The 123,419-nt window shown below is 39.8% G+C and overlaps 1 protein-coding gene across 1 annotated transcript; it reads right to left on the bottom strand.

The window, feature by feature from the left end:
* Positions 1–26,074: 26,074 nt before the first annotated feature.
* Positions 26,075–107,794, bottom strand: LOC114654860 (cystine/glutamate transporter-like). Its single transcript, XM_028805695.2, has 12 exons — positions 107,419–107,794; positions 94,299–94,425; positions 74,702–74,817; positions 70,044–70,169; positions 59,497–59,596; positions 58,707–58,751; positions 55,239–55,362; positions 42,796–42,899; positions 36,955–37,051; positions 36,477–36,626; positions 29,983–30,160; positions 26,075–26,893 (listed from the first exon to the last, which is right to left on the bottom strand). Exons 1-12 carry the CDS (start codon positions 107,600–107,602, stop codon positions 26,829–26,831), a joined length of 1,416 nt encoding a protein of 471 aa, XP_028661528.2. The 5' UTR covers positions 107,603–107,794; the 3' UTR covers positions 26,075–26,828.
* Between the last annotated feature and the right edge of the window lie 15,625 nt (positions 107,795–123,419).

The following is a 123,419-nucleotide window of genomic DNA, read 5'->3' as shown; positions in this document are numbered from 1 at the left end:
TTCTCTGTGTTACATATTGCACGGCCATATCAGGCTCACTCTTGATATCTGGAGGAACTTGTCTTATGTATTGAATGACTGGGACAGGTTCAAGGTGTGGACTGATGACGGTACAGGAAATAATTATACTACACAGGAGCACTATAAGAGTAAAATGCTTAAGCCCTTCACCTATGGTTCTGCATGTGAGTTGATGGCTGCCGCTGAATTGTTCGGTTGTCGCTTTCAAGTGTACCGAAATGGCCAAATATTTTACACCTTTGGACATCCGCCAATGCCTCTTAAACATCTTAGATTCACAGGTGACGATTTGAGTAGTGGACACTTTTATGTTTATGAATGTTTAAACTCTCAAAAGCTGGATGCGAAGTTATCGATGAAACCCATTTCAATTCAAACGCCTCTAATTTCCAGTAAGGCTCTGCTTCGCAATGACAATTAATTAAGTCTCAGGGGCAGACGCTACAAAAGGTTGGCATTGATTTGAGGCAAGATTGCTTTTCACATGGCCAACTATACGTTGCATGCTCAAGAGTAAGCTCAGCACACAGCTTGGTCATGTTACAACCAGAGGGCCGAACTGACAACGTGGTATACAAAGAGATCCTTAACAAATAATTATTGGTATATTGTCCCTCAGTTTAAAAAGGTTACTTTTCTTCTTAATAAATATTTTAAAGCAGTACTTCGCCGCTGCGAAGCGCAGGTATTTTGCTAGTAAAAAATAAAGTGATAAATAGAAGAAACAAAGTGACATGGCCCCTCCTGGAAACAGTGTTTTACCTGAGAAGTTAAGGATATTTGCCTTCTCTGGGGTATCATAGACCGCAGATCAAATTATTTTCTGGTTAATTCAGCATCTTTCACATTTATTCCTGGTTTTGCTTTCTGTTTGCATTGTGTCCTTTGCTGTATCAGGAAATAATGAAGGCAGAACCAAAGAGTATTCTAGCAACCAAAGCTACACAGAATACAGTCCAGTCTAAACAGTAACATATGTAAACAAATAATATATATACAGTACATATGTACATAACCCATTAAATTAAAACTTTAAAATATGTTATAAAACCCAATGATAAAAAGACCCCTGATAGCAATCTGTTCCACGATTTTATTCTTCTGTCCTATAGAGGGTGTGACCCATTGTTGATAACAGGCAGCATTTTAACCAACAACCTCTCTGCTAGAACAAAGACACACTTGCTGATTACATTATTAGGTCTGTTGGCATCTCCTCTTCTTATATAACTTACTTTGGCGAGTATCTCTGATCTCGTCAAGTGATCAGTGCTTTGCCACCAGATGTTATCAGGTGACACCACCTCAGCATAACAAAGATGTCCAGTTCTTTGTTTTCTCTTTTCTGTGAATCACTTACTTTGGTTCCTCGTTCAGGCTTTCTTTCTGCCTTTTGTTCAATACTGCTAGGGTGTTCTCTAGCCTCCATGACCTTTGATGAGATTAAGCAGGTTCAATAATTTCTTGAAGGATGTTGTTCATGTACAGTATCCTCTGTAGGCTTTTACAAGGAGAAGTTGTCCAAAAGAAATAATCGTTCAGTTTGCCTCAGTTGTTCATCCTCAGATCAGGTCAGGTTGGGGAGCATGCACTGGTACATGGCATTGGCGCACCCACCACATGATGAAATAGCTTGGGATCCTGGTTGGCAACCCCCCCAGGCAGACATGCAGTCCAGTCCCATCCTCCAGAAATGACCCTCTATCTGCCGCAGCCTGGTGTTATGTGGGCATCCCCTTGACCTGGTCCAGCTGCTCCAGTCCTCAACAATGAGGACCCTGCAAGCTGGATCACCCTCGGGGAATTGCTCCACATGGCCATAGTGGTGTTCATCCTGACTGTTGTTAATTTACGGTCAAAATCCAGGCTTGATCATAATGTGTGGCCTGCAAAGGGCAAGGAAGATTACTTTCAAGAAACTGACTTAAGGATGGCCTTTAATTATTGCATTAGGACTTGTTTAAACATTGCTTAAAACATGTACAATGCTAGTTTTATGTGTGATTAATCCCCAAATTTTTTAATACAATGTTTTTATTAATGGTCCACAAATCCAATTTTTACAGAACATCTATTCTTGCCTGTGCCCTGTCCAGGACTATGCAAAATTCCTTGCTGCACATTCAAGCTAGGCAAAGTACACCCTATGGCACTATTAATAATGCACAGCATTTTGTTCCATGGGTGGCAGGGTGGCGCAGTAGGTAGCTCTGCTGCTTCACAGTTAGGAGACCCGGGTTCGCTTCCCGGGTCCTCCCTGCGTGGAGTTTGCATGTTCACCCCGTGTCTGCGTGGGTTTCTTCCTGGTACTTTGGTTTCCTCCCACAATCCAAAGACATACAGGTTAGGTGCATTTGCGTTCCTAAATTGTCCCTGGTGTGTGTGTGTGTGTGCCCTGCAGTAGGCTGGCGCCCTGCCCGGGGTTTGTTTTCTGCCTTGCACCCTGTGTTGGCTGGGACTGGCTCCAGCAGACCCCCGTGACCCTGTAGTTAGGATATAGTGGGTTGGATGATGGATGGATGGATTTGTTCCATGTGTACAGCATCCTCACAGGTTCTCCATGCCTGTTTTAGGGCCCAACTGACAATTTTGGGCCTAAATATATTTGGTCTCTACATTTGCATTGGTATCAATTGAACCTGTACTGATATTATGATACTGAAACTCTTCCAAGCAACACATATCTATTAGGTTATGTTTCTCTTGTAAAACACTTTAGTTTGAAAAAGCACTCTCCTTGATGATATTCACAATGACAGTAATGAATTGAAGGGTTAACAATCACCTCCTAAACAATTCCATGTGCTTGTAAACTCTAAACATTTGTCATCTGTGGGAGTGACAATAAGGCAAATTTTTCTGGAGGATGCATGAAGTCATTCATTTACAGTGCATCTGGAAAGTATTCACAGCGCATCACTTTTTCCACATTTTGTTATGTTACAGCCTTATTCCTAAATGGATTAAATTCATTTTTTTCCTCAGAATTCTACACACAACACCCCATAATGACAACGTGAAAAAAGTTTACTTGAGGTTTTTGCAAATTTATTAAAAATTAAAAAACTGAGAAATCACATGTACATAAGTATTCACAGCCTTTGCTCAATACTTTGTTGATGCACCTTTGGCAGCAATTACAGCCTCAAGTCTTTTTGAATATGATGCCACACGCTTGGCACACCTATCCTTGGCCAGTTTCGCCCATTCCTCTTTGCAGCACCTCTCAAGCTCCATTAGGCTGGATGGGAAACGTCGGTGCACAGCCATTTTAAGATCTCTCCAGAGATGTTCAATCGGATTCAAGTCTGGGCTCTGGCTGGGCCACTCAAGGACATTCACAGAGTTGTCCTGAAGCCACTCCTTTGATATCTTGGCTGTGTGCCTAGGGTCGTTGTCCTGCTGAAAGATGAACCGTCGCCCCAGTCTGAGGTCAAGAGCGCTCTGGAGCAGGTTTTCATCCAGGATGTCTCTGTACATTGCTGCAGTCATCTTTCCCTTTATCCTGACTAGTCTCCCAGTCCCTGCCACTGAAAAACATCCCCACAGCGTGATGCTGCCACCACCATGCTTCACTGTAGGGATGGTATTGGCCTGGTGATGAGCGGTGCCTGGTTTCCTCCAAACGTGACGCCTGGCATTCACACCAAAGAGTTCAATCTTTGTCTCATCAGACCTGAGAATTTTATTTATCATGGTCTGAGAGTCCTTCAGGTGCCTTTTGGCAAACTCCAGGCGGGCTGCCATGTGCTTTTTACTAAGGAGTGGCTTCCGTCTGGCCACTCTACCATACAGGCCTGATTGGTGGATTGCTACAGAGATGGTTGTCCTTCTGGAAGGTTCTCCTCTCTCCACAGAGGACCTCTGGAGCTCTGACAGAGTGACCATCGGGTTCTTGGTCTCCTCCCTGACTAAGGCCCTTCTACCCTGATCGCTCAGTTTAGATGACCGGCCAGCTCTAGGAAGAGTCCTGGTGGTTTCGCACTTCTTCCACTTACGGATGATGAAGGCCACTGTGCTCATTGGGACCTTCAAAGCAGCAGAAATTTTTCTGTAACCTTCCCCAGATTTGTGCCTCGAGACAATCCTGTCTCGGAGGTCTACAGACAATTCCTTTGACTTCATGCTTGGTTTGTGCTCTGACATGAACTGTCAACTGTGGGACCTTATATAGACAGGTGTGTGCCTTTCCAAATCATGTCCAATCAACTGAATTTACCACAGGTGGACTCCAATTAAGCTGCAGAAACATCTCAAGGATGATCAGGGGAAACAGGATGCACCTGAGCTCAATTTTGAGCTTCATAGCAAAGGATGTGAATACTTATGTACATGTGCTTTCTCAGTTTTTTTATTTTTAATAAATTTGTAAAAATCTCAAGTAAACTTTTTTCACGTTGTCATTATGGGGTGTTGTGTGTAGAATTCTGAGGGAAAAAATGAATTTAATCCATTTTGGAATAAGGCTGTAACATAACAAAATGTGGAAAAAGTGATGTGCTGTGAATACTTTCCGGATGCACTGTACTTGCTGTTATAGATGAAGGTCACAGTTTTCCTGTTAAAATATTGTATTCCGTGCATTCTGACATTTTCTCAATGGCTTCACCCCTGCCAAAATGGTCACTGCCAGGTCAGATGTTAATTTAGTTAAAAATTACATAAGTTTCAAATGGTACACTGCAGGAAGCAGTTGTTTAATGGTCCTTGAAATGACTGATTATTGTCTCTTTTAGGAAGTACTCTAAACAACTCACGGTCCTCACAAGCCTTCACGCCTACACCGGCTGTCTTCTTTCCTTTGCTGGGTCCGACTTACTGGTCTGTTCATTGCACTTCCTCTTACGTTCCTTCAATGTGCACCTTCACCCCTGCAAAGACTCACTTGCCCTTTGGAGTTTCACCTGCCTGTTCTCTCACAGGTTGAAGTGCTACCTTGCCCTCTGTTTTTAAGACCTTGTCCCCTGACAGAAAAACAATATCTTCATGTTTGATGCCTTGGCCTTTATGGAGCCTGTTGCCACTGTGGGGGGGATTGTTTATTGCAGGAGGACTTGGATTTGCTGGTTAAGATCTGTAGCGCCACTGTGGGGGGAGTTATTCATGGTGCCTGGTGTTATCTCATCGCCTGGTACAGCTGCACGGTCAATTTTCCCCATGTACAGTGCAAGTTGATCCTGGTGCAAAATGACCTTTTGTCTCAAGGGAGGCAGCTGGACACCTTTCCCAGTTTGTTCAACATCTGGCAGGGATCAAACCCAAGGACTGTCCAATTTAGGAGACTGGACTTTCTTCCTTTTGGGGTTGTATACCCAGACATGACTGCCTGCTGGGAAGGAGTGTCTCTGCACACATACAAGTCATAATTCCTTTTCTGAGCACACTTGGTTTCCCATAACTATGCTCTGGTAAACTTGTGGATGACTTCAATTCTGTCCTGCAGCCACAGAACACATTCTGGGCCTGGGTGCCCATGCTGTTTGTTCATGAGGAAGCCCAAATACCAGAGCTGAAGGATTCTGTAGTTCTCAACACAGCATCAGAAGTGCAGGCATGCAAGGATTAAGAATGCAGCAGCTGGGCTCCTCCTACGTACCCCTCTCTTGCCCTGACTCTTCCTGACTGGTGCAGTTTTGACACTTATCTTATGCAGAAGATTTTCATGACAGGCATTCACATTGTTCCATTTGTCTGTGTTGGATGGTGAACTGGGAAGCCAGTGACCATTCTAATCAGCGGGCCACATCCCTCAGGCTCATGTAAGGAAAAGAGTCTAGTACAGATTGTGCAGTGCACTCTGCAGAAGTAGTGCCAGAACTGTCTTGACCACAGCCAGTAGCTCTCTCTCTGTGTCACATAGAATTTGTATTGACATCTTCTGAGTGTATCAGCTGAAATAGGCCACCACTATTTCTCTTTGAAGATGTTCCTGAGAAAGCATTGCCCTAATGCCCACAGTGATGGCATTTGTGTCTAATGTGAAGGGTAAACCCAAGTCAGATGATGTTAATAGAGGAGCTTGGCACAGGGCAAATTTTATATTCAGAAAGGCCCTAGTGTAAGAAAGGCCCAAAACATTTTCAAACCTTCCTTTGTGTACATGAGGTCAGCCAATCTGTGAACACCACCACCTTGTCCTTGACAGTGCAAATAACTCATCAACTAATTACTTCTTGTTTTAAAAGGGGGCACTTTTCAGGATGCAATATCAGACTGGTCATTTTTAGTCACTCCAGCACAGCTTTTAAGGATCTTATCACAACTTCAAACAACTGCTAATAAGTCATTTAAGTACACTAGAAATTAGTGAGTAAGGCAGTCTAGCAAGTATTTTGTTCATGAGCCGTTCAAAGGTAGAGTGAGCGTTGCTGAATCCAAATGTAAGGACCCAGAAATGCCAGAGTCCACCACCAACCGTGAAGGCTGTCATGTCCTTTGCATCTGGGGCCATTTGCACCTGGCAAAAACTGCACCAAAGGTCAAGTGAGGAAAACTAGTTCGACCCTGCAACAAGGTCCAAAGATTCACTGATGCACTGCAAGGGGTACGAGTCCTGCAAAATGACTGCATTCACTCACCTGTGGTCCACACCAGACATCTTGTTTCCTTTGCTGGGTCTGACCTCCCGTGTTGTTCATCACATCTCATTTTAAGCCCCTTCAGCCTGCAAAGTCCCACAGAATCTCCCCTGCGCCTGTTTCTCAAAGGTCGAGTTGCCATAACACATTTGTCGAGGTATGCCTAAGCAAATGTTTAATTGAACAATTACATTGTCAGAATTTGCAGATAAGCTTTCACCACTGTTCTTTCATCTGATTTCTTATCCAAGTGACATGCAGGTCTTTTTGCATTCTGCTTTTTGAAATACCTACTCTGTCAGCTGCCAAAACTGCAAAGGTTTGGCTTTCTAAGACATATTGACTTGCCCCTGTAAATTTCAGCGCTTGATTTATAAGACAATTTATTTGTCCATAAATGTGTGCCAGCAAGATTGTTTTGAAGCTGGCATTTCTTTCTCCCAAAAAGGAACTCTGAATAGCCCCCACATGTTACTCTGGCTCTTGAGTGAATCACACTTGTTATGAAAATAAGAAGCTCTCCCAAAATGCCCTGTGAACTGTGAATTTAATTTGACTTGTCAAATAAAGAGACATTTCTTCATGGGCATCAAAGAAAACCCTTACAAAGCAGATATGTGTACTTTTACATAGAGCTGTAATGAAAAAAATGTCTTTTATGTTTTATGTTTAGTCACACCATTTGTGTATTGCTTGGTCCTGAATGGTTCTGTAACTTACCTGGCTGAACATGTTGTGATTCAAAGTTTATACAAGCAGACAATTCCAGAAGAAAAAAAAAAGAAAGCATAGACTGTCAAAGGGCATGCAAACATTTTTCAGTGAATCAAGTCACTTGGCTCAGCTTATGAGCAAAATCCGGGTCTGTTAGCTCCCAAGCTGCTTCTTTTCAGGAAAATACTATTTTCATATGTAAAAAAAAAAAAAAAGTTCCGATATTATGACTGATTAGACAAAAAGCCTGTTTCGACAACGTAAGATGAAACGGGTACGAGTGGAATAGTTATAAGTATAAGCACCACAAACCTGATATAGGTGTATTGAATGAATACATAATTGAATCAGAATGCGTAATTAGGTCTCGAGCTATAGTAGAAATTGCCTTTCAGGCCTCTAGAGTTTTAATCGAAGTCACCTTTCTCTTTGAATTTTTGCGGCCGTAAACGCCGCCTGCCGCGATGTCAGTCTCGTAAGGTTTTTCGGGCAGCTGCACAGAAAGCGACTGCGCATTCAGCCTCAGACGTGCGCAGAAGGCGACTGCGCATTCGGCTTCAGACGGACGTGAGGGAGTGAGTGAGTGAGTGAGTGAGTGAGTGAGTGAGTGAGTGAGTGAGTGAGTGAGTGAGTGAGGAGGCTGGCGAATTATATATAAGATGAGTGATACCAAGAAGATATTCAAACGAACTAGCTGAAAGTTCAGTTCAAACAGATTAAAATGAATAAATTCACGTTCTAGTTCACCATTTCAATTTTGAACTAGTTCATATTCAGTTCATTTTGTATTTTTTAAGGAGTGAGAATAAATGACCCATTAGTTTACTTTTTCAATTTTGCATGCCTTATATTAGGCTATAACAGTGTTCTTGAATAAAATTCAATAATTCTGAAAACTTTTTTTTTTAAATACAGTGATCCCTCCTCGATCACAGGGGTTGAATTCCAGAACACCACGCGAAAGGTGAAAATCTGTGAAGTAAAAACCATATGTTTATATGTTTATTTTTATATTGTCACGCTTGGGTCACAGATTTGCACAGAAACACAGGAGGTTGTAGAGACAGGAACTTTATTCAAAACACTGCAAACAAACATTTGTCTCTTTTTCAAAAGTTTAAACTGTGCTCCATGACAAGACAGAGATGACAGTTATGTCTCACAATTAAAAGAATGCAAACATGCTTCCTCTTCAAAGGAGTGCACGTCAGGAGCAGAGAATGTCAGAGAGAGAAAGAGAAAAGCAAACAATCAAAAATCAATAGGTGCTGTTTGGGCTTTTAAGCATGCGAAGCACCGTGTGAGAAGCATATCGTGTGACAAAGCAGCTGCCAGTAAGCCCAGCAAGGAAGGGAGCAATGTGAAAGTAGTCTTTCAGCATTTTTTGAGGAGCGTCTGTATCCTCTAGGGGTGCGAACAGCCCCCCTGCTCACAATATGTTTGAGGAGTTTTATTTAATACGTAATATGAGTAGCTTCTCAGCCATCCGCCAATAGTGTCCCTTGTATGAAATCAACTGGGCAAACAAACTGACCCATTGTCCACAGAAATCCGCGAACCAGTGAAAAATCCGTGATATATTTAAATATGCTTACATATAAAATCTGTGATAGAGTGAAGCCGCAAAAGTCGAAGTGCGATATAGCGAGGGATTACCGTACACTTTATTGAATTATACCCAGCAACAAACACGTATAACCATATATGCTAGTATCCTACTGGTCAAAAAAGAAATTAAATAGAAGCAAGTATACATATAAATCACCGCTCTATTTCCAACCGTGTGACACAAATGATGACTGTGGAACCAGCATGTAGGTGAACTAACCTGTTATGCTGTCGGTCAAAATTTCGGGTTACATATTGTATGTCCAATGGGGAAAAATATAAAGTGCCCTCGTGAAGTTCAACGTTTTCCTTAAAGAAAAAGTAGAGCTTCACCGCGTGCTCATATCAGCGGGGGTGCAGCTTCAGCACAAGCAGGCAGACACAGTCAGTGCCTGTTTGATTTAACGTTATTTTTTTCCAAATACAAATAAATGGCAAGAAATTCGTACAAAATGAATATTCGTAAAAATTCACTATTTGTGCTCATCTGAATACCGTATTTGGAGTTGGCTCCTCTCCTATATTACAGGGTAAGGCAAAACATTTAATCTGAACCTAAACCAGATCCAGAATGTCACATAAAACTGAACTAGCTCACGTTCAAGTTCTTCACTTGCAAATACGTTACGTTAAGTTCACCGTTCTTAAAAAAATTAGCTTGTTCAATTAACACGCTCTTTTGAACTAGTTCATGCACAACACTGTTGATACCCTTATGCTGTTTTTAAATGTAAATAAAATGTTCCAATATTATGATTTATGATTGGTGCCCTTATGTTGTTTATGTTATTAAAATCCATTGAAAAGCTACTTCTTGCTATGGTCACTCATCTTGGTGTCAAGTCTGCTGTCTTAGTTATCCTTCTCACTGCTCTTTTGGATTTAACTTCAGAATCTGTTAAGGTGAGAGGTTAATGTCAGTCTCATGACAAGTGGGAGTCTGAGGGATATGCAAATTTATTTATTTTTATTTTTTTGAAACCACACAACATCCCATACAAATAAATCAATTTTTACAAAAATAGGATCGAAAACAAATCAACTCCCACCCCTGAGAAAGAGAGCTAGGCCAACAGAGTAAAACTTAAACCTAGTAAAGATAAGTAAATAGATATATTAATAAGTGAATAAAGATAAAAGGGGAGAGAATCAGCTTCCTCACTGCTTTAAGAGCTTATTCTAAAATTTTATTTATTAGATCCTGCCAGGTTTTGAAAAAGTTCTGCACAGATCCTCTAAGTGCAAATTTGATTTTCTCCAGTTTCAAACAGTATATAACATCAGTTACCCACTGACTTAAAATAGGAGAGTAAAGGCAATCACAGTTTGTTTGTCCTTCTCTGCTTTAAGACCATCTGGGTGTACACCAAACATAGCTGTTAATGGATTAGGAGGGATTGGGACACCAAGGCTGTCTGATAGGCATTGAAAGATTTTGGTCCAGAATGATGTTAATTTGGTGCAGGCCCAAAACATGTGACCCAGTGAGGCTGGAACTTGATTGCAGCGTTCGCAGGTTGGATCTTGCCCTGGAAACATTTTGGACAATTTTAAGCGAGACAGATGTGCTTGACATATAATTTTGAGTTGAATAATTGTATGCTTTGAACATATGGAACTCGAATGGATTCTCTACATTGCTACCTTCCACTCCTTTTCTGAGATATTGAGTGAGAGATCCTGTTCCCACTATACTCTTGGATCTTTGAAAGGGAGGGACTGTAAAATGGTTTTATATATTGCAGAAATGCTGTCTGAGTCCTCGACACTGAGCAATATTTTTTCCGGCATAGAGGTAGGTGGGAGGTGAGGAAAATCTGGCAGGTTCTGTTTAACAAAGTTTCTAATTTGAAGGTAGTGAAAGAAATGTGTTGCTGGAAAGTTAAATTTGGAATGTAATTGTTCATAGGATGCAAAGACGTTGTCTATGTACAGATCTCTAAGTGATTTAATCCCAAATGTTTTCCAGACATTAAAAATTGCATATGTTTGCGAGGGTGGAAAAATGTGGTTCTCGTGCAGAGGTGCCACAGATAAAAGCTTCTTTATCTTAAAATGCTTCCCTCATTGGTCCCATATTCTGAGTGAGTGAAGCACAATTGGGTTATTAGTATATTTGCGATAACTTGTTTTTATTGGGGTACAAAGCAAGGAATGTAAAGAAGTACTGCAGAATTTTATTTCTATTGCAGATCAAGCCTGTGTATGTTCATCTATTGTGTCCAGGTTTTTATAGCTTGTATATTTGCTGCCCAGTAATAAAACTGAAAGTTAGGTAGAGCCATGCCACTTTTTGCCTTAGGTGTTGGTAGGGTCGCTCTTTGGATATGTGAATGTTTTGAAATCCAAATAAATGAGGTTATGGTTGAATCTAATTTCTTAAAAAATGATTTATTGATGTATATTGGAATGTTTTGAAATAAAAAGAGAAGGTTAGGAAGGATATTCATCTTAACAACGTTCATTCTTCCACCTAAAGTGAGATGAAGGGTTGACCATCTATGCAAGTCTTGCTTAATTTTTTCCATACAGATGGCGAAATTTTGTTGATAGAGAGCTTTATGTCTACTTGTGATGTTTACCCCTAGGTATTTAAACTAATCTGCGATGATAAAAGGGAAGGTATCCAATCTAATATTGTGTGCTTGAGAATTCACTGGAAAGAGCACACTTTTAGTCAAATTAATTCTGAGATCAGAAATCTTTTGAAATTCTGCAAGTGCTTTTAGGACTGCAGGCACAGTATTTTATGGATCTGATATATACAGTATCATATCATCTGCATATAGAGACATTTTCTGTTCAAGTCCTTCTCTGATAATCCCCTTTATCTCAAAAGCATTTCTACAGTGAACTGCCAGTGGCTCAATGGCGATTGCAAAAAGCAGTGGTGACAAGGGGTATCCTTGTCTGGTACCATGTTCTAGTTTAAAGTAGTCTGAATTAATGTTGTTAATACAAACTGAAGCTTCTGGAATGGTATATGGTAGTTTGATCCAAGCACAAATGTTAGGGCCAAACCCAAATTTCTCCAATGTAGTGAAAAGGTAGTTCCATTCAATCATATCAAATGCTTTTTCTGCATCCAACGATAATAATATCTCCGGGGTGTTTGAATTTGCAGGTGAATATATTACATTAAACAGGCATCGATGTGCAATGATTCATTTATTCATTATTAATCCACAAAAAACTCTTTACTTTATATAGTCATCAGGGGCCTCATGTATAAACAGTGCGTACGCACAAAAATGTTGCATTCGCCCATTTCCTTGCACACTTCGCATGTATAAAAACTAAACTTGGCAGAAAGCCATGCACATTTTCACAGTAGCCCCCTACCTTGCCTATGCATGTTTCTGCTCAGTTTTGCAAACTGGCTGCCTCCAGCGTCAAAGCAGTTCTACTGTTTCTTTGTCATTTACTTTACTTTATCATATTCCAATTAATGACGTGGAATTTATCAAATCCACCGAAATTAATTGCATATTATTTACAAATTTATTTCACCTGATTGTAATCATTCTGTAATAATATAATGATGTATGGAATGGCCAGACTATTCTAACTACCATGGCTGCTTTGGTGTTGTTAGAGGACATTGGAAATGGAAGAATTAGCAGAGAGGGCATATTTATAGATGATGATGATGATGATGATTGGCCAAATCGAACAGCGTTACAACTTCTTTTGAATATCATTAGCAGAATGCAAAAACAGGTAATCAGAGACAGCATTTATTTTAACCAATTCATTTAATTTGGGGTCAATATCACATAGTACTGCCCTTATATTCCTTAGTTCATTGGCCACATCTCTAACAGCATCCACTATTGCATTTTGTGACTCCAGAACAGCATCTGTCAGCACACAGCCAAACGGTTGCCCAGCGATTTCCAAGGTAAAGGTGTGTTTGTATCCAGCGTCTGAACAAGTGCTGGGCAAAACAGCATCATCACCGCATGGAGCTGCATTATCGTCATGGGTGTCAGCATTTGTAATATTGTCTGAAACAGAATAAATATACAGCGGACTGCGACTCGCCTTTTCACGTTGACTTTGAAATCGGACTGCTTCTTTTTCATTTAGGGAACTGTGCAACTTTCTGAACTTGAACTTTCGAGTGTCTCTGCCATGCTCAATCAATCCATAATTTCCTTGTCTTGCTTATACTACTGCTTAAGCCAACAAATAGTATATTTTTCCTTGTCTCCACTTCGCATTCGCTGAAATTCTTCTGTTTCCCACATGATTTTGCCATTGTCTTTCAACAAAACACTGAAAGGAAGGTGATATTTATATTGATTAGCATATTAAAATATGCAAAATTCTGAGACGAGTTGGGGATAGGCTGTTGGCTCATGCAAATGTGTTAAAATTCACGTTCGTTGGGTTTTATAAAGGGGAAGTATGTGGAACTTGGGATGCTCACAGTTTTATGCATGTGGATTTTTTTGCACGTATGCACTTTTCTGTTTTCGTCCGTACGCCATGTTTTAGTGTGAATTCTACACATGACATTATATATGAAGCCTCAGATGATTTAAATGATCACTTTACCTGATCCTGTTAGTCCATATTATTTCAAAACTACATTTATTTAAGTTTAGATACATTTACTTATTTGGGTGACACCTTTACCCAAGGCGACTTACAATATTTATGATACAGCTGGTTACATTTCTTTTGGTTTCTCAGTTGGAGCTCAGGGAGGTCAAGTGACTTGCTCATTGTATTATTTACTTCTACATTGTATTAGATACTTCTATGAGTATGTCCACTCCATATTAGAATCTGATTGACACCCTCAGAGACAATGATATTCAGCAACTGACCGACTCACCAAATAAGTTGTGTGCTGTGACTGCTGGTTTCATGACACCTCAGTGAAGTTATTTCTTGCTATTCAGACATAATTTGTTGATGAAAATGTTTGCGATAGTGAATTTTTGGACACCTATATTGCAATATTTTCATTCTATGAAAAATAATAATGTGTCTGAGCACATTAAAAGTTTTTCCAAATATCACTCTTAAAAACCTGTTTCGCAGTCCACCAAGGTTTGCATAATATAAAACATCTACAGCACCATTCCTTACTTGTTTAACACTTAATAGACCCGATAATATGAGGAGTCAAACAGGCCAAAAACCATATATTGTATTTGATAGTAAATATTCATAAACCAATAGTGTTCACACGTAAACCAATAGATTACACACAAAAATATATGATTTATGGCCTGTTTGGCCCCTCATAGAATAATGTGTTCGTTAAGTTGCAGTACAAAACTAAACACAATGATTGATTCCAGTTTTGGAAACCAATTATATTTTCTTCTGCATTACATTATTAAACACATAATGCATGGATGTAATGCTTAACAAATAAAAATAACACCATGTTAAAACAATGGTTACTTAATGACTTAAAAATGTAACTGTGCTTGTATGACGTGAACGTGATAGTAAAGGAGTAGTTACACACGTCTCGGCCACCTTCTTTGTAAATATTTTAATTTAACAATGGATCAGAAATTATTGTGAAGAAATGGAAGGCAAAACACTTTTAAACACCATGAGTACAAAACGCAGCTGTATTAATAGGTGAGACTTGTTTGCCTATGGCACCACACTTTTTATCCTTTCCAGACTGGTGGGCACTTTTACATTTATCTGGATGTAGATTCAGATTGTGGGGTTTCAATGTAAATAGTGAACTTTAGATGCTGTAGGAGACGATCTTAGAGAGTTAAGGTTAATGGTAAATTCACAGAAGTGTGCCTGCTTAATTTCAACAGAATATCAGTTTCTCGTAGTTACTTCAAATATGGTATAGTCTCTTACCCACTATAAGTTGCAGTAAGGAGACTGTGGAAGATTGTGGGTTCGCTTCCCGGTTCCTCCCTGTGTGGATAGCGCTTTGAGTACTGAGAAAAGCGCTATATAAATGTAATGAATTATTATTATTATTATTATAAGTTAACATGAAATAGAACTTTCTTTACTATGTCTGTCAGTGTTAATTAAGCCAGATAGAAAACAGTCTCACTGCTAGCATAGGCTGTTAGATAAATTTGCAGTTTGCACATAGGATATTCACATACATTTTTCTGGCTGTTTTCATATGAACATTTTTCATGTTATATAAGAGATATGCTCTAGAGAGGAGATGAATGAAGGTCAATAGGAACATGACAGAATACATGTGTGTAAATGAGAGGGAGGTCAGTGGAATGGTGACGATGCAAGGAGTAGAGTTTGCGAAGGTGGATGAGTTTAAATACTTGGGATCAACAGTACAGAGTAATGGAGATTGTGGAAGAGAGGTGAAGATGAGAGTGCAGGCAGGGTGGAATGGGTGGAGAAGAGTGTCAGGAGTAATTTGTGACAGATGGTTATCAGTAAGAGTGAAAGGGAAGGTCTACAGGACGGTAGTGAGACCAGCTATGTTATATGGGTTGGAGACGGTGGCTCTGACCAGAAATCAGGAGACAGAGTTGGAGGTAGCAGAATTAAAGATGCTAAGATTTGCATTGGAGGTGACGAGGATGAACAGGATTAGAAATGAGTACATTAGAGGGTCAGCTCAAGTTGGACGGTTGGGAGACAAAGTCAGAGAGGCGAGATTGCGTTGGTTTGGACATGTGCAGAGGAGAGATACTGAGTATATTGGGAGAAGGATTCTAAGGATAGAGCTGCCAGGCAAGAGGAAAAGAGGAACAAGATTACATCTTGCCTGAAGAAGGGGCCTGAGTTGCCTCGAAAGCTTGCATATTGTAATCTTTTAGTTAGCCAATAAAAGGTGTCATTTTGCTTGGCTTTTCTCTACTAAAACTTAAAAAATGAAGATATTTGGACCATGGAATTATTTCAACACACGTCACACTATTGTCAGAACTGTCCTATGAAGCAAACTAAAAGCTGCAGAACTTTGGTAATTTGGGACAAACACAGCTACAGCTGCAAATATTTAAGGTTTGCAACAGCAAGTTTTCGGTTAAAAAGATTACAAAGAGAAAAGGTTTAGTATTTAAAGGCAGAGCTTGTAATGTTTGCAAAGCAAAGGGAAAGCTGAAAACGCAACATAATTAATAGTTTTGCCTTGGTTAATTTTAGACCACAACTGATAACTCAAAGACAGCAAGTCTGAAAAAAATAAGTTTGATTTGCAGTGGGGGTACCTGCCCCCCAAAGCTTGCCCCCAGGGATTACCCATGATCATGCTTGCAGCATTTTAGTGTAGTAAAACTTCCTAATAAACTATACATTCCCCCCAGATAAATTAACAATGAGGGCCTTCATTCACCTTAAACTATGGTGAAATTCTTCTCGCATAACATTCTTGCACCACTGAATGCAGCAGCCTTTCAAACAGGACCTAACCAGCTGTTTCTATTGCCTGCCTGCCATTGGTCCATTTCACTGCAAGCCTCACTCTCAGTCTGAATATGAACCCTCAACAGCAGGGCAATCTTGAAAGTGGTTTTTTTTTCCCCCACTGTTGTTCAAGTTGCAACTTATTTTGATAAAGAAGATGACACAACTTTTGGGAACAGCCTCACTCAGGCAGTAAGATGGTATTTGTTTTTTTACATGGAGTTGGGGTCTTTAAAGCAAAACAAAAAATAATGGCAAGATCGGGCACACAAAGTTTATCATCAACCCAAAAAAAAAAAAAAAAAAAATTGGGGGTTGATTTGTTTCAAACTTAGTTTTGTAAAACTTGATTTGTTTGTATGGAATGTTATTTAATTTTAATAAAATCAATAAAATGCAAAAAAAAAACCAAGCAAAAGGTAGAAAAAACATAGTAGGCTCAGCTATCTGTACATCTTTCTCTTTTCCTCTATTTTCTTTATTTTGTAAGTACCCTTCACATTTGTAGGTTTGTCTTCTTAGTTCCCATGCTCCTCTTTTGCTGTATCAAAAGCCGGCAGATATGCAGTAATAATGAAAGCAATTATAGTTAAGTAATCAGACACATATGGCAGTCAGAAAGTGACAGAAGACTCTAACTGAAGTTTGCGCCTGCATCTCTAAGGGTTTAAAGGGAATGAAAATGAACATTGCAGGGTGTATATTTTAATCATGTTAGGAGTCAACTTAATTCATGTATTCATTAAGACTGCTTTATTAAACGCAATGTAAGCCTTGATTTGGCTGAACTGATTCAGCTATTATTTGCTAGTGTGGAGGGAGGAAATCAAAGATTTCTGGAGGGCTTTAAAATGACCAGATTTGATGTCCTCCTATAAGTGATTCCTATGGTTTAAAGCTCTCTTCCACCATGTATGTATTAAAGATGGTGGGGGGGTCATTTGAATGGCTCTTCACAAAGCTCAACATTCAACATTTGTTTTTCCTTTTGGGATGTTGATCCCATACTTCACTGCAATTCACAATGACGGTCAGAATGGTAGAGGTTTTAAGTCAGTTACGTAAAAGCCATATGTGCTTTTCCAGCTCAGTAATTGCCAGATTTTAGTTTCACAATACTCATGTTTTAATCCAAAAGAAATACACCTTGTTGCATTTTCATCTTCTGCAATATCTGTTGTGCCTCTGTTATCGGACTTTTTCCTGAAAAACTAGGATCCCCGTCTTGTTCAGATTAAATTGTGTTATCAAAACTGTGACTATCTTTAATGAGCCATGTTTTGCAGTAATTCTGCAGGTCCTGGGTTAAATGTGGAGCTCTCTCAAGTTCACCAATTATCATTTATCAGAGTGATTGTTAAAGAACTAGGTCACTCATTTTGAGGCCAATGCTGGTATGTAGCCAACTTGTGGAGTGCTGAATTCATTCAGCTATGTCCAGATGTCAAAGCCAAGATTGTTTTTTCGGATTGTAAAAGCAAATCAGAGGGGGAAGCATGCTGTGTAGAACAGACGGAGGCCCTCTTGGCGAGAATTCTTCAGACCTGTGAACTGGACATCTGTGAAAGTAAAAGCAGAAAGTACTTCTAATGAGGACATTTTCATGAGAAATAGCTGCTTCTACAAAATGTTTCCTACCTTCCTGTACAACCATATTTTTTTTGCTCAGACAACAGAACAGGCTTTTTAACACACCAGCAACATACGCTGAACACCATACTAACCAATGTATATGGGGGATGTGCAAAAACAGATGTCCTCCTTTTGTTTTTATAGTCATTTTTGGTTGCATACATTTTTGTTTTTATTCTACTAAACACAGTGATGCAGAAGTTTCCACTGCTGCGTTACAAATCCAATGGACCCAGGTCTGTTTGTCACTCTAGACACTGTCCTCCAACACCTAAAGACATGTAGGAGTGAATGAGTGGGGGTGTGAGCAGGAGCTCTTCTCTTATGATTGGTCCATTTACATAATTATCACCACAACTTGCTTGAAGCAGTTGGACCATTCTGAATACATAACTCAGACATTTTAATACTTTACCTACAAAATAAGCAAGACCACAAACTTCCAATGAGTTATACTAAAACTTTACTAGTCTGGTATAATAGCTACATATTGTTTATCTGTTTCTTCCAAATAATTTTTCACGTGTTAAATCATTTAATTACAAGGCAATGTTTATTACTGACCATGGCTGACTTACCATAGAATGCATAATCATAAGTCCATGATACCTACAGGACAATGGACAGCTGCTACTATTTGTAAGCAATGACTTTGTTAAAGAAATTTCATTGGCAATAACATCACTTTCCTCTTCCAATTCTTGATGACCTTACTACAGAACTGAACACTCATCATTTGATGAGAAATTCTAGTAAGAAAAAATAAATAAAACATACTGTATTACTGTACTATGCCATACAACTAACTGGTGTCTGGCTTCATATCGCTTCTCAGCTACAAGAGTATTTTTAGAAGGAGAAGCCCTGCTTTTGCCATCTTCTTTTGACACACTGTAATCTTAAATCTGATCTTTATAGTGAATATTTCCCTAGTAGACCTACACAATTTTTATTTGTTAAACTTGACATAGTATATTTCAAATATACTTTGGCTCTGCTGTTCAGGGTTTATGAGATCACCAGTAATGGCGCACTTGACTTGAGCATTCATAGTTTTCATACTCTTTCTCCGAGCAGCTCTTCTTTTCTCCACCCTAGCAGCCCGCTTCTCTTCTTTCATCGGCATCTTTTTGTGTAAAAACTTGATTAAGTCAGTGCTTGTGTTGCAATTACTTAGTACGTTTTCTTTAATTTTTCACTTAACCTGGCAATTATGTCTTCAGTCTGCCTCAAGAATGATTTAGGACAGGGGTAGGCAACGTCGGTCCTGGAGTGCCACAGTATGTGCAGGTTTTTGTTCCAACCCAGTTCCTTAATGAGAACTCAATTATTGCTGATGAAGCACATATTGCTTAAGTGACATTTTAATGCTTCATTTTAGTGGTCTCGCTTGTTAAGGTTCTCCAACCGTAATTGCTTATTTCAATCTTAAACTGCTGCATTCAGTGTTTTAATTGCTCCTTATTAGCAATAAGATGTAAAACAGGGGTAGGGCAATGTCGGTCCTGGTGAGCCGCAGTGGCTACAGGTTTTCATTCAAACCAATTGCTTAATTAGAAACCAATCATTGCCAATCTCAGACCTTATTTAATTTTATGGCTTGTTAGTCTGTGCAATGTAAGGCTTTTATATCGTAGATTTTTTTCCTTTCCAAGGATATCATCCAAATGATTTGAAGCCTAAAACAGATCATTTTCAGTCTGTCACATTTTTCTATTAAGTGTTTTATTAAATCAAACCGTGCATGATGAACACACAAAGATGTAATTGGAAAAAAGCTAGCTGGAGAACTGCTGGCTGCTTTGTCTTTTACATCTTATTGCTAATAAGGAGCAATTAAAACACGGAATGCAGCAGTTTAAGATTGAAATAAGCAATTAAGGTTGGAGAACCTTAACAAGCGAGACCACTAAAATGAAGCATTAAAATGTCACTTAAGCAATATGTGCTTCATCAGCAATAATTGAGTTCTCGTTAAGGAACTGGGTTGGAACAAAAACCTGCACATACTGTGGCACTCCAGGACCGACGTTGCCTACCCCTGATTTAGGATATGAAGAGGTAGGGGAAGTGACGGCGAAGGTGGTAGGGGATGAGAACAGTGCCTGTACGCATGTGCCACACAGCCACCCTGCTGGCTGCTGCCGAAAGTTGATTCTACAATACAATAAAATAAAAATAAAAAGAGGAATAACCTTGGAGGTCAATCATCACCCCGAAAGCAGATAGTAGACGTCATGTAGTATATGTGTACCAAATTTCAGGCCAATAGGTCAAATGGTTTGCAAGCTACAGGTGATTTCAAATTCTGGACAGACAAACGAACAGCCAGAGTAGCGTATTATATATAAAGATATTAGTTTGCTAAGGTAGGCAAAAACGTACAGAGATAAATACGGTAATGCACAAAGAATGCATTTTGAAATCTGCAGTTTTTATTAAGTACGTGTCTCTCCAACAGCAAAAATAAAGCTGCCTTGATCTACTGCCTTTATATGAAATTATAGCCCATTTAACATTTGTACAGTATAAAAAAATGTAACTTTAGAAAACCAACTTTAATAACATTGGAAACAAATGGCAGACTTAAGTTAAAAGCCAAATCAATTTGTAGTAAAATCAGTTGACATTATCAAGGTGTTTTCATAAAGCATACGATATGTTAGAAATCTGTTAAAGACTTGGTAAATAGTAAAGCTACAAAAATGTGCTTTTAATGCGTCTCTGGAAAGCTGTACCAGCAAGAGCTGATATTTGTCACTCAAGTATGCCACTTAGTGGTAAACCAAAGTTTAGTCTCTTTTCCAGATGAAGCCTTGACTTCGTTTTAAGATTTTAATATTTTCAATACTCATTTAGTTACTGATTAACACATTTCATTCAGCACATCAGGAATTTGTTGAACCTGAAAATGGTGATCTACAGGTATTGTTTTAGAAAGTTCAATGAGATATAGCAAAGCTCTCAAGAAGAACGGCCAAAAGCCATACACATTGAACTCCTGCAATGTGCAAATGGGGAAGGAGCAATTATTAGTATAGATAAAAAAAGAAAACAAAATAAGAATCTTAATTTTGGAGAAAGTCAAAATTGTGAAGTACATAATTCATGCTGTGGTAGTTTAACCCTGACACAGATAGGAACAGTGATTCAAGTCCAAGCACACACACTTTTATTTTCTTCTCTTTCTTTTACAGCACACAGTGCACAGATCACCCACAAATATTGCTCACTCCCTTCTTCTTTTCCTTTTCTCTCTTTCTCTTCTTCCATCTTTCCTTTCTTCACTCCTCTCCTCTCCTGCAAGCTCTGTCCTCCACCTCCCGACTGTGGCTCCCAAAATGGAGTGAGGTGGCCTCTTTTATATTGCACCCAGAAATGTTCCAAGTGCTCTCCAGTTAATTTCTGGCTGCTCTCCCGGTTGTGGCAGAAGTAATGCATGGACACCCGGAAGTACTCCAGGTGCCTTTGGACCTTCTTCTGGCAGCATTTTCAAGTGTGGCCGTCCAGGACCTCAAGTGACCATGCGCCCCCTGGTGGTGACCACGGGCCCCAGCTGGGCTGAGCTTCTAAGCTCCAAACCCTTGGTACCAACATATTCCAGGGGGTTTGTCCTCTCGTGTTCCAGGGGAGGTGTTGTCCCCAATATATCGTCTCCCCCAGTCCTTCTGTCTTCGGGATGTCCTGATCATGGAGCTTTCTTAGTTGTCTGTCACAATGCATAAAGAGGTTATTCTACAGTCAGAAAACTGCTAGCTACCAAACATCACCTTTTGCATTCAATACATACAAACAAGAGTGGTTGTTATTATGAGGCAAGTCAGTGTTGAGGTCAGTCTGCAATGCTTTGTCCATAACCCCTATTGAAGTAAAGTATTTTGTACAAAAGTTTAGTGGAACCCAAGAGAATCAAGATGAGAATAATAGGGATAAGTAGGCAAGATATCCTCATGAGAACGAGGACCAGACGGATTAAAATGAAGGTAGTTAGCTCTTATGTCTTTCCTCAGGTTTTCACTTCACTTTCATACTTCACCACTTGTTTTATGCTTGACTCTGGGAATTATAAGCAAATCAGTGTCTGATGATGCAAGATTATGGTTAGGAATGTAGCAGTAAAGTTCACTTTGTATTTTGAAATACCCTGGACTAACAGAATCTTGTAGATTGAAAATACCAGCATGTCCAGAATTGATCCATGCTGCACACCCTATATAGTATCATGAAGCTCTAGCATACAATTTCCACAACTTACAAAAGTTTTTCTTCCTGTAATGTAAGACTGAGATCAACTTAAGGCACTACCATAAAGACCCACTCACTAACTAAGGCAGCTGTTTCTTTTTTTGAATTTGATTAATTTTTAAATTATTTTTGGTAACATCATCATGCCACCATTTTGGGGCTCTGTTTAGAATTTGGGCAATGCCATTTGAATGGATGTTTTCAAAACATAGGCATATGTTGCCAAAATGTAGCATAATTGCTATATGTGTAATGTGCATGACATGTTACATATAACATCATAATAAAATATAACTCCAAAAGCAGTTATTGAAACAGGGGGTATGAAATTTTGGTACAAAATACCACATGGCCGCCAAATCATTTGGCACATTTCTACATTTGTGGAATTTGCATGTTCTTCTGATATCTTCCTGTTTTTTTCCCCCACAAACAACTGTTAAATTTAACTGGCAAATCTTATCAGGGTCTTCATTTTCACATGCATCTGAATATACAAGAAGGCATGAGCTTTATGCAAATGTAATGGAAAAGGTAACAGAGTATTGGGACTGCCTGAGGTCTTTTCAAAAGCATTCTGCTGCTTTTAAGATGGGCAACAGCTCCAAGTTTCAGAATGAACAAAGATTAAGTGGGTGTAGGAAATAGATGATAGGTGGAGGATAGTAAATTATTGAAAAGCCAATCAAAAGCAATAAGCATGTACCCAAAATATGCAATAAAGTTCTAAGTTATAATGTACCTATTATAAATTATTGGATTTCCTTAGAATAGTTACTTCATTTGTCGGTATACATTGCATTAGCAGCTAAAGATTAGTTTATATATTTCATGTCTAACATCAGCATTTTGTAGTTGTCTTCTGTAGGGGAGTGTAAAATGAGTGATAGCATATATGTTGATAAATATTTTGAATGTGTTTACAGTATTTGTTATTTTGAAGTCAGGAAGCTGGACAAACCAGTTTCTACACCCAGTGTTTTATTGATGAGGAAAGCACCATCTGGGCCAGCTTTATGGTTTAGTAGTTTCCTTTCTTGCTTGTTTATTACACCTACACTGTAAAGTGGTTGAACTGGATAGGGATTCAACTGTACGGACATGTCAGCAGCACTGTTGTAGTTAGAATGAACTCCAAATATCAGAGAGGTGACCAAACTGGCCTTTATATTACATAACCCATCCCTTCAGGAAGAAAATTTATGGAGTACATGTAAAGATGTATTAATCTGGAGAAGAAGTGGGTTTAGCACCCTACTCCCTTCCAGAAAGCATGAGGGATGAGACACAATAAAAAGGAACATAAAGAAACGCACCTTCCCCCATAGAGAACTAAGTTTTGGCTAAGCATGATTAGGCATAAAACTTGACTCTACACAAGCAGACGTATTTCATTTGGTCCAGTCATGCTAAAAAAAAGATTAACTAATGCAGTTGCCTGTTCCCATTGGTTAAAGATTTGTGATTGAAATGGTATAAGTTGGTCTTTCTCTCTCACCATCTGGCCATGGAGAGAAGACAACCTCTTTATCTTACCATTTCTCCATGACAAAGACAGCCATATTGAGAAAAGCAAGTGGCCTGTTTCATTACTCCATTCAAAGGCCATGTGGTAGCAAAGACCAAGTTAGACAGAACATAAAACTGAAAGATGCCCGTGGATGCTAATACTTGGATGCTACTTAGGCTGTAATGGTATTTTTTCACACTCCTTTTATTTTGCTTATAATTTGGGCATATTACCTATAATAACATAAATGATTAAATGTGTCGCTCTTTCTCCTGCCTGTTTTTTCACTCTATTTGCCCGAGGTTAGAGGTAAAGATGGGAAGGGAGGAGGAAGTGCTATAGTACAGTAGCTAACCACAGAGTGGTAAGTGTATGGGATTTGAAGCATTTTCATAAAATCTACATAATAGAGTATAAAGGGTAAAATACTGTAGGGTCAACCATAGGACTCTACTCAACACATCCTCCAACTATGTAGCTGTTTCAGTCATACATGTTTCTGCATCTAGTAAGGTTGAACAATTAACTCATAAATCCCTGTGGTGTATAAGAGACCCATGATATGCCAACATGTTCATGGTCAATTTAACTTTAAACCAGGCACGTAATGATCTTCTTATAAAAATTACTATTTTATTATTTATGGGCTTGAAAATAAATGTTTCTCAGCCGAGCCAAGGGGTGGTGCTGTCCAGTAATACTTTCTCCTCTTTTCCCTCAACAAACCCTCAACAGAACCCAACTCCTAATGACATCACTTCCGATTCCTCTTCCTGTTTCCAGCATATACTGTATTGCCGCCATCATACCTACATGTGTCAGTTTCGTTTTAAACTCCCTGTCTGTAAAGACATTTTTTTATTTTGTATATTTTGAAGTATACAGGGTACAAAATTCCAAAACTTTATGTTTGTTCTCGACTCTTATTACAATATACGTTAATTTTTATTTAATCACCTTATCTCCTCTTATTTTACTTATGAATTGCTTTGAGGCTGGTAATCAAAGTATATTTTTTCTGTTCTCTTTATAGTATCTTTTACCCTCTTTAAATGATTTTTATACCATGTTTTAAAGAATGAAAGAAGGCCATGCATGTTGTAAGATAAACAATAATTCTTACAGGTGATCTTTTCTAAATATTAGCAACTTGTCAGAAACAATATCACTGTTTTTATCAACTTTTACCAATTAATATAAGAAAACAAGCTTCATGTCAGAATGTATAAGACCCATGGCATTGGGAAACAGATTGAGCCACTCTTATTCTGCAGTGGAGTTCCCAGCTGTTTTGCTTATGTTGAATATTCTATGTGCATTTGTAATTGTCAAAGTTAAAGGGTTTATTGTCCATCCTTACATTTTCTTAATCTTTTTCCAAATCATGGTAACGGATTTTTGTAGACAGCACCAGGCAAAAGGAAGAAGTCAGATCTACCAGTCAAGGACAGGGCTGCACTTATGCCCAACTTGCTTTTAAATATCTATTATATTAAATATACCTGCAAGGTTTATTTGATAAGAAATGATTACCTTAGTGTGTTCATAAGAATGACTTATAAATGCTTTAGCAACATTTTAGTGTTCTTTTGTTCGGCGCCATCTGGCTCACAGGATGACAAAACCCCAAATATGATATATAGTTTGACGTGTCTTGATATCTAGTTATGCAAGATGCAGTGTGTCTGTCTGTGGAGAGAGTGTCGACCTTGTCGAGAGGTTTATTGACCTTGACAGTGACATTCATGTCTGTGAATTTTTGCCTTCAGGTATTGCTTTAGACTTTCAAATTCAGTGATTATGTATATTGTGTTATTTTTTATTTCTGATCTTTTACTGATCTAGTCCTCTATGGACCTCTATTAGAGGGTGAAAAATGTCTATTTGAATTGAGAATATTTAGATTTTATACATATACATTGAAGCACAGATTTTTATATTTCAAATATTTGACACAACTATTCTTGTTTATTATGTACTTCTAAAATTATAAAGTAAATTATTATAACATCTTATGAAAACCACGGATTAGTGCAGTTTATGCTAATTCATACTTCTTTTGTTTCATTTCAAACAGGGAAGAATGAGTATATAAAAAACCCAACAGATTAGGGTATTAAGAGAACAAATGTGAAAGATGAAAATTGAGCAGGATAAATGTAATATCTGGTTTGTTCTTTATAGTGCTGGCTAAATCCACACTTTGTGCTCAGTATAAGATATACATGGGTCTGATTATCCACTCTTGTTTTTTTTTAAAGATAGATAGATAGATAGATAGATAGATAGATAGATAGATAGATAGATAGATAGATAGATAGATAGATAGATAGATAGATAGATAGATAGATACCTTATTAATCCCAAGGGGAAATTCACAAAATCATAAAATCCATTTCTTTAATTATTTTATTAAATGTCTCAGGATGGTGACATCAGGCATCAATGTAGAGTTTTAATAAAGCATTGCGAGAGAGACTCCAAGGCCTTTAAACTGACTGGAGAGTCTACGGCTGGGAAGCACTGTGTTGATTTACTTGTCTCTTGTGGCACTACACTTTCATATCTTCAGGGCTGAGATCACTCCTATGGAATGTGAATTGGAAATCAACCTCTCTTCTGTCATGCTGTTCAGTACTACACTGTAGTTAATAAAGATTTTCAAGCCTTTGAACACCTGAATAGTCATATGGTAGTAATTAATTTATTGCTTCCCATCAACTTTGACACCATGTCAAAAAGATATAGATTAACATTCTTTATCTTTTAAAAACAATTTATAATATGTAGTAATTAAGAAAGGACAACATTCTAAAGTGCTGAAAATACTGGTACTGAATTTAGACATAATTTTAAGACCTAAATAAATTAAATTAAATTTGACTTTTTAAATGTAGAGTTGGAGTTTTTAGTGAGTGTTTTACTTGAAACTTTATGTCACTCTTTAAAGAGTGTCTCACATGAGTAAAGAAACAGCATAGTTACAAAAATGTTCTTTGGATTACTTCTTCACAGTGATGGTCTTTAACACATAAAGCTTTGTTTTGAAATGAAAACTTTGTTTCATGTTTGGTACATGTATACCATTCTTTAAAGTGCTTTTGAACTTTGTGGTAAAAGCTTTGATCAGGTCAAGATATTTAGTAGGTCTGCACCTCCTGTGGCATCACTTCCAAGAGAACTTGTAGCTTCTTAGTGAGCATGTCTGTAAGATAATAAAACCAACATGTCAATCTTATCATCAGCAGAATTGAAATTTCATTCACCCACAAAGCACTGTTTCTCTGTTTCCTGTCTTGAATTGAAATGATCCTTATATATGACTGAAAACAGTTTAGAGATGAAGGCCTCAAACTATAAATATTAACATGTAAGCCTAGGAAGACTGCTTTCAACAGGTTTTATTTAAATAGCACAAAGTAAGCAATACATTGTGTCTCCTGTTACAGTGTATTTGCAATATACAGTGCATCCTGAAAGTATTCACAGCACATCACTTTTTCCACATTTTGTAATGTTACAGCCTTATTCCAAAATGGATTAAATTCATTTTTTCCCTCAGAATTCTACACACAACACCCATAATGACAACGTGAAAAAAGTTTACTTGAGGTTTTTGCAAATTTATTAAAAAATAAAAAAATTGAGAAAGCACATATCAGGTTACCACTGTCTGTATCACTCTGCTTGGCTGTGCTCACACTCTAACCACACAATGGTTAGAGCATGCATCCCCTTACGAGGATCTAACCTTGTGTGTCAGCATCCCATAAGGTGATGCAAAAGTGCGTACACCTGACAAGCCCCAATAAGGTTGAAACACATGTTTGTACTCTTTGTATTGTTTGGCAGATACTGTATCACATATCTATGAGCTGCTTCTAGCAACTGAGAGGATATGGCGGGTGTGTGCCGACTGGCTGACCAACTATTAGTGTTACCTGGTAGGTAACCACGTAATAATCAGATTGCAATTCTGACTTAAAAAAGAATGTAATACTCCAATCTTCACCCTGCCAAATAAGCGAACCATCTGCTGTGGCGAAGCATCTGAGGCATTGCCTCAGGTGCTGACATCTGAGGTTCGATCACCGTATGGAGATGCAAAAGTATGTACACCTGACGAGCTCCAATAAGGGCAAAACACGTGTCGTGTACTTCTTTGTATTGTTTGTCAGATACTGTATCACATATGTATGCATGTATATATTTAGCATGAAAAATGTACATAAAGTTAAAAAAAGTGATAATGGATGTAAAAACTGTAAATCTGGGTCAATAGCAACACATCCAGGTATAAGGTGGCTCTTTCAAACTTACTTTGTGGTTTTGTGCCTCTGGATGCTCATGGAAACAATTGCCCATGTAAACTAGCTATGTTCTTCCTTCCTAAACCCCTTGAACCAATGGGGTGTCATAGCTTAGGGGCCAACACCCTTCCCATGCTCTGTCCATGTGCCTCTGGACCAATCCTGGCTAGGCACAAACTATGTTCTTGAACTTTCTATCAATCAGCATTTTTATCCACGTTGCAGCCCACAAACCATGATTAATGTGTAATTTCAGACAATCTCAAGTTTCTTTTTTAACTTGTTTTGACCAGAAGGCAAGCTATATTTTATATTAACTAAACAAGTTACAGTGTAAGTTCTTCTTTTTATATTTTACAGTTTTTTTTCCGTAGTTCATGAGTTATCACTTATCTCATAAGAATACCAGTACAATAACCTATTATTAATTCTAAAAGTAGATACAGTAATCCCTCCTCTATCGCGGGGGTTGCGTTCCAGAACCCCCTGCGAAAGGTGAAAATCCGCAAAGTAGAAACCATATGTTTATATGGTTATTTTTATATTGTCATGCTTGGGTCACAGATTTGCACAGAAACACAGGAGGTTGTAGAGAGACAGGAACTTTATTCAAAAACTGCAAATAAACATTTGTCTCTTTTTCAAAAGTTTAAACTGTGCTCCATGACAAGACAGAGATGACAGTTCCGTCTCACAATTAAAAGAATGCAAACATATCTTCCTCTTCAAAGGAGTGCGCGTCAAGAGCAGAGAATGTCAGAGAGAGAGAGAGAAAAAAGCAAACAAAAATCAATAGGGCTGTTTGGCTTTTAAGTATGCGAAGCACCGCCGGACAAAGCAGCTGCAAGGATGTACAATGTAAAGGTAGTCTTTCAGCATTTTTTAGAGGAGCGTCCGTATCCTCTAGGCCAGTGTGCAAACAGCCCCTCTGCTCACACCCCCTCCGTCAGGAGCAGAGAATGTCAGAGAGAGAGAGAGAGAGAGAGAGAAAAACAAACAATCAAAAATCAATATGTGCCCTTCGAGCTTTTAAGTATGCGAAGCACCATGCGGCAAGCATGTCACTTGATAAAGCAGCTGCACAGATGGGAGCAACGTGAAGGTAATCTTTCAGCATTTTTAGACGAGCGTCCGTATCGTCTAGGGGTGCAAACAGCCCCCCTGCTCACACCCCCTCCGTCAGTAGCAGAGAATGTCAGAGCAAGAGAGAGAGAGAGAGAGAAAAGCAAACAATCAAAAATCAATACGTGCTGTTTGATCTTTTAAGTATGCGAAGCACAGTGCGGGAAGCATATCGCTTGATAAAGCAGCCATATGTAAGCCCAGCAAGGAAGAGAGCAATGTAAAGGTAATCTTTCAGCATTTCTTGAGGAGCGGCCGTATCCTCTAGGGGTGCGAACTGCCCCCGTGCTCACAATATAGTTGAGGAGTTTTATTTAATACGTAATACGCGCTCTGGTTGGGTAGCTTCTCAGCCATCTGCCAATAGCGTCCCTTGTATGAAATCAACTGGGCAAACCAACAGAGGAAGCATGTACCAGAAATTAAAAGACCCATTGTCTGCAGAAATCTGCGAACCAGCAAAAAATCCGTGATATATATTTAAATATGTTTACATATAAAATCCGCGATAGAGTGAAGCCGTGAAAGTCGAAGCGCGATATAGCGAGGGATTACTGTATATCAATCAAAGGTCCATGTCATAAGGAGAACATGCAAAAGCCACACAGAGTGTGGCCAGGCAGCAAATTCAACCAATGCCCTCAAAAAAAGTGTGGCAACCGTGCTAATTTTGTACCACTGTACTAAATATTACACAATAGTCATTATTTTTGATATTCAAAATGCTGTTTCTACCTCACTGGAGACGTGACTGATGCATAGTTTTGATAAAAATGGATGTACCAGGAGATAACTTTAATTATGAAAAACTAATTCCATAGCACACTTTACAATAAAAGAATAAACACTTTTGGTCACTTACGAAAACGTGTGATGAAGCATAAAGGCAGTCTCTGCTTCTGAACCACAAGGAAATAAACTGGGACACCAGTCAGGGTGAGGGCAAAGCTGATGCCTGTGTTGACTGGATCAGAGTAGAGGGACATCCCCACAATGAAAAAACATACAACGGTGAAAACCGCAGGGATGAATAGATGTACCTATTCAAAAAGAGAGAAATAAAATATTAGCAGTGTCCTGAAATTTATTTTAATTTCACCTGAACTATTCATAAATAATCCATCCATCCATTACCCAACCCGCTATATCCTAACTACAGGGTCTCGGGGGGTCTGCTGGAGCCAATCCCAGCCAACACAGGGCGCAAGGCAGGAAACAAACCCTGGGCAGGGCGCCAGCCCACCGCAGGGTGCTCACACAACCACCAAGCACACACTAGGGCCAATTTAGAATCGCCAATGCACCTAACCTGCATGTCTTTGGACTGTGGGAGGAAACCGGAGCACCTCATAAATAATCCTTCTCATTTAATATTAGTTTACAAAACAAGAGCACAACCAGTTTAAGAAAACCTGAAAAACCTACCTATGAAAATAAATGTGAGTGCTGCTGTGATTGTCAGTTTTAATGCTCTAATTTTGTTAGGTGATGTGGTAATCCTATCTGGCCAAGTCTGAGCAGACAATATAATGGCCTGTAATGGACACCTTATCCAGAGTTACTTTGTACATATTGCATCATTTGCCGCAAGAATAGCAAATGACTCTCCATGTCTCTTAAAATGACTAGAAAAAGGAAGAATAGAAAATAAATGTGACAAGCAAAAGTAATTTACAATTAAATATACATAAATAAAATGCACCTGTTTTTTAACCTGTAATGTAAGGTGGTGGAGAGCCACAGCTTATTGAAGTAGCACTGCGTGCAAAGCAACAATAAATACTGAAAATGAGGTCATTTCGTCAGAGGACGTGTTTATGTAAACACCAGTTAAAAGCAGGATTGCATTCACATTTTTCGGGTATTGGAGCAAACCAGAGAACTAATGGAAAATTCAAATGGACCCAGGGAGTACATGCAAAGTTAACATAGATCGTGATGGTGAAAGAATGTGAACTGTTGTCTTGACTGTGAGGCAGCAGCACTAACAACTGTGAATATCAACTTTATTTACACATGAAAACAAGTCTTTCAAAAAGTAAACTACTATTTAACATGATTCTAACTGTCCTTAGAAGACACTGATAACTCATATTTTTTATAATTTAAGCAATAGCTGCATCCACTCTAAGTGATAACATCCTCAGATCCATTTAATTCATTTTAGGGTCATGGTGAAGGATCTGGGGGTGTTGTAGGGAGGCAGAGGTATGCCTAGCAGCACTGGGTGCAAGACAGGAAACTGCCTTGTACAGAGACACAGGTCTCACTCACTCACTCACTCACCCACCAACACAGAGCCAATTTATAGGGTCATTGTTCTCCGGAGCCATGATTGGTTAATATAAATATCTTATCTTATGAGTTACCAATTAACCTTACACATGTCTTTGGAAATGTGTAATGTAACATTGGAGTATGCAGAGAAAAACCTATTTCCAAACATACAAGCACAGAGAGTGCTTTAACAGTTTCTGTAGCAGTATTACGGAGAAGGATTTGAGAATGTTTCCCTAGAATGGAGAAAGAGAAACCATTGGATAATCACTGAGGTCACTTCCAGGAGTCATGAAACTCCACCCTTTTTAGTCCCACTGGTATTTACCCCATCCTAGTCCTAACCCATCCTCAGAGCAGCAAGGAGCTCTGCATCTCTGAAACTGTTTATCTTAATGTTTTCTCAAACATTGTCAAGACAACAATCCCTCTTACTTCAATTACTGGTCATAAAAATTAAACAAGGAATCATCCGAAACATTTCTTACACTGTCCTTTGTTTGTTTTCACACCATGTAGACATGGAAAGAACATGCAAAATCCACAGAGACAATGACTGGACACATGACTCAAACTCAGAACAGTGGGGATCTGTGCAGTGGCAGTGCTAACCACTTAATTTAGTTTACCACATCTTGGGAAACCACTGCTCTTTATTCTGAAAGACGTTTATGCAGGAGAATTTTCATGTTTTCCTCAGTGGCATTTAAACTTACAATATACTGATAAAGTCTGATAGCAACCATATTAAGTAAAATTAAAAATCAGAGGTTTCTCACTTAATTAATTACTACTATGATATTTCTCAATAATCACTGTCAATCATACATTTTGTGGCAATAAATATATGAGTGGACCTGATGTCATCATGTTTCTGCTGTTCATGAAAACACATCAAGGATGTAGTTGCTTGATAGTCATCTACATTTATCCAATCAGAGTTAAATTTAACCACTTACATAATTAAGGAGGGAGTCTACGAAAAAGGAACACAAAACCTGTTATGTGAAGTAAAAAACAGACCTTTCAACTTTGACTTTAGTAGTTTAGTAGTAGTTCTTTAATTTACTAAGATAAGCAGATTTTTTTAAACCATTGCTAAAGCCTGTAGAATTCTGTGCTTTTGAGCATACAGTTCTGTAACTGAGCCCTGTAAAAGACTAATGGACTCATCCACTTTTTATTCCTGCATTGTGCCCGATGTAGCCAAGCTAGACTCTGGCATCCATCTCTCATGAATCTAGAATTATTGAATGCATGGATGGATGTTATTGTTTATCTTTTTAGTAGTAAATAAAAAGGAAAAAATAAATAACAGCTAGATATAGTCGGGCTCACCTCAACGCACAGCTTGGACTCTGGAACCAATCTCCTTGAGAGGGGCTGGACTCTCTACCACTCTGGAGTTGCCCCTGGTGAGAGGCGCTGAGCGGGTGTGGGCATACTTATTGCCCCCCGACTTGGAGCCTGTACATTGGGGTTTACCCCCGGTGGACGAGAGGGTAGCCTCCCTCCGCCTTCGGGTGGGGGGACGGGTCCTAACTGTTGTTTGTGCGTATGCACCGAGCAGCAGTTTGGAGTACCCACCCTTTTTGGAGTCCCTGGAGGGGGTGCTGGAGGGCACACCTTCTGGGGACTCCCTCGTACTGCTGGGAGACTTCAGTGCTCACGTGGGCAATGACAGTGAGACCTGGAAGGGCATGATTGGGAGGAATGGCCCCCCTGATCTGAACCCGAGTGGTGTTTTGTAATTGGACTTCTGTGCTCGTCACGGATTGTCCATAACAAACACCATGTTCAAGCATAAGGGTGTTCATATGTGCATTTGGCACCAGGACACCCTAGGCCTCAGTTCGATGATCGACTTTGTGGTCGTGTCGTCGGACTTGCGGCCACATGTCTTGGACACTCGGGTGAAGAGAGGGGCAGAGCTGTCAACTGATCACCACCTGGTGGTGAGTTGGCTCCGATGGTGGGGAAGGATGCCAGTCAGGTAGGCCCAAACGTGTTGTGAGGGTCTGCTGGGAACGTCTGGCAGAGCCCCCTGTCAGAAGTAGCTTCAACTCCCACCTCCGGCAGAACTTCGACCATGTCCTGAGGGAGGTGGGGGACATTGAGTCCGAATGGGCCATGTTCCGTGCCTCTATTGTTGAGGCGGCTGACCGGAGCTGTGGCCGTAAGGTAGTCGGTGCCTGTCGTGGCGGCAATCCCCGAACTCGTTGGTGGACACCAGCGGTGAAGGATGCCGTTAAGCTGAAGAAGGAGTCCTACCGGTCCCTTTTGTCCTGTGGGACTCTGGAGGCAGCTGATAGGTACCGGCAGGCCAAGCAGAATGCGGCTTCGGTGGTTGCTGAGGCAAAAACTCGGGCATGGGAGGAGTTTGGGGAGGCCATGGAGAACGACTTTCGGACGGCTTCAAGGAGATTCTGGTCCACCATCCGGCGTCTCAGGAGGGGGAAGCAGTGCAGTGTCAACACTGTGTATGGTGGGAATGGTGCGCTGCTGACCTCGACTCGGGACGTTGTGGGTCGGTGAGGGGAGTACTTCGAAGACCTCCTCAATCCCACTAACATGCCTTCCAATGACGAAGCAGAGCCTGGGGACTTGGAGGTGGGCTCCCCCATCTCTGGGACTGAGGTCACCGAGGTGGTCAAAAAACTCCTTGGTGGCAGGGCCCCGGGGTTGGATGAGATACGCCTGGAGTTCCTCAAGGCTCTGGATGTTGTAGGGCTGTCTTGGTTGACACGTCTCTGCAACATCGCATGGACATCAGGGACAGTGCCTCTGGATTGGCAGACTGGGGTGGTGGTCCCCCTCTTTAAGAAGGGGGACCGGAGGGTGTGTTCCAACTACAGAGGGATCACACTCCTCAGCCTCCCTGGAAAAGTCTATTCGGGGGTTCTGGAGAGGAGGGTCTGTCGGATAGTCGAACCTCGGATTCAGGAGGAACAGTGTGGTTTTCGTCCTGGTCGCGGAACAGTGGACCAGCTCTACACCCTTAGCAGAGTCCTGGAGGGTGCATGGGAGTTCGCCCAACCAGTCTACATGTGTTTTGTGGACTTGGAAAAGGCGTTCGACCGTGTCCCTCGGGGAATCCATGGGGGGTGCTCCGAGAGTATGGGGTACCGGACCCCCTGATAAGAGCTGTTCGGTCCCTGTACGATCGGTGTCAGAGCTTGGTCCGCATTGCCAGCAGTAAGTCGAACCCGTTTCTTGTGAGAGTTGGACTCCGCCAGGGCTGCCCTTTGTCACCAATTCTGTTCATAACTTTTATGGACAGAATTTCTAGGTGCAGCCAGGGTGTTGAGGGGGTCCGACTTGGTGGACTCAGGATTGGGTCACTGCTTTTTGCAGATGATGTTGTTCTGTTTGCTTCATCAGGCCGTGATCTTCAGCTCTCTCTGGATCGGTTTGCAGCTGAGTGTGAAGCGGCTGGGATGGGAATCAGCACCTCCAAATCCGAGACCATGGTCCTCAGCCGGAAAAGGGTGGAGTGCCCTCTCAGGGTTGGGAGCGAGATCCTGCCCCAAGTGGAGGAGTTCAAGTATCTCGGGGTCTTGGTCACGAGTGAGGGAAGAATGGAGCGTGAGATTGACAGGCGGATCGGTGCGGCGTCCGCAGTGATGCGGGCTCTGCATCGGTCTGTCGTGGTGAAAAAGGAGCTGAGCCGTAAGGCAAATTTCTCAATTTACCAGTCAATCTATGTTCCTACCCTTACCTATGGTCATGAGCTATGGGTAGTGACCGAAAGAATGAGATCGCGAATACAAGCGGTTGAAATGAGTTTTCTCCACAGGGTGTCTGGGATCTCCCTTAAAGATAGAGTGAGAAGCTCAATCATCCGGGAGGGGCTCAGAGTAGACCCGCTGCTCCTCCGCATCAAGAGGAGTCAGATGAGGTGGTTCGGGCATCTGATCAGGATGCCTCCTGGACGCCTCCCTGGTGAGGTGTTCCGGGCACGTCTAAGCGGGAGGAGGCCCCGGGGAAGACCTAGGACACGCTGGAGGGACTATGTCTCCCGGCTGGCCTGGGAACACCTTGGGATTCCCCCGGAAGAGCTAGAAGAAGTGGCCGGGGAGAGGGAAGTCTGGGCATCTCTGCTCAAGCTGCTGCCCCCGCGACCCGACCTCAGATAAGCGGAAGAGGATGGATGGATGGATAAATAACATCTAAACATCTTAAATTTTGCTTAACAATACCTGGTTGATTTTGTATTTAGTATACTTACATTTATTAAAAATTATCAAAGTATTAATTATAATAATCCAAGTAAATGTGGTATATCTTTCTTTTTGTTGATTAATCTGTGGAAGAAACCTTGAGTTGCTTGTAAATGTATGATAAGGTGCTATATAAATAAAGTTGTTATTATTATTATTATTATTATTAATAATAAACAGTACCAAATACATGCATGCAAAGTTAGCTAGGAATTGAAAACTGGTCCAAGGCGAGTGTATTGGAGGTGCCCTAAAATTGGCTGGAACTCTGTCTTCAGTTGGTTCCCGCCTTCTACCACTGATGCCATGTTAGACACCAGACCCCCATGACTTTGAATTGCATTTACTGGATTAGAGAATGTTATATTATGAAATGTAAAATATTCCATGGTGTCAAAAAGATTGTTGGTAAACACAGAACTTGAAATCATAACTGATTACCAGACTGAGTACAGTTTAAATACCGCACTGTAATATCTACATCCTGGATATGCCTTAACTCTGTCTGTCTCCTTGTCCTTACAATTATGTCAACTAGCAAAATCCAGTCAACTAAAGATGGCTACAGTCTCTTTTCCTGAGATGGTGAGACATTTCCTACAGAAGGCAGTCATTTCTGGTTGCAGATTCTTATGCTTGAAATTGTTAAAGAAAGTTGATAAACTGCCAGTCTGTAAAGATTTAGTTCCTGCCTAGCTGCAGAATGCAAATGGTAAAAATAACTTAATTTTAAGTGAAAGAAATGTACTTAACCTGAGGGAAAAAAGAATTCAACATTAAAAGCATGCATGCTCTGTTTATGAAGCATTTTGCAGGCAGAACAAAACACTATAGTAGAGTGAATAATAATATCAAATACCTTAAAAGGTCGTGGAAGATCTGGGTTTCGATATCGATGAATTATAAGGCCCATTGTAGCCAGGCCAGTAAACAGCCATTGAGAAAAACTGTAAAAATTTAACAGTCCAAAAAGTTCACCGACCAAGATCATGAAGACCACCATGATGTACTGTGAGAAAGTCAGTGAAACTGTTAATGCTATATACAAAATATCGTCTTCTAATATAAAACAATGCATAAATAGATAATCCAAATTGAATACCAATTTTTGATGTGATTATTAGGATAAATAAAAAAACACACAATTAAATTTTTGATTTGTGATGTAACAGGCTATCCCAGGCCTGTTGATATCCTAACACAGATTCAGAGATACTGCAATAGTTACATAGAATTATCTGTTGTAGCAACAAACAACATTTGTTGTAATTAGTGAGCAGATAAAGCGTTTGCTCAGTGGAAATTGCCACCAACATTATAAGTAAGTCATTGGTTACCATCAGAAGCACTGCAGGCAGAGGAGTGTGCCTTCGAATGTGAATCATAGAAAAGAGAATAGGCCACTGTCCTTCTCTGGAGCCAGAAAACAGCATCCTGCACAGTCAAATAAGTGAAAGACAGAAATAAGAATATGATGTAGTTTAGGACCAACTAGCTTCCAGTTGTAATCACTTTAACTTGTGTCAAGTATTTCAATAAAAACATTTCAACAGATAGCTAAATTAATAATCATCCTCTGAATGTAATAGACATGGCAACACTTGTCTGCTCAACTATCCATGCATTTTTTTATTTGGATTACTAGGGGGCTCTGCCCCCTGCTTGCTTCGCTCGCCAAACCCTGTGTTTGGTTAATTGGATACAGTGATCCCTCGCTATATCGCGCTTCGCCTTTCGCGGCTTCACTCCATCGCGGATTTTATATGTAAGCATATTTAAATATATATCGCGGATTTTTCGCTGCTTCGCGGGTTTCTGCGGACAATAGGTCTTTTAATTTCTGGTACATGCTTCCTCAGTTGGTTTGCCCAGTTGATTTCATACAAGGGACGCTATTGGCAGATGGCTGAAAAGCTATCCAGCTAACTTTCTCTCTCTCTCTCTCTCTCTCTCTCTTGCGTGTGAGCAAGGGGGTGAGCAGGGGGGCTGTGTGCAGCTGCTTCCTGAAGGACAGGCTGCACGGAGCTTCGCATACTTAAAAGCTCAAAGGGCACGTATTGATTTTTTTTATCTGTCTCTCGCTATCTCTCTCTCTCTCTCTCTCTCTTCCTGCTCCTGACAGAGGGGGTGTGAGCTGCCGCCTTCAACAGCTTTGTACCGGCGGTGCTTCGCATACTTAAAAGCCGTATTGATTTTTTTTTTGACTGCTTGCTTTGCACTCCTTTGAAAAGGAAGATATGTTTGCATTCTTTTAATTGTGAGACAGAACTGTCATCTCTGTCTTGTCATGGAGCACAGTTTAAACTTTTGAAAAAGAGACAAATGTTTGTTTGCAGTGTTTGAATAACGTTCCTGTCTCTCTACAACCTCCTGTGTTTCTGCGCAAATCTGTGACCCAAGCATGACATTCTAAAAATAACCATATAAACGTATGGTTTCTACTTCGCGGATTTTCCTACTTCGCGGGTGGCTCTGGAACGCAACCCCCGCGATGGAGGAGGGATTACTGTATACAATTTTAAAAGCTTTATTTTTTCTTTGGAATTGTTTCAATTGCATTATTTGCACTTTTATTTTAAAGCTTCATTAAAAACAATATTTGGAATTACCTTTTCTTCAAATCGCATAGAATTTTGATTCAGTTTTTGGAGACACATTGTGACAACGCAACGTATAACTGCCCGTGTGTGAATATTGTTTCTGTTTCTCTAATAAATAATCCGACTTTTTCTAATGTTTGTCCCTGTGATTTGTTAATTGTCATAGCAAAAGCTATTCTCACGGTAAACTGTAAACATTTTAATACGAATGGCATATCACGATCTCCTTTGGTGTCTAATGTTATTAGCGGAATATATACAGTACACCACCTTTCTTGTCGCCTGTTAAAATTTACATCGCTTCTCCGTGATCATAAATATACACCTGACTGAATTGTGTATTCTTTGAAATTAAACTTGTTGTTGCTTTAACTGGTGCAGGACCACAGATTCTCATAGCATATGGTCCATTATTGTGTAAATCCACGTTTTGTGCATTGAATGATGCGAAGGCGAAAAGACTTTGTTTCTTTTTTTTGATACTGTAGCGACTGATGTAATAAAGTGTCACAAAAGTTTTACTTGAACAATACCCGATTTCACACCAAACACAACTTTCTAGCACCCTCTCCAACCTCTCCTCCCCCGGGTCTCGCCCCCCCTTACTGCATCAATCAATACCCCGCTATCAGTCTTCCGTGCTGTACTCCGCCCTCCCTCAATCGGACCTAACAGTCACTTAAAACAAAAAAGGCTTCAACTTGGCTGGGACGCTACAATTCTTTTGAATTTTACTGCTTTCATATTCTGTACCTTTCTCTGCATGTGTATCGCGCAATGGCGATACCTTTCGAATTCCACTGCTTTCATAATCTCTTATCTGCCTTTTTTTCTCTCCAACACTTTTGGGTCTCTTTTCTCTGCGCTGCTCTTTCTTCTTTGCTTAGTCGTTGACGTTTCATCATCATTGTCCTTATACGCTTTACATGTGCTGAGAGCACAGGATCTGTGTGTGCTCGTGCCTTTACATGGCTGAGTGTTTTGCTGGCCATTCTCGTTATTTGTAAGTAGGGCGTGTCTTGCAAGAATCTCATGTTCCACGTCCCCGCAAGACGGCCCTGGGACAATCTCTTGGCACCAAGTCTCATGTTTATGTTCCCTGCGAGACGCTCTGTGGCCAGTCTCTTTTATCTCGCGGGTCTTTTAAGTGTCTTCCAAGAACTTCCGAGAAGATCACGTCTCGTCGCCGTGCTTTTCCTTTCCAGGATTTTTTTTTTATAATAGAGAGATCTGCATGTTTGGCTGTTCTACCAAAATAACAAAATGAGCTGCTCTATATGTTTATTCCAAAATAATATTTATTTATGAAGAGTTTCAAAACATCCACATTAGAGAGACATTTATGTAGCTTTTTAATTCATAATGTTTTGAAGAATGAGGCAGACCACTCTGTCATGATTAGGGCTAAAATTTGAAGTCTCATAGCCTTTTTCTGTTATGGAAGCCATATGGAAGCCAACCCTGTCAGGGTTGCATTTCACGTTTCTTGGGGCGTGGTCTCTGGGGTCATAACCTTGAATTAATCGGCTGATGGGATAAACGGTCAGCCTTTTGCACAGAGCCTTATCTGCTTGTGGTCTTGCCTGGTTTTCCACTTATTGCTTGATTATTGACTGTGATTTTTGCTTCTCATCTGGATTTTCGTCGCTTTGTTTTATGTTTTTTTTTTATTTGTTTTGCCTTTTGCACACATCTCCTGGTTTAACTCAAGAAACTGATTATCTGTTTCCTTGCCAAGTTAGGACACTGTGATGAGCCGATCTCGAATGAATTAACAGAAATATGTAATCGCGGAGTCATGTAGTTAGTGGGGCTGTTAAAACATGACATTTGACCTTTAGAATAACTACTAAAATGTGACAGTGAAAACACATGACACATATTTGATTAGTAAAGGAAAGAGTGGAATGCCGTCTCAAGTATGGTTAACAAGGTTCAATGGTTAATAATGGATTCGTACACAGGATTTGTAAGAGTCAATTCAATTTGGCAGAAGCACCTCTGGCTGGTATGTAGAAGATCATGAAGTGGGTTGAAGATCATTGTGGTGCAGTAATGTAAATTAGCATTACATGTAATATAAATAACAAAAGTCAGTGTTCAAGTTTTGCAATACTTTATGTGTAAAATTACTGATGTCAGAGCTAACATTGTGCCGGTTACTCAGGATCCCTCAGTGGGTGTTATTCACTCTGCTGTACTTCATCAGTTTCAGCCAGTTTCTTTTTAATAAAATTGTGAGTTGTATGAATCCGTCTTTTTATCCTCTTGATTATATGACTGCTCACTTTTTTAAAGGGGTGTTTGATGTAATTAGTTCTAATGTACTGTCAATTGTTAAACAAAAAGTACTATCACTCAATCAATATACAGCTAATACTGTATATGATGCTCAAATGTGTCTGTCTAATGTTGCAAGGTGGCCTGCCTTAAACCACGATTATTTTAATTTATCAAATAGTAGTGTGCGAAGCAGACTTCAGGGTCATGCTGTTGTGTGATGGTGGGCTTCTTTCGTAGTAAGCCAAATTAAGAGGATTGCAATTAAGTAACTTGTATAATCTTTCTTTCAGGAAACAGTGGGCAACACCACAAAATATAATGAAAGGCACTCCCACACACAAAGGTAGATGGCTTATTAAAAGGTAGACGTTGGTGTTTGGACTTGTCAGACAGCACACTGCTGTACAGCCCCACAAAGGTTTGCCACATTGTGACAGAGAAGAAATATGGACTAGCTCTGCCACCTGAGATGAGTGCATGGATGAGGCAGACCCTGTCCCTGAGGACATCATCACAATGTCAATTCAAAGATATTTGGATGTTTTATATTGAATTAAAAAGTCTTGTACATATGGCAACATTGGTATTTACTTAGCAAAATTAATTATTTGTTTATAAGTTCAATTAGAATATTCTTCGCACCTCTGTACATAGTCTGCATCAATTTACACTGTGTTCCAGTGGCACGCCAGGCACTGCATGACGGCACATTGCTCTCTCCACTCAGCTGTTGCCTTTTGCTCCCACTCTTGTATTTTTTTTTTCTTTTATCTGTGACTAACACACACAGATAGTCAAAAAGAATGCTTTTGATATTCTCCCCTTCAGTCAGTAATACCTTAAGTTTAAATTCACGGAAGTTTATTCCTCTGTGTTCTCCCATGGCTTGTAGTAAAGATGTCACTCAGGAACATGGCCCAATATATATGGTGATTAGATTATGAATATTCAAATAAGGTGCTTATAAATCATATTTGTTTACTGACGAGAGGTGACAGGGAGTGTCTAAAAGCTCATGCACAATTGCATAGTTTTAAGTTGATCTGAGTTTCATAAAAAAACTTGCTGTGGCACATGGTGTACATATCATTTTAATAAATCAGACTTTTTTATGTGTAAACTGTTTTTGCCTTTCGAGCATAAGAAAAATTTTAGTATGGTAGTTTATACATGAGACCCTGGTCTTGACTCTTGTTACTGTGCAAAGAAAGTTTTCTTAAAACATCTTTGTGTTCTCACTAACACCCTTTTGCTAACGACATTCCAAGTCAAGCATGTTTCCTTCTCCATAGGCTAAGCAATAGTAAAGTATTACCACTTATTTGTAACACTCAGGAACCTAAATATTGGACAGAACAAATGTTCCATGTGTATGTTGCCTGTCAATTCATCAATAGCTATAGATATATGATCAGTCTGACTAAAACAATCTATCATTCAACTTTGGATATTTTCTACCAAAATATGAACATGACGTACAGCAGTTCTAGTTGACAGTGGTACTTGTTTCATGGTGTAACTATAGGCTGTGTGTGTAAGTCTGGGATGCCACAAGTGACTGCAAGGCTGTTGTTTCACATGGCTTAATTATAAACGTGCATGCCCACTTGGTATTAAAACGAATGGATTAATGGTATTTTCATACACAGCACTACATAAAGCTTCATTATGATTATTGCACTTTTATATTGCTTATGTCTTTGATGTATCAAACTTGATGATGGTCAGTTTCCAATTGAGTTGAATTAAATTTCACATGAGGGAGGGCCTACTTTATTTTTTGCACCAGGGCCCTTCAAGTTCAAGTCATGCAACTTTACCTATAAAATACCTATTACAAAGTTTACAATACATATGTATCAGTGAACTCTTTGTTTTTAGCTTAGTGCCCAATGTAGTTTAGAGGAAACCACTATCTGCTCACTCTTGTTGAGTGAGTAAACGGGTATATTCCTTCTGTGATAACGACTTGTTTTTAACATCTTACTTTGTAGATTTGCACTGTAGTAACTGCCGGTGGCCAGCTGCAAAATCTGCCCACACCAACCTGCCCAGCGCCACCACACCACTGTGTTATCCTTAGCATGGTGAATAAGATTCACTGAAAGTACCATGCTCCTGAAGCCAGTGGCCAATCACCCCTCACATTGTACTGTTTTATGATATTTATGAGAGAGAGAGTTGACTTAGCCATTCCATAAAACATTTCTTTGATTTAAACATCTAACTCACTTCTTGACATTTCACTCTTCCCCGTCTAGTATAAAATGATGGTTTGAAAACTTATATTTTTACCTGGGACCAGCAAAGCAGCTTGCCATCTGAGTTCCCAAACAGGATGCAGCAACAAGGATGGGAATGACAGATGAGAAACCTTGGAGTGCTCTGTCAGCGAAGCTCTGAAAAAGATTACATGGGGGAAAAACTTCAGCTATGGAAAATTTTCAAATAGTATGTTGCAGCTGTTCCATATTTACATAGTTCTGGATTCAAAACTGATCTGGCAGATGACAGACAGATTTGTTTTAAAATTACAATTATACAAATTTTAGTACAGCACCAAATGCCAATGTCAATGATGACAAGTTTTGTACTCAGTTGTTTATTATGGTTTGGCCTGAACTGTACCTGTGACTCCTCACCTACTGGTGATCTCTCTCATTTGGTCTTTTTTAAGTGTGTTCACATATAATGCACAAAGCACCTACTGTGATAGCCATGACTGTCTGTATGTCTGCATGTCTATCTGTCTGCCTACATGACAAAATTCCTCCAGTTGAGTCAGAGCTGGGAGGAAGGAAGGTAACACTCATTGAAGGGTGGTGGACAGAGAGAAACTGTATTTGTATTACTTGTGTACATGGTTTGGGACTCGGTGGTGTCCCCTTTCCGTCACACTATGAATAGTTCACTGTTTCTGTTTTACTGTGAGAGTGGTTCAACCAACTTGCATATTTTCCTTTTTTTCACATCAGATAGAATGCTACTGATGACATACATATCCTCAACATAAGTTAATGAAAAACCAGTAGGAAGCCACTTTCACTGCTGGCTGCTTGAGAGTGTGTGGGACTGCAGTTCTCTTAGCATGTCCAGTGAGGAGCACATAGAAACTGCTGCATGCATTTTCCTCCTGCTAATACTTTAATTAGATACCAGTAAGTTAAATGATATAACTAACTATAAAAGTATAAAATGCAAGCAAGGAAAAGAAGGTTATCAAACTATGCATGAAGTACCCTGTGGCGTGTAAACAACTGTGCACAGAGTAAATAAACAGTTAGTCACTGCTATTTACCTTGCCCTATACCAAGCTCACAGCTCCAGTATTTGCACATTATTATGATTCAGTATTTCACTGTTACTATAATTTACACACGTCCAGGTGACAGGGACAGTACCGATTTTCAGGCAATGCGTCACACTAAGTATCTGAAGAATATCTAAATGCTTCGGCCTTAACAGGCTGCCCATTTGGTAAAACATTGCTCTGCCAAAACAAAGATTCTCATAATATATTTAGAACAGTGCATACAAAACTCTCTTTCACCAAATACCAGTTTAATATAACAAAGTATATATAATAGCCACGTCAAAACACTGAAGCGGAAAGCTTGATTGATAACTTGGGTTAAATTTAAACAGCAATGCCAAAACAGCCAAAGAGCAGACAAAAATAGCCAGAACAGTTATGTATTTGTTTCCACTTGAAGCATTGTTTGGAATCATATATGTTAATTTGTGAAAGTGTGTTTCTTTATTCCTGCCCTGAACCCTTGGTGTTGATGATGAGATAAAGCAGGCATTAAACAAATTAGAATAGGCATCATGTATCAATATTCATGCTATACAAGTATCCCAGTTTAGGACTTTGAAAAATTGGTCCATCAATGTACCACATTCAGCTGATATCCATAACGGTCTGACGCTATAATAAAGCTTACCTTTCACTGATGTTTTTCCCCGACATTTGTCAAAACTGAAAAGCTTTGAAAGTCCCTTTTCATGAAAATTACTATAGTCAGCAAAGAACGGATTAATTGCAGAGGCTTTCTGTTTTTTTATTTAAGCTGTGTTAGTTGCCAACTGCAAATTGTCACTATGTATGAATATGGTGTGTGTGTTTATGTGTCTGTGAGAGTGATCCCTGTGGTTGACTAGAGTCTGGTCCAAGTCTGCTCTCACCCTTTTTCCCAATCCTGGCGAGGTAACTTTTGGACCATGAAATAGACTGAGACATATGTAAAACCCACCTACTGAACTCAGTCCTTTGAAAGCTATTGTGTCTGCACTGCCCTTGAACACATCTAGACGTTACAGCATGCGCATGTTTCCTAAGTTATTTATTAATAACACCACTCATTTTGATCTGAATTCTTATTTTAACTCACTTATGTTGACATCTTTAATGTTGCTACAGTAAGTAATCCTGCTCTGATTCCTTGCCAGATGAAAGTAATGTTAATAATTTAACAAGGTCGATCCAATAATATCAGAAGCTAAAATAATAGAAAGGGGAGAAATGTCCAGGGGCACAGCTCAAGAATTAAGTTTGGTAAGTTCATCTTTCTGAGCCCATCCTATGGTCTTGAACTGCATAAGTGGTTGGATATTCTGCTGTTTCTTCTGTTTTCAGGAATGTAATTCTAGTACAGTTATGTGAAAAAGTAACTTCATCATAAGTGGTAATGAGTGTAGGCATGTACATTATTTTTTCTTGTGACAAATCTGCATTTTTGTTAATTTAGATTATCAGAATGAAGACACCATGTAAATTGTATGTTTCATTTGTTTATCACCTTTATCTGTAGACACTGTTTGCATAAAGAAGTAATGTTTGCCTGTTCGAATATGTTGAAAAAAATTAACCATTTCCATGGGGTGTACTTACTTTTTCACATGCACTGTATTTAAGGACAATAACCCAGCCACAGGGGATGCACAAACCAGTGTGTTTCTTCGTGCTGGTCCCAAGCCCAGATAAATGGGGAGGGTTACGTCAGGGAGGGCATCCGTGTGTAAAATTTTGCCAAATTAATATGCGGACAACAATACAAATTTCCATACCGGATCGGTCGAGCCCCGGGTTAACAACGACCGCCACTGGTACTGTTAGCCAACAGGGTGCTGGCGAAAATTGGGCTACTGTTGGCAGGAGAAGAAGAAGGAGAAGAAGAGGGGGGAGACATGTCTGGAGGCAGGAGGAGAGGTGGAAAGTAAATAGAGTGGAACTGAGGGTAGGAACTTTGAATGTTGGCAGTATGACTGGTAAGGGGAGAACATTAGCAGATATGATGTAGAGAAGGAAGGTTGATATATTGTGCGTGCAAGAGACTAAATGGAAGGGGCGTAAGGCCAGGTGGATTTGAGGTGGATTCAAATTGTTTTATCATGGTGTGGATGGGAGGAGAAATGGGGTAGGAGTTATTCTAAAGGAATAGTATGTCAAGAGTGTTTTGGAGGTGAAAAGAGTGTCAGGCAGAGTAATGATTATGAAGCTGGAAATTGGAGGTGTGATGATGAATGTTGTTAGTGCATATGCACCGAATGTTGGGTGTGCAATGGGTGAGAAAGAAGATTTTTGGAGTGAGTTGGATGAAGTGATGGACAGTGTACCCAAGGGATAGAAAATGGTGATTGAAGCGGATTTCAATGGGCATGTTGGTGAAGGGAACAGTGGAGATGAGGAGGTGATGGGTAGGTATGGTGTCAAGGAGAGGAATGAAGAAGGTCAGAGGATAGTGGATTTTGCCAAAAGGATGGACATGGCTGTGGTGAATATGTATTTTAAGAAGAGGGAGGAACATAGGGTGACGTACAAGAGTGGAGGAAGATGCACACAGGTCCTGAGGTGGTAGTCATGTGGTGGGTGTGGTAACACGCGGCATCAGTGCATGCTCCTAACCTCATACTGTGATGCTCAGATATCATCCTAAAAGCAGCTTAGGCCGTATATTTCTGGAGAGAGTTATGGACATGCTGTTTGGATCAAAACAGCACAATATGAAAGTCTGGCAAAAGGTAATAAAGCTTATTAAAACTTTACTGTTGTTATTAACATAGAACTTACAAAAATTGCCAACCGATAACACAAGGCATAGCTGCATGGCCAAACAACATTCATCTGATTGTGCAGGAGATACACTGCCTGGCCAAAAAAAAAGTCGCCACCAAAAAAAAAGCTCACACACTCTAATATTTTGTTGGACCGCCTTTAGCTTTGATTACGGCACGCATTCGCTGTGGCATTGTTTCGATAAGCTTCTGCAATGTCACAACATTTAGTTCCATCCAGTGTTGCATTAATTTTTCACCAAGATCTTACATTGATGATGGTAGAGTCTGACCGCTGCGCAAGGCCTTCTCCAGCACATCCCAAAGATTCTCAATGGGGTTAAGGTCTGGACTCTGTGGTGGCCAATCCATGTGTGAAAATGATGTCTCATGCTCCCTGAACCACTCTTTCACAATTTGAGCCCGATGAATCCTGGCATTGTCATCTTGGAATATGCCCGTGCCATCAGGGAAGAAAAAATCCATTGATGGAATAACCTGGTCATGTGGAAATGCTCTTACTTTCACTATTAAACATAGACCTGAGTTCTACTGTTGTTTTTCTTCGATTTGATTTCACCAAACGTTTAAGTGATCACCGATCACGATCATTCAGGATTTTTTTCCGGCCACATTTCTTCCTCGAAGACGATGGGTCCCCACTATCCTTCCAGTTTTTAATAATGCGTTGGACAATTCTTAACCCAATTTTAGTAGTTTCTGCAATCTCCTTAGATGTTTTCTCTGCTTGATGCATGCCAATGATTTGACCCTTCTCAAACAGACTAACATCTTTTCCACGACCACGAGATGTGTCTTTCGACATGGTTGTTTAAGAAATGAGAAGCAACTCATTGCACCAGTTGGGGTTAAATAACTTGTTGCCAGCTGAAAGATAATCGCCCATGCAGTAATTATCCAATAGGAGGCTCGTACCTATTTGCTTAGTTAAATCCAGGTGGCGACTTTTTTTTTGGCCAGGCAGTGTATTTGTGGATGTTTTCTGTAAGACATGGCTGAAACTTCTGCATGTCCAATCAGTGCAAACAGCCGTAAAGAAAATTATGAATGGTCAGGAAAATGACCCATACTTTATTAAAGCCATTTAAGAAATATTGCATGGGCAATGATTCAATAATGGCAAAATTGTAACCTCAACTCATATAATACTACAGCTCCTCTCGAGGCACCCTGTCATATGCTTTCTCCAGGATCTACAAAGATGCAATGCAGCTCCTTCTGGACTTCACCATGCTTCACCATCAATATCCAAGGAGCAAATATAGCATCTGTGGTGCTCTTTCCTGGCATGAAACCATACTGCTTCTCACTAATCATCACCTCCCTTCTTAACCTAGGTTCCACTACTCCTTCCCATAACTTCATGCTGTGGCTCATCAATTTTATTCCCCTGTAGTTACTACAGCTCTGCACATCCCCCTTATTCTTAAAAATCGGCACTAGTACATTTATTCTCCACTCCTCAGGCATCCTCTCATTTTCTAAGATTCCATTAAACAATCTGGTTAAAAACTCCACTGCCATCTCTCCTAAACACCTCCATGCTTACATTGGTATGTCATCTGGACCAATGGCCTTTCCATTCTTCATCCTCTTCATAGCTGTCCTTACTTCCTCCTTGCTAATCCGTTGTACTTCCTAGTTCTCTATTGCCACATCAGCCTCTCAAAGTACTCGTTAAATCTGCTTAACACACTCTCCTCACTACACTACAATAACACTACAATATTAAAATTGACAGCACATATTCATAGTTAAAAACAGAAGAAAACAAAACCAAAGTTTAAACAAATATCTAAAGAAAAACATCTTAGTAGAAGAGCCAACAAATTGTGTTGCATATACTGTATTTTGTAACAAAGTAATTTTGGCTGACAGAAAAAGCTTCACATCAACATTTGTACTGATGGAGCACGTGGGTTAATAACAAAGTGTAAAATGGCATTAAAATATTCTACCTATGCTGCTTCTGTACATCATAAAGAAACAAAAAATAAATAAATAAATAAACTTTTTTTAACATTTATTTCTTTAATTGATTTTATATATTACAGAACAGTGTATAAAATACAAATCAGTGTTACAACAAACATGTTAAGTTTCATAGTCTCAACACACAAGTTTCGATGGCGCCGATTACACTCATTCGCAAAGATTTCCACTCTCCGAGGAGCCGACAGGGCACTTGAAGTGTCACAAACAGTGCGAGAAGAGGGGACGCTGCCCGAAACTGCGAAACTCTCGACCCCGCAGAGCAGCCGACATTCCACACCTCCCAGCGTCCACTTTGTTCTCACGCACATTGTTTACAGCTCACCGCAGTTAAAAAGTAGAAAGACGCAAAGCTGTTTTCCTCATCTCTTCTACTATCAAGTACTGCCAACTAAAAAAAAGTTACAATGTGGCAGTTTCCGCGAAAGTGACGTGGACGAATAAATAAAACTTCTCTGTCAGAATGCGCCTGGCGGCGGACGGATCAGCGCTGTAGTCCAGATAGGAGGGCTGGGAGAGGACGACGTGGGGCGCACTTCCAAGGGATAGATCGGCGTGTTTGTGTTTACTTCTTTTGAATATCAGTAAAATAACTCTCACACAAATAATAACAATTCGTAAAGATGATATAAAAATGGTGTCCACAAACAAAGTGATTAGTTCCTGCATTATAATATGTTCTGTGGTCATACGTAATTTCCATATCGCGTGGTCATACGTAATTTCTGTTTCAAACGTGAAAAGAATTTTATATATATAAATATTGCACACCCCCGTGACCCTGTGTTCGGATTCAGCGGGTTGGAAAATAGATGAATGGATGGATGGAAATATTGCACAAATGCAACTTTGTTATCTGAAACACAAAAAGCCTTTGACCGCCTAATTGCTTTGCTCTGAGGGGACCCATTACTATCAAGATATGGCTATGCCTTTCAACGCCAAATGTCAAAGTAGAAACTATCCACGAAATTCTTTATATTTTCTTCAATATTCTCTAGATAGCACCATTTTGTCCAAAAGAAGTATAATGAATTACAGTACATCCACTTGTAGATTAGAGGGATCTAAATAACATCACTGTTTAAAATAATTACAATTTTAGAAGATGTTGGGACATACACTATTTTTTTAATTAGATACTACAAGTGAATACAATTTAATACAAATCTTTGAAGGAACTAAGTAAAAATACTAAAGTTGTGGAACTTCCAGAATGCGAAGAATAGACTTTCAAATGTTTGTAAGAAAATACGACATCAGCTTTGTTACTATTTTAAATAATATTCCTGTCTTTTTAAAGCATCTTTCCAATGTCAAAAGTCCTTGAAACGTAATAGTAACCATACCAACAGAAATACGAAGTCAGTCTTTTACAATATGGAAACTTATACAGCACATACTGCAAAGTAAATCCATCCATCCATTTTCCAACCTGCTGAATCCGAACACAGGGTCACGGGGGTCTTCTGGAGCCAATCCCAGACAACACAGGGTACAAGGCAGGAACCAATCCAGGGCAGGGTGCCAACCCACCGCAGGACACACACAAACACACCCTCACACCAAGCACACACTAGGGCCAATTTAGAATCGCCAATCCACCTAACCTGCATGTCTTTGGACTGTGGGAGGAAACCGGAGCGCCCGGAGGAAACCCACGCAGACACGGGAGAACATGCAAACTCCACGCAGGGAGGACCCGGGAAGCGAACCCTGGTCTCCTAACAAAAGTAATTGATTAGCACAAAAAAAACAATAATCAAGAATAAAAATAAAAAACTATAAACCAGTCAAGAAATCAATGCATAGTTCTAGATAAAGAATAACAAAACAAGAATCTGATCAGAGGAAGGAATATGGAAAGAGAAAGCAAGGATGTTAGCAGGAATTCAAAGCCTTATAAACAGATGAGATTTAAGTTGACTGTAAAATGTATGAACTGAGTTATAAGATGACACTGGAGGTGACTTTCTAAAATATTGAAATAATTTAACTATATACTCATGCAAATTGTATACAAGGATTCGTTTGCATAAGTTTTCTTTTCAGAAAACTGGCCTGTAAACACAGTTGTGAATGCTGCTGCAACATCACAGATCTGATGTACCTTGTGCTATGTGGGATTTCTCTGGGCATTTTAGTTTCCTCTCACTTTCCAGAAATACACAGTTTATGTTTGCTTGTTTAAGTGACAAATACCCCTGTAAGAGACAATGAGCATAAGGGCATACATTGGATTAAGTGTTGTTCTGGACTCCTTTGACCATGTGTTGAAATTAAAGGGTTAATAATATGAAGGAGAGAATTTTATTTCAATCAAATGTAAAGATGCATAGTCTTTGTCAATTATTATAGAATATAAGCTGTGTAAGCCCGTGCTGTAAAAAGCCCGGGGTCCTAGAAACTATTGAAATCGTCAGAAAAAAAATTGAAATGTAGAGATGTCAGGTAATTAAAAGGAACTACTCTGGGCATCTCTCTCCTAGGAGATTTCGTTTTGCTGATGTGCTCGCATCACTTGTGCATTAGCGGCTGGAGGAAAAGTGAAAGGGATACCGTTTTGCCGATGTTAGCGGCTAAGTGACTTTTGTCTGATATTTCGTTTCGCTGACATGCTGGCCTCGCTTGTGTTATTAGGGGCTAGGGGAGTTTTCTGTTTCCTCGGAGGTGGAGCCCTTAGCCCGACTCCACCTCTCACTTCAGGGCCAGACAGAGACACACACTTCCATGCGTAGACGTTAATATATAAGATTTATGAGAAATTTCTACACGATTTCTTTTTTTTACATTTTTTGTATCCTATGTCTACATTTTGCTTATCTTTTATGTATCATCATTGTAAAAAATTTTGTGATGTTTGAACTGTCTTAATATATTTATGTCTTCAAGAACTGTAAAAACATTTTTATAAGTCTGCTTATACAGTAAATCTTTTGGAAATGTGTTATTTGTGAAGCATTGGTTCTAGCTACAAGCTTGATTTAAAGATCTGAACTTAGTTCAGATTTACTAGTATTTAAAATATTTTTGGAGTTGTGTACACCTTCTGCACATTCTGAACTATTTTCCTTGTCTTATATTTTGAGTACTATTAAATTTTATCACTACAGGGGGTTTGCTACCCATAAAAAAACTTCCTACACTTTGTCTTTAAATTACTAGATGAGTAACTTGTTACACATATAGGTCTGAAACTTTGCAGGGATCCACAGCAAAAAGAAAATATTTTAATGGTCACTTACAATATTCCTGGTTTGGCTGGAGTCGTTTATTTTGTCAACAATAATATCTCCAAAAATTCAGCACAGTTTTCACCAGTATGCGTTTTTTAATGACTGGATCTTATTGTATGCAAAGTGCAGAGTTTGGTACTTTAGGGTTTCTAAGAAAGCTGTTAAGGCATCTAAAGCAGCAGAATGTGAATAAATAAACTGAATATATCGAAGGTAATCAGGCATGAGGCCATCTGAATTGTGCCACTGAAAGTAATCTGGTTTGAGAAGTTAACAGCTGAACCACCAATCAGATGGGTGGTCAAAACATATAGCAAGCAAAGCCTTGTCATGTGTTTAAAGGCAATATTAAGTAGAGGCTAACTGGGGAAGTAGGCAGAGACCAGGGGCCTCATGTATAACGCCGTGCGTAGAACTCACACTATAACATGGCGTAAGCACAAAAGCGGGATTGTGCGTACGCACAGAAAAATCCAGATGCAGGAATCTGTGCACACGCAAACTTTCACGTTCTTCCACTACATAAATCCCGATCAGCGTGAAAAGTAACGCACGTGCACGTGGCTTCTGTCCCGCCCCAAATTCTTCCCAGAATTACGCCTCTTTGAATATGCAAATCAATATAAATAGCCTTCTGTGAAAAGACAATGGGAAAAGCACAGGGGGAAATATAAGAATTTCAGCGAATACCAAGTGGAGGCAAAGGAAAAACATACTATTTGTTGGTGTAAACAGTGGTATAATCAACAAAAGAAAGTTGATCAAGTGACAGAGTGTCGGAGAAACTCGAAAGATCAAGTTCGCAAAGTCGCACAGTGCCCGAAATAAAAAAGAAATCACATATCAAAGTCACCGTGAAAAGGCAAGTCGTAACCCACCGTCTGAGTGTCATATGAAAGCTTATTAGGGTACAGAGAAAAAAAATAGGCACACAGTGGGAAAAAAGCACGAAATGTCAACTTTAATCTCGAAATTTCCACTTTAATCACGTAGTTTATTTTGCCATTAAAGTAGAACATCATAAACTTCATCTTAAAACCGTTTATTTTACTAGTTTCTCAAGTAGCACATTAAATGCTTTGTTCTGTATTTGATCTTCTATGTGCTCTATGTGTGTGAATCACTACGTGCTTCCGTTCTTTCTCTTTCTCCGTCAGGAAAAAGAATCCATTACATTCGAGATATTACAGCTCTCTGAATAATTAAAATACTGAGATGTATACGTGATATCATTTTCATGATGATAGGAATGAAAGCATGTTATTAAAAATGGGAACACGGTGGCGCAGTGCTTGTTCATATCTCACGCAAGAGGCTTGCTGCGCCATGCGCGACCTTTGATGAAATAATTTATTGCAGAAGTACTGCCTCTTTCAAACGTACTAACCTCCAATTCCTCTACTTTGCTTTTTCCAAATACCCAATCGCCACACAGTCAGCTCTGTAATAGACGTTAAGCCATCTGTAAGCTTAGAATGCCGATTCTTCAAAACTTTTAAGGAACATTGAAATATCTTCGTAGTACATGTTTAATTATTCTATTCGTCTATCCTTCCAGTGTCACGTCAGCACCAGCAATAATACAGCGCAAGGCAGGAGCTATCCGTGAACTAGCTAGCGCTGCGGCACCGTGTCCTCACATGTTTAATTATTAACAATACAGATTATTTAAATGAAGTTAAAGTTTTATCTGTATACTATAAGCAACATATTTTGCTGCATTTCATCTTAAAAATGATATTGTCATCATACGCGCTTTATAAAGTGGCGCAGGTTGAAAAATATTATAACTGTAGTGTAAGTTTACAGTGAGGTAATTGTACTTATTAAGTAAACAGTTCTACAAGGAGCACTTGATGGACTGATTGAGTGTGTTTATAGTTCTTGGGATGAAACTGTTTCTGAAACGCGAGGTCCGTACAGGAAAGGCTTTGACATTTTTTGCCGTGGTTGAGGTAGTGTGTAGCCTACTTGAAACTGTATACCGATAATTCTCTTTCCGATCAATTGCTGCTGTGATTCCCCACTCAGATACAGTGATATAAATACTCCGAGTGGTGCAGTGAGAGTAATATGGAAAAAGATGATCCACAGTGGCAACCCTTAACGGGAGCAGCTGAAAGAAGAAGAAGATGAAGTGAGAGTAACAACGCTAAAGCAGTTATGGTATTTGGAATACTATGGCTATTCCCTGGACCATTATATTGCTACAGGTTAATTACAATCAGATGCATTACACTAATAAACAATATGCAGTTAGTTTCAGTGTATTTATAAAGTCGCGTCAGGAACGTGGGTCTAAGAAAGGGTGACCGCACAGGAACAGTAGCACTGCTTTGACGCTGGGTGCCGCTAGTCTGCAAAACCAAGCGGAGAAATTGCGTACGCCAAGGTATGAGTTACTGTGGAAATGTGCGTGGCTTTACGCCAAGTTTAGGTTTTATACATCGCGATTTGAGCGTGGAAACATTCGTACGCAATATTTCTGTGCGTACGCGCCGTTTATACATGAGGCCCCAGGACTTTAGATAGCTGGTTATGAAGACCAGATTGGCAAAGAAAAATAGTGGTTAAAGTCATGGCAGAGCAGAATAAACATAACACAGAAATACTTTTGAGTGCAGTTATCAGTGACCAAGACCAATATTAAGTATTCAGACTACTTATGAAATCAACTAGGATCCCAACTTTGAAGATATATTGTTCAGAAGAGATTTTGTTAGTCTGAAAACAGCATTTTGAAACAGTCTGCAAAAATCCATTTCTCACATCAGAAAAAAAAATCACATAATTTTTTGGTCACAAAGGTACAGCAGAGCAGTGGGACCATTTGTATCTCTTATTAGAGCAATACAAACTTAAAATATTGGTCTACAATAATGGAAAAATAGTATAAAGGACTAAATGAATAATGGACACTGCTAGAATCACTGATAATCAAGTGGATGATTTTTTTTCCAGAAAAATAACATAACTACATCTGAATCTTCCTTCTTTTAAATGTTTAACCTCTAGGGAAGTTTACTGTAGTTATGTGGTAACATTATTCTATAAATACATCCATTCATCTATTTATAGGCCCTATCTCTTTCATCTCACATTTGTGAGATGCCAGAACACACTAGTCTTTGCTGTGTGCAAAACAGAAAACAGTGCTTGCCAGAGTGCCAGTCCAACAAAGAGCACTCTTACACGCACACCCACACTGAATTATATCAGGTCCAATTTAGAGTAAACACTTAATCTGGAACGTGAGATGACCAGAAGGAAAAGAAATACAAAAATAAAGGAAAGAATCTGCTGGTTACAGCAAGGCAGTGGCACAGAGTTTTGGTGCAGCAGTGCTAATCACTGTGCCACCAGGCAGACACTGTAAAGTCATTCTAATTCAAAATAATGTATCCTTTTATATTTATTAAAAGTGAATTTACAAACCACAGCCACAGCACTGGATTCCAGAACATCTTGAGATGTCAACACTGTGTAATAAGAAATGTTTGTCAGGAGATATGTAACTGTCACTGTTACCATAGACAATATTATCGACATGGGGATGTTTCTGAAGAAAAAACACAAACAATTAACAAACATTTACCTTTAATCACCCTAGTCACAGTAAATACTACTAAAAACGTCTATGAAAGCTCTTTCAGATAGAAGGTATTATAATTCTGCAGCAAAAGCAGTGAGAAAAATGGCTTGCGTCTGAAAGAAGGTACGCCAGGAAGTAGCAAGACAAAGTAAGTTGGGTTAGAATTATTTGTCTCTGTGTTCAGTTCTTAGTAATGGTGTTTTAATTTACAATTTTCTGATCAATGTCACCTTAAGGTCATTTCAGGGACCCATTAAAAAGTTCTTTGTTCCCATTATTAGTGGCGAGGTATAGCTGATAACTTGGAAATTGGGATGGGATTGTGTTGAAAGAAATGAAAGATGTCAATTATAAACCATTATTTAGCATTTTTGAACAGTCACTTAAGGAAAAAAAAAGTACAACAGGACTAGAAGGTTGCAAATATCACTCCAGTCTTCAAGAAGGGAGACAACATGGACCCTGGTAATTACAGACCAATGTGTCTTACTTCTCTACCATGCAAAATTATAGAAACTATAACAATACATTGTCCAGCTGGTGTGTTACGCTTTGAGACTGCAAACCTGAGGTTACTTCGGCGACCAACAAGCAATCCCCGCTTGCGTTGATGGAGTTTTAGGGTCTTAAAAACCTCACAATATTAATTACATGGATTCCAGTATAATTAGCAAACTTGTGAAATTTGCAGTTGACACTAAAAATTAGAGGAGGAGCAGACACTGATGAGGCAGCAAAAAGAATTCAAAGAGACCTGGACAACCTTCAAAACTAGGCGAATACTTAGAAAATGCAGTTTAACATAGAAATGTACAAATGTTACACATGGCCCAAAGGAACATCAATTATAAATACAAGATTGTCCTACTGTCCTACAGTAAGCAACCTATGAAATGGATTTAGGGGTTTAAACTGGCACAATATTTTAATCAACTAAGCAATGTGCAGAATCAATAAAAGGGGCAAATAAAAGGTTAGGTTATATTGTAAAAACTGTTTAATATACATGAAAGGACATTAATGAGTCCACATCTGGGGTATTATGTGCAATTCTTGTCATCACACCACAAAAATACACAGCAAAAGAAATACAAAACAAAACCAAATAGAAATAAAAAAGCTTAAAAAAAATAACCACAATGAAATAATGTACCTTTTCCAGCTCTTGAGTAAATTAAAAGCTTGTCTTATTTATACTTAAAACATATTTCAATGCAATTTCATGTTCCAGTGCAGGGGTCCATCCTGGCAAAAATGGGCGTCAGGTGGGAAAAATCTTGTATTCTGTTGTAATTCCGATTATGCTCAATTTGAGATTTGTGTAGAGGACACTGGGCTTAAATGTGGAAGGATGATTAATAAATAAATTGAATTCAATTTAATTATAGGCCTATTAATATGTTGAGAAAAACAGAAGAATTAAAAGAGTTATAAAATGCTGAAGGAAAAAAAAACCATAAATATAAAAGAATAAAATACAATATGTGTTATGAATTGAGCCTGAAACCATCAAACTTCTAGCCACATCTGTCTTGGAGTTTATCCCTGCTTCAACCATTTTTTTTGTATTTAACCTTTTTGTTGTCATTTAAGTACTATTTGGTATTTTGTGTTATTGATTTTGTTATTGTTTTCATTATTTCTACATTTGAATTATTGAATATTATTTAGTTTGTTATTTATCTTGAATTTCTAACTTTTGTAAGTGCATGTATTAATTGTTTTCTTGTCTATCTATCATTGACAGTGTTGCCCAGGTATATTTGCATAATGGGTTTGAGTAAGAAAGCAAATATTGATGAGCTTTTTAAATGTCGACCTTTATATTATTCTGTATCATTGTAGCTTACGTCTTTCACGTATAATAGTGATATAGGGGTGCAATGTTTTGCATTGATAAAAGATGTAATGTCATCATTTCATTTCAAAGTTTTTGTCACAAGTACATGGTGCAATGAAAGTGCTATCTGCATGTTTGAACAAAATGGAACAGGTCACCACTGTCCTTTTCTTAGGGTCTGAATCTCACTCCATTGATTATGTATAATGTAATTTCACAAAATATAGGCAGTTGTGAGCAAAACAGTTTCCTTTTGTGACACAGACACTAACCTTTTTTTCCATGCAATTTAGCAACTTCAAAACTCATTAAATTAAGTATTTTGGAGTTTTAAAAGTTTTTAGGGGTGTTGCAAAACATTTCTCCTTAAACTTTTGACAACACCTTATACCTCTTTTTGACCCATACATTTTCAGAAAAAGGTCTGGATCAGGAGTCTCCAACTCCAGTCCTGGAGAGCTACTATGGCTGTAGGTTTTCATTCTAACCCTTTTCTTAATTAGTGACCAGATTTTGCTGCTTATTAACTCTTTGCCTTAATTTAATTGATGCACAACTTAAGACTCAGGCCCCTTAATTATTACTTCTTTTTTCCAAACAAGACACAGTATGAACCAACACATAAATAACAACCTGCGCCCATCACACAATAACTGAAAATAAAGAAAGGTGAAGGCCTCAGTAATGTTGATCTGCTCAGGTCCACAAAACATTTTGACAGCGCTCTTAAAAAAGAAAATCAACAGTTTTGGAAATGTCTGTCATGCCAAAATGAGCGCCATGGAATTAAATAACGGGGTTAATTAGCAACAAGAATTGGCTTTAAATTATAAAACTGAATGTAAAGTTGGTTGGAGGCCCCAACTTAGTTGGTCATCTGTTGGCTCACTTCACATCAAATTTATGTTTAGGTGTCATTTAAGGAAAAAAGAATTAATTCAGTAATCAGAGTCTCAAGAAAAGTCAATTAAAATAAAGGGAAATAGTTAATTACCAGCAAAAACTGGGTCACTAATTAAGAAAAGAGTTAGTATGAAAACATGCAGCCACAGTAGCTCTCCAGGACTGGAGTTGGAGACCCCTGGTCTAGAGAAAAATAAACAGGGAAAAATTGTCTTTTGGAAATTCAGAATAGCCAAATTAAACCCAGGATGAGACAAAAATACATACTCTTAAATAAGATCCTATTTTGGCTGGTGGTACAAAACTGTGTGCATGGTGATAAAAAGGTCCTCCCATCAACCCCAGCAATTCATAAAAACCTGTTCATCCATTTTTGATTGCCAATAAACAAACAGACAAACAGCTTAAAAGTTTAGCCTATATAGCTTAATTAAATAGGCTACCATGAATTTTGAACTTTAGTTGACTGATAGAATGATTGTCTCCATACACCATGGAGCTAATTTGTTAACAACTCATATCCTCATCACAACCACTACCTGAGATATAGGTGACAAAATTGCAATACCTTTTAGGATCGATGACTTCTTCCGTGACAAAATTCAAGATATACCTGTTAAAAAAGCAGAATTCTATTACAGTGTAATAGTAAGATCAACGATTGCCTTCAGATCTAATTCATGCCAGAACAGACACAATTTGACAGGGCATCCACAACACTTGGGATTTATCAATTTATAGGGTTTATAGGGTTTGCTGCACCATTAAAAATTTTAATTTCACAAATCTACATATGTATGAATGAAGGAATTGCAAATTAACAGGAAGCTTAAAAAACTAAAAAGACAACATGAGTCATGAACAATGAAACCGAATTTGTTAACGTCGTTTCTAGTTATTATCAACACATGGGTAGTGGATTATTTCAGCATGTGAACTGTTGTAGTGTGTTAATTGAACTGAGCTAAGTACAGTAATTGTTCATTTCTGTATCATTTACCTACAATTTAGCACATTTGGCACTTTATAGCATAAGTAGACTACTCATGAGAACAGGTCATTCAGCAGGTTAATCATTATTCATGCATTTTTTGCAAAATCATCAGACTTCATGACAGGATTTGAAGATCTCTAAAGTCCTACTGACTATCACACTACTTGATCACAGTTCCCATATTATACAAATCTCTATAATACAGACTAACTTCTCTTCAGTCTTAAATCTCAGACACAGACTCAAGAGATTCTAAAACTACATGCACCAAGACTACATAATCCAGAATGAGTTTACCAGAGTTATGTATACAAGACAAAGAAAAGACATTAATGACAAAAAGAGAGATAAAAAGGTCACTGACCATCCTGAATAGGCATACAGTCCTGTATAAACAGCCAAAGGTATCTTGTCCAGTGTTAAGGAACTGGCATCAAAAGCATTGTGAAAATTTTCAGTTTGCCCTGCAAAGATGAAAATACAAACACAAGGAAACATTTTTACAGTAGACTAGTAGGTCAAAAGATCAATAAAATAACATTTCTGCACATACGCCATAATTCATCTTTTGAAAATTGGAGGCTGAACTGCTATTTCTAAAGATCAACTAAAGCACCTGTCTCTTTAAAGCAGAAAAATCTACTGGGAATTTTCAAAGTAGTGAGTCAAATTACCGTAATTATTTTTATTGGAGAGGTAAGCAGGGACACTTTTTGGTTGGGGGAATACACATTAAGCTGAAGCTCTCTGATAATGCTCAATATACTGCTTGATCTTTGAACATCTAGAATAGCGACCCCACATATATTTAAGCTGGAACTTAAAGTTTTCCTCCTGAATAATCTACATAACCCGTATCATAATGTTGGGTAGCTGTCAGCCTTCGATTGTTGATACTCAGTTCTTCTCATTTTGTGCTCTATGGCATGAAATTATCAACCCACCAATTTTCCCTCAAGCCAAGGAGTCTGCACAGTATATTGCATGTTATATTCTAAGTGATGTTTGCTTTGTATTGTTTGTTCATTGTATAGATGGCCTTTGCTAAATGTTAACTTACCTAGAGAGCCTTAACTAGCTCACGCCCACCTCCTAAGCGCCCATCTCGGGACCGAAAAAACATTGGAGTGAGTAAAACTCCGATTCTATTGGCCGGGAATCAATGAGGAGGTCCGACGTTTCTGTCAGTCTTGCCCAACCTGCCAGCTATGTCAGATACCCCGTAGACATTCCATTTGAGAGGATCAGTGTCAATTTAGTAGGACCCCTGGAGCCTTCAATGCGAGGCTATAAATATATATTAGTTATGGTCGATTATGCAACCCGGTACCCAGAAGCGGTTCCCCTACGAGCCGCTAATACAAAAAATATTGCACGGTAATTGGTAGGGCTTTTCTCCCGAGTAGGAATACCCAAAGAAGTCCTTATGGACCAGGGCACACCCTTTACTTCGGATACGTTCAGGGATGTTGCCAAGTTACTCTGCATTAAGCATCTTAAAACATCCATTTATCATCCTGAAACGGTACGGGTTAGTGGAAAGGTTTAACCAAACCCTTACACTGATTCTCCGCAAGGTATAGTCAGTGCGGACGGTAGGAACTGGGACCAGCTTTTACCCCTGGTACTTTTTCGCCTATTGGGAGGTGCCACAAGCCTCTATGGGGTTTTCCCCTTTTGAATTGTTATACGGGGACCAGCCCCGGGGCATTCTGGACGTCCTAAAAGAAGGTTGGGAAGGAGAGGCACTTCCTTCCACCAATATCTTAGAGTATATCGCGCAGTTATGCGATAGATTGGAAAACATTAGACCTTTATTAAAAGATCACATGTTGAAAGCTCAAGCAGCACAGGCGCGGAATTATAATAGAAACACCTCCCTACGAGAGTTTCAGCTGGGGGACTGAGTAATGGTGGTTGTGCCCACTTCTCACTCCAAATTGTTGGCACATTGGCTTGGCCTATACGAGGTGAAAGAAAGAAAAGGGCTTGTGGACTATTTGGTAAGCCAACCAAATCGTCAACCGAGCAAGAGGGTATATCACGTCAATCTCCTGAAGCTGTGGAAAGACAGGGAAGACCACCCTCTTGCCGGCCCTACCCTCTCCCTTTTCTCGAAAACAATTGACCTTAACCTCGGTCGCAATCTGACTTCTCACCAGTGACAGGAGCTCGAACGAGCAATCCTGTCTGTCCCGGAAGTGGTCAGTGAAGCACCAGGCCGCACCTCGCTGATTCAGCACGACATAGTGACGGACCCAGGGGTGGTAGTCAGGGAACGCCCCTACCACCTCCCGGAGGTCAAAATGTGCAGAGGTCGATCTAGAGGTCCAGCACATGCTGGACATGGGCATCATTGAAGAAAGTCACAGTCCATGGTCCAGTCCCATCGTCCTCGTTTCTAAACCAGATGGGTTGTGGAGATTTTGTAATGATTTTCGACGTCTCAATCAAGTCTCCAAATTTGATGCCTACCCCATGCCCCGCGAGGACGAGCTCCTTGAACAGCTGGGGATGGCCCGTTATTTGACTACTCTTGACATGACAAAGAGATACTGGCAAAATTCCCTTAACAGCATCTGCAAGAGAAAAAATGGCATTAGCACCCCTAGTGGAACCTGGCAATACAAGGTCCTCCCATTTGGACTGCACGGGGCACCAGCGACATTTCAGTGTCTGGTAGGTAGAGTGCTAAGGCACCACCAGTCCTATTGTGCCGCCTATGTGGATGACGTCGTCATTTATTCCGGCACCTGGGAGGAACATGTGTTGCAGGTTTACACCATCGGAAATGTTATTTTGGATTGAACAAAGCCAAGTATTTGGGCTACCTGGTGGGAGGAGGGCTGGTGAAACCCCAGAGTTATAAAATAAAAGACATCCTTGAATGGCCCCATTCCGATAGTCAAGAAGCAGGTGCAAGCCTTCTTGGGATTAGCGAGTTACTACTGCTGGTTTGTACCTCAGTTTTCTGAGAGAACAGCCCCTTTGACGGATCTGACAAAGAACGGGCCCCTTTACATGTGGTGTGGAACGATGTTACGTAACGGGCATTCAGCGAATTAAAAATGGCTCTAACAACGGCACCTGTATTGAGAACTCCTGATTTCTCTCTTCCTTTTCTCGTCCAGACTGATGCTTCGGACAAAGGTCTGCTTTGGCTGTGCTGAGCCAAAGCATCGACGGAGTCGAACACCCTGTGATATACCTGAGCTGGATAAACTGTTGGACCGGGAGACCAGGTATGCAACAGTGGAACGGGAAGCCTTGGCCATCAAGTGGGCCGTAACTCACCTGCAGTACTACCTGCTGGGCCGAGAATTCACCCTGGTGACGGACCACGCAGCCCTCCAGTGGATGGCCCTCCACAGGGATTCAAATCCTCGGGTCACCATATAAGTTCACGATCACTTATCGCCGAGGCAACCTTCAGGCCAATGCTGATGCTCTCTTCCGGGGCCACTTAAGGACCCAACTGGCGCTGTGACAAGTCGTGCCAGGGGAAAACGGCGGGGTACTAACCTCTCTTTTTATGTTTCTCCAGAAAGAACAAAGCACCGCCGCCATAACTATTCCCGGAAGACTACTGATTCCACCCACTTCCGGGTTCCTTTCTTACCTCTGGTCCCCTCCTGATGATGTTATTTACCCATCTATCACCACTGCTTCCCCATCATTTCATCACTTCCGGTCACTCCATTATAAATTTTCCGCTCAGCCATTTTTATCTCATGTGTTATACAAGATTTTGAAAACACCGACAAAACCAATTTTGCTTTACAGAATACGGGGCCTAAAAACCCTAACCCTTTACGATTGTGTCTGTTTCTTTATTACAGCCTTCTCTAGTGGTTTAAAATGGGCTTCAAAGGGAAGCAATCCAAATGTGAAAACTGTAATGGACAGCCAGGTCCCATGCTCGGCAGGGACGCCCCTGCTGTATCTGTTCCGGGGGAGCAGCCATGTACAATTCAATGCCTCCCTGGTGGACGATGACTCCCCAACCTAGCGCATGGCTCCATGGGAGATGGAGTCCTCCACAGCCTGGTTGGGGGCTTGGATGGCCGCTAGGGGGAGCTGCATGGAGTCAGCAGCCCAGCTGGACATATCTTCATTTGACCCCAACACCAATCTTCAATTAGGGTCAGGTCAAGCACCTGGAACGCTTCCGGGTGGGGTATAAAAAGGGCCAGCCACCACCACTCGAGGAGCGAGAGTTGGGAGGAAGGAGGCGAAGCTTGAGGAGGAGTGGTGGAAAAAGGGAGAAACTGTTGGTGTTGTGTTGTAGAAGTGCTTTGAGACTGTGTACTGCCTGTGGGTCACGGGGAAGACGTGCGCCCACGGGTGAAGAAAAATAAAAAGTCTTGTTTGTTTATACGTGCCTCTGTGTCCATCTGTGTCGGGTCGGGTGCCTATATAGCGCCTTTGTTACAAAACAAAACCCTTAAAACTTACTGAATAAGTCTATTTTTTCAAGCCAAGAATGTTACTTAGTATTAATCCATGTTTCAAGATTCCACATTGATATGTGGATAGAAATTTAAGAACTCACATAATTTTCATAATTTGGAAATTAATTATATTTAATTATATATTATATTTAATTATTATTATATTATATTTTATTTTCTCAGTTCCATTCTGATGATGGAGGCTCACTGACTTTGTTAAATAGACTGAAATGCTGAGCTAACAGACTGAAATGCTAAACTGACATTGCGGGAATTTCTGAACTTAGTTAAGGTTCAACAATTGCTATATGTTTTACCATTTTTGTTTGATTTGGGTAAGGTTTAGCAATTGATTGGTTTTCTACTTAACAAAAGATTTTATCCGAATATTCAAATAGTATCTTTGTAGATTTATTATTTAACACAATAAATAAAGTTCTATCTATTCTATATCATTAGAATAAGGATAACAAGACGTCATTCCTCAGCACTCACAGGATTGGCATGCCTAATAGACACGAGATACTGTATAAACCACATAACAAACCAAAGAGAGACAGAGAGTGTCAACTTCTTTTAAATCCAGAAATGACATACCGTAAACAGCTGTGAATCTGCCTCTTTAGAGGCGTGTAATTGACAATGTGTCTCTTAGACAGAGAATGAAGATAATCTTAAAACTGCTACAGCTACAAGAGTCCAGTTTGTACACTTCATGTTGTACTTCTGCCTGTGCCTATGCTTATGGTATTGCACATAGATTATATATTGAATAGAAGAACATTTTGCTTTCACTGCTGTTTTGCCTGTAGTTTCTCTCCTGGGAATTGAGAGCTTATCATCAATTCCTGGACATTAGAGGTGAGAGCAGACATCCTTAACATTGTCTGTGCATAGTGTAGTCTTGGGTGAAACTGTGCTATTTGAGATCTTCTTTATAAAAGGGTATGCCTTAGTGGCCGAAGCCCCAGCTGCATAATTGGCAGATTATGGCTAAATCCTGGTGAAAGGACCGTATATATAGCATTATTAAAAATTTGGAGTATATGCTCCCACATGGCAGATAACTCAAGATTAAGGTCAGTGTAAAAAGAAAACTATTTTCCATAATATTACAGACATATTTTGCAAAACAGTGCATCCATATAATTTTCATAAAAAAATGAATATTTATGTGAGATTCAGCTATTATAAAAAACCCTGGTCATATGCTTGACCTCACTGCTTGTCTCTCTCTGTGGTAGCCTTTCACCCCTTGAAAGGCATGGCTCTCTTCACAGCAAAAAAAAGCTGCCCAGATGTGAATTGCTGTCTGTGTTCTATAGACAACTAGATGATAATCATGGACAAAATGTTAGACATATAATTACTCATTATCTTTCATTATGTGTGATGAAAAACATCCTAGGCAAATCTGCAAAACTGTGAGCCCTCCAGTTATTTAAGTCACGGATCTTGGAAAGCATCTGTATCTGTATTACATAAAGACTGCCACAGGATTACATATTAACATGGGACTTCACCAGCAGAAGTGTTCAATACTATTATAATTATTATTAAAAATAATTCATAGTTGATTTAAAATTACTACGAATCACAAGTCAGAACTACCACATCATATTATAGGCTTGAGTAAATATCTACCAAAAAGAAGCAGTGAAAGTTACTAATTTCTTTTAATCATTCAAAAAGCTGCTAAGCATGTCATATAAAATTTGATAATTATGGTGCTTCATTTTTCTTTCATCATGGCTTAGTTCCAGCATATAATCTGTACTTTTCATCTCACCTGTATTTTTTTTATCATATGTGCACGTGTGTGTGAGTGTTATTTTGCACTTTGAACTTAGAAATGAAATGCATGTGGTTTAGGCGCTTTCAAAAATCTAAAGGTTTTGATGAAAAATATAATGTAGTGTATCAGTTTAGTTTAAAACAATGAATCTTTTATTTACATGCTTCCATGCCACCACACCCCTGCAACATGAATCTTGCTCAACTGGTTATATAAAATGTAACAGCATAGAATTTAATGATACAACAAAACATTCTTCAATCTCCACCCCACACTACCGATTTTGCAGTTTATGATTTCAGTTACGTAATACCATGCATAAAATCATCAAGAATAGTATTACTATGCTTTTTACATAACCAGAAATAATTATCACACAAAATGCAGCAGTTTCAATGTGGAGAAAAAAGAAGAGGTCACAGAAAACACTGGGCAAGCTGTGGATGAAGGGCATAATGCTAGGTGGCAGCACAATCACAATCCTTGCACAGATCCAACAATGTATAAAAATGTGAAAATAAATAGTCTGAATCCTTTGCTTGAGGCTGAGACACATTTGAGATTGTACTGTGACTGCAGATGATTGATGTTATTTGGAACTTGACAGTGTGAAAGATGCAGTTTAGGAACAACAGTTATATGATTTAAATATGCATATCAAACCACTGTGTGTATATGTCATTAGCTACATATGCCAAACGATGTATTAAAAAAATATGAATTGAGAATGCATCCGCCACCAGCACTGATGCATGCTTCATGTAAAGGACCCTTCACATAACACAGATAGGAACACTGACCATAGCGTGTTGGCCAGCTTAGCTCGGTCGACTAACACCGCTGTCAAATGTGACAGTAACATTGTCAGCTTTGGTCTACTGAACATCCGCTCACTCACGAGCAAGGGACATCTCATTCAGGATCTCCTCATTGACCGTAAGTATGACTTTCTCTGTTTAACTGAGACTTGGCAGCAACCTCAAGACTTTTCACAACTTAATGAATGCACCCCCCTGGGGTTTGTTTACACTTGTCAACCCCGTGCCTCCAGCCGTGGAGGAAGTGTCGCGATAATTTATCACGAGAAGTCGAAAGTCCTGCCGTTGTCTGCTCCTGCTGTTAGCTCTTTTGAATCGACTGTGTGTCAACTGTCTGGGCCAGTTCCTACCATCATTGCAACTGTCTACCGCCCTCCTAAGTCAAACAACAATTTTTTGAATGATCTTGCTACCTTCCTTACCCATTTATCTGTAATTACTCCAAATATAATTCTGCTCGGCGATTTTAATATACATCTGGACAATATCAATATCCCTCTCACTAGAGACTTTTTATCTTGCCTGGAGAGTTTTGGATACCAGCAGCACACTGATGTTCCTACCCATTGTAAAGGAGATATCTTGGACCTGATCTGCTGCTCTGGTGTTGTTCCTTTTGATCTTACAGCAGATGAACTCACTATAACCGACTATCTTCTCCTTTCATTCAATGCCAAACTTACCTTTTCTGTTCCTAAGCTTCCACGTCTCATAGCCTTTCGCAACATTAAGAATATTAACTTGAATTTGCTGTCTTCTAGAATTGATTCTTAAATGGACTTTTATAATTTATCCACTCCCATAGAACTGGTCTCATATTATAACACTTGTCTTAATGGTATTCTTAATTCTCTGGCTCCGCTAAAAACCCGATCTGTTTCTTTTTCTTTTTCTGCCCCTTGGTTTACGCCTGAACTTCAGCTTCTGAAAGTTAAGGGCAGGCAACTTGAAAGGTTGTTTAAAAAATCCGGACTCTTTGTCCACAAAGAGATGTATAAAAATCATCTTCTCTATTACAAGGATTGTATAGCTCAAACCAAATCTAATTATTACACTCAGTTAATTACTTGTAATACAGGTAACACCAAGACTTTGTTTTCTTTACTTAATAATGTTACACAACCTCCAGACTCTTTACCATCTCACCTTTACTCAACTGCTTTCTGTAATTCTCTTATGTCTTTTTTCAATGAGAAAATCCAAAAGATACATCAGCACCTTGGTCCAGATCCTCTCTGTATTCCTTCTGAACTACACTCGCCTATTCACTCTTTCTCTTCTTTCCAGCTTCCCACTTCCTCTGAAATCTCAGATCTCATCTGCAAATCCAAGTCATCTACTTGTCAGCTGGACCCCCTGCCTACAGTTCTGGTTAAAGTCTGCCTCCCCTCTCTAGTCCCTCTCATTTCTGCCATCATTCACTCTTCTCTTACTACTGGTATTATTCCCTCATCTTTCAAAACTGCTGCTATAACCCCAATACTAAAAAAACCTGGTGCTGATCCTCCTAATTTCAATAATTTTCGCCCCATTTCTAACCTGCCCTTTATCTCCAAAATTCTTGAAAAAATAGTAGCTATCCAACTTCACACCCACTTATCTCACAATAATCTATATGAAAAGTTCCAGTCTGGTTTTCGCCCCCTTCATAGTACAGAAACGGCACTTGTTAAAATTACCAATGACCTCCTTGTGGCTGCTGACTCTGGTCTAATCACTATTCTCGCCCTCCTTGATCTGAGTGCGGCCTTTGATACTATTTGTCATACCACTCTCCCTAATAGATTATCTTTGATTGGCATTACTCACACTCCACTTGATTAGATCCTACCTCTCAGGCCGCACTCAGTTCATACAGCTTAAAACCTTCACATCCCAACCCACCACTGTTACTTCTGGTGTGCCCCAGGGCTCTGTCCTGGGGCCTCTTCTTTTTATTATTTACCTTCTTCCTCTTGGTAATATTTTTCGCAAATATAACATTAATTTTCACTGTTATGCTGATGACACCCAGCTCTACCTTGCTGGTAAACCCACCTCCTCTTTTCCACCACCCTCGCTTATTGACTACTTTGCTGAAATTAAAACTGAGGTTCTCCTCATTGGTTCAAAATCATCATTATCCAAAACCAATAATCTTTCTCTTATTATTGATAACTCTGTTGTTTCCCCATCATCTCAAGTCAAGAGTCTGGTTGTCATCCTCGACAGTACTCTATCTTACCAATGTCACATTAATAACACCCGGTCTGCTTACTTCCACTTACGTAATATTAATCGCATTCGCCCCTCCCTCACTCCTCATACCACTGCCATTCTTTTTCATAGTCTTGTCACTTCTCAGCTGGACTATTGCAATTCACTCCTCTTTGGTCTCCCTAATAAATCTCTTCATAAGCTTCAGTTAGTCCAGAATTCTGCAGCACGTATCATCACTCGAACCCCATCTATTCACCATATTACTCCAGTCTTGCAGCAGCTTCACTGGCTCCCGATCAAGTTTCGTATTGATTTTAAGATTCTGCTATTAATATTTAAGGCCATCCATAACCTCGCCCCTCCATATCTGTCTGACCTTCTTCATGTTGCCATTCCATCCTGTAACCTTAGATCCTCTTCCTCCACCCATCTGACCGTCCCTCCCACCCGTCTAACCACCATGGGGAGCAGAGCTTTCAGCCGTTCTGCTCCCAAGCTCTGGAATTCATTACCTGCGGATCTTCGAAATATCAAATCATATTCATCCTTCAAATGTAAACTTAAAACACATCTGTTTAAAATGGCTTTTTCTTTTTCCTCCTGATTATAGTGGTTTTGTTTGGTTTTAATTTTTAGATTTTCTGATGTTTTAAGTTGTTTATAATTGTGTCTTTTATTTATTTATTTATTGTTTGTTCGGTGTCCTTGAGTTCTCTGAAAGGTGTCTTGTATAAATAAAATGTATTATTATTATTATTATTATAATGGTTTGACAGCAGATGCGTACATGAGAAGAAAATGCAAACTCCTCGCAGCAAACCCCTATCTACTTATTGCGACACAGCAGTGCTGCCACTTGATAAACTACTGAGATAAAACTAATAAATGGTTGCTCTTTTAGTATGCATTTATTATTATTATTATTATTATTGTTGTTGTTGTTGTTGTTTCTGTACAGTTAGTTGACACTTCTACCTAAAGCAAATTAGATAATCAGAACACATCACAGCCTCTGTGCATTAAAATCTTGGCTATGTATAGAAAATACTGGCTATGTACACCACAATACAAGTCAGTTTAGTGTCTGGAGATAATATGACCTCTTTACCACTGCAGAAGTACAGCATGTGGGAGAGGAAGTGCTGTATATTAGAGCTGATAAGTAAGAATGTTTCTCCATTGTTAAATATACAAAAAAAGTGGTGATCAGTTAAACTTAGAACATTAAGCCTATTTTGATACCACAGTTTAGTTGTTCTGTTATTAACATGCTATTGCCTTTGCTGATTTCAATATTGTGCATGTAATGATAATTTTATTTATGATTAACAGATGTTGTTAATTATCCACATGGTACACACACACACAAAGAACGCTCAACTTTCCTAGACAGAAAAGGTGCCCTGTCTATTTATAAAAACCTACACAGTACACCTAACTACAGTATTCTCTTTTCTAGTAAAGTATACAGCAGTATTTACTTCATGGTGAGCTCTTATTCAATGGTTCTGAAAAGTAAAAGCTCAGAGGAGCTTTCGGGGTTGGCACATATTTATGGATCATACTGGCATGAAGGAACAATGCATACCTGTTGTACAGCAACTATTTATCATAACAGCTAAAAAAGCAAACAAGGCATTTATGTTACCTGAAGCAAGTTTGATTATTCCTGGCACAATGATCAAAACCAAGGCGCCCATCTTGACAGTGGTAAGTACCATCTGCAATCGTGAAGTCCAGTCGACACTCCAGCAGTTCATAGCCACAACAAACGCTAGGCAATGATGACGAAAGACAAAGCTAGTTAAATAATGTGAGGCACATAAGTAGAGGAGCTAAGAAACATTCTGAAAAAAACGTGAACAGATATTTTAGTAATAGTTTACAATCAGTGGTGTCTCTGTAGTAGGGAACTTCAGATTGCCCCTGTTGTGGAAAAATGACATAAGCAGAAAACTCACCTTAATACTTTACCATACTCATCAAACGTTCATAGCCTTCTCAACTTAGTCTTAAAAAATCACATTTTTCCATGGTAAGCTCAAGGGAATTTCTTATATAGAAAAATATTTGTTTTTGGAGTATGAGAACATTTCATTGTGCCTGGCACCGCTAGCCCGTGCCTGAATTACTTGGGCAGGCCCTTTGACCCTGCAGTGTTCTAGACACATCCTTAGGAATGTGTCTGGGTGTGCAACCTGAACTTTTCAGTTCTGCTATTGGGCTTTGAAGGCCAGAGCTCTGTAAGTATCCCATTGATTGATTTTCTGTGATCTAATTAATAGGGTGTGTGAAATTATAAATTTGGAGTAGTCAACCTCATTAAAATGAAACATGCCAATAACTCATCTACAATAAGATTTAGCACTTTGTTGATTGAACAGAAATTGGATATTTATACATATCCATTTGCATTTTTGCTTTCAGTGTTGAGTATCTGATGTTGAACTATCATTTTAAAACTCTCCTCTGGTAATTGTATTTAACTGTATGTGTATAGATCTTCATTTTGTGGGTTTTTATGGCATTATTCAGCTGAAATTTTAACATCAAAAGTGCTGGTAGACTAATAAATTGTGAAATGGTATATCTTTCCCTGTCTCCCCTGCCTTTCTGAACCACCGTTCACCTATGCTGTCATAGGTTCAATCTTCTGTAGCTCCTTCCTTAGGGATATACTGATCTTTTATCCACAGTGTCTCCTGCCTGCACTTTCATGCCATCAGCTCTGTCTCACACTGGTAACTTTGGTTCACTGAGTTGGGGGAAATGAATGTAGATGGTGTTGCCTTTGACTCTATGTAACCCAGGATCCTTCATAAGGCTTGCATGCCCAGGCCATTGGAATAGGTCTCATAAGCTCTGCTTTTAACGTGCTAATCACTCACACTGAAACACAGTTTTTATGGCTCCACCCTTTCTGACAGCCTCTCTCCCATGTATGCTAGGCACCACCAAAATTTTCATACCAAAAATGGTTAACAATTATCATTCAGCGGACTCAAGGCTCACTGGCACATCTGGTAAAGATGACCTAAAAACAATGAGATGAAATAAATATCCCAGGTAATGAAAATATATATATTTATATAAAAACAAACAAGTTTTTTATTTTCCTCATTTACCAAATTATAAAATGAGGTAACATACATGATAAAACCTTCCAATCCATAACCATAAGGAAATGGTAAGAGAACTGACAAATCAAGAAAGAAAAATGATTTTAATTGGCATCAATCACATAAAGGATTGTAAAATAGAGATAAAGGAATATATCAGAAGCACACTACGTAAGTAATACTGCAATTCAAAACTACTAAATCAGTGTTAAACTAACAAGGAAAAGGCCATGGATGAATATTGTGTCCACACACAATATGGAAATAGTGAAATCTAAATCTCATAATGTAAGGGGTACAATATTTGTTTGTGACTTAATAGTTGAGCCGTTATAACAAAGAACACAAGAAAATGCTTCTTATTGACATGTAAGAAAAGAGTGAATAAAACTTCAGGACTTAAATTGGACTGGGTAAAATGATCAGATTCAACCTCCTTATTCAGTTATGCTATCAACAAGTTGACATCAGAAGAAAGATACTTACAAAGGGAAAAAAAATCATATATCTACCTTGAAATAAGTTATTGATTAGTGATGTTTTGTGGCAGTTTTACTGCCACTGACCTTGGAACCCTTGTATAGGACGTGTACTAAATATCAGTATCCAGACATTTCAGTTAAAAATCTAGTTGCCACAGCAAGAAAACTGAGATGTAGTTACAGGGGAAACTTTTACAATTTTTTTTACCAATTTTATTTTATGTTTTTTTTAGTTTATTTATTTATTATTCTTATTTGGGTGATGGCACTGCACTACTATTTTGTAATAAATTTTGCTTCACCATCACTGCCACTTTTGCTCTTATTTTCATTGCCACTGAAAATGTATTGTTAGTTAACCCTAAATATGGAATATTGTATGCATCTCTGCATGGCCTATATACTACAAAAAAGATATAATAACACTAGAAGGTACATAGAAGAGTGACTAAGTTGATTATAACACTTATTGAAAGACCTCAGTCTTTTCAGATAAAGCAAATGGATGTTAGAAGGAGACATGATGGAAGAATTCTAAATTATGAAGAGAATTAGTAAAATGGATTCCAGATTTTTTTAAAATAAGTTATTTTAAAACAACAAGATGGTACATGTGGAGATATTTTAAAAGTAAATTTCACACAAAAATTGAAAAGCTTTTCTTCATTCAGAGAACCATAAGTAATGTAGTAAAATATAATACTTTGGGGACCTTCACTACTTAGTTGTGTGATATTTTGCTAAAGTTAAATAGTAATTGATCACTTATGTTTTACTGAATTGCCAGTTCTCGTCAAATTATGTAATTGTAATTATATGTAAATCTTTTGATCTGCATCATTAGAATCAATGAGTGGCATCTTGTATTTCTAATTGTAAAGTTGACATTGGCTTTAAAAACACTTTAGGTTGACACTAACTATTGAAAAATCAAGTAACAAACTGCTAAACCCATACAACATATATATAGGCACACTCTGCATTATACAGTATCACATATACTACCTATTCTACCCAGCTTTGTCCAGAAGAGCAACAGAATGTGCATTACATGCATAAGATAACTAAAAAGTAGATCTGACACTTAATGACTTCCTCACTACAACAGAAAAATATGTATTTTTAAGTAATATTTAACATATAGTGGTTCTGAGCTCATAAAGACATTGCGAAAGATTACTATGAAATTAAGTGTAAGCTTTAGAGAAATAGAAATACAGTACCTTTGCAGCAAAGAACAATTCATAGAACAGTAATATTAACTATCTCAATATTTCATTAATAATATTGAAATGTTAGTGTATGGAATGCACCACAGTTGAGACAAATGATTGTACCAAGAGACAAATGATTGAAAAGCGGCACACACATTCTTCTTCTCCTCTCTGAGAAGCACTCCTGGTGGATCCACACAATGTGTCTGCCTCATCTCCTCCATCTCAAAAGATTTTTGTTACTCCAACTCAAGTATTGAATTCATCACAAATAGGTAATTTGCTTCCTTATTATTTGCCATAGACAAAAATTGAATAGAACCCTTTTTGTTCATCATACTATGAACCTTCAGAAAAGAGGGAATGGATTTTTGATACATGTTTTGGCAACATTTTCACTCTTTTTCAAGACTCTTAAATATTAAAAAAATGTCACTAATGACTGTGGTCAACATAACAGTTGTTTCTGCTTCTAATTGTTTTGAAGTAAAAATCATATTGTTGTGTTCTGCTGATATTGAAGATTAAAAGGTTCAAAGCAAAAATGCCAGGTTTCCTCAGTTTTTATTTTTTCCTAAATAATTATACATAGCAAATGTAAAATTTTATTAGCCTGTATTCAAATGTAGACTATACAGGAAATAGCTGCAAAGCTTTGCAGAAATAGGTACAGTAGTTTATGCATGGTGCTTTAATAGACAGACAGACAGACAGACATTCACGTTTATATTATATATATATATATATATATATATATATATATATATATATATATATATATATATATATATATATATTGTGGCACGCGGCTCGGGGTGGTACCCAGCCGGAATGCCCAGGAGGACCAGAAGAGGGCTTGCGCCTCCTCCAGACCACGAGGGGGTGACCACCCTGGTTGCTTTGGGGACCACGGGTACAGAGCTTTGAAGCTCAGCCCGGTAGGGGCCCGTGGTCACCGCCAGGAGGCGCCCCGGTGCCTACGGAGCCCTGGACCTATATATATATATATATATATATATATATATATATATATATATATATATATATATACACACACGCACACATTTCATAATATAATATATCATATATTATGCAGTTCTAATTTGTTATATTGGCTGGCTGTAATTCCCATCTAAGACAGGTAAGTAATCAACGTAGACCTCAGCGTTAACATTTGCAGTGCACCATGCAATGCACATGTCTCTGTTATATACCATTTGGTATGGGATTTGTATAAGAAGCGTTAATATTTGTGATGTGCCATCTATTGGAATGAAAAATGCAATACATTTTAATACTAAAAATGTTTGTCATGCGACATCTTTTGGAATGACAGAGACATAGCAACCCATACAAAACACATAGACAGACACACAGAGACTTATTTTTTATTAAAGTGGATACATACTGTATATGGTTTTGTTGATATAATTGAAACTTGTAATAAAGCAAGCATGGAAATAAAGATTGGCAAGTAAAATGGCTACTTACAGACTTCAATTATGCTGAGCATTTTAACAAGTATTTCAGGTGCTGGACAGGGGCTGAAGAAAGGTTGAACAATGTACTGGCCAAATGCCAAACCAATCACAGATGAGGAAGCAGGCCTAGATTTTCCATAAAACAATAAATGATCAAATGTTAGGGAGGAAGGCAATCATGCTTCTCTTCTAAACGTTTTCTTAATTATCCTTCTTTTTACGTTGTCTGAGATGAAATGTTGACTGCATAGTAATTGTCCCCAAAATGTATGCATAACTGGCAGGAAAAAAACAAAAATGGTGCTTTATTACATAAAGAGGATGTATTTCCCTTTAGACTTCCTGGCTGCAAATCATTTTTGCAGTAGCTCAAGCTGCTGAATTTATAAAAGCTCTAAAATGATCAGTAAGCTGCTACATATAATACAAGTGTAGAAAATATATGCAGTGCTGTCAGGAAAGAAGTGTCACTGCTAACTGACATTATGATTTGGTTTCAATTTAAATCAAAAATGGGTGTAATTACCAGGCAACTGCTTCACATGAACTGGTTCTCTGATATAAAGTTCAGGCATATCTTTTTGTAAGGAATCACAGTGAAGTTTGTCTACTATGACAGTTCAGGAACATCAGAAACAATACCGGAGTCAATTAACTTAATTTTTCAGTAACTAACTGGGATGCATGTAGTCTCCAGGCAATGAGCCGCTGTGCTAAACTGCATTCCATGCTCTCTGTGGGTATACTTTACCAATAAAAGAACAGCACTATGATGCTTTGCTGTTCTCTACAACTGCATCACAACTTTAAGCGCAAATTTTGCATTGTTTTTTTGTTTCATAGTACTGTGGAGAAGATGCAACATGCTGAAACCCCAATTCCATAACAAACATCCTGAACTTTTCACTTAAAAATTTGAGTTCATTGTTTGAAATAACCCTGCCTGACTGCCCACAACAAGCAAACTGGGCCTTGAAATGTCTAATATTTCCTTCATTTGACCAATCTGGCAACAGCACGGTCCGCCAAAAATGTGAATAATGGTTAACAATATTGAGGAAATCTTGTTCTGCCAAGTAAAATAGTGATCCATGCTTGCTAAATCACAGGATCAAGTTAGTGGTTAGTAAGACATCGATGTTCTTTTGACTCTTTAACATCCATCACCCCCCCCCTCCCCCCTCCCCCCCCACATGACTTTACTGTATGCATTGAAGCCTCTGGCTGCAATGACTCTATAGTGTTTTATCCAAACTGATTTTGTTTGTGAAGCTCCAATATTCTTTCATTGACAACAATGTCTTCTCCTTAACAATCTTGATATTACAACTGCCTTAAGGGTCTCAAAGGTATCATATCTTGCTCTGTGCGCTGCTTGATCTGAAGGAAGCAACATTCAAATAGACAGTAGGTTCATGTACCTCTGCAGCATGTTTGTCCTGGTGGCTTGTGTCTCTAACTCTGTCATCATGTGCTGTCTTCTCAGTTGTCGGTTTACTCAGTGCTTTAGTTATGGATGTTTCTGGACCAGGTTTGTATAAATTTTAATTTACAGTATAGCTCTCAAGAGAAAGCAGCATGTTTATTTACTCATTTAAGTGCAAAGAGCAAGGAATACTGAGATGAGAGGTTAGTGTTTGTTTCCTACTGTGACAATATTATGTCCATAGACAAGCATTCTTTTTCAATTTCGGCATTGTTTTGTTCAGCAGCATGCAAGGGAAACTCAATAAACCTCCTGCAATGGGATGGCAATGTTTTGCTAGAATTACTCTGTATTGTATTCCTAATATTATAGTCACAGACATCTCGGAACTGCTAAGGATGTGACAAGATGCTTTATTTCAAGGACTGCAGCTTTGTACTTGGCAAGCCAAAGACAAATTGCTTCTTTGTCTGTCTTTGTCTCCTGACAGGTGGACCAAAAATGTAGCCAGTGTCACACACGTGCAACTAGGAAGACGTTGAATGGACCAAGCAAAGGTAATTCCACGCCAGGCCATGGGGTAGCGGGGTGCACTAAACCTTATCCTGTTATCTCTACAGACCAGCTGCGGGAAAACCGGTCTGAGTTAAAACAGATGACATCATTTCCGGTTCCGGCATCCAGAAAAATATCACTTCCGGTTCAGGCGCCTAGAAAATTATCACTTCTGGCACCTACACTGACTACTGAAGAACATCACTTCCGGTTCCCTTACATCACTTTCTGTCCTATCCCTTAAAACTGCCATCTTGACAAACCATCGACAGTTCTGTTTTGGACTCGGTATAGAGAACATCTCTGTATTCAAACAAGAATCTTTTGCAGTCAGGAATAATATACGGGTGGCTGCCCAAAACCTTTTTAAGTGTGTCGAGACTATTCCTTTTACACCAGGAAGGCTGCAAAGATTTCATTTCTGTTGGATGTGGCATGTCCTGTATAGCTTTGACTTTGTAGGCTGTCACAGTCTACATCTAGAATATTCTTTGCAATTGGCACAACACCTGTCAGGCCTCATTGCATCTCATATTGTTTACCCTGGTACAGTTTGGAGCCACTGACACTGAAAATAGAAATTTGAGCCCCCTCTTTCTTCCCAAAAAGTTGTTATAACTGCTTTTTTCATCAATTTTCCCAATGTAGAACATCTACAAGACTGAACAGCCATGCCTGCGGCAGGTTGGATAGTACACTTTCAGACATAGTCATGATGTAACTTGACCTTTTAAAGGCAAAGTTGAAAAATTTTGGGTCAATTAACTGAACTTTGTTTTTTCCTTTTTTATCATATTGCTTACTCAGCTACTTGGTGATGCAATACGCACTGCATCGCATTATGAGAAGCATGCTGCACAGGTGAAACAGACGTATCCAGGTCAAAACAGATATCTCCTGGGACAGATTCCATTGGTCCACTGAAAACATCAACATCATACGCATTAATGACAAACTGTTTTGAGAGTGAAACTGTTAAGTGTATGCTCTGCTTTGTACAACACCATATGGAATGGGAAATTTTAGTGGTTCACAATTTGGCCTGGACAAAAGTGGTCTGTTTAGTCCCAACAATTTTAAATTCAAGCTCATGTACATGTGTTTCCAACTACTTGTTCATGCAGCTCAGAAAATTACCATTGATTGCATACTATAATTGTGAGTATAGCTTCAGCTTGGCAGCATCTTACTCTGAATTGCAAGGCACCTACTGCTAATTTGCTTCAGCTTCTCCTATTAGAAGTAGTCTTCTCTTTCTCTATATCCCAAATGGAAGGACAGGACAATAAGGCAAACAAACGGAGTAGGCAATAAAGCCATCAGTCATCACAAATTTTAACATTCTTAAATATTGTTAATGTTCCAAAAAAGCAAAAACAAATACTGTAAAGACGTCTGGTAAACCAAATTATACAACCTGGCTATTTGAGGAGCTATCAGAGATGATGCAGGCTGACACACTTATGTGTGTAAGGAATTGTATTGCTCTTAAGGTTACATTGCTGCATGGCTGTGATCTTTCTGCTACTCCATCTTCTCTTTACTAGTAGAATATAGATGACCCTTTCACTTTTGAAAGGTTGTTAGGGCCCTAGTGAACACCACTAGCCTCTCTCTGTCCAATGCCAGTTTACTAGACCATATCACCACATGGCAATGAGATGAGCATGCACAAAAATAACCAATGGTTCAAAAGCTTTAATGCATGTGGAAAGTTCAGCAAATGACCAGTTTACCATTTATGGTTAAACAATCGTCTTGCTAGAATGCCCGTTTTACACTGTCTGCTTTCTCTGGTAGCATTTACTCCTTCATATGATTAGACGAGATACTTTACTAGATTAATTATAAGCATTTCTTGCTTGAACATTTAAAGCACATACTTTAAAGCAGGGGTCCCCAACCACCGGTCCGCGACCCACTACCGGGCCGCAGCCGTCTGACAGCTGGGCCGCGAGAGAACTGCCGGCAACGGAGACTCACTCAGACTTTTCAGAATGCTTGGTGGGCGGGGCTTTGCAGCGGCCCAGAGAGAGGAGAGAGACCGAGGTGAGAGAGTATTACAACAAAGTATTTTTACGGTCCCGACAGTTTCCCCATATGACACGAGACTATAGAAATCTCATTACTATGAAGTACATTCAGCAGATGCTTTCATTACAACGAGGTGACCTTGAAATGCTTGAATGAATCATCCACAGAGCAGTTAGATCTGTGGCCGCAGCTCAGTTGTACACATTTAGGCTACACAACGATCCCCAAACAGAAACATTGTAAAAAAAAATTCTTTCTTTGAACTTTCCTCGTACCGTTTTTTTTTTTTTTTTGATGTTTTTGTTTTCTGTGGTTTTCAGTGATACCTTTTGCTTATTGCTTGTCAACATCTGAAAAACATCCATTGGAATTTAACTCATTGTCACCCTTCTATAGAAATGGCAGACACGAAAAAAACGATAACAGTGTTAATGTTTGTGATGTGCAATCTGTTGGAATGGCAAATGCAAAGCATATGTCTTTGTTATATGCAAAAAAAGAAGAAAAATCTCGGGTTGCAAACGTATGCGAACTGCTTAATAACTTAATAATAATAGAAATGTTATGTAAATTGTGTATAAAACTGCCCCCCCGAACCCCCCCCCACCGACCGGTCCGTGGAAAAATTTGCATCTAATAAAGTGGTCCTTACTGTCAAAAAGGTTGGGGACCACTGCTTTAAAGCATATTGCTTTAAATGTCAAAAAGTGTCTGCAATCTTTTTAATAATTTAAAGAATATGAAATATAACAAAATCATCTTCTTCTACACATGTTGTACTAAAGTCACTCTACCATAGCAGGGGCTTGTTGGACATTATAAGTGTGCCATAAGCCCGTGCATGACAACCATTATTTCTCTGGTGTTAAGATTGCCCATAGTCTCACTTGTGAGCATATGAAGTGTGTTGTGTGATCATCACTTTCAGAAGCATTATTCTCCATCATTTGCACAACCATTCATAGTAATTAGATTAGCAGCAGCTCCTGCAAATCTTCCCATCAGAGGAGCATTGCATTTTGCTATGATTATGTCCTGAGCCACAGTATTGCATATTGCTAATAATGGCACAGCTGTGCTGCTTGTGCATCATCATATTTTTAGAGTAGTATTTACATGGTCTTCTGCTGTCAGTTTTGCTTCAAAACTTGTATACGTATACTCTGATTTAGCTATGCAACAGATTTCTATAGTGCTGTTCTCTGTTTCTCAGCAGATGGCGCTATGTGGTTTCTTTTTAGATACCTAGCCCTAACCTGTCTTTTATTAGTCAGTCAGTCAGTCAGTCATCATCCAACCGCTATATCCTAACACAGGGTCACGGGGGTGCGCTTGAGCCAATCCCAGCCAGCACAGGGCACAAGGCAGGAACAAATCCCTGGGGAGGGCACCAGCCCACCGCAGGTCTTTTATTAGTGCATCCTTTAATGCAGTGTTCACAACTGGTTGCCTTTCCTCAAAGTCAAGTAAAGAAACTCAGTTATTTCACTATCATTGTATTTGCAGCTACCAAAGACAAACCTTTATACATTACATCCTTTGCAGGTTTAAGTAAGATTCCAGTGCTGTTGGAAAACTTCAAATATCTATTTGTTCCAAATACAGCATTAGGCTATGCTTATACAGCAAATATGTGTTTGATCTTTCACAGGCTTCTCTGCCAAACTGCAAGTGCATAGTCCTCATAATCTTGTTGAAATGTCTACCAGTTTATTATTTAGTAATCCATTCATTTTCAGTCCCCCAGACTAAATCATTTACAGCTTTACTTGTGGATATGGTTGTTTTTTTATCACATAATATATTACAGTGCAATCTCAGGCTTTAAAACAATACTTAACCCAAAAATATTTTTGCAAACAATTACCCCATGCAGTTTGTAGTGGTGCCTGGTAAATAATTTTAATCTGTTGTTTTCATGGAGAAACAACATATGAAAGATTCAAATTGCACAGGACCCAGCGTTGACCAACTCTGGACAATTGAAAAAAGAAACAAAATTCTCATGCAAATGGAGTCCCATAAATACAATGTTCATTATCAATTAAAATGCTCAGAACATGAAAAATACATGCATTTTTTGCTAAAATACTATTAAGACTTAGATCTGGATAACTACATGCACCTGATAAACAGGAAAATGTCTTTCTCAAAATACAGTATGTTTGAAATGAAGAGTTGCTTTCCCCTCTAATGTGTTGGCCAAGAATTCTGTCTTCAGTCATTATGATTATTGATGCCAGACATGGATTCATCATTTGAGAATAAGCTGCCCTCCTGGGATTATTATAATACACTACAGTCCAGAATGATGATTAAAGATTGGAAACCTCATCTTTCTTCAAAAAAATAAGGAATATTTTAACAAACTCCAACCACAACAATCTCTAACATACACATGAATTACAAAAAAACAAGAAGCACAAAAAAACTTCTGACTTTACTAATGATAAGAAAGTAGTCATAGTGAGGTGTCTTGCTGTAGGTATGAAGGAGCCCTAGTAGCATTTCTTGGCACACTTGTGCTGAATAATTCATTAGCTAAAAATACTCAAAGATAGTATGTCACAGAGAGGAATTGTAGCACTGAAAAAAACAAACTACAACTTATACCATCCCAATTCAACAAAGGGTTTACCGTTTCTGGTTGTGATTATTGGTTCTGAACAAATGTTCTGGAGGTTTTGACCACAGCCTCTTCACTGGCTAAGATTTCTGTCTGCTCTATAAAGGCTGTCCATCTCCCAGTCCTTTTCTCATTTTATTTTTTTTGTGCATGCTCTTCTTTTGAACTATTCATAACAATACTTTCCTAACTTGATTATGGCTTTAAATTTTTTAGATCTTATTAGTTTATAATACTTTCTTCAAGCTTTTTATTTCATATAAGTGTGGATGAAATTGTTTTTAACTTTAAGCTGAAATTACAGAAATGTACATGTATAATGATTTGCTCTTGTTGTGATTTGAGATTTTACATATAACTTGATAAATATTTTGTATGTCTTTATTTGTAATTTAGGCAAAGCAATGTAATTTAGTGTTTACCCCAAATATGACTGAGCCTCTTTGAATTTTACGACAGAGTTGGGAGAGGATGTGCCTTAAACCAGTTTGGCGAGTGTTTCTTTGCTAAAGTCTTTCATCCTCCGCAAGAAACCCAGGTTACCTTAACATATGGTTTGGGGGCAGGTGTTAAGATGTTCTATTTCCTCCATTGGTCTGTAGTATGGCTGTTTGGAATTGGCTTGGATCAGAAGCTTTTAAGTACCATGATGTCCTATTGGCTCTAGGGGTTGGACAGAGAATCTATAAGTATATGTGCTTCTACCTCACAATCTCTCTCTCTTACCAACCAACATATGATGAAGTATCTCTCTCTTGTTAATCTGTGATGATGAAGACAACACAATGAAGAGCACAGTTTAGCAGCCGTTTTGAAAAGACATGTGGCTGAAAGCTGAGCACCAATGATGCCTTAACTAGAGACATTTAAGTAATTACAAGTATGTGTGCCACCTGAACTACATATCATCATTTAATCAGGTTGTATGGTTGCCAATATTCAAATATACTATGCATTTTGATATTATTTACGAATATTATCAATAATACATTAGTCTTTTTACTACATCTAATTGCCTGAGGTTATAGATATAGAAGGGAAGGTGGGGATAAGTTATATACAATAATCTATACTAATAAAAGGCAAAGCCCTCACTGACTGACTGACTGACTGACTGACTGACTCACTCACTCACTCACTCACTCACTCACTCACTCACTCATCACTAATTCTCCAACTTCCCGTGTAGGTGGAAGGCTGAAATTTGGCAGGCTCATTCCTTACAGCTTACTTACAAAAGTTAGGCAGGTTTCATTTCGAAATTCAAAGCGTAACGGTCATAACTGGAACCTCTTTTTTGTCCATATACTGTAATGGACGGGGGCGGAGTCGCGTATCGCGTCATCACGCCTCCTACGTAATCACGTGAAACGCCTTGGGGCCAATCTGGAAGAAGGTATCGCAGCGCCTTGATTTAAATGATTCCATGTCTTGGTGGGTTTAATACTGTGTAAGCATACATATTAACACATGTGCAATTAAACGTGTGCATTTACGGGGTGATTTCTCAGGCTTAAAAGCTCGCCTTTTATTAAAAAAGTAAATGCAAACTGTTTTCATTCTGAAGGGCACAAACCACGTTGGATTTTGTAATGATAGTTGATTAGTAAGGTCTATTAAGGGATACTTACAGAATGATTAGTAATGCCTGTGAATGCCGATGCAAGTAGGAGAATGGGCGTGAACTAAAGAACGAGCAGTAACATGTACAGTAAATGTCTCTAAAGTCTGTCTATTAAAAAGTTATTATATCTTTCAATCCTGTGTATTGATTAAACTACGAACCTAACAAGATCACTACATGGTGTCAGAAGTGGCAGATTGGAAGGGGAATGTGAAGAAGAGGTTCAGCTTTTGAACGAGCCTCGTGTCTGTGAGTAACCCGAAAACGTGGTCAGAAACGTTCTAGCAAAAGAGAAAAAAAAATATGGAAGGATTACAGCCCCCACCAAATCTCCAGTTAAAGGGAAATGTAGCTGAAAATTGGAAAAGATTTAAACAGAGATTCGAGTTGTATCTTGCGATTGAAGCATATAGGAAAAGTGAAAAAACGAAAGCGTCTATGCTTCTACATGTAATTGGTGAAGAGGCGCTAGAGGTGTATAACAATTTTCAGTTTGAAGAAGATGGAGACAATATGAAATTGAACAAAATAGTTGAAAAATTCGAAACGTATTGCAACCCAAAGCGCAATGTGACGTTTGAGCGGCACAAGTTTTTTACATGTTTCCAGAAAAGCGGCGAAACAACAGACCAGTATGTGACGGAATTGCGTAATAGGAGCTGTTCTAAGAAGAAACCGTCGAGACATCAAAGGACCAATAACCTCTAATCAGAACACTAACACCAGCGAAACAAATATTAACGAGAAAACAAGTATAAATCAGGAAAGAACATCTCAACTGCAAACACAATTAACCAGAAGATCAAAATGTCAAGTAAAACCACCAGAACCACTCATTGAGACATGTTGAGGATTAAAGGAACATTTTCAATTAAGAAATGCTGAATTCCTTTAACAGTTGTGCTTTTTATACATAGTTTGAATGCTGGATGTATGCCTGAAATGTTTTGGATAGTTCAGTTGTTTGAAGTGATAAAGAATTAAACGTGTGCATTTACGGGGTGATTTCTCAGGCTTAAAAGCTCGCCTTTTATTAAAAAGGTAAATGCAAACTGTTTTCATTCTGAAAGGCACAAACCACGTTAGATTTCAGCCGTTAAACGCACAAAAATGTCGGTACACCAGATAAATAAGCGCAACATATTATCAGTTGTATTGTATGCTTACAATACATATAGAAATGTGTTAATCGTTAACTAATAGTATGGGATGGTGTTTTTCGACTCGCGCCTTGATTTAAACGATTGCATGTCTTGGTGGGTTTGCGTAGCTTATTGTCAATATCTTTACACCTCTTTTTAAGACTTATTGACTGAAACGGGCTTTCACGAAAAAAGTTAGGGCTTTGCTACAGGATACACCCTCCACAAGTTAAGGATGTAAAAATAAAAGGTATATATTTCTGTTTTATTTAAACCTTTTAAGTTCGTATGCATAGCCCCATTTGGCTGTTTTAGTTTTTTTTTTTTTTCTTTCTTCAGTAATATTTAATCTCCTTAAAGAAAAACAACATATGCATTTTACTTTTTTTGTATCTCTTTAGTAATATTTTAGTGTAAAAGGATAACCAGTATTTAAACCTTTTATGTTACTTTATAAAGTTATTTTACACAATGTTGAAAAATTAATAAGAAAGCTACATATTTTGGCAGCTGCTGTTTTAATTTTCAATGAAATGAAAAAAGCTCTCCAAGAGAAAACCTCAATGAAGAAGAAACAGTTTGCACTATCTAAAAAGGAGAAACCCTCATTTATAAAGGTTTGCTGCAGATGACTTAACTGAAAATAAATGAATAGTTCCTATGTGTATAATACATATTTATCTATTTGACTTATGCCTTTATTCCAGCAACTTGCAACATCTGAGGTACAATTTGTTACATTACTTTTGTTTTTTGCAGCACAGGCAGGTGAAGTGACTTCCTCAGGGTCACACAGTGGTGTCAGTACCAGGATTTGAACTGACAAGCTCCGGGTTTGCTGAAATATTACTGAAGAAAGAAAAAAAACGAAAATGGGCAAATGGGGCTATGCATACAAATGTCCATCCATCCATTATCCAACCCGCTATATCCTAAATACAGGAGCCAATCCCTGCCAAGACAGGGCACAAGGCAGGAAACAAACCCCGGGCAAGGTGCCAGCCCACCGCACGGCGCACACAACCACACACCAGGGACAAGTTAGAATCGCCAATGCACCTAACCTGCATGTCTTTGGACTGTGGGAGGAAACCGGAATACCCAGAGGAAACCCAGACAGACACGGGAAGAACATTCAAACTCCACGCAGGGAAGCGAACCCGGGTCTCCTAACTGGCACCTTTCACTGCGCCACCATGCCACCCGCATACAAACTTAAAAGGTTCAAATAAAACAGAAATATATACCTTTATTTTTACTTCCTTAACTTGTGGAGGGTGTATCCTGTAGCAAAGCCCTAAGTTTTTTCATGAAAGCCCCTTTCAGTCAATAAGCCTTAAAAACAGGTGTAAAGCTAAACTTGCAGCACCACTATTCAATTACACTTGCCTAACGCCTCTCCTAAGGGAACATACTGTGGGATCTAGGCATCAGTCAAAGCAACAATCACAGGCCCGATTAGAAAGCGGGAAGCTGTGATTTGTCGTCTCCCTCCCATGTAACAATCACAGCCCGTGTTACAACGCACTATGTATGTATGTATATATGTATATGTGTGTGTTTATGTATGTGTATATATATGTTGATATGTGTATATATATATTTATATTTGCAGTTGGAGATCCACAAAGGGAGAAAAAACGAATCACGTATCATAAAATAGTTTTATTCCTGAGCTTTCAACCCCTATCAGGGGTCTTCATCAGAGGATAATGCTTAGACTTACAAGAATCAAAGGCAATATATAGCAACACATTCAGTATGGGGGGGTGGGGGATGGGGGGGGTGGGTGCAGGTGACTAAGTCAGTATGATCAAGGGGTGGGGGGGGGTTGTATAGTTTAATTAATGTGTATATGTCCTTCTTAAGTTGGCATATGCTGGGTTTATGTCCAAGTGTCTGTTGATGGCGTTTTCATCTGATAGCCAAGACTCGGCCAACTCTCTGGCGCTTTTTGTACTGGCCTTAAATTTTACTTTTACGTTGTCCCAGTTGAATGTGTGTCCTGTCGATTTAGTATGTGCATATATCAAAGATAGTGCGTCCTTTCTTCTGACGGCGTTGCGATGTTTCTGTACACGTGTTGAGAGTTTTTTTGACGTTTGTCCTATGTATACAGCTGAGCAAGAATTGCATGGAATACTATAAACTGCGTTTCGTGTTTCGGCTGTCGATTTCTTGTTTTTAGCATTAAACAGGACCATGCGCAGATTGTTGGTGGGTTTATGTGCTATTTGGATGCCCCACTTGGTCAGGGTGCGTGCCGTGCCTTCTGACACATTATGGTGGTACAGGAGTGAATGCCAGGTGGGGTGGGGGTTCTGATTTACGTTGATTGTATGCTGATTCCTTTGGCGTCTGCTGTTCTTTCTTAATATGACGAATGTGTCGTCTACATAGCGTATCCAAATTTTGGGTGTAATCTGGGATAAAGCTATGTTTTCAAATCGTTGTATAACCAGTTCAGCTAGGAGTCCAGATAACGGTGATCCCATCGGCATGCCTTCTTTCTGTGTGTAATACTTGTTGTAGACGACACATTCGTCATATTAAGAAAGAACCAGCTGCAATCCAGTTCACAATGGAAAAAGAAAACAATCGACACATCAACTTCCTGGACATTTACATCAAAAGAAATAGTGACGCCACCCTGACCACAAGTGTTTACCGCAAACAATGCTACGCAGACAAGATCCTACACTACGCCAGCAACCACCCGGTATCTCAGAAATGGAGCTGCGTGAAAACCCTATTTAAACGAGTCCACACGCATTGTAATACCAAGGAAACAAAAATTAATGAGAGACGCTATCTGTTTCAACTTTTCACCTCGAACGGATACTCAAAATCATTCATTAATCGGAGTCTACACAGCAGACGCCAAAGGAATCAGCATACAATCGACGTAAATCAGAACCCCCACCCCACCTGGCATTCACTCCCGTATCACCATAATGTGTCAGAAGGCACGGCACGCACCCTGACCAAGTGGGGCATCAGAATAGCACATAAAACCACCAGCAATCTGCGCATGGTCCTGTTTAATGCTAAAAACAAGAAATCGACAGCCTAAACACGAAACGCAGTTTATAGTATTCCATGCAATTCTTGCTCAGCTGTATACATAGGACAAACGTCAAAAAAACTCTCAACACGTGTACAGGAACATCGCAACGCCGTCAGAAGAAAGGACGCACTATCTTTGATATATGCACATACTAAATCGACAGGACACACATTCAACTGGGACAACGTAAAAGTAAAATTTAAGGCCAGTACAAAAAGCGCCAGAGAGTTGGCCGAGTCTTGGCTATCAGATGAAAACGCCATCAACAGACACTTGGACATAAACCCAGCATATGCCAACTTAAGAAGGACATATACACATTAATTAAACTATACAACCCCCCCCCCCCCCCGATCATACTGACTTAGTCACCTCCACCCACCCCCCCCATCCCCACCCCCCCCGTACTGAATGTGTTGCTATATATTGCCTTTGATTCTTGTAAGTCTAAGCATTATCCTCTGATGAAGACCCCTGATAGGGGTTGAAAGCTCAGGAATAAAACTATTTTATGATACGTGATTCGTTTTTTCTCCCTTTGTGGATCTCCAACTGCAAATATGCAAATCGTATCACAGACCTTCTCTTCCATATATTTATATATATATATATGTGGATGTGTATATGTATATATATGTATGTATATATGTATATATATGCATATGTAGATATGTGTATATGTAGATATGTATATATATGTATATATGTATATGTATATATATGTTTACATAACCTCTTTAACACACTACTTCTCCACTGCGAAGCGCGGGTATTTTGCTAGTACCTTATAAACAGTGGTAAGTCTGTGAGATTAGGCATTCTAAGGCTACATATTAATAATACAATAGGGGAAAGTAGAGCAATATATATTACTCTACCAAGACAAAACAGCTCTGCATATCTATCCATATATAAAATCCAACGTCTGTCTGTATGTCTGTCTGCTTTTCATGAGAGAACTACTTAACGGATTTAGATCGGGGTTTTCCCTATAATTTGCTTGAACATTCCAGTTGATTTTGCGACTTCTCTCATTGCGTTAGGTATCATAGTTCACTTGCAGTACCGATTTATTTGCGCGAATCAGAGAAACACACAGCGGGCTGAGGGGAGGGGGGCGTTGCCCTCCTCACTCACGTGCCAGCCTCAGGGCATACCTTACCTCTGCTTAACTAGCAAACAAGAGAACTACTTAACAGATTTAAATCAGGTTTTTTTCTATAATTTGCTTGCAAATTCTGGTTGAATTGCTTCTTCTCACATCGCGCTAAGAATCATAGTTCGCTTGCAGGAGAGATATATCTGCGCTAATCCGAGACAGAGGCTGTGGGCTGAGGGTGAAGCGTGTTCATATAATATATATATATATATATATATATATATATATATATATTGTCACAAACTCGACACAGAGTCATAGAAAGGTTTGGGGCAGCCACCCGTGTAATTGATTTCCTGCCTGCAAAAGTCGTTTTTTAAATGAATACTGCACTGATGTGCACACAACCGATTCCAAGACAGAACTGAGAGAATAGGAAAAAGGTGCAGGCTTTTAAAGGGGAAGACAGGAAGTGAGATCATAGGGATCGGGCTCATGGTCTTCAGGCATTGGTTCGAGCCCGGACGTGACATCACAGGGGCCGGAGCCGGCAAGGTCTTCTTACATAGGCTCGGTCCCGGAAGTGACGTCAAGAGAGGCAGGTGGGATCTCCCGTGAATGGTCTACAGGAAAGGGAGAAAAAGAGTCAGTGTACTCTGCTACATCCCAGCATGCCTCGGAACTGCCCTTACTCAAGCCCTTTAGCTGCCTCCCATGCGCACGCGTGTGACAATATATATATATAAAAAAACAAGTGAAAAAATCTCTTACTGCTTATAAAAAAAATGAAAAGCTCCCATTTATGATAATGAGATGATTAGGCCACCATGTCACACGTTCTGACTTTGGTGCCAGAGGTACATAAAGGATTGCATTTAAATTCTAATACACCATTACTGTGTGTGCTTCAGCAGATGCCACAGTAGTTCTCAAACTTAAAATTACTGACAAGGATGAAGATAGATAGATAGATAGATAGATAGATAGATAGATAGATAGATAGATAGATAGATAGATAGATAGATAGATAGATAGATAGATAGATAGATAGATAGATAGATAGATAGATAGATACTTTATTAATCCCAAGGGGAAATTCAATTAAATTAATTAAATTAAATTAAATTCAAGAGCACATTCCCAACTGGTAAAATTTGCAAGTACAGATCAAGGACTTAATGAGAAGTTTGATCAAACTTACTCAAAATTACTTTTATACTGACAAGTGTTAAATTTGAGCTCATGGTTATGTATGCTCAAACGAGTAATACAGGCTGGTCCAGATCTAATTATGCAATTATTGCATTGCATTGCATTAAAAGTTGCATAGTTAGATTTAGACCACCCTATAGACCACTTTGTAAATTAGATTCAAGAAATGGGTTGAAATAACAGTCCTGGCATATGGTGTGACACTGAACAGATCATTTTACATAACAGTATTTGAATGGTAGAGAAGGAGAGTACATTATAAGTCAGCACCCAGATCTTCATGTAAATTTTAAGATGGTGTTTCTGGTGATTAGCACTTGCAAACCTGAATTGTTTAGGTGACAGATCCTTTATATTATAAACTGATTGAATAATAGCATATATTGGAAGCAAATACCGTAATGCCACTATATAAACAAGGACGAATGAATTAATTTGTTTTTGACTCTGTCCTCCTGGGATGTCTAGTCCACTAGCCACCCATTCAAAGTCTTAATGTGCACATTGGCCACACTTAACTCCTTGCCAAGTTTAGCTGTTACCTCCCAATTCCAAGATCAGCATATAGTGGCAGGGATTGGCCTTTAATCCCAAGCATTGGCTTACATCCGGGCATCCACTTCTGGGGTCAGGTACACCCTTAATAATTCTAATTATTCTTTACAAATATTTCAAAGTAACTGTGGAGTGTTCTATATAAATAGCCTAATGCCATAATAACAACATCAAGCCAGTAGAACAAAAAATATTTAGAGTTTCACTTTAGCCACAAGCTTGACATGAAACTAAATTAAACTTTTATATTTCACAGTTATAAGAGCATCACAGAAAAACCAAACATTGAAAATAAAGGAGTATAAATTAATTCATGTGATTCAAATAAAGTGAAGAAGTGTTTTCATTCTAAAGAGTAGGAATTGACATATTTGTGTACAGAAATTAAAGGTTCACATCAAGGTTATTATAGTTTTGCCTTTTTCTATTAGTTTTTATTTCTATATTTTTTCTGACCTTTTTCTGAAGTTTTCCTTCATCGTGTATTTTTAGTTTTAGTTTAGTTTTTATTTCACAAAGACATTTCTATTTTATTTTTATATATATTAGTTTCAGTTTTAGTTTTAGTAATTATGGCATGGAGTGCCTACGGAGTTAGTTTTGTGTCACAATCAGTCGGAACTGTACACTTAACAGATTTGGATATGAGTTTAATGTTAGTGGAAGCTTACTACACTGCCTGGTTTACTATCTGGTTTTGTTTTTGTCTGATAAAACCAAAAATAATCAAAACTAGACACTGAATATAAACAATTTTACACAATTTTATAATTTTTAAAATATTTTCTCATGAAAATCACAGGGGCTTCGGACGAACAGGGCTCTTAGACTTGAATGAGTGTGCAGACCCCACCTAGCTGTATTGACGGAAACAAAGAACAACAAGCATGTAGTGTCAAGGTTAGGGGCAGTGAGTCTTGAATAGACCACCATAAAGGACAGTAAACCCATAATGAGCAGAGCAAGAGCGGGTAATAGGAGTATGGACAGGCATAAAACAACAGAGATTATTATAAAATTATTATTTTATTTCAGTTAGTCTTTCCAGCTACTTTAATAGTTTCGTTTAGTTTTAGTTTTTCATTTCGGTTTTGTTAATTATTTTATTTCAGTTTACGAAAGTGTTTTTTTAATAATAGTTTCAGTTTTGATTTTAGTTTTCGTTAACTATAATAACCTTGGTTCACATGTACTACATGATGAGAGTTATTATCACAAGCATGCAGATCTGGGTCACTCTTTCATATTCAATCTTTAAATCTGAGATCTGTACATATTGTATACGAATTTTGTTTTAGTCCCAAATTGTCACAATGATTCATGGCAAACATTTAATTAAAACTAAGAAATTTAAATATCAGATAAATATTAGATATCTGCACATGCGTTTATGATGTATTTTTTCATTTAAATTGTTGCTTTGAGTTTTAATTTTGTAGTTTCATGTGGACTACATTTTATCTCTAACATAAAGAAGTTTTTTTATTTGAAAGAGGCTCCCAGTAGAATGAGATCTTGAGATCTTCACATTTGATGTGTATTTTTTTCTATCCTTGAAAAAGATTATTTATTATTTACTTTTAAGGTGTATGCATTGACAAATATTGGCAGTAGAATGGGTCGTACTGAAAAGCTCAGTGACTTTAAGCATGGACATGTCACAGAATTCTACCTTTGCCACAAGTCAGTATGTGAAATTTCTGCTCTGCTAGACCTTCCCTGGTCAACTGTGATATTATTTTGAAATGGAAGTACGGGCAACAACAACACAGCCATGAAGTGACGGACTACACAGACTAACAGAGCAGGGCTGCCAAATGCTTAAGTTCATAGTGCTTAAACTTTACCTATCTGGACTACCTCTGAAAGCAACATAAGAACAAATGCTATGCATTGGAAGCTTCACCCAAGCCTAACATCACCAGGCAAAATGTCAGGTTTCTGCTGGAGTTATGTAAAGCACACTACGACTGGACTCAGAAGCAGTATAACTATGCTCTTGGTAGTGATATATCACACTTCACTATTTGGCAGTTTGATCAATGAATCTGGGATTGGTAGATGCCAGGAGAACACTACCTTCCAGATTGAGCAGTTCCTGCTATTAAGTTTGATGAAGGTGGGATAATAGTCTGGGGCTGATTTCAAGGTTTGAGCTAAGCCCCTTAGTTCTAGTGAAGGGTACTGTTAATATTACAGTATACAAATACAATTTCGACAATTTAAACTTTCAACTTTACCAACAGTTTAGGGAAGGTCCTTATGTGTTCCAGTTTGACTGTGTCCGCATGCATAAAGCCAAGTTTCTAAAGACATGGTTTGATGAGTTTGGTATGGAGGAACTCAAGTGGCCTACACTAAGCCCAGATATCAACAATATTGAAAACCTTTGAGATGATTGGAACACTAATTGTGGATCAGGTCTTTTCATCCAACATCAGAACCTGACCTCACAAATGCTCTTTTGGCTGAATGCGCACACATTCCCACAGACACACTCCAGAAACTTGTAGTAAGCCTTCCTAGAAGAGTGTAGGCTGTTCTACCTGAAAAGGGGGGCTAACTGCATATTAATAGTCATAGTTTTCATAGTTGGGATGCCCAACAAGCTAATATACAGTTGGTGTATGATGGTCAGCTGTCCACACGTATTTTGCATTATATTGTAAATGAAACGAAAAAATGAAGAAGTATTAACCATGCCACTCATGGGGAGAACTGGGGGACACCAAAGTCAGTTAAATACAAAAAAAATATGAGACTGCTCTAAGGTTGAAAGCAAAATTTTCTGTAAAAGAAAGTCTGCCATACTCAATAAAATAGCAAATTAAACAGACACTGAGTGAATTCTACATCTTTAAATATCATATTATTAAAATAACTTTATAAAGTCATTGTAAGACAAAAAGTAATATAAGATCCTTCAAGTAATTACATACCGTGTTTCCCCAAAAGTAAGACCTACCCCGAAAGTAAGACCTAGCAGTAATTTCTGATGTAACGGTAATATAAGCCCTCACCCGAAAATAAGGCCCAGGTAAGGCACTTTTACAAATAGTTAAAAAGAGTAAATGTTGTCTTTTGTCCAGCATAACATCAGATAAATATTTTTACCCCCAGACAAGATGAGTACAAAAAGAAAGAGCTACTCCGTTGAGTACAAAAAAGGGAGTTAACATAGAAGGGGGTGCCCAAGGGAGTCCATGATACCGGTAGCGCTGCACTGGCCGGGGCTTTTGAGGTGCACGTTTTTCCTGCTGTGGTGGGTGAGTGTGGAACAGCTTTCAACCTTGTTTTTTGCTTCTTCTCATTCTTTGTGGTCGGCGTGCGGCTGTGGGCTTTTGCTTCCTGCTGGGGAGGGGTGCTGTATTTCACCTTTTTTTAGGCAAGAAAAATCTTTTCTCGTTTGGGAAGGGGTGAGGTGTGGCATTTTTTTTCCCTGGCGGGAGGCGGAGGTTCGCTGCCTCGTGCTGGCCGCAGCGATCGAGAACGGCAGGAGACGGGGTTGAAACTTGGGGCACTACCTCGGAGTAAGTTGTTCTGTGTTTGCCTGCCATGGCCAGGGGAGGTGTGTGCTCTGGGGACTCCGTCTAGTGCGGCGCTATTGCGGATTCATTTGGGTACCCCCTCGTACAGTAGTTTGTAGAACATGAATACCGTACATGTTGATTTGATTGTTGAACAGGCGTTAACGTACCAGTAGTTTGTACCGTATAATTGTTGAACACGAATAAATGTACTTTACTTTTTTGAACTTCAATAAAAATAAGACCTACCCGAAAAGAAGCCCTAGTGCATTTTTTGGACCTAAAATTAATATAAGACACTGTCTTATTTTCGGGGAAACACAGTAGTTAGCTAATCTAAGCCCCTTGGAAAAAACAGACTGGATATTAAAATGGCTATTTTAGTAAACAAAGAAACAATACTTGAAAACAATCCTCATACAGCTTCTCAAAAAGACTAGCAATGAGCAAAATTTAACACCATATAAACATCAGTGTTTTTAGAAGCACACAAAAACAAAAAAGGAGCAAAGACTGTGCCCAAAATCGTGAATAAACATCCATCCATCCATCCAGTGGATGATAAGCATTGACCATTCATTCCAAATAGACCACATCGAGTACCTGCATGTTTTTCTCCACAGCTGCAATCTAAATCTTTACTTTGAAAATGATGATAGTCAAATAGTCCTTCTAGAAATTTAAACTTGTAAAAACTTAATCATTAATACTAGACAAAATAGAATATGTTATCGACTTACCGGATCAAGATAAATTCTGCCCAGAGACGAAGAAATGCTGGCATAGGTCCCAAGGTTTCCAAAAGATAAATATAATGTGCACCAGACTTCTTAATGCTTGTACCTAACTCAGCATAGCAGAGTGCTCCTACGGACCAATAAAAACATGACTGTAAATGAAAGGGAAAAATATTCACAAATCTAAAATAAAGTAATAAGTGATAAGAGTTGAAACACAGACCCGGTAAGTTATCAAAAAACAAACTGGAATACGATTTTGGAACAAGTTAACTATTTAGCATGATTAAGTAAATGGTCTCCTTTTATTTTCTTTGATTCCTATTTTCAGTATATTGTTTAAATTGTAACGTTATTACATTTGTGACGAAGACTGAAGTCCCCACAAAATGGACGATAAGCAGGTTTGGAAATTAACCAATACAGTGATCCCTCGCTATATCGTGCTTCGCCTTTCGCGGCTTCACTCTATCGCGGATTTTATATGTAAGCATATTTAAATATATATCGCAGATTTTTTGCTGGTTCGCGGATTTCTGTGGACAATGGGTCTTTTAATTTCTGGTACATGCTTCCTCAGTTGGTTTGCCCAGTTGATTTCATACAAGGGACGCTATTGGCAAATGGCTGAGAAGCTACCCAGCTTACTTTTCTCTCTCTCTCTCTCTCTCTCTTGCGCTGACTTTTTCTGATCCTGACGTAGGGGGATTGAGCAGGGGGGCTATTCGCACACCTAGACGATACGGACACTCATCTAAAAATGCTGAAAGATTATCTTCACGTTGGCTACCTTCTGTGCAGCTGCTTCGTGAAGCGACATGCAGCACGGTGCTTCGCATACTTAAAAGCACGAAGGGCACGTATTGATTTTTTTATCTGTCTCTCTCTCTCTCTCTCTCTGCTCCTGACGGAGGGGGTGTGAGCTGCCGCCTTCAACAGCTTTGTGCTGAGATGCTTCGCATACTTAAAAGCAAACAGCCCTATTGATTTGTTTGCTCCTTTGAAGAGGAAGATATGTTTGCATTCTTTTAATTGTGAGACTGAACTGTCATCTCTGTCTTGTCATGGAGCACAGTTTAAACTTTTGAAAAAGAGACAAATGTTTGTTTGCAGTGTTTGAATAACGTCCCTGTCTCTCTACAACCTCCTGTGTTTCTGCGCAAATCTGTGACCCAAGCATGACAATATAAAAATAACCATATAAACATATGGTTTCTACTTCGCGGATTTTCTTATTTCGCGGGTGGCTCTGGAACGCAACCCCCGCGATGGAGGAGGGATTACTGTATTGTCCATCTTCTTTTGCTATGGAAGAAAAAAATAATATAATTTCACTGCAAAAGTCAAAGCATTTTAAAATTTCAACAGTGGTTTCTTTTAAATGGTCTACAGCAAACTGTACAATGATCTTTTTAAACTACTGTTAAGAAAAGATTATTAATTATTCACCCAGAAGTGATCAGCATAGAAGTTTAAGGTACTTGAACTCTACTGCAAGGCAACATAATTGCTCGGAATACAGTATACAGCATCTTGGTGTTACATCCTCATACTGGTAACAAAATGCCTAGAATTAATCAGCACTATATACACATACATATATATAAATTCATTTATATACAGTGCATCCGGAAACTATTCACAGCGCATCACTTTTTCCACATTTTGTTATGTTACAGCCTTATTCCAAAATGGATTAAATTCAGTCAGAATTCTACACACAACACCCCATAATGACAACGTGAAAAAAGTTTACTTGAGATTTTTGCAAATTTATTAAAAATAAAAAAATTGAGAAAGCACACGTACATAAGTATTCACAGCCTTTGCCATGAAGATCAAAATTGAGCTCAGGTGCATCCTGTTTCCCCCGATCATCCTTGAGATGTTTCTGCAGCTTAATTGGAGTCCACTTGTGGTAAATTCAGTCGATTGGACATGATTTGGAAAGGCACACACCTGTCTATATAAGGTCCCACAGTTGACAGTTCATGTCAGAGCACAAACCAAGCATGAAGTCAAAGGAATTGTCTGTAGACCTCCGAGACAGGATTGTCTCGAGGCACAAATCTGGGGAAGGTTACAGAAAAATTCCTGCTGCTTTGAAGGTCCCAATGAGCACAGTGGCCTCCATCATCCGTAAGTGGAAGAAGTTCGAAACCACCAGGACTCTTCCTAGAGCTGGCCGGCCATCTAAACTGAGCGATCGAGGGAGAAAGGCCTTAGTCAGGGAGGTGACCAAGAACCCGATGGTCACTCTGTCAGAGCTCCAGAAGTCCTCTGTGGAGAGAGGAGAACCTTCCAGAAGGACAACCATCTCTGCAGCAATCCACCAATCAGGCCTGTATGGTAGAGTGGCCAGACGGAAGCCACTCCTTAGTAAAAGGCACATGGCAGCCCGCCTGGAGTTTGCCAAAAGTCACCTGAAGGACTCTCAGACCATGAGAAAGACAATTCTCTGGTCTGATGAGACAAAGATTGAACTCTTTGGTGTGAATGTCAGGCGTCACGTTTGGAGGAAACCAGGCACCGCTCATCACCAGGCCAATACCATCCCTACAGTGAAGCATGGTGGTGGCAGCATCATGCTGTGGGGATGTTTTTCAGCGGCAGGGACTGGGAGACTAGTCAAGATAAAGGGAAAGATGATTGCAGCAATGTACAGAGACATCCTGGATGAAAACCTGCTCCAGAGCGCTCTTGACCTCAGACTGGGGTGACGGTTCATCTTTCAGCAGGACAACGACCCTAAACACACAGCCAAGATATCAAAGGAGTGGCTTCAGGACAACTCTGTGAATGTCCTTGAGTGACCCAGCCAGAGCCCAGACTCGAATCTGATTGAACATCTCTGGAGAGATCTTAAAATGGCTGTGCACTGATGCTTCCCATCCAACCTGATGGAGCTTGAGAGGTGCTGCAAAGAGGAATGGGTGAAACTGGCCAAAGATAGGTGTGCCAAGCTTATGGCATCATATTCAAAAAGACTTGATGCTGTAATTGCTGCCAAAGGTGCATCGACAAAGTATTGAGCAAAGGCTGTGAATACTTATGTACCTGTGATTTCTCAGTTTTTTCATTTTTTAAAAATTTTCAAAAACCTCAAGTAAACTTTTTTCACATTGTCATTATGGGCTGTTGTGTGTAGAATTCTGAGGAAAGAAATGAATTTAATCCATTTTGGAATAAGGCTGTAACATAACAAAATGTGGAAAAAGTGATGCGCTGTGAATACTTTCTGGATGCACTGTGTATATATGGGGCAAAAAAGTATTTAGTGAGCCACCAATTGTGCAAGTTCTCCCACTTAAAAAGATGAGAGAGGCCTGTAATTTTCATCATAGGTATACCTCAACTATGAGAGACAAAATGAGAAAAAAAAATCCAGAAAATCACATTGTCTGATTTTTGAAGAATTTATTTGCAAATTATGGTGGCAAAAAAAGTATTTGGTCAATAACAAAAGTTCATCTCAATACTTTGTTATATACCCTTTGTTGGCAATGACAGAGGTCAAACGTTTTCTGTAAGTCTTCACAAGGTTTTCACACACTGTTGCTGGTATTTTGGCCCATTCCTCCATGCAGATCTCCTCTAGAGCAGTGATGTTTTGGGGCTGTCGCTGGGCAACACGGACTTTCAATTCCCTCCAAAGATTTTCTATGGGGTTGAGATCTGGAGACTGGCTAGGCCACTCCAGGACCTTGAAATGCTTCTTACGAAGCCACTCCTTCGTTACCCGGGCGGTGTGTTTGGGATCATTGTCATGCTGAAAGACCCAGCCACGTTTCATCTTCAATGCCCTTGCTGATGGAAGGAGGTTTTCACTCAAAATCTGACGATACATGGCCCCATTCATTCTTTCCTTTACACGGATCAGTCGTCCTGGTCCCTTTGCAGAAAAACAGCCCCAAAGCATGATGCTTCCACCCCAATGCTTTACAGTAGGTATGGTGTTCTTTGGATGCAACTCAACATTCTTTCTCCTCCAAACACGACGAGTACAGTTTTTACCAAAAAGTTCTATTTTGGTTTCATCTGACCATATGACATTCTCCCAATCCTCTTCTGGATCATCCAAATGCTCTCTAGCAAACTTCAGACGGGCCTGCACATGTACTGGCTTAAGCAGGGGGACACGTCTGGCACTGCAGGATTTCAGTCCCTGGCGGCGTAGTGTGTTACTGATGGTAGCCTTTGTTACTTTGGTCCCAGCTCTCTGCAGGTCATTCACTAGGTCCCCCCGTGTGGTTCTGGGATTTTTGCTCACCGTTCTTGTGATCATTTTGACCCCACAGGGTGAGATCTTGCGTGGAGCCCCAGATCGAGGGAGATTATTAGTGGTCTTGTATGTCTTCCATTTTCTAATAATTGCTCCCACAGTTGATTTCTTCACACCAAGCTGCTTACCTATTGCAGATTCAGTCTTCCCAGCCTGGTGCAGGTCTACAATTTTGTTTCTGGTGTCCTTTGACAGCTCTTTGGTCTTGGCCATAGTGGAGTTTGGAGTGTGACTGTTTGAGGTTGTGGACTGGTGTCTTTTATATTGATAACGAGTTCAAACAGGTGCCATTAATACAGGTAACGAGTGGAGGACAGAGGAGCCTCTTACAGAATAAGTTACAGGTCTGTGAGAGCCAGAAATCTTGCTTGTTTGTAGGTGACCAAATACCTATTTTCCACCATAATTTGCAAATAAATTCTTTAAAATCAGACAATGTGATTTTCTGGATTTCACTCCCGACTCCAGCTCCCTGATTGGAGGGAGGCAGCCCATTTTATTCTCACCCGGATGTGCTCCAGGTGCTTCATGTTCTTCCGGCAGCACTTCCTGGTGTGGTGGAAGTGCTGCTCTTGCACCCAGAAGCACTCCGGGCATCCTTGGCAGGATCATCCTCCATTTTTCCGGGTGTGGCAGAAGTACACATTTCCCAGGCTCCCTGAGGCTCAGGGCGCCCCCTGGCAGTGACCACGGGCCCCAACGGGCTTGAGCCTCCTTGCTCCTCTCCCGTGGTCCTCTCCCAATCCAGGGCGGTTGCCCCCTCATGGCCTGGAGGACGAATACGCCACCTCCCGGTCCTTCCAGGCGTCCCAGCGACATATATATATATATATATATACATACACACACACACACACATACACACACACATACACATGTCAATATACAGTATATATATACAGCTCAAAAAATTAAGGGAACACTAATCATCACAGTCTAACACCAAGTCATTTAAGCTTGCACTTAAGGTGCATTGGAAAGGCAACAGCAAGACGCTCTCCAAAATGGGAAAGGGAATGGTTTTGCAGGTGATAGCCACAGACAACTGCTCTCTCCTTATCCTTCTTGACTTGTCCTTCTCTATAGTTTTGCATTTTGCTAGTGTTGTTGTCACTACTGGTAACATGAGGATGTACCTGCAGTTGATTCAGGTTACACCAATAGTCCAGCTCCTCCAGGATGGCATATCCATACATGCTGTCACAAGAAGGTTTTCTGTGCCTCCCAGCACTGTCTCAAAAGAATGAATGAGATACCAGGAGATGGGCCTTTACAAGAGAAGAACTGAATAGGGCCATAGAAGGACATCAATCCAGCAGCAGGTCCGGTATCTGCTCCTTGGTGCAATGAGGAACAAGAGGAGAACAGCCAGAGTCCTGCAAAATGACCCCAAGCTGGGTACTGGTGTGCATGTTTTTAACCAAACTGTCAGAAACAGACTCCATGAGGGTCTTATGAAGGCCTGACGTTCTCTAGTGGGACCTGTGTTCACAGCCCATCACTGTCTAGCTTGAATGGCATTCGCCAGACAACACCACAGTTGGCAGCTCTGCACAGTGCACAGTAAGGAAACATGTTTCCCTGCACAATGAAATTCTTTCTTTGCTGTCCACACCAAATGACAAAACCAACATATAAAGATAATAAGTAGCAGATAGATTATAAGTAACAGAGGCAGCATAAAGTATAAAAACAGAATAGAAATATAAAATGTAATGTGCAGGTAGGTGTGTGATAGACAAGTCAAATACAGTTACAGTTGTGTGAGGTAGATAGAATGAGGTGAACCACGGTTATAAACTCCAGTCAGTTATTTAGGAGTCTAATGGCCTTGGGAAAGAAAAAGTTCTTTAGCCTAGAAGTCCTACATTTCATACTTCTATACCTCCTGCCTGAGGGTAAAAGTGTGAACAATTCGTGTTGGGGGTGGGTGGGGATCCCTGAGGATCGAGGCAGTTCTCCTGCGGACTCTGCAGTAGTAGATGCTCTGCAGAGAGGGCAGTGGGGTCCTAGTGATCTTCTCAGCAGCCTTTACCACTCTCTGCAGGCGTTTGCGGTCCATAGTAGTAGTGTTGCTGTACCACACGGTGATGCAGCTGGTCAAGATGCTCTCCACAATGCAGCTGTAAAAGTTGCAGAGGATCTTAGTTGACACACCAAACTTCCTCAGCTTCCTCAGAAAGTACAGCCGCTGTTGAGCCCTCTTGACCAGCTGTGTAGTGTTAAGTGTCCAAGTGAGGTCCTCACTGATGTAGACACCCAGGTATTTAATGCTGCTCACCCTCTCCACTTCAAGTCCTCGGATGAACAGTGGCTAGTAAGGTCTCCTCTCCTTCCTAATGGCCACTATCATCTCCTTCGTCTTGTCTGTGTTGAGAGTGAGGTTGTTGTCCTCACACCATGACGCCATACTGTCCACCTCCCTCCTATAGGCCGCCTCATCCCCACCAGTGATGCATCCATCACTGCAGTGTCGTCTGCAAACTTTAGGATGATGTTATCTTTGTGGGAGGCGACACAGTCGTGGGTGAACAGGGTGTAGAGGATGGGGCTAAGGAAGCATCCCTGTGGGGTGCCTGTGTTTGTGATAATGGTGGCTGAATCCTATTACCAATCCTGAGAGACTGGGGCCTGCCAGTCAGAAAGTCTAGGAGCCAGTCATAGAGGGTGGGGTGCAGGCCAAGCGCGGACAGTTTACGGGTGAGTTTATGGGGAATAACCGTGTTAAAGGCAGAGCTGTAGTCAACAAAAATCATCCTGATGTAGGAGTCTTTGTTCTCCAGAAGGGAGAGGGAATGATGTAGTACGGCCAGGATGGCATCTGAGGTGGACCTGTTGGGCCGTTAGGCATACTGAAGGGGGTCCAGAGTGGGCCAGCACCACTCTCTCAAAACACTTCATGATGATTGGAGTGAATGCTACCGGTCTGTAATCATTCAGGCAGGTGGGTGGGCTTTTTTAGCAAGGGGGACGATGATCGTAGTCTTAAAGCAGGATGGAACGATGCGCTGACTGAGGGAAAGGTTGAAGATGGAGCAGAGAACATCAGCCAGCTCATTGGCACATGCTTTGAGAGCACACCCAGGGATGTTGTCTGGTCCAGCTGCCTTATGGGGGTTGATCTTCCTTAGTGCTTAGTGTACCTGACCTGAAGAGACTATTGGGGGAGGGGAGGGGGGTTGTGTGTTCCAGGTGTGTGTGTGACTCGACTCTGTGCTGTTGCTGGATGTCTCAAAGCGGGTGTAGAAAGTGTTGAGATCATCCGCCAGACTGTCTGTGGAGCTGATTGTGCTGGTGGTGTTCATGTAGTCTGTGATGTGCTGTAGGCCCTGCCACATACTTCCAGAGTCAGCAGTAGAATAGAAGCCCTCCAGCTTCTCTCTGTAGTGCCTCTTGGCTGCTGTGATGGCTTTTCTTAGTCCGTACTTTGCAGCTTTGTACTCTGTCTCAGTGCCTGATCTAAATGCAAAAGAGTGGGCTCGCAGCATGTAGCGTACCTGACTGTTTATCCAGGGTTTCTGGTTGGGGAACTTCCTGACTGGTATTGTGGGCACGATGTTGTCAATACAGGTGCTAATGTACCCAGTCATGTACTCAGCATAGTCCTGTATGCTGATAGAAGAGCCCTCTAGAGTGGCTGCAACCCTAAATACATCCCAGTCTATCTAAGCAAAACAGTCCTGCAGGGTGCTCTCAGTCTCTGGGGTCCGTAGTTTAACTTGCTTAATTATAAGGTTTGTTTGCTTCAGCCTTTGTCTGTAGGCTGGGTACAGATACAGAGTGACATGGTCTGATTGCCCGAAGTGGGGGCAGAGTGCAGCCCTAGATGCAGCGCGTATGTTGCTGTAAACATGATCCAGTGTGCACGTGCTGGTGGTATTTAGGAGTACAGTCTGTAAATTGCACTGATTGAAGTCGCCAGCTGCAATAAGAACAGCATCGGGATGAGCCGTCTCTAAGGCACCGATGATGTCATGGAGTTTGCTGAGCGCTGCTGTGGAGTTAGCTCGTGGTGGGGTGGGATGTAAACAGCAGCCAAAAACACAGCAGTGAATTCCCTTGGTAGATAATACAGTAGGGTCGGCATTTCAGGAGTAAAATCTCCCCATCTTGTGAGCAGTGCTTATAAACAGTCCATACATCTCCACACCATGAGTTGTTAATAAACACACACACACACCCCTCTTTAGTCTTACCGGAGGCGATCTCCTTGGTGCACGGAGTGAGTCTGTAGCTGAACGGCGCATTCTGGGACTTTGTCCGAAAGCCAGGTCTCAGTGAAAATTAGAGCACAGCACAGATGAGAACAAGTTTACACTACCCATGTGATGGTCGTGAAAGGGTCTGGACATGCCATGTTGAACATTATGCAGCCTGCAACATTATCCAGCATGACTGGTTTGGCAGTGGGTCAGTGAGGGTGTGGGCAGGCATATCCTTGAAGGGTCGCACAGACCTCCATGTGCTAGGCAATGGTACCCTGACTACTATTAAGTAGCAGGATGAAATCCTCAGAGCCACTGAGCAGTGTATATATTGTAACCACAACCGCAGAGTCAATAATGCCCAGACACGCTTTCGGCTTAAATAAATGGTTTTTATTTGGCTCCAACACTTCCTTTACCAGAACACCAGCAAAAATACACCAAGTACAATTCCCCTTCTCCCTTCAACATCATTGCCCTCTGCCTCCCATTTCTGACTCCTCCAAAATGAGGCAGTGGGCTGTCTTTTAACAGTAGAATCCCTGAAGCCTGTGAAAATATTCGTAATGCTGGGCCACCTTAATTTTACTCACACCTCCTTATCACCACATTAATTGTGCACTGATAGCATCTTTGTTTTGCAAATGTGTCAATTGGCCGCAGGCAGCTGAAGTCAGACACAAAATACTCACAGCTGAAGTCTGTTTATCTGGAAGTGAGGTATCTGGAATTGTATAGGAAAATAATATATTGTTTTCCTCCCACAGTCCAAAGACATGCAGGTTAGGTATATTGGCGGTTCTAAATTGTCCCTAGTTTGTGGGTGTGTGTGTGTGTACCCTGCGGAGGGCTGGCACCCTGCCCGGGGTTTGTTCTTGCCTTGCGCCCTGTGTAAGCTGAGATTGGCTCCAGAAGACACCCGTGACCCTGTGTTAGGATTCAGCGGATTGGGAAAATGGTATGGTATGGTATAATGTATTGTTATTTCAAAGGGCAGCACGGTGGCGCAGTGGTAGCGCTGCTGCCTCGCAACAAGGAGACCTGGGTTCGCTTCCTGGGTCCTCCCTGCATGGAGTTTGCATGTTCTCCCCGTGTCTGCATGGGTTTCCTCTGTGTGCTAAGGTTTCCTCCAACAGTCCAAAGACATGCAGGTTAGGTGCACTGGCAATCCTACATTGTCCCTAGTGTGTGTGTGTGTGTGTGTGCGCTGTGTGGGCTGGTGCCCTGCCCGGGGTTAGTTCCTGCTTTGCGCCCTGTGTTTGACTGGCTCCAGGAGACCCCTGTGACCCTGTGTTAGGATATAGCAGGTTGGAAAATGACTGACTGACTGTTATTTCAAATACATACATTTCACGTGTGTTCCGTGTCTGTAACAATCTGTGAAAATGTAGGATGACATTTCCTGTTCAATACATAACTAAAAACAGAATTTTTTTTTCATATATTATAGTAATAACGACAAAATGTAGACATGAAGTGTGTAATGTGTGAAGACTGAAGTCCAGATATCAAATAAACACTTTCACAAAAGGTATAATAAAAACCAGTGTGCTTGTATTCAAGAATAAAATGAAAGAAAAAGAAATTGTTCAATTGCATGTTGCTGTCAGTAACAAAACCCAAATATTAATCAATATGAAGTAAAGACATTTGCATGCATGTGTGTGTTTGCGTGTTTCACAGTGGAAATGCGGTGGACTCAAATTAAGATAATTGAGGGTGCTCCTTGTCCCAGTCCGTGACCAGTCCCTTCAGGGTGATGTCATCAGCAAACTTCAGCAGTTTACTAGATGGGTCACAAGAAACGTAATCACTGGTGAAGAAAGGGAAAAGGAGAGGAGATAGAACACAGTCTCGAGGGAACTTAGTGCTGGGGGTCAGGGACTCTGACTGATATTCTCCAATCTTTACTGTCTCAAACCTTTTGCTTAGAAAGTCAAAGATCCAGGGACAAGTAACAGTCCACATTCATACTAAGATGTTTGCTATGAAGACATTCTGGTATGATTGCATTAAATGCTGTACTAATATCCACAAATAAGATCCTGGCAAAAGTAGCTGGAGAGTCTAAAGATGCATTGTATCAGCTATGCTCACTGCATCATTAACTTACTTGTTGGCACGGTAAGCAAACTGAAATGGGCAAGGAGAGAATGTTTGACAGATTTTAGATTCCTAAGAATCAATGATTCAAATAACTTCATTATTACGGAGGTCAGCGTTACAGGTTTTTTTAACATATATATAAACACACACACACACGCACACACATACACATAGTGCACCACATCAGGGTTAGAGAAGTAAATAATTTGTATGACTAATCAGGTGTGGTTTAAAAATAAAAAATGAAAAATGACACATATTCACATCAGTATGCTTCAGTACAAACAGTATGGTCATTAGGACCAGCTCTTCCACAGACAAAAGCAAGCCAGTAGGATGCTGCACTAAACACCACTCAGTAAAATACATCTGACTGTGCATACTCAGAAAATAATCCAGATCAGGGAGAGCATGTGAGGAAGCACACATGATAAAAATATAAGAAAAATGAAATGTGATTTACTTTATTTAAACAAGTCCATAATCCCAAAATACAGACACTAGGTATAAGTACACTGAAGTAGAGTTCAGAAAAGGACAAATCCAATGGAAGTAGTCAAAACTTGAAGCAAAATTTCTAAAATGGGGATCAAAGCACAAACTATGTTGCAAATCACAACTTAAAATCCAACTCATCTCAAAACTCTGGTTTCATCGCACTGTCCAAAGACTGTGGCCACACTAAATTGGTCCTAGAGTGTGCTTGGTTTGTGTGTGCTTCTGTTCATCCTGTGATGGACTGGCACCCTCTCCATGATTTGTTCTTGCCTTGTGCCCTATTCTAGCTGGGATGGGCTCCATTAAATCTGGAACCTTGGTCTGGATTAAGCAGTTAAGGAAATTACAAAACTATTTAATAGTTATGTACTGTGTTATGTATTTGTGCCTTCTGTCTGCATTCCTTGTGTTTTGTTGGTGGAACCACACAAGGGAGGGCCATCATGGCATCATTGCCTGAGACTCAGACTATATATATATATATATATATATATATACAGTATATATATATATATATATATATATATATATATATATATATATATATATATATATCAAGGTTTGCAGACATGGTCCCTCAGAGCATTATTGAGAATTGAGGGGTTTGCATTGTCCTGTAAATATACTTCTGATTGTCTCGTTATTGTGGATTCTAGTTTTGTTCTTTGATTAAAGATTGGAGTGGTTAGCCTTGGAATGCCGTTTTGAGGCAAACCCTTTTTTCCTAATTTTTGCCTTTTATTACGTTTTATATAACACATTATTTAAAGTTAAATTACAACATTTTGTCTTTTCAAACGAGAATTTTGCAGTTACCCTCCCTGTTGAAAGGCAAGGGTTGTTCATCTGTCATGCAAAAACTTGTGAAATACTTGGCGTTGAAGCTTGACTTTGGTTTCAATCAAGAACTTAGGATGTGATACATAATCCTGTAGCAAAAAATTGGAGGTGTGGGCTACCCCTTCAACCTAATCAGGCCCCATATCCTTTTCATGGAAAACATCGATGTAGGCACACGCAGTGGCCAATAGGAAAAGTCCTGTCATGCTGATATGCACCATGGCAGACAGGAACAGAACAGCAGCAATATCTGCTAAGAGTGTAGCACATTACACATGCCAATCAGATGTGTGTCAACTCCGGAACACACAATGCATGTGCAAACTGACGAATGCTAGGGTCTCTGGTCATTTGATCTGATCACAAAACAGAGACATTTATAACATTAGAAACGGCAAGACCGTCAAGCTCACTGCAGCATCAATCCAAAAGGAGGAATTTCACTGACAATGATCAACAAACCATGAGATGGCAGGACACTGCCACACATCCCAAAGTGACGGGGTCAGCCTTAATAAAGAGCCATTGAGCAGTTCCCTAACACTGTGTGAATTTCAAGACCACCTACCAGAATAACTCCCTGACATGACACAAGAAAAATGGTGGCGCATAAACCACCTTTCTTTGTGGAACAGAGAGGTCCAAGTGTTGCCTAGTGGCTAAACATTTTTACTTTTGAGTAAAAATGGATGCTAGTCCGAGTGTGCTGTCATCTTTCATAACAGTGATGTGATGCCGTCTCATGTTATGCCAACAAGTCACATGACACTGCTGCCAACAACAGTATGGATATGCATATGAAAGTTAAGATGAAAAATGGTGGCACTTATCTCAAAATAATGTTGTGGTAATGTCACAATATAACAAAACAGAAATAAAAAAATGTTTAAATAACAATACCAGTACTACAAAAATGCAATAGAATTATTGCTGAACTTTCCTAAGGCACATACTGTATTTGAAAAATAATAATAAAACCACATCTCGTATGCTGTACAAAAATCTCATAGTTTGTTCCATTCAAGTTTCAGATTTACTTCACAGAATAAAAAATCGAGAGCTCATTTCCTTTAATTATAAAATAACTAAAGGAAAATCATATAGAGTTTCAATTTTTTACAGCTGCTGATAAACGTTAACCTAAACTTCCTGAATTAGAAAACCTACTGAATTAGAGTGTTACTTTACTTACCAAAAATGGAAAAAATACCTGTGACCAACCAGATAATGAGAGACAGGCCCACATTGCCAGAGTTTTTCAGAACGCCTTTTGGAGAAATGAAAATCCCACTTCCTACCACTGTGCCTGCAATAAGGCACACGGCTCTCAGAAGGGTGATCTTCTTCCTCAAGTAAACAGTTTCTGAACTTGCCATTTCTGAAATGAAGCTACTATCTGTGTTATAAGTGTTTTTGGTCACTTTCCACAGATCCTCTCTCTTTCTCTCTGCAAACGTAACAGCCTAGCGTTAAATAAAAACTCCCTTCCTACATCAGTACTTTAACGTTTAAACGAGAAGGACAAGGAAAGGAAATCCTCGGTGGCTTGTCACTGACAGAGTTGCAATAAGCTGATCTCACACTTTTAAGCGCTGCTCGACCTGTTTCGCGCATGCGTCATTATCCAAGCGGCGCCCTTGCTGACATGCACTCCGCATGCGCGTGCTCTACAGCGCGCTTTCCAGCACTGCTTACCCGATTTCAACTGCATATTTGAATACACAGCTCGTTGTATTTTCATTTGAGAGGTGCATTAGCTTAACATAATAATAATATTATGAAAATATTCCGTTGTTGTGCATAGATTCATTGTATGTTTCGTCTGTTCTACTGGATTAAACTCGTTATTATCCTCGCTATAAACGTCACTGCCTCACATTGAGAATGCCTAATTTTCTTAAGACTCTATAACCAGAACAACCAGGCCATCTTTATTTTCGTTACTTAACGATTCTTGTTCTTGTTTTTCATTACAGAAACAACGAATTATTTACCAATACACATCAAGTTACAGTTTACATATAAGAAAAAAAAAAACATCTAGCAAGCATCTGTCGGTTGTCTGCCTGTTTAGGGTTGTCACGCAGCCAATCATCAGATCGTCTGTGGGATTGAAAGAAAGCCGACAGAATTTTCAGCCGGTGGCCCACTGTTGTAAGTAGTTAGCGGCTCAGCAGCGGCTTCTAGTTGCTAGAACGCTAGTGGTAATCAGTCAGCGGGTTAACATCGGTCCTGTGGTGGCTAGCCGAGCCGTATTATAGCTAGTGGCCCAGCGGTGAACCACTGGCAACATTTGTTACAGTAATTGCAAGGTCAACAGATAAAATGTTGCTTTATTCATGGGCTGCTTTATTCCCAGACAAGCAGTCCCATTCCTAAATTGGATCCTATTTTACCTAAGGTAAATATACACTGAGAAATAGCTAAATACATAATTGAGTCACAGTTTGGTAAATTTCTTTTGATACAAACAAAACAGCTATGCAATTTAGGATATATTCCCACTACAGGGTGTATTAATTATTGTGTTTCAGTTTGATGTGAACTTGACAAGTTGTTTTGACAGCAGCTAACAAACATTTCTGATAAACCAAAGATTAACTACAATTTAAAAATATTTGATTTTAATGTGTCAATATTATAACCATTCAGTTGTCTGGATCTTGCTGGTGCATTTATTAATTCTTTGGGGACAACTCTTCTAGAAGTCTAAACATTTATACTGAGGAGCAAAATGTTTTACTGATTCTCTGAAAGGAGCAGTTTTACACTGAGTGTAACATCCATCCATTATCCAACCCGCTATATCCTAACACAGGGTCACGGGGGTCTGCACATAAGGGTTTAATTTACTTTATACAAATAACAATCCATAAATACATGGAAAAAATGTTCAAAACTCGTGTAGACCCTGCATGATTAATGACAAACTAACTAACTTGTCATTTTATCAATTTTCTCAATCAGGGGCAGAACAAAAAATCCTACCATTGTGGTTGATGCAACTATTCTTAGGATAATCATGAAAAGATAAAATAATGGTGTCATCACTATGGAAAAAAGATGCATGCATTTTAGTAATCTTGCTTTCAGCAGTTTCCCACCTGTTCGGCCATAGGCATGGCACTCGTCATATTGAAGGTATTTTGTCTTTGCTCAGTATACTCTGTGTGCTCTGTAAACATTCTGTTCATTCAATCAAAAGAAAATGTATATTCATGCTGATATTAGATCAAGATATTTAAATTGCACTGTTTTACAGGACACAAACAAATGTACAGCCCCACTGACAGGACAGCCTCTTTACAACATGCAGGTATGTGCAGTACCTGTTTTCAATGACCAATTTCAGGATTTGGAAATCAGCCAGCTCTGTGACTATGTCTTTGTTCCAACAAATTACATATCAGTATTTAATAAACAGATTGATAATGTAGTGAAGTAAACATTTGCCCTCTCAGTATTGCATTTTGTTTTTCATGTTCAAGCCGTGCTTTATGAAGCCCATCACCAAGAAGGGCCATTCACCTAAAAGTGGGAAAAGTGATATAAATGTAAATTGTAATTATTCTTATTATTATTAGTGACACAAGGCACCACTGCAAAAACTTGTAAAAGAAAACAGTGGTTATCGCCTAGTGCAAATCTTATAAATGGTATGCAGTACCAGTCATAATCTATTAAAACTGATGCAAGGAATCAAGAAAAAGCCAAATTAAAAAAAGACTTAATTTCACAAAGTCAGTTTGTAGAATTTTTTAAAACACTCTATTTTGTAGGCAGCTGTATCTTTATTGGCAAAGCACTGCAAAAGAGAAGAAAGATGCCTCACCGGTTTTTATGCTTGGATCGCAGATTATGGATTACTAAGGTTACATTGAGGAGTGTAGAGCAGCAGACTCTCCAAAATACAAGCAGGGGCAATATTATTCAAAGCTTTATATATATATATGGGGTAAATATCAAATGGTTTAACTCTAAAACTAGTAATGACTAATTTCATAGTGTGTTGGAGGTTAGAATCATGCATTGTTGATTTACATATCCTAATGCTTAGATGTTGATAGGGTGAGATTTTAATTGTTGTTTTGGATGAGGTAATTGACAGATTACCTCCAGGTCTGCCCTTACATTTAAATTCTGCATTAAAATTACCCATGACCAGGTTAGACGTTTTGGTATAGCGGGCCAGAGAGGGTGCACGTTCCAATCGAGTGCAGGTGTGCATGAGTGCATTTTGCCCCACAGTTAATTATGGAGCAGGCTGGCGGTGCTGTATATATGTGAGGAGGCAGGCAGATCAGTCAGGCACCTCCATGATGCTGCAGAAGGAGCGGCTCCTCACACCTGCTCCATTTTAGGCAGCTGAGGATAAAGGAGCATGCATGGGAAAGAGGGGAGAAAATGGAAACAGATCTGAAGAAGGAAAAAGAGAGAAAAAAGATTGGAATAAAAAAGAAAGAAAGATGAAAAAAGAGAAATGAAAGGAAGTTAAAGAAGGAGAGAGAAGGAAGGAGGCAGAAAGAGTAGGTGCACAAGCGAGCCAGAGAGAGAGAGAATGCAGGCAGCCAGAAGGAGAGTCGTGTGGGGAGCGTGTGGCTGACGGTCAGGGGCTGGAGAAGGCTGCTCCAGCTGAGCAATTTGGGAGCTGAAGTAACCTGCCAGTGGGACTCGCCGCGTAAGTCTAGGAAGGCAGCAGGAATCTAGGAGGGACCCAAGCCTTTCTTAGTTGAGGTCCAAATTGGGAGCCCTGCTTGGAGTAATGGGACAGCCGGGACCCAGACCTATAGCAGGCGTTGGATGGCTGTGCCTATCGGTTATGAGTCTCCTCTGCTACAAGGACCTATTTGGGGTTAGCAGAGGAGAGGTCGACTTTAAAGGATTGCACCTGGGACTGCATTTTTAAAAGATGGATAACTGCCTGTGTTTTAACCCAGTTTTTAAAGGATTATTTATTTGACTTTGTTTTATCCTCCACAGTTCACTGTGTTACCCCGTGACCCTGTGTTCGGATTCAGCGGGTTGGAAAATGGATGGATGAGTTCACTGTGTTAATGGATTATTTATTTATTACGGATGATTGCACTGCATTTTTTGGACTCCTGCTTGTTTTGATGGATTGCTTTAATAACTTTCACACCTACCCTTTGCTGCTGCATGTGTGTTCTTATTTATTAGGCTCATCTTTTGGTGGTGTTATCAATGGTATCTGGTTTCAAGTGGCGTGGGGCCAACCTGCACTGTCACAGACAATATAGATTTATGGATGGAGAACATTCTAAATAATTAGGAGCTTAGAGATGGCTCTAGATAATTATGTATAGGTTTCTGGCTTGTTTCTACATTTGTAGATCAAAATAATTTTACAGTTAATGTTTTGTCAGTGTTGAAGTTTAGATCAAGGATCAATATGCTTTGTTATTGGTTTTAGAACTATTGACTATCAAAAGGAGTTGCTTGACATCTTTTTTAAGTGGCTTGGACAGACACTATTATTTTACAGGCCACTGCTTATATTTTTAGTGTGGCCTGCTTGCTTTTCACTTGTCTTGTTTTTAAAGGACCAAGGACACTGGTGTTTTGGAGGGAACTGAGGAAACAAGTTTTTGTTACAGGACATGGCGACTCTGCTGGGCATTTTGTCTTGCCAAAGTCTAAACAAGGTTTTGGAAAGACCTTCTAGGCCCCAGACTTAAAGGAAAATTAGTAAACTTGCATGCTAGTGCATACTTTAAACATTTTTGCATTTAAATTTATATTTTATGGCATGAACATTTCAGATGATCTGATTAAAAGCAACCTGTATTGTGTTAGTTAGGTTGAATTATACAGGAGTTTTAAGATTTGATTAGATAGATAGATAGATAGATAGATAGATAGATAGATAGATAGATAGATAGATAGATAGATAGATAGATAGATAGATAGATAGATAGATAGATAGATAGATAGATAGATAGATAGATACTTTATTAATCCCAAGGGGAAATTCACATACTCCAGCAGCACCTTACTGATACAAAAAAACAATATTAAATTAAAGATTGATAATAATGCAGGTAAAAACAGACAATAACTTTATATAATGTAAACGTTTACCCCCCCGGGTGGAATTGAAGAGTTGCATAGTTTGGGGGAGGAACGATCTTCTCAGTCTGTCAGTGGAGCAGGACAGTGACAGCAGTCTGTCACTGAAGCTGCTCTTCTGTCTAGAGATGACACTGTTTAGTGGATGCAGTGGATTTTCCATAATTGATAGGAGCCTGCTGAGCGCCCGTCGCTCTGCCACAGATGTCAAACTGTCTAGCTCCATGCCAACAATAGAGCCTGCCTTCCTCACCAGTTTGTCCAGGCGTGAGGCGTCTTTCTTCTTAATGCTGCCTCCCCAGCACACCTCCGCGTAGAAGAGGGCGCTTGCCACAACCGTCTGATAGAACATCTGCAGCATCTTATTGCAGATGTTGAAGGACGCCAGCCTTCCAAGGAAGTATAACCGGTTCTGTCCTTTCTTACACAGAGCATCAGTATTGGCAGTCCAGTCTAATTTATCATCCAGCTGCACTCCCAGGTATTTATAGGTCTGCACCATCTGCACACAGTCACCTCTGATGATCACGGGGTCCATGAGGGGTCTGGGCCTCCTAAAATCCACCACCAGCTCCTTTGTTTTGCTGGTATTCAGGTGTAGGTGGTTTGAGTTGCACCATTTAACAAAGTCATTGATTAGGTCCCTATACTCCTCCTCCTGCCCACTCCTGATGCAGCCCACAATAGCAGTGTCATCAGCGAACTTTTGCATGTGGCAGGACTCCGAGTTGTGTTGGAAGTCCAATGTATATAGGCTGAACAAGATCGGAGAAAGTACAGTCCCTTGTGGCGCTCCTGTGTTGCTGACCACAATGTCAGACGTGCAGTTCCCAAGATGCACATACTGAGGTCTGTCTTTAAGATAGTCCACGATCCATGCCACCAGGTATGAATCTACTCCCATCTCTGTCAGCTTGTCCCTAAGGAGCAGAGGTTGGATTGTGTTGAAGGCGCTAGAGAAGTCTAGAAACATAATTCTTACAGCACCACTGCCTCTGTCCAAGTCAGAGAGGGATTGATGTAGCATATAGATGATGGCATCCTCCGCTCCCACCTTCTCCTGATATGCAAACTGCAGAGGGTCGAGGGCGTGTTGAACCTGTGGCCTCAGGTGGTGAAGCAGCGGCCTCTCCATGGTCTTCATCACATGTGATGTCAGAGCAACAGGCCAGAAGTCATTCAGCTCACTAGGACGTGATACCTTTGGGACTGGGGTGATGCAAGATGTTTTCCAAAGCCTCGGGACTCTCCCCTGTTCCAGGCTCAGGTTGAAGATGCGCTGTAGAGGACCCCCCAGCTCCGATGCACAGACCTTCAGCAGTCGTGGCGATACTCCATCTGGACCCGCTGCTTTGCTGGCACGAAGTCTCCTCAGCTCTCTGCTCACCTGCGCTGTTGTAATTATGGGTGGGGATGTCTCTCCTATGCTGGTATCAGCAGAAGGATGTGTGGAGGGTGCAGTACTCCGAGGTGAGAGTGAGAGTGGGTTAGGGTGGTCAAACCTGTTAAAGAAGTTGTTCATTTGGTTCGCTCTCTTCACGTCTCTCTCGATGGTGGTACCCCGCTTCGAGCTGCAGCCAGTGATGATCTTCATCCCATCCCACACTTCCTTCATGCTGTTTTTCTGCAACTTCTGCTCCAGCTTTCTACTGTACTGCTCCTTCACCGCCCTGAGCTGGACTCAGAGTTCCTTCTGCACGCACTTGAGCTCATGCTTATCATGATTATCAAGGTTAGCCCCTGTATTGTTAAGCCAGACCGTATTCAGCTGTATGTCACTGGCTGATGACACAGCTGCCTTTGCTCACAGGCTACAACATAGGCATGCATACATACATTCTAGATAGCATTTAAGTTCCCATGTCAATGCTTCCTCATGAATCAATATCTTAATTAATCAAGGTAAAACAACATGTAGTATATCAGCTGGCTTTGAGCAATATAAAATTTAAGGGTTCATTAATAAAGGTTTTAGCGCTATGCTTGTTGACTCAAGGCCACTCGCCTGCTCCTGCTCCAGCAGCTTAGTTCTTATCAGTAAAGCTGCATGCTGCACTTACCAGCGCAGCTGCCTATGATTTTAGTCTTACTGGATGCTGGTGCAACAAGCAAGTATTAATTAAACAGTTAACTTAATGATGAGGACTGATCAATCAAAAAGCCTCCAATTTTTATTAGCTCAAGATTAGGACTATGAGAATGTGAGAAATGTAAAACATGATCAGATGAAGGTCATCTCCGGGCCAGGCAGCAAGCATGATCTTCGAGTCCTAATGATCGTTATCATTATGGATGTGAAAACATAAAAAGATGTAATTGAACAAAATGCATGTGTGTATAGAAAATAGGACAGAGTGATGAAACTTGTTTGTGTTTGGCGTGCGTGACAAAAAGCATGTATACTTTCTGGAAGTTTCTTTTGATGATGTGTGTGACAAGAAAATATACCTTTAGGGTAATGACTTTACAAAAACTGGAAAAGTACAATGAGTCAGGATGCTATTTTTTGCTTACATGGTCAACGATCAGGAGATTAGAAAGGTATAAAAGAACAAGGACATCTGCGCTCGAGGCAGATGAAGCGCGGTGTCCTGGGACTGTGTTTCTCTGACATTTTACCCTTGCCTGGTATGTATTAATAAAAGGTTTTGACTAATTTTAATTTTCTTCTCTGTCTTCAGTCACAAAAAGTGTCCACAGTTTTTGGCGCCCGGACGTGGGGCAAGAGACGGCCGGTCGACTCCTCCAGCGAGACCATTTCAGTGATCCGTCTTACCAGCGGACTGCCGTCAACTTGAGCGCTCCGGCAGCAGAGCATGCAGCTCCGGCAAAAGTTAGGACTGCCCTGTCCTGAAACAGTTCTTGCGTGAGGAGTCCCTGGTCTCCTCTTTGCTACATCCACAGTGACTGAACGGATTTCCAGACAGAGCTTGCACACTTCCAGACTGGGGTAAGCACCGGGGGATTTCCGAACATTTTTTATTTTCTAAATAACGGGAGGGCGAGTTTCCTGTTGACCGTCTAGTCATACTCATATCTCAACGGGTTGCTTAAGGTGATGGAGACTTGACCCAAGCAGTTTGACGCATACGAAAGGTCTGACGAAAGGATACTGGCCTCACCCATATCCTAGACTCGGCTGGACGTATTGATGTAGTATTCTGCTGAACCGAATCGGACACGAAGTCACCTGAGCTGGAATCCGGGGATGTGAGCGGACAGGCTAACGGGACGAGTAACGGGGTGGTATGGAAATATAAACCGAAAAGAGCACAGATTGCAGGATTGCTGTTAGGAAGGAATAAATAAATCTACATACGGAATAAGCAACAATACCGTGTTCTCCTGGGAACTGGAACAGGACCGATAGTTAGGTGTCTCCCCTTGGAACTAAAGAAGGGAACAGTAAGGGAATAGTGAGTGGCACACTTAATACCTCGCTGATTCATACGTACACAAGGGATTAGGCGAATCAGTATATAGTTGGAAAATTAAATACAGAACCCGGGAGGGTAAGGGAACATAATGGGAACTTATAACAGTAAGCCTGTTAATCGCCGCACAGGGGGATCAAAATCATTAATGCTGGAAGAATTATTTTCGGAGGATCAACAGACGCCCCGTAAAAATGGGTCTCCTAGAAAATTTATAGAAAAGAAGACAGGTTTAGATTTATCCTATTATTTTTTTTCCCCTCCTCAGAACCAACCTCAGGCACCTCTATTATCCCCTCCTCTATTCCCCATTCCGACTGCCCCCCCCTGCACTACAACTAGCAGAAGTTTCCCCTGATGATTCCCCAGGCACAGATCACTATGACCCCTCAACCCATCGTGATGACCCACCCTGTACTAGACAAACCCCCGTCTCCAAATGCACTCGAAGTCAAACCTCCACTCACAAACCAGCTCCAACTTTTTTCTCCTCTAATCCTTCACCTTCACTTACTTGCCCTTTAATAGAAGTTCCCAATCCCCATTATAACCCTGCCCATCCAGCTGGACCCCAAAATCCCACAACAGTTATGATAAATCGGAATTGGGACATCCAAGAACTAAAAGATGTCGTGAATGCACTTCCAGATCCCAAGGAAGTAGGAGGACTAAAATTTGTTGAACAACTTGATCAGTTAGATAGCATGTATAAGCCTAATGCTGCTGAATGGACCCAGGTACTTCGTCGAAAGTTTGGGACCACATGGGCCACTGTTAGCAGGGGTGTCCGCAATGACATTCCATGGGTATGGAACCCAGCTTTAACTCGAGGACAGGGGATAGGTGGAGAAGGCGAATTTAACCCACAATGGGAGGCGTTGAGACAAAATATTGCAGAAAAATATAAAAAAGGAACGGACTGGTCCCTTATTTCTGCTGCAAAACAAAAGAAAGACGAGACGGTTGATGAATGGGCACATAGGATTCAAGACCTTATGGCTAATCACTCGGGCTTGGGAAATGCTGATGACCGCACCCGAGCTGCAGTTCCACCTTTTGTTTCCGGTTTGCGCTTTGATATACAAAACAAGGTCTGCACTTCCTGTATTGAGTGGGAAAGTGCCACGTTTGATGAAGTCAAACGACATGCTGAACAGGCCGAATCGGACTCTCATGCCAAATTATTGGCAGCACAGATGAACTATTATACCAGGAATGCTCCTGACCAAGGTCGAGGATATGGCTTTAGAGGAAGGAGACGAGGAAAAAGAAGGGGACGAGGACGAGGAAGAGGACGAGGTGGTTTTAGAGCTCCTCCTGTTGACCACACTAAGAATCCTTTTATTCCCTCTCCCTTTAATCCCAATGTTAATTCCTACTCTTGCTACGCTTGTGGTGAAACTGGACATTTTCGTCGGGAGTGCCCTCACAGACAGCAACAGCCCCCACCTCCCCTTATTCCACCTATTTCTTCTGACACCCCTGACCAACAATACTGGCCATAGGAAAACGCTGGGACCTCCAGCCACTCTTTTCAACTACCTTTGCTCACTCATAATTCAGAGACTTATCCTTTACTGACATTGTTCGTTGATGGCACTGAGACTGTTTTCTTAATCGATACTGGTGCCACTCGCTTGCTGGCAAAGGTCCCTGCTTCGAACGAAACTGTTACTGTGCTTACTGCTTCTGGACAACCTCACCTTTTTCAAGTTTGAATCAGCTTTGTTTTTTCTGTTCAACCCCCAAGTTGTTGTGTCAAATTACCCCTTATCCCAAACCCTCTTTTGCAGCATGGACTTTAGATATTTCCCCACACACCATTCTCCTCAAAGCCCTACACTCTTTTTCCCCTTGTTTTTTCCCAATTTACAGGCCCCTGACATTTTACACTGTACTGCCCAATACTTCCCTATAGAAGTAGACACCACCTGGCTAGAATCTTTCCTTACTTCTGGTACTTGCCCCGAAACCCTTCACATCTACTGTGTTTTTATTTCATCCACAAAGGCAGCCGCTTCTGTTCATCTTACATGCTCACAGCACATATATTATCTTGGCAGCATAGTGCCTCATATTTAATAACTAAATCACGCACTGTTAAATGGGGGGAAATAGGACCATGGGTAGAAAAATGCCTTGAAAGAACAGACTGGTTACAAGTTACTCCAGGTATTTTTGATACTCCTGACCATTTAATAACTAAAGTAGTGTTTCAAAGGATAGCCCATTGTGAGCCTCTGGTGATCCACCCGAAATCCTCCTTCCGCCCGCACCGTGCCCAATATCCTTTGTCTCCCGAAGCAGAGGCTGACATCTCCGCCGTACATCCCGATCTTGTCAAACGCGGTACCGCCGTTAGACATAGACCGTCATGCCTCAGGGATACAGAGAAACCCCTTGTGTATATGGACAAGCTCTTGCCCAAAATTTAGACGGCGTTTGGCCGGAAAGAGGTAGTACATTGATACAGTATGTAGATGGAAATGATATGTAGCGCTACGGAAGAAGATTGTACAATAGATACCCAGAAATTGTTGCTGTTTCTGTGGGAAAATGGCCATAAAGTTTCTAAAGTTAAGCTGCAGCTAATCAAAACAACTGTAAAATATCTAGGTCATGACATTACGTATGGAACAAGAGCTCTCTCTAGCGATCGCATTACAGCCACTACAGACAGTGGGTTCTAAATTTTACTGAAAGAGCACAGCCGTTGCAACAACTGGCTGAGAAGGCTCTCTGTGACCTCAAAGCTACTCTTTTATCTGCGCCCGCGCTAGGTTTGCCTGATCATTCTCGTCCATTCACTTTGTTCGTGGACGAAAAGCAGGGATTTATGAATTCAGTACTGACGCAACAACATGGAGATAAACAAAGACCGGTGACTTATTTTTTCTAAAAAACTGGATCCAGTGGCCGCAGCACTTCCTCCGTGTCTTCGTGCTGTGGCTGCAACAACAGAAGCTGTATTAGCAAGCACGGATGTAGTTCTCATGAAATTTCTTCTGTCCTTTTCTTTTTTCTTGTGACGTGTGTATTGAGTTAATAGTCCATTTGTTTCTGTTTCCTTTGCTGCATTGTTTCCAAATATAGTGTAAATATAGAATAATACTGGGGTGAAGTGTGTTGAAAATGGTTTGGGTGATTTTGTGTGTTATAGAGTGTATTAAAGGGATCCCTATGAGTATCAGAATGTACTCTGTACTTTGTCAAATGTTACAATTGAAAAATGGAGCACCCTCAACCAGTTACGCAGTGGTCCAAGGGGACCGCCTGCTGGAAGCAAAACAAATTTCATCAAGCTAAGTGCACAAAACAGCTGAACTCGTAGCACTCACTCAAGCATGTCAGCTGTCCGAAGGGAAGATCGTAACAATTTATACAGATTCCAGGTATGCTTTTGGAGTCTGCCATGATCATGGAACACTATGGAAACTAAGGGAATTTAAGACCAGTACTGGAGAGCTCTAACTAAAAACTGAAAAAGATAATTATCGATTTGTGTAATTGGTTTAGCGCAAATGAATGTCTCCACTTTTGTTTAAGGCTTGTAAATATACAAAAATATTTTTCCTTTTAAACCCTGATCAAGTTTGAAGGAAAAATACTCTTTTAATAATATTGCATGAGAAGGGAGACAAGTTTTTTGGCGATAAGCGGAATGTGTCTAATTGTGATATGAATGTGTGTCTAATTGTGATATGAATGTGTGTCTAATTGTAATATGAATGGAAGTTGTGTATTTTAGGTACTATAAAGGAAGAGCATGGTGACGCAGTGGTCAGCACACTTGATACGAATAAAGGTTCAAGCACGTATGTTTTCCTTGTTAATAATAAGCATGAAGGAAAAGACGCGTTTAAGTATGTTGCATAGATAACTTTTAAGCACAACTTAAGATCAGTACTGGCAAACCCATCCAACATCAGAAATTGATCGAATCCCTTTTAGAAGTTATAACCAAACCATCGGAGCTAGCGATTGTTAAATGTCAAGCTCACACAGGAAAACAGGATCCTGCTAGCAAAGGGAATGATTTAGCTGACCACTTTGCTAAAGAGGCTGCATATAATAACACACCAATTTCTTTATTCCAACAGAGAAATGACCAGGACCCTGATAATCAAATTATTTCTTTACAGAATGCAGCCACGGATATCGAAAGGAGAAAATGGTCCAAAGAAGGGTCCCTCTCTGATGGAGTCTGGACTCATAAACACACTAACAAACCTTTTCTCCCAATGATTTTCTCTCTAGTCTTGCAGGTTTGCGAACCTCGTTGAAGGAAATCCACCAGCAGGTAGATCAAGCCTGGAGGACCAGCCCCCTTTCCAAGGATTTACCAATTCCTTTGGGCACCTGGATCCTGGTTCGAGATACTCGGAGGAAACACTGGCATCAGCCTAGGTGGAGAGGATCATTCCAAATTCTTCTATCCACACCACACGCCGTGAAAGTTGAAGGACTGCCTGCCTGGATTCACGCCTCACATTGCAAGAGATGGCACCCTTGATTGCTGTGCTACTATGTTTTTCTTTTCCCTTGTCTACTGCCCTGGTCACCTTGACTTTCCCGTTAGGAATCACCACATCAGTGCAGTTTGATTTCTGCTCTATTATCAACTGTGGGACTGGTCGACAAGCCCAGTGGACCGGATCTGACAAATACGTGTGTATGAGGGGAAGTGACTGCGACAACTGGCAATGGGTTTTTGCTAACACTGGAACTGAGGACTGGGGTTATCAACCTTTTGAGGCCCAAAAATACGGTTTGAAAAATCGGTTTTCTATCATAAAAGGACATGCCTCTCATTGTATGTGCTGACAACCATTGTAACTCAGGTATTTATGTATTAGGGGTATATGTATCTGGAACAGACCCTTTAGGGAGATTTCTAATTAAGATTGACAATCCTGTTACTAACACCCCTCATTCTCTGGCACACACACCCATCTCCCCAACTTTTGGTTCAGATTTTTCTCCTGTTAAGATTATGAATATTTCCACCTTTTCATCCATTTTTTCAGTAGAAACTGGTTATGGGGATCAGAATAGATGGTTGCAGTGGGTTCTCTATTCAGCTAAGCAAGTTAATCGTTCTCATTGTTATGCGTGCGCTGCAGCCCGTCCCCATTTAGCTACAGTCCCTTTCCCATTATCTAACATTTCTGACCCCGTGGGGTTGCCCTGCCTTCTGTATTTATTCACTACTTCCAAGAAACCCCTCTCTAGTTCAAAGTGTTCTAATCTATCTATTCTTTTTTCCCCACCCGTCACATGGATACCCCTATGTTTCAAACTCACGAAGGAAATTAATCTTATGGAACGACATGGGTAGGAGAATTACCATTTTCTTTCTGTTCTCAAACTTTTCAGGTTAACTTTTCTCTGAACACCGTTCTGTCTTCCTTTCTTCTCTCCCAAACCACTCCTAGATCAGATATTTGGTGGATGTGTCGTAGGTCCAAATTATTTGCCACCTTTCCCCCTAATTGGTCTGGTACCTGTGCTCCAATCCAATTAGTTATGCCTTTTAGACTTCTATCCTTACCTCCCTCTCCTTACATGGCCCTGGAGTATACATAGATGCTATTGGAGTCCCTAGGGGTGTCCCAGACAGATTTAAAGCTAGGGATCAAGTCGCAGCCGGTTTTGAATCTATCATACCCCAAATTACTATTAATAAGAATGTAGACTGGATTAATTACCTTTATTATAACCAACAACGTTTCCTTAACTTCACCAAAGACGCTATTGAAGGCATACATGAACAGCTTGATCGTACTTCTCTGATGACTTGGCAAAATCGTCTAGCCTTGGACATGTTACTTGCCGAAAAGGGAGGTGTTTGTGCTATGTTTGGTGATGCTTGTTGTACATATATTCCAAATAATACCGCGCCAGATGGATCAATAACTCGTGCATTGGCAGGCCTCACTGCTCTCTCTAAAGAACTTTCCACTAATTCTGGCATATAATATCTAAGTACTTTACCGCCTCTATGGAAAGGGCATATGTGCTACATGATGAGCGCATGTCTCGTATAGCTTCTTCCATTTTCTCTCCCCCTTCCCCTTCATCAACCATTTCCAGATAGAATTATATAGGCCCACATCATTTTTGTTCAAAAAGGGAGGAGTGTGAAAACATAAAAAGATGTAATTGAACAAAATGCATGTGTGTATAGAAAATAGGACAGAGTGATGAAACTTGTTTGTGTTTGGCGTGCGTGACAAAAAGCATGTATACTTTCTGGAAGTTTCTTTTGATGATGTGTGTGACAAGAAAATATACCTTTAGGGTAATGACTTTACAAAAACTGGAAAAGTACAATGAGTCAGGATGCTATTTTTTGCTTACATGGTCAACGATCAGGAGATTAGAAAGGTATAAAAGAACAAGGACATCTGCGCTCGAGGCAGATGAAGCGCGGTGTCCTGGGACTGTGTTTCTCTGACATTTTACCCTTGCCTGGTATGTATTAATAAAAGGTTTTGACTAATTTTAATTTTCTTCTCTGTCTTCAGTCACAAAAAGTGTCCACATGGACAAGAAGATTACAAGGCGAGGTAATTGTAATGAAAATAGGGGCAGCAAAAGGTCATTATTACAAAGATAACATGTAAAGTGGATAATGAGAAATATGTACAAGGGGATGTTTTGTGATTAGAACTGAAATATAAACGAACGGCACCCAACCCTAACTAATAACAGATATTCTGTTATTGGAAGATGAAAAGTTCTTTATTCAGTCACTACTGTTTAAAAATGGAGCTGAGAAAACTTGTTAATCTTTACTGGGCTAACGTCCAAAGGAAAGGATATTTTTTTGTAATTGGGAGCTCTTAAATTTTGAAATATGCAAATATTTGAGAAAGTATTGTAGCTGTCTAGCCAAATCTAGACATACTCTGGAGGAAAAGGTTATTTCACGTATTACATCCCCTTCCAAATTACCATCAGGGAGTATATCAGTAGAGGAGAGGTTATAGTTAACATAGTTGCAAACCAAATTTGATGATTTATAGAAAATAAAATCAAATGGAACTTTCATTAGGTCCAGACAGAAGTTTATGGAGCATGGTGAGCAAATGATTGCTTACGGTACTTCTTTAGACTTGAAAAATCCTGTTTAAAGCTTAATTCAACTCTGAAGTTAAATATTGAAGGAACTGTTACTGATGTGAAGAACATTGCCAATTGTTATAACTATTACCACACTTTGTATCAATCTAAATTTAATGATGATGATATGGCGATTTTCTCTTAGGATGAAAAAATAATGTCTGACTCAGCAATTACTGAGAGAAAAGTAATAAAGGTAATTTATAGCCTTGAAGATAAGAAATCACCAGGGAACAGTAGGATTACTTATGAATTGTACAAGCATTTTCCTGAGTTGCTAGCACCTTTTTTTATGAAATTTTCTTTGAGACCAATGCACAATGTTCACATTTCACTAGTATGACACAAGGCATAATTTTTCCTAATATCTAAACCAAAAAAAGCATTGGTTCATTGATAATTATACTGTATGCCCGTCATTTCATTTCCTTAATGATAATAGAGTGTTTGCTGTGGTATTTGCTAAAAGAATTAAACGTGCCCTAGACACACTTAGTAATTGACATATATTTAATAATATTACATTAGTTATTGATTAGAACATTAA

Source organism: Erpetoichthys calabaricus, chromosome 1, assembly GCF_900747795.2.
Source record: "Erpetoichthys calabaricus chromosome 1, fErpCal1.3, whole genome shotgun sequence".
NCBI classification, from domain to species: Eukaryota; Metazoa; Chordata; class Cladistia; order Polypteriformes; family Polypteridae; genus Erpetoichthys; species Erpetoichthys calabaricus.
The sequence above is the reverse complement of the archived record's forward strand: the minus strand, read 5'-3'. Positions and strand labels throughout refer to the sequence as shown.

What these genes read in the sequence shown, in the direction of transcription:
- LOC114654860 (XM_028805695.2), bottom strand. Translation starts at nt 107,602, where the DNA reads ATGGCAAGTTCAGAAACTGTTTACTTGAGGAAGAAGATCACCCTTCTG. An exon ending in GCTCAGCATAATTGAAGTCT is followed by an intron (nt 70,170 to 74,701) that starts GTAAGTAGCCAT and finishes ATCATTGCCTAG; the next exon opens with CGTTTGTTGTGGCTATGAAC. An exon ending in GAAGTCATCGATCCTAAAAG is followed by an intron (nt 55,363 to 58,706) that starts GTATTGCAATTT and finishes TTTTTTCTTCAG; the next exon opens with AAACATCCCCATGTCGATAA.